Source organism: Numenius arquata, chromosome 4 (genome assembly GCF_964106895.1).
Source record: "Numenius arquata chromosome 4, bNumArq3.hap1.1, whole genome shotgun sequence".
NCBI classification, from domain to species: Eukaryota; Metazoa; Chordata; class Aves; order Charadriiformes; family Scolopacidae; genus Numenius; species Numenius arquata.
In genome coordinates this window covers 27,174,544-27,318,722 of record NC_133579.1, presented here as the reverse complement: position 1 = coordinate 27,318,722, position 144,179 = coordinate 27,174,544, and the positions used below count along the sequence as shown (strand labels likewise).

Sequence of the window (144,179 nt, the reverse complement as noted above, 5' to 3'; positions counted from 1 at the left end):
AAAAAGGAAACACAAGCCTTCTTAGGCGTTGTGGGATTCTGGAGAATGCATATTCCAGGTTATAGTCAGATTGTGAAACCTCTCTATGAAGTGACTCGAAAGAAAAATGAGTTTGTGTGGGGTCCTGAGCAACGACAAGCCTTTGAACAAATTAAACAGGAGATTGTGCGTGCAGTAGCACTTGGACCAGTCCGAAGAGGACAGGACATTAAAAATGTGCTGTATACTGCAGCTGGAGATAATGGCCCTACCTGGAGCCTATGGCAGAAAGGACCAGGGGAAACTCGAGGTCGACCCCTGGGATTTTGGAGTCGAGGCTACAAAGGCTCCGAGGCCAACTATACTCCAACTGAGAAAGAAATCTTGGCAGCGTATGAAGGAGTTAGAGCTGCTTCAGAAGTAATTGGTACTGAAGTACAGCTCCTCCTGGCGCCTCGATTGCCAGTGTTAGGTTGGATGTTCAAAGGTAAAGTTCCTTCTACTCATCATGCCACCGATGCTACCTGGAGTAAGTGGATTGCCTTAATCACACAGCGAGCTCGAATAGGAAATCCAAATCGTCCAGGAATTGTAGAAGTGATCACAAACTGGCCTGAAGGCGGAGATTTCACAATGCCACCAGAGGAGGTGGTAACACGTGCTGAGGAAGCCCCGCCATATAATGAACTCTCAGATAATGAGAAACGGTATGTTTTGTTCACTGATGGATCTTGTCGTATTGTAGGAAAGCATCGAAGATGGAAAGCTGCTGTATGGAGTCCTACACGACGAGTTGCAGAAGCTACTGAAGGAGAAGGTGAATCAAGTCAATTTGCAGAGGTAAAAGCTATCCAGCTGGCCCTAGACATTGCTGAGCGAGAAAAGTGGCCGATACTCTATCTTTATACTGACTCATGGATGGTGGCAAATGCTCTGTGGGGATGGTTAAAACAATGGAAGCAGAGCAACTGGCAGCGCAAGGGTAAACCCGTTTGGGCTGCTGAATTATGGCAAGATATTGCTGACCGGCTAGAGAAACTAGTCGTGAAAGTACGCCATGTAGATGCCCACGTACCTATGAGTCGAGCCACTGAGGAACATCGAAACAATCAGCAAGTGGACCGAGCAGCTAAGATTTTCCAGACAGATTTAGACTGGGAACATAAAGGTGAATTGTTCTTAGCTCGATGGGCCCATGACACTTCAGGTCATCAAGGAAGAGATGCAACGTACAAATGGGCTCGTGACCGAGGGGTGGATTTAACCATGGACGCTATTGCGCAGGTTATCCACGATTGTGAAACATGCGCCGAAATCAAGCAAGCTAAAAGGTTAAAACCTTTGTGGCATGGAGGTCGGTGGTTGAAATACAAGTATGGGGAGGCTTGGCAAATCGACTATATCACACTCCCTCAAACCCGCCAGGGTAAGCGTTACGTGCTTACAATGGTGGAAGGAAGCACCGGATGGTTGGAAACCTATGCTGTGCCCCATGCCACTGCCCGGAATACCATCCTGGGCCTTGAAAAGCAAGTCTTGTGGCGACATGGTACTCCAGAAAGAATTGAGTCTGACAATGGAACTCATTTCAAAAACAATCTTATAAGTAGCTGGGCAAAAGAACATGGTATTGAGTGGATATATCATATTCCCTATCATGCACCAGCTTCTGGAAAAATTGAACGATACAATGGATTGTTAAAAACTACCCTAAAAGCGATGGGTGGTGGATCCTTTAAAAATTGGGACAAGCACTTAGCGCAAGCTACTTGGTTAGTTAATACCAGGGGATCCATCAATCGAGGTGGTCCTGCTCAATCAGACCTTTTACATATTGTAGAAGGGGATAAAGTCCCTGTGGTGCATGAAAGGAATATGCTAGGGAAAACTGTATGGGTTTTTCCTGCCTCGGGCAAAGGCAAACCCATTCGTGGGACTGTTTTTGCTCAAGGACCTGGATGTACTTGGTGGGTGATGCTGAAGAATGGAGAAGTTCAATGTGTACCTCAAGGGAATTTGACCCTGGGTGAGAATACTTAATTCTGAGTATGATGTTAGTTGTTTACAATACTAACAGTGTTCTATAAGTGTTTTTCAGGATGAAACCTAGCCGGATTGATCACGTGGCGTCTAGTAAAACTTCTCCGAGATGGACATGTTACCCATGGGCACGAACCACAATGAATTTCACAGTGTCTTTTCCTACCCTGAGAACCTGATCTATTGTGAAATGGACTTAAGCTTTTGTATATAGAGATAAATTATAACTGAGTGATTTACATATATCTATCTATATATGTATGTATGTATAGATATTATAGATGATAGTAGTTGTAATCTAAGCATGATGCAAATGGTATGGAATAAGGGGTGGAATGTCCCGGTTTGAAGTAAAACCGAACCAATTTTCTGTTCTGTAACTTTACATCCTAGCTAGGCCTCCTCTAACTCTCTGAAATTAACGGCATATTGTGGAGAAAACTGCTCGTTCTCAGAGTGATAAGACCAATGTTTGTGCTCCATGCCAAGGAATGGTATGCAGGGAGGCCCTTGCTTATACTTATTGCTATAACAACCAAGGTCAGCCAATTTCGTTATTTGCCCCCTTAGAGGGTCGGAAACGGAAGAAACGTAGAGGGGTCACATCGGTGGGGAGGAGCGGACAGGACAGGTGACCCAAACCTGACCAACTGGGGTATTCCATCCCATCTGCCCCATGCTCAGTATAAAGGCTGAGGGATCAAAGGGTCAGCCTCTTTCCTGCGATGGCCGACGTCCAGAGAGGACTCTGTCTGTTCATCTGCCTTTGATCCCGATCCGTGTGTTCCTGACTCCAGAGCTGGAATCCAGTTCCCATTCGTCACTGAGTCCAGTCTGGGACTTCCCCAGTGCCTGCCGGTGATGTGACTGTCATCCTGGGAGCTTGATACGGTTTTGTATATATTGTATCTATTTCATTATTTTCTTCTTTATTTTTATTTTAATATTAATTTTTCATTAAAGTAGTTTAGTTCATTCTAAACTTCTGAATCTCCTTATCTCTTTCTCCTCCTCTCTCCTCTTTTAGGGGGGGAAGGGGGGGGGGAAGGGCCATCTGCCGGTCCGGTTTTGGTAAATTCAGCCAAAACCACGACAGATGTGTAACTGGGATTCATTCTAGATATACTTCAACAAAGTATAATAAATTTTACCATTTGTCAGATATAAGTGAGCATATTATAGATACACAGTTCATTTAAATCAGCTGATGAATGATGTGGCTCATTCCCTGGAGCTGTGACATTTTATGCCAGTTAGGTAAAACAATCTAAAAGCAATGAGTCTCTGTAAGCAGCTCTGGCATTTAGCTTACCTGGAATATACGAAGTAAGCAAACAGGAAAACTGAGATTTGGGCCTGACCCTAAAGTTTCTTTAAAAAGTGAAAACATCCCATATTCCACAGAATGAAGAGTAAAAATTAAATCCTTCTTAACCCAGTGAAACCCAGTGAAAATTTCCTTCCTTTTCTTCCTTAGATTTTAATGTTAGAAGCTTTTTCTTCAGGCTTTAGGTCTTGCAAACTAGGAACTAAATACAGAGTTATATTCAGTTCACTTGTAGAATCATAAAATATGTCTTACTTTAGTCTAGTTTTGTTTCATTTCTGTTGACAATACTCAATTTAAAATGTCTAAAGGGAAAAAATACGGAAAATATGAAGAAAAATATTTGCAAAGTATTTGGCCAAAATTACATCAAACAATATCTCTATGTTCCCTTTTAATTGCATGGCAATTCAGGCTTCCAATGTACTTTAGAATGGGCAACTACTTAATTCAAGGCCAATATGAATAATTCTATTTCATGTAATTGATTGAATGTGTCCTAAATTGAGCTTCAAGGTTTCATCTCTCATCAAACTTCCACCCAACATTCTCTAAAAAGGAAGATGAATCTGTTTAGATGTTCTCTGACTTGTTCTCTGATTTTAAGATGCATTTGGAAGCCATGCAGGAGAATTTGGTGCATTGCAAATTCAGAATCATACAGATTCAAACACACTATATTTTATAAAACTTCAGTTGTCTCAGGTAGTTTAGACTAAGATATGGTCTCCAAATAGAGTTTCAAGAAAGTATAGCTTTTTAATGTATGGTGTATAGAAAATTATACAAGGAAATTCTGATGCATGCTGTGTGATTTAACTCAAAGAAGAATATTTAATGCACATTTAGTGATACCTTTTTATCTAGCCCAATCTCAGAAACACTAGAATGCTTAACCATCATATAATTAGTACCCCACAAATAGCCACAGAGAAATTGCTTGGGACCTGAGAGCTGAGTATTCTGGGTTTGGGATGTTCTGTTGTGGGTAGTTGGAATACCTTACTGTCTGGGATTGACAGAGTCTCAGGCCTGTTCCTTATGTTAAGAATTATACATTGTGTATCATTCACAAGATGTACTAGGACATGTTCTTGTAACTGTGCATATTAATGTCCTTTGTGCAGTAATATATATTTTAAACATACTTTAAAGGAACACTGATATTAAAGTACATGCATTATTTGATACCTTTTAAAATGTATTGCTACTACTGTTTTGGTCTCCAGGACTAATTTTCACTACACAGTAGTTCTTCTCCATCAGTAAAAGTGTACCTCCCTTTGCTCGCTATATGCTAGCTCTTATTAGTTGTTATGTCATGCCATCATTTCTTCCTTCTTTAGTTTCCTTTTTTGCCTGCAGCACTGATTTTCCCAGGCATGGTCTCCTAGATTTTCTGGTTTTGTTTGATTTATTCTCACTGATTAATTTCCAGCTATTTCCATATTTCATGTGTCATTGGTATTTTTTTTAGTCTCCTTCAGAGCTTACACTTTTTATTCTTTTTCTTACAGGTTTCTCTCTCCTAGATATTGGTATGCTTTTTTCCCCTCCCTTTTGCAACAGCTTTAGACTATTTAATCGCAGATTTAGAGAACATTAGAAATATGCACATTTTTAAAATTACCCTTAGAACTTAGTTAAAACAGAAAAAGGTGTAAGAATTTTGTTTCCTTTCTTCCAAATCTCAATAATAATTTTACTTTTTTCTGAGAATAGCTAGCTCAGTCTATATGTGATAATTTTTATCTAATAGCTTTTAAATTTCATAAAGAGAGTTTTTCATATAGATTTCATGTAAATTCTATAGTTCTGTTTTAAACTCACTTTCTCTTAAATTCACAACATATCAATGCAGAGAATTGAAATTGATGCTACAGTGAAATGGACTGTGGTGTGTCTTCCTAAGAAAGATAATTTTAAAATTGAATTAATGATTTATACAAGCATCTGACTCTCTGAAAATCAAAATAAAGTCATTGTTATAAAAAAAATTTCCTGGTTTTCTTCAAGAATTTAGCTCTGGATTTGTATCAGTGTTTAGCCCTTATATTCTAAGAACTGGTCTGCAATCTTCGACTATTGTTAAGTCCAAAGCTACTCTATTGCCATAGAAACAAAGCAAAGCAAAACAAAACAAAGCAAAGCAAAACAAAGCAAAACACTACCACCAACACCACCAAAAACTGTTAGTAGTTTTAAAGGATTACTTCTTATGCCTGCTCTGAAACAATCAGATGGCCCAGCGCTTGAAATCCCACTAGCTCCTTGGAGTTACCACATCAGATACATATGTTTCTTTTCCATGTGTTTACCTCTTCCAAGAAGGCTCACTTTTCTTCATCTACCATACATTCTGGGCTACTGATGAACATTTATATGGAGAGAAATAAGACAGAAAGTAAGTGGCCTGAAAATTTGAAGGCAGAGAGAAATTGTCCAGAGAAGTTGTGGGTGCCCCATCCCTGGAAGTGTTCAAGACCAGGCTGGATGGGGCTTTGAGCAACCTGCTCTAGTGGAGGTGTCCCTGCCCATGGCAGGGAGGTTGGAACTCGATGATCTTTAAGATCCCTTCCAACTCTAACCATTCTAACCATTCTATGATTCTAAAAATAAGTTATGAAACTTATGAAAATTAAGAGAGAAAAAAGAGACATAGTAGTAGTTTCATAGTTTGCAAAAACCCAGGCATTAAAAACCCACCTATAATTATATGCATAGACAGGGGAAAAAGAAGACAAAAAACAGGACTGCTGTTAGAAGACCTCTACAAATATGATGGTCCTTCCAATGTCTGAATTCTTCTTCTGCCTTATATTTCACTGCGGAGACACAAACCAGGTTGCAATAGCCTAACAAGACCCCACACCCAAACTGAGCTAAATATTTAGGTTGACTCTTCACAAAATCTGTGAGTTTGGAATGAATACACCTCTGCACAAAATCTGAATGAACAGGACACTCGAGATGCTTGAAATAAGATCAGATGAGTGAAACTTGCCAAACTCTGATTCTATAGGCTTTTCCTCAAGACAGTTCTAGCATAAGCGTTGTTTGTATCAGACTTTCAGTCTCACCTATGTATTGCCTTTGTTTCGGCATTATCATGCCTATTCAAGAAACTGTTCGATAAATACCATCAGAAAATTCATAATACTGAAAAATATCCCTTAATTTCTGCTTTTGCATCACTTTTCAACTAAATCTGATATGCTGGCACAACAAAACGATGTTGTATAATACAGTGAAAAGAACACTGTTTCTAAAATATAATACCATCATCTCACAGAGAAACTTCAAGACCTCACTGGACTGGAATCTTGGTTCGGTTCTTCCAGCATTACCCCAAGTCCTGTCAAATACAACGGTACTAAGAAGTTAATTTCTTCTGTAGAATTCACTTGCATTTATGGAGGTTTTTCTCATCAGTAGTGAAATACTTCATTCATCTTTATCACTCTAAAGATTATATATGTGTGTTCTAATAGGAACAACTCTTCACCTAAAGAAAAAATTATGGTGCTTGTGAAACCTTAATGTCTTTATCTTAAAAGCCTTCCATTCTCAAATATACTAGGTCTTTATTTGCATAACAGTGTTTTATTAATATTTTATTATTTTTCTGTATTTAACTGATATCAGAATTGATGTCACCCAAAAGTAAGTTAATCTCAGGAAGTCATATCTTTGTGTTAAACCATTTGAAGTTCCTAATTCACTGAGATTGTCTTTTGCTAGTTTATGTAACAAAGGGACATTATAGCTAGAAAAGGTTTATTAGATAGAGAACTTATTTCAGTCTTAGAGTAGTCCTTAAGTCTATCCCAACTTTTAATGGATGCAAACAAGATATTTTTTTTTTCTTTTAAATAAGTAAAAGGAGATATTTTGTGGCTTAATATTGATAATACCTTTCACTTTTTGGCCAATTAAAACCTAGTGTCAACATAGCTTTGAGTACCTAAAATTAAAAGCTGACAAGGCTAAAGCACATGAAGTGGAATTCAAGTTACAGGGCCCTCGCCTGACATTTTTAAAATTGATGACTATTGTCACTTTAGGAGCTTTGTTACTATATTCAAAAACTTGTAAGTGAATATCTGCCGAGATAACACCTCATAGACAAAGAAATGCTGATTCAATCCCATATAAATATAGGGAACAAATGACCAGGAAAAAAGCGAGTTGAAAAAGTTTGTGTCAGAAACTTAGAGAGAGGGGATGAGTATAAGTCTGTTCATTCTTACACTTATGCCCTGGACAATGATCTCTTACAATTTTTTTGTCTTTCAATTACATTCAAAGCATAGCTCAGGTCAGAAGGAAGCTCAGGAGGTCTCCAGTCCAACCTCCCGCTCACAGCAGGGCCACTTTTCAGGTCAGACCTTATTTAAATGGTTACTCAGGGCTATGTCCAGCTGGGTCTTCACAACCTTCATGAATGGGGATTGCACAGCATCTTTGGGCAGACTGCCCCACTGCTGGGCTGTTCTCAGGGAGAAAAAGATTTTCCTTATATTCAGCCTGAATATCTCTTTTCTTGATTTATACTCATTGTCTCTCCAGCCTGTCTAGGTCCCTCTGAATAGCAGCACTGTCAATAAGTATATTGACACACACATACACCCCCAGTAATTATCTGTATTACAGGTACATATCGTCCCACTCAGGCTGAAGCTGGATTTGTGTGTCCTGTGTGCATAATTTTCAGATGTTTCATACAATATGCGTAAAGAGCCTCAGAAACTATCAAATCTCTTTCTGCTAGTATCACCACCTCCTTTCTCTTGAATGAGATCTTCCCCCTCAATTGTGTTAGGATTTAATTTATTTTTCTTCATCCTTAGATTGCTTCAGAAGGGTGACTATTTGGAAGTTGGAGAACTTATGCAGAAGCCCAGTATTAAAAGAAGTTTTTGACTTTCGGAAATAATCAGCTTTCTTCCAGCTCTTTTGGGCCAACCTGTAAGGTTTGCAAAGCTCTAATTAGGACATGACTTGAAATTTCACCTCAATTACTGTTTGGCAACGTGTCTTTCTCTCTTGTATATTTACACAAATTATAAAGCCTTAGTTCAACAAAAATCTTTTGTTCACCACCCAGCTAAGGGAGGGTCATGCTTACAATTTTGCCTCCATTCTTTAAACTGAAAGGTTAAAAAATGATGTTTAAATGGTGACAGAGAAGTCTCAATGAAGAAATTGGGGTCTTTGACCTCAATCTCTGTTGCCTGGAGTGGGAGGAGGGGAGAATCATTCTGTGTTTGCTAGCTGAACCACAGTAACCTGCACCTGACAATTTAACCTATTAAGTGTCGAGCATTTTCAGATCAGATCAAAAGCATCAAAGTCTGTGTAAATAACACATTGCAGTAAATTGTCTCTCATTTAAAAATAAAACCAGAAAAAACAACTACTTAATTAGAAAATTAAGTACCTAGACTGTGAGAAATTATATATACTGCATATTTTTAATAATTTAATCTCCCGCCTCCTAGATGAGTTTCACTGTATTTCCATTTTAGGTTTGCTTTTAGCTTGTATGTGGTGATAGGAAATCAGGCAGGGTAGTGATTGATATCAGAGGAGTAGGCAACTTTAGAAGGTGAGAGGACAGTGAAATAAAAGTTAAAATCTTTTACTGGAAAAGCAATTAAAATCCCTTCTAAAGTGTGGAAAGGCTTAGGCTTTTTTAACACTATTGTTCAGCAAAAACTAGTCTTTGTTGTTTCAAGAATAGAGTGTGGAAACACTGAAGTAAATTCATAAACCTAAGACAAGTTGTCTAACCAATATACAAAATTATGTATTTAGAGAAAGAAATTTCCATAATCCATGCCTAATTTTGCAGCCTGACTTGATAAATTATCAATTAGGAAAGGGGAAGGAAGGACAGGCATTTATTAATAGCTAGCTTTGCTTCCAAATACACTGAAATATATTAAAATACATACTGTTTTGTCTGTAGTGGGTTGACCCTGGCTGGATGCCAGGTGCCCATCAAATCTGTTCTATCACTCTTCCTCCTAAACTGGACAGGGGAGAGAAAAGGCTCATGGATTGAGATAAGGACAGGGAGAGATCACTCAGCAATTACTGTCATGAGCAAATCAGACTTGGCTTTGGGGAAAAAAAAATATATATATATATATATAACCAATCAAATCAGAGTAGGATGATGAGAAATGAAACCTAAATCCTAAAACACCTTCCCTCACCCTTCCCTTCTTCCCAGGCTCAATTTCACTCACGATTTCCCTACCTTCTCTCCCCAAGTGGCGCAGGCTGACAGGGAACGTAGGTTGCAGTTAGTTCATCACGTTGCTTCTGCTGCTCCTTTCTCCTCAGGGGGGGAATCTTCACATACTTCCCCTGCTCCAGCATGGGGTTCCTCCCAAAACAGACAGTCATCCATTAACTTTTCCATCATGAGTCCTTTCCACAGGCTACAGTCCTTCAAAAACTGCTCCAGCATGGGTCCCTTCCACAGGGTGTGGTTCTTCAGGAAGAGACTACTCCAGTGTGCGTCCTCCACGGGGTCACAAGTCCTACCAGCAAACCTGCTCCAAAGTGGGCTCCATTCTCCACAGGTCCACAGGTCCTACCAGGAACCTACTCCAGTGTAGGTTTTCCATGTGGTCACAGCTTCCTTTGGGTGCATCTACCTGCTCCGGTGTGGGTTCCTCCAGGGGCTGCAAGTAGATATGTGCTCCACCATTAACCTCTATGGGCTGCAGGGGGACAGCCTGCTTCACCATGGTCTTCACAACAGGCTGCAGGGGAATCTCTGCTCCAGCACCTGGAGCACCTCCTCCCTGTCCTTCTTCACTGACCTTGGTGTCTGCAGAGTTGTTTCTTTCACGTACTCTCACTCCTCTCTCCAGCTGCAATTGTGCAGTTTTCTTTTTCCCCTTCTTAAATATGTTATCACAGCGGCGTTACCACCATTGCTGGTGGGCTCAGCCTTGGCCAGCAGCAGGTCCATCTTGGAGGCAGCTGGCATTGGCTCTATTGGACATTGGGGAAACTTCTAGCAGTTTCTCACAGAAACCATACTTGTAGACCCCGGCTACCAAAACCTTGCCACACAAACCCAATACAAACCCTTTTTTTTTTTTTTTTTTTTCTTTCCAGAAACAGTGTTAATTTAAAGATGATTACTTCAGCAAATAGCTTCAAGGTTTTCTGAATCCTGGGTTTAGATGGATTTCCTTTACAAGCTTCCACGATACTTCAAAAATCAAGTTTGGCTGCTGAATTAAACAAATGGTAACTCCCATAGCAAATAAATTACTTGGAATTCTGCTGTGCCTCAGTAAGAAGTAAAGGCAAATCTGTAAAAACCAATTACATAATTGGTTTTCTGTTTTTGCAACTTCTCTCATTAAGGTCAAAATTAAACACATATTGTGATACAGTAAGAAGACATATTTGATTGCTACTAAATTATGCTTCAAGGCTTTCAGTAGCTCCAGTTGAGAGTTTGTATATATATATGGAAGGATTAGGGTTTTTTTATTCCAGCATCTCTTAAAAGTTGTAGCTGAGGTCTTCTGTGAGAAGTCTCCTTGCAGGGAATCCAAGTTGCTCCCTGTTGGTTTTTTTCAACAGTTCATTCATGCATCCTGCACAGCTCGGAGGTCAAAAAGTGGAGACACAATAGTTTACAAGACAAGAAAGAATAGTTGGAACTTGCTGGAGGAGGGCATCTTAAGAAAGTTCTGTTACGGAAGTAACTGGAAACTCATTCCCACAATCAAGAAGTCAGTTGTTTTTCTGTTTTACGCTTATTGATTGTATAAGACAAGTTAATATTTTTCATTCTGTTTCCAAATTAAAACTTGTTTGATGTATCAATATATTAGGAATCATATTCGTCACTCTTATGCCTTAAAAAATGCTTTCGTTATTCTTCTTGTTCCTTTGCTTATATAAAAGAGGTATTATGCACTTTCAGTGTCTTTATGCTCTCCTGAAAATAGAAATTTTGAATTTGTCTCTTAAAAAAATCTGAAACCAGTGCATGGTAATTTTTTAAATCATTTTCTAGCTTCAAGTATAATTAGCAAGTAATCTGCATGAACACATACTTTGTTTGCTCTGAAATTCATTAATAATGCAGTCACATATTCTGCAAGGTTATACATGGGACTTGCAAAATGTGGTATCATGGGTTTTATTTAACAAATGAAAACAGAGGGGGGGGTCACAGTTCAAATAAAATTAGACAAATACTAATACGATCAGATTTTGTTTCTGCAACATAAAGAACAGAGTTGAAGAAAAAAATAGGCATTTTTTTAAAAAAAATGTACAGGTTTTGAGAGTGAAAGGAAGTGCAGAAAATAAGCTGAAAGAACGTGAAAACAGAATGAAGATTTATGTTACATATGGGAAAAGTATGTGAGAAGGAGGAAAGGAAATGGAAAACAGAAAGAGATGAAAGGGCAAATTGTCTAAAATAAGACTAGAATGATAGAACAGGTGAAGGGAACATTTTTATGTAGAAGGTCTATAAAACTATCAAGAAAAGACATCTTTTACTTCTAGGCTTTACACTATATAAAATCATAACTTTTGTTTTCAGTCAAAATTCCTTATAATTAAAAAAATCCTGCTTTTTTTTTTTTTTTCCAACTGACTTTCCTTCTCTATTTCCCAGGCGTCATTTAAGAGTACTGCCATGGTTCATCTAATTAAACATGTCACTGAGGATAGCAAAAAAGATATAAAAAAATACAAAAGATGGAAACAACATAAAAAAAACTGATTAACAAAGACAACATGTTCAGTCAGAAGACATGTTCCGTCACCAAGAAAAGAATAAATGTAAGACTGAGTGTCAAAGTACCTGTACAGCTATAAAAAGGCCCTGAAGAAAAATAGACTTAGAATTGGAAGGTTTATAGCTAATTGAATATTGAGACTGTGGAAAAAAGTCTTATATTTGCAATAAGGTTGGTAGAACTCTAATATGTAAAGATTAATCTACAACAGCTTATCAAAACAAACATTTATGAGATTTATCTAAAGAAGAAATGGAACTGACAAATCAAAAGGTCCACTCCAGTCCTATGCTCTTATTTTCTCAATGTTTTCATAACAGGCTCTGCTCCCCTTTTTTGTATTACTAAGAAAACTTTTAGTGGTGTTAACTCTGAAACATCACCTTGTTCCTATATTTCTTGAATCTATTTTATAAAAGAAGTTAGTGTGCTATTTAAAAGTATAGCCCTGCACCATAATTCTGTCTGTTTTCCAAGGTATGTTCTCAATTAAAACTCCCTTTCCTTAAACACTGTATCACTGAATCTGAAACTTCTTTATGAATTTCATCTTTCAATTTCTGTTACATGTCATTCTCCTTTTAAAAAGAGGTTCAGCTTCCCAAGAGTATGGTAAATATGAATAATTTTCCATGTTAAAACCGATCAAATTTAAACTAACTGAATTTTCCATCTTCCCTTTCATGATGTATGGAGTATATTTCAAATCTCACTAAGGAAATCAGCATTTGTCTAGTTCATGATATTTTAAAATGATAATTGTTCTTCATGCTAATTCATTTTATGAAAACCTTGCTATGTTTATACACTCTTAAATGTCACGAAAATATTAACATCATAGGCATTTTTATTCATTATTTCATGTAAGCATCCAAGTGGAGATTATTGAATGCATATCCATTTGTGTCTATTCAAAGTGCTAGCAATGTGTCTGAAATGAATTAAAGAACTCCAATATTACAGTCTTAACCTGAGTAGTATTATACTTGGTAGAATTCCAGGCTCACAACCCACAACACTGGTTAAGTTAATGATATTAAAAATATATGAATGCCAAATCAGATGACAAGCAGACAGAAACATTTTCCAGATTTAAGAACAAAAACATGTTAATGAGATTATGATTAATTTGAAGTTCTCATCTACAGGGGTAAAAATCATTTTCTTCAATGTGTTTGACTGTTGATCATACATGAGACAGCTTATGAGGCTTTCCTGCTATTTTTTCCATAGACATGACTGCAATTAGATTTGTGCCAGACAACAGTCTCATAAAAAGCTGTTACACTATCCCAATGGCTATTATTGACTACTAGCTAAAAGGAAAGTTTCAGTGACTTCTCATTAACTACCACTAATTTAATTTTTTTTTTTTAATAAAAATAAAGGCTTATGCCAGCTGCATTATGAAACTAGAAATCTGTTTCTTATGATTTGGGGGGCCTCAAGCTGGAAGCCCTTATATACTCTTGGAGAGGATGAAGAAAACCAGTTGCATTAAGAAAGGAATATTTCTCTTCCTTGTTCAATCAATTTTGTTCAAGCATCAGCAAAAAATAGAATTGTTCATTGTAAAATGAATATTTGATAGGCAGTTCTACTTTTACTGAGCCCTAAGTGGAAATGAACTAGTGAGGAAGAAAATTATCAGATTTTACATATCTAAATTATATCATCAAAGTGCCCCTTTCTGCACAACCCATTTGATTCTAAGTTTGAAAAAAAAAAAAAGTTAATGAGCTTGAGTGCTGCCTGAAACATGAACATTATGGAAAAGTCCTAAGTCTATATCCAGAATTTCACAGTCATTTGCTACTTCCTTTCCAAAACAACTATAACGGCACAAACAACTTTTTTATTTTTAAAGACCAAAAATTATTAATAGTTACTGTGCAGAGGCTGCCGTATTACTACTTAATGCTGTGTTAGGATTTAAGCAAACCAATATACTTCCTACTGCAATAGATGAAGAATAGGAAACTTTTCTCTTGTATATTCAAATGCCTCATTCCTTTCAATACCATAAAATGCTTTATATTTTTTTTTACAGAATTAAAACTCCTGGCTTTCTTAGTTAGCTAGTTTGTTTATTTATTTTTATTAAAATGCCTTTGCAGAATGATAGAAAGATACAGTAAGAATCTTTATATTAACAAACAGGAACAAAACACATGAGAGCATCACATAAAAGCAAGTGAATTATCATTCAGGATACAGAAAATCTGATGTGTTCTTTAATTACAATTAGAGTATTTTTTCCCAATTTCCTTTCACATACACTCAAAATGAATAAATGTTTATGGTGTATATTGTAACCAACTAATATATATATTACGTATAGAATTTTATCAGGCAAAGGATTATCAATACTCCCTTTCCGGTATATAATTTTATTTTAAAAAATCAACTCAAATATTAGTCTTTTTTACCTCGAGTTAAATTGTATTTTCCAGTATACGTGCTTACAGTATGAAAATCACTTCCACTAAGACTCAAAATCGTATAAACTATGTTTCTGCTCTGTTTTGGATGGATGATGGGGTGAAAACTTCAATGAACTCTGAGAAATTAGTTCATTCTTCTTTCAATATGTGTAAGATATTCAGGGAAAAAATTTTATTGTTAACTGGAAACTTGTCTGCGCATACTCAATGTCATGAAGTAAGAATGATTTCCCTGATATAACTAAATAATTCTCAAAATAGATATTTGAATGACTGTGAATCTCTGGATCACGCAAGAGAAGGTAAGAGATCATGAAGAGATCATTGCAACATCAACAGCAGCATGTGGGGACTAACAATGTAATCGAGCTACCACAAATGATGGCTCAAGACAATATTACCTTCTAGATGGAGGTTACCACTGCTCAGCTAAGGTGGGGTAATCAAAAATGTTCCTGTTTATTAATGAATAAGACTTTCTTGACAGTGTTTTCAAACATATTTTGTATATTAAGAGTGTTAACAGAGTGGAAAACTATTTTAGAATTACAATGGGTATTTGTTCTACTGCCAACCATTAATCCAATATTGGGTTCTGTAAAAACATTTTTTTTACACTGCAGTAATGTAGAAATGCATATACTACTAGTAACAGAGTTCAGCATGAAAGTTTAAAATGAAGGAGACAATAGATTCTACCTTAAAAATTCCTTAGGCTTTCCTAATATATTGCCAAAAATACGTTTAATGTTTTGCAGAACCATTTTTCTCAGATTTAAATGACTAGGAAGAATGATAATGGAACTGGTTAAAGCTTTTCAGACTTATTATTTTTCCACTGAAATTAATCATGTTGTTAAACCTATACTTTCCACACAAAGTTTGTTTTAATAATAATATATGGTTACATTTTTAAAATAATATTTAGTTCACAATTTTATTTTTTGTTTCAAACATTCAGTGTGAAGGTTTTTTGTAAAATAAACTACTGCTATTAATCCAAATTAGAACACAATAAAAATATTTTCAACAATATTGAAATCTCTAAGACATTTTAAAATTAGAATTATTGAATTTGAAATTAAAGTATTTGAATTTGAATTATTATTTTGAATTATGGACCCAGACAACAATATAAAATAATCACAGAATCACGGAATCACAGAATTGTTGGAGTTGGAAGGGACCTTCTAGAGATCATCTAGTCCAACTGCCCTGCCAAAGCAGGATTGCCTATAGCACATTACTCAGGATTGCATCCAGGCAGGTCTTGAAAATCTCCAGAGAAGGGGACTCCACAGCCTCCCTGGGCAGCCTGTTCCACTGCTCTGTCACACTCACCGTAAAGAAGTTTTTCGTCACATTTGAATGGAACCTTCTATGTTCCAGCTTATGCCCATTGCCCCTCGTCCTGTCACTGGGAACCACTGAAAAGAGTCCAGCTCCATCCTCCCTCAAACCACTCTTTAGATACTTATAAGCATTAATAAGGTCTCCCTTCAGTCATCAAAACTACAAAAAAATGGGGTAGGATAAAGGACTTTCCAAGAACAATGGTGTGCACTCTGCCAAACTTGCTATGCTATTCAAATTCTTCCTATACTTTCTTTCATAAAACTATAGACACAATTTAGCTTATTTTTGCCCCCTATCAATAGATTTTTTCATTAAACATGTAATCAGAATGTCAGGGTCTCCGTGGCCAAACATAATAATAAACAGCTCTATAGCAGTCATTAATCTACATTGATCTATAAGGAACAGTACAGTCCCTCTCACATCACAAGCCACACATCATTTTCACACCTTGCTAAACACCCAAACACCTTAGCGTAGGAGACAGAATCCACAAAAACACATATCATGCTATAGAAAGAGCAAAATATGTCAGGAATACATTTAAGCCTCTTTTTCTGTTTGTTTGGAAATAGTACTTTAAATTATTTCAAATCTTTTAAGAAGAAATGGATAATATAGATGGAGAAGAATGCTTCCAACAGTATTTATTTATTCCATCTGGGAAAAAATCGTACTGATCCCAAACCAGGTTTTGTTCTGGCTGAGTAAGCAAAATGCAGAAATGAAAGACCCCAAAAGACTTTTAATGTAATGTAACTTGGATCCCTGGTGTCCCACTTTAGGTACGAAGAAGCTATCATGTTTCAGGGTAAATGAAAACAAGAACAAGAAAGAAAGGATAGTTTTGGGAAATTCCTAAATGTTGTCTTAAATGCAAACAGTTGAAGCCCTGAAGCCCTCTAAAGAAATTCTATGCACACAATTTAACTGTTTTCCTGTTCTGTGAGTAAATATAAAGATTTATTCATTTTTAAAATGTGATATTGCAGTTTACAATTTTGCCCCTCAAAGAACAAGTTTAATATTCCTCCTTCATGGTGCTTTAACATTGCTTGAACAGAAAATCACTTGTATAAAATCCATCATTTCTTAGAGGAAAGGAATGTTGGTTGTCTTTTAATACATATCTCAGGTGTTGAAAGCCATGGATGTATGTTTGGCAACATACAGATAACACTCTTAATGTAATTAAATTAAAAAAAAAGAAAAAGTAATGGCTTTATACCGACTAACTTCACGTTTCATGACTGGAAATGGCTTCATTACTTATGAATGCCACGGGCATTAAATATCACTTGGAGACAGAAATTTCTTTAAACATTTTAATACATTTTTGAACACTAAGCATTTTAGTGATACTTTTTTTTTTTTTTTGTAGTGAAACATCAGCATTTAGAAGACATTCAAGTGGTTGGTGTGTCTGGGCAGAATTATTAAATTGGAGTAGAATAGAACAGCCTCAGTGTGATGCAGATTTAGCCTGTCATGGGAAGCAATTTTGCAGCCCCCTCTTCCTTACAGAACTGCAACTCTGTGCGCACATGCCTAAACTATCATACCATTTCATTGGTATCATTCCAATTGTGAAATGCAGTCCTCTGATGCATGGACACCTGTACCAATGTAGGGAAGTGGGACATTAGTGGTTATAGGTTCATAGTAGAATAACCGACCTGAAGATCAGCACCATTAATAAAATTGAGATGTTATTTTGATTTCAAAATGTTTAGTTTAAGTTAGTCTACCTTGACTTTAACGGGTTTAAAAAATTTCACATTCCTCCCCTATTTAATAATGTAACTTATCAAATGTAATTGTTGTTTTGCTTCAACATCCCACTTTAGGAAACTCTTGTAGTAATTAGTAAATTTACATAACAGTAAAACCATTACAGGAAACATTTCTGCTTTATATTCTCTTATCTTTCCCATTTCTTCATCCATAGCACAGTGCCACACTGTGCCTTGAAAGATAATAGGCAAACTATAATTATATTTCAGAATTTAATTTTTAGCTACAAACATTTCTTAGAGCTACATTTTGTCATGCTGTTAAATATATCTGGATAAAATCCCTGGAAAACACTTATGAGCGAAGCTGATTAAGAACTTAATTTTCCAAACATTGGATTTAATAGTAAAAATGATAACTGGTAGATGGTATGTTTCTTTTTATGGCATTCCTAAGTACAAACCCCGCATGTCACATGTAGCTGCTGTCATAATCTTGCCGTATCTCTGAGCAGAATGTATTGTAAACAGCAAACATAACAAGCAGATATTAGAAACAGTATCTGCATTTTATTGAATGATATGAAGACGGTCTGCTGCAGGGCTAGACAACTGGTATTTTTCATGACAATTACATTAAAAATAAAGTCATGTGGTCACTAGAGAAAGTGAGTAGTGTCAGCTACTAAATTTTATCCCATTTATTCAGGCTAGTAATCAATTGCCGTAACTATGATAACTACCTGGCATACGTTAGCAAATGTTGACTTTATTAATAGTAACTATTAAAAGAACCAACCAACCAAAATCCTTATCTTGTACTGTCCTTCACTTTGTGTAATAATGTTATCAGTACAAAGTGAGTATAAAGCAAATGTAAGATGCTACTAAAACAGAAAGTTAGTGGTTTATGTTCACCTTTCAATTATGTGCCAGTGCAACACAAATGTCACAAAATAAAACATAAAGATGAACCAAATAGGTAGATTCTAATTGTCTATAAACTCAATGACGAAACACCCACCACCACCACCCTCCAATCTGTATGAACTGCGTGCTGCAGCCGTCTCTCTATCAAAAGCCATAGTAACTTAAAATAAGGGGATTTTAGAAGTGGCTGGGAAATTATTGAGACCTCTTTCTTTTCTCCTGCAACGCAGAGAAGGAGCCTGGGTTGGGCATACAGCTGGAACCTAAGTTCTGTTACTGATCCCAGTAACATCAGTTTCATCAGTTCTTGCTAGCTGACTTGCTAGCCCATACTGAGAACATGGAATGCCCACCTCACTGCTCTTGATCCAGATATTATTGCAGAAGCACAGGTTGGGGATGTCATTGCTTCCTCATTTTTATCAGTCTTTGCTACCCAGAAAGTGACACAAAGTTACTTTCATCAAGCTGTAGATTTCTTTTTTTTTTTTTTCTCTCTGCGCCACTAATTCAAGTAATTTTTGATGTTGCGCACTACTTACTACACGCACAAAGCCAAATGAAAAAAAATCTTCTGATCTCATACTCTTGTGTACAGTTAGTTGATTTAAACAAGGAGTACAGACAAATAACAAACCCTAGTACAGTATGAAAAATACTATTGTTACAATTATTACAAATCTGAGAATGAGAAATGTATGCAGTAGAATCATAGAGCAATTCAGGTCAGAAGGGAGCTCCAGAAGTCATCTACCCTGATCCTCTGCTTAAAGCAAATCTAATCAAACCAGGTTGCTCAGACTTGTGTCCAGCTAAGTCCTGAACACCACCAAAGTTGGAGACACAAGCTCTCTAAGCCCATGTCCCAATATTTGGCCACGCTCAAGATAAAATAAATGAACAAAAAAAAGGACAAACAAATGAATAAATAATTCCTAATATATAATTAGAATTTCCCATGTTTTAGTTTGTGCCCATTTTGTCCTCTTGTCCTATTGGTTTGCACTGAGAAGATTCTACTCTGACCTGTCTGTGGTCTTCTCCTGGCTGAACAGAACACCTCTCTCGCAGCCTTTGCTTGCATGCCACATTCTCCAGCTCCCTAACCAGCTTGGTGGCCCTCCACTGGGCTCATTCCAGTACATCCGCGTCTTTTTTCTGGTGGGGAGTCCAAAACTGGAGACAGTTCTTCTCCAGATAACATTCCCAAATGAAGCATTATGTGCATTTAATTAGTTTAATAATTTCAATTCATGGAACTAAAAATAATCTTGAAACGCATTCAGTTTGGATTTGAAAAGTGTAATGTTTCCAGCATTGTAGATGTCAAAGCAATTTCACTGGCTGATTCAGCTTCAGTTTTGGCACAATCAGCAGACTGGCATCTTGAGCACTTAGAACTCGACCAGAATATGAAGAAAGAACAGCTTGTTAAGCAAAGAGAATTCAAGGGCAAACAAAGTCTGGTGAGCAAGAAATGTTTTAGAATTGATACTGAACCTGCATGGGTAACAACAGAGTGAGCTGAAAAAGCTAAAAAATGTGCTGAGTCATCTCAATGCTATTATTTAGGTATGTGGAAAATAATTTGTCCTTAATAGCACTAGGTGACCAATAAGAAATTTATAATTAAAGATGGCCCTGATCTAGTAAAATTACGGTTGGTTTAGATACATGAAAAATATATATAGAACTACTTACATGGCTACATGTAAGGGCTATCAAAATGATCAGAGGACTGGAATACCTCTCCTATGAAGAAAGGCTGAGACAGCTGATGTTGTTCAACCTGAAGAGAAGGCTTCAAGGATACACTACTGCAGCCTTTCAATATATAAAAGGGGGGTTATAGGAATCATAGAATTCATAGAATTATCTGGGTTGGAAGGGACCTTTAAGATCATCTAGTCCAACCATCAACCTAACTCTGACAAAAAAACCTAAACATCACTAAACCATATCACTAAGTACTATGTGAACCCGTCTTTTAAATACCCCCAGGGATGGTGCTTCAACCACTTCCCTGGGCAACTCATTCCAATACTTAACAATCCTTTCAGTGTAAAAATTTTTTCTAATATCCAATATGAACTTCCCCTGGCACAACTTGAGGCCATTTCCTCTTGTCCTATTGCCTATGACTCGGAAGACGAGACAAACCCCCGCCTCTCTACAGACTTCTTCCAGGTAGTTGTAGAGAGCGATAAGGTCTTCAACCTCCTTTTCTCTAGGCTGAACAACCCCAGCTCCCTCAGCCTTTCCTCATAAGACTTACTCTCCAGACCCCTCACCAGCTTTGTTGCCCTTCTCTGGACCCGCTCCAGCACCTCAATGTCTTTTTTGTGGTAAGGGGCCCAAAACATAGTACTCAAGGTGGGGCCTCACTAGTGCTGAGTACAGGGGGACGATCACCTCCCAAGACCTACTCACCACACTGTTCCTGATACAGGCCAGGATGCTGTTGGCCTTCTTGGCCACCTGGGCACACTGCTGGCTCGTGTTCAGCTGACAGTGGACCAACACCCCCAGGTCCTTTTCTGCCAGGCAGCTCTCCAGCCACTCTTCCCCAGGCCTGTAGTGCTGCATGGGGTTGTTGTGACCCAAGTGCAGGACCCAGCACTTGGCCTTGTTGAACCTCGGCCCATCAATCCAGCCTGTCCACATCCGTCTGCAAAGCCTTTCTACCTTCTAGCAGACCAACACTCCCATCTAACTTGGTGTCACCTGCAAACTTACTGAGGGTACACTCGATCCCCTCATCCAGATCATTGGTAAAGTTATTAAAGAGAACCGTCCCCAATACCGAGCCCTGGGGGACACCACTCATGACCAGCCACGAACTGGATTTAACTCCATTCACGACCAAGAAAGATGGAGAAAGACTTTTTACCAGTTCCAGCAGTAACATACAAGAGGCAACGGTTTTAAAATAAAAGAGGGTAAATTTAGATTGGACACAAGGAAGAAATTTTTACAATAAGGTTGATGAGTTACTGGAACAGGTTGCCCTGAGAAGTTATGAATGTCCCATAATTGGGAGTGTTCAAGGTCAGCCTGGTCAGGGCCTTGAGAAACCTGATCTAGTTGAAGATGTCCCTACCCATGGCAGTGGGGTTGAACTAGATGATCTTTAAAGGTCCCTTCCAACCCAAACCATTCTGTGATTCTATGAAATGTTAGTATGTCGTTTGATTGCAATCCATCAAAGTAATTTAAGTTACGGCAGATATAGCAGGAAAAACTGGGCAAATATAGCAACTAGTGTTAAAACTTTATTATATATTACTGTTCATTATCATATAAATATCAGGGTTTCTCAGTTCTTTGTCCTTGTCAACAGCAGGTTCTTAATCCTGGATACAGTTAATTCACCATTAATTAAAAACTCTTTGATATAAGTGCCAACATCAGTGGAATTTCATTTCTTTCAGTGTTGTTTTTAATTTAGCTAATCCATCTAGCACTACTGGACATATAAAAGACAGTAGGATGATAATGTTTTTATTATATATTGAAAAAGCCAAGTAAATCAGCATTTTTTTTCTGGACAGCAATGAAAGCCTGGATCACCCAGTCAAACCGGAGAAGCTAAAGACAGCAGACAGATAATAAAGGATAGGAGACTTATAACAGAAACCCTGGGCACCTCAATATATCTTGGACATATCACAGACAGCCAAAAATACAAACTCTCAGTGTAAGCCAAGATCTAAACCAATGCCTGAGAAAAGTCACCACCACTGACAACCTCTAGAACTGGTCCAGGAATCCTGCTGTAGAATAGCTAGAAAAGATGGGACTTGAAAATATGTATTGTTTTACTGGGTTTTGCATTAGGTGATTTCAGTTCTTTCAAATAATTATTTTTTTCAGGAGGATTGCTCAAAAATAAGGTAGTATGTACAAGTTGGAAGATTAAAACATCTGGACAGTCCAAACAAAATCAGGAAAGCAAAATAAAGTGCACTTTCAAAAGTCATAATTAAAAAAATTAACCACATGTTTAAGTTCATTTCATAATATTGTTAGCGTGAAATATCTTAACTAAACACTTTGTTTCCTATCAAATGTGTCAGTGAAATTATATGTTGAAATAGTAATAACATGACGAGGCATTTTTTTTTTATACATAATTTTTCTTTTAAAGTATAAGAAAAGTGACAGTTAAGTTAAATAATCTTGAACTGCAGGAGTAAAGAGAAGAATAAACTGGGGATGCTAAACAAAGGGTAACATGATTTTATAGTCTTTGTAAAGAATAGGTCTGTGGAGATTATGGGAGGTCTTTAACTCTAGATGCCACTGGTTTTGGAATGATATACTAATTGAAATTTCATGTTCAGTAAAAAGAGCTGAATTCAGGACATCAGGTGAAACTGTATGGTTTGTCTCTTTTTGGCCTTAAATTCTAAAGCTAAGATGATGGTTAACATGCAGGTAGCTCCAGATAGTTTTACTTCATTCAGTGATTACAAAATGGTTAAATAAAAAAGGAAAGCTACCCATAAAGGAAGGCTCTGTAGAAAAAAAAGATCTGTGAAAATATAAAAAGGTTCTGCCTGACTCATAAAGGTCATTTAGATTCAAGTGCTTTAAATAAATGGATTAGCATAAATGGATTAGTTAGCCAACTTTTGCACACTACTTTGAAGACATATAGGCATCAAACTTGTTCCTAAATGGCCTGTATAACTCATGCAGAAATTATTTTTCTCTGGGTCAGTTAACTAATGAGATATGATTCCATTCTTGGCTACCAAATAATTTTGACTTAGTTGTTATATGAATTCTGTGTCCATATCTACGTAAGTGCATGCCTGTATGTGATGATTACATAATTATACAAATATTGTGATTAACTCATTCTTAACATCTTTAGTTATTGCTATTTTGGTCTGCTAATGCCTTATAACAGATAACAGTACACAAATATTTAAATTAAGAAGCACATCTTTAGTAATTGTAAGATTCATTTTTATGATGCTTTCAACTACCATGAATCAACTGGTTAGTTGGAAATGTCCGACTCCTTGCACACAGTGGAATCGTTTTATATTAATCAAAGATAATGCAATAATGTAATAAAAAAAGATGAGATGCTTCAACAAAATTATAGATATGCCCAGAGAATTAATTTCTGAGTACCTCAATGTCTTCTGCAGAAAAGGAACAGAGTTCCTCAGTTAGTAAGACTGAGACCAAAGGAAGAGTATTTACTACCTCATGTCTCATGATTTCCATTCAGTAAGGATTCCAAACCTAAATTCAGTTCTTAATTTTCTTAGAAGATGTTCTTAAACTTTTTTCAGCTTATTTGATCCTTCCACGTAGCAAAGCCTTCCAGTAGCAAGAACATATTTAGTAGAGAATCTTTAAGCAATGCATTCTCTGTGTATCCAATTTCCATTTCATGTTTTGTATGCCATTGACTTTGACCTTGTAACTAGTGACAATAAATGCCACAGTCCTCTTTGACTGCATCATATTTCATGATATACTCTTTGAGCGCGTCTCTCATAAGCACATTACCAGTGTGTTATGTGCCATACTCTTATACCTCTATTAGCCATGACGGAGAAGGGAGTGAATTAGACCCTGGAGAGTAGTTAAACCATTGTCTTATGCCAAGACAAGCCAGAGAGATTGTACCAGTGAGCTGACACCTTCCATGTCTGTAGAGCTTCAGGGCTCATGAAGAAGGGACAAGGTATCTAGGAGACAATAATGTGACATTATGCAAGAATGGAAATATTGTTACATCAGTGACAATGGTTTGAAGGTTTACAAGCTACACCTTCCTTCTGGTGCCTGAATTGAATCCACTCCTGCATAATACTTCTGTAGGTTTTTTTTTAATCATATATTATTAGTGTGCCTCATTCTGATGGTGTGTTACAGCAATAAATCATCAGTGCGCTGCTGCTCTGATGAGCTGTTGCTTCAGCATGCCATTGAATCTGTCATGCAAATGATATATTAATAAGGCATTCCAATGGTATGTTCTGCAAAAGATGGCGCTGCCCAGAAAACAAAGGGTTTAGGAATGTATTCAGTATAACTGCAAGATAAAAAGTCAGTCAGCGTACAGCATGCCAGGAGCTGGTTTCCCAGCTACACTATATAATCTTATTCTTCCAAACTATTTCTGGCATTATGCTTTTGCAAGCCTAACTTGCAGGGAAGAGGCAGGGGAAAACACTTTTGAAAAGTACTATTTCAGCTGAGATAAGACAACCACTATAAAAACAGCTGCTTGCTTTTTATCAAGCAAGAGGTTTTAACTTCACTGTACAAAGAATGGGGCAGAAGAGGAAGTACACAAACACATAAATTTAGTTCTATGAGGCAGCTAAATGAAGGAGTAGAAAGCTGCTTTGATAGATATGAATCTTACATACATATTTAACTATGTCCATGAGAAATAATCACAAGATCAAATCTCTTACTGTGACCTTAAAATTATGTCCTTGATATAAGTAATACCATAAGAAATCTTTTAAAAAATGATCACATCTCCACCCCAGTCCTTTATTTTAATCCAGATGGAATAGAAGAAAGCATAGTAACAGTAAAAAAAAATCTGTGATCTTTGTAAACACTTTGCTAAGTATTAAATTATGATGACAGATAGAAGGCCATAGAATCTTCCCATTTTTAACTTCTCATGGTTTCTTACTTGAAAAAGATATATCTTTGAATATCAGATACTCTAAATATTTTGGAATACTTTCCAACAGACCGTACTAGTAGAATCATACCTGTATAGCCATAAACTCTAGTTTAAAGAAATCATAAATATTCTTCCAAAATTCTTGAAACTTAAACTAAATTTTAAGCATTTTTATCTGATTCGGGAAAGAATTAGGGAAATTTTATCTAACCAAAATTTGTGTGAAAGAATATTTCGGTGACCTTTAGATTTTGCAATTCAAAGAATTTTCCAGCAGACAATACCAAAATGTTAACCTTAATTGGACACAAATCTGGTATTTTGTCAAAAAACTATTGACTATTATATAGGCCTATTATATTATGGGCAAGAAGCACCTATTTTGGATTACACATAATACAAGATCTGAAAAATGGTGAGAAGAACTGTTCATAACATAATTATATAGTGGTATACAATGGTGTCAGAATGGTGTTATATTATGTTGTTGTAAATATAATAATATGTTTTCAAACTACCAGCATTTTTAATGCATTTAGTAACACATGTGAAAATAATTTTCAATATTTTCTCAAGTGAGTATTGCCTGTTAGTGATAAATATATGATTTATTCTGGTCCTTAGCTTCCCTCCTTCTTGTATGATTTATTGTGCTTGTTTATTTATTTATTTTTTATGTTTCTGCCAAGTTTGAACATTTATAGAAAAGACAGGAGAATAAAGGTCTAACATTAAAAATCTGTGTCCAGCTGTTTTTATAGCTTCAAATTATATCTTTTCAGTAAAGTATCAGAACTAAATATAGAGAAAATTTGGAAAATAAACAAGTAAAATAAAATATATCCTTGACCCAAACCACAAGTGTTTTAGAGTCATGTTTGCAAAATGTTTTGATTATTGAATTCATTGCTTTCATTTCCAAAAGTTGAAATGTGCTTTCCTATCAACAGTAAACATTCTCTGTCTAATGCGGAACATATTTTTTTGTTGGAAGTATTTTGACCATTTTTAAGTTTTCTGTGAAAGAAATCAATATCAAGTTAGAACAAAGAAGTAAAGCCTGAAGGGAAAATTTGCTCTGCCTGGCCATGGGCTAGACAGATCACTGGTGAAGATTTAAGAAGATGAACTATCTTTGCAATGTATGATCTCCCCAAAAAGCTATCAATTCACCATACTGATTTTCTGAAATCATCCAAATCCTGGCATTTAGAAGAAACAGTGGTTTCTTCTAAAGATCTCTCTACCATTTTACCTTTTTTCCTGTTTTGTAAAAAATTAAAATATTTAGCTGACAGCACAACAACAATACAAAGACAGTAGAATACACAAGACAGTTTCTTTGCAAAGCAAATATTTTCTCTGTCCTTCAAATCCAATACAGTTAACCAAAAGGAATAAGAATTATCAGAGACACCTGAATAGCAGCACTGAGAATAGTTTAAAACTTAAAATATAGAGAATCTGAAACAAGTTTTATAGGGAAATGATCTTTTACAAATTAAAACGTAAATTTTGTACTTAAAGATTATAAAAGTAGAATGCTTTGACAATTTTAAATCTGCTCTCAATTTTTTTACTCAGTTTTTAATAAAGACAATAATTTTTTGGGAATAATTTTGACATTTCATTTACTGTCAGAAACATTTCAGTGAAAATTTTCCAATCAATCATTTCACAAACTCTCTTCTAAATGCTGGCATATAATTTCCACCTGAAATGGTGTCCATCAAAAATGTGTCTGGTTTCTCTCTTTAGCTAAAAAGCAATACTTTTTTTTTGTAATAAAAGTTTCAAGATTAGGTTAAGAATCTCTGAAAGAAGATGATTTGCTCATTGTTCACAGCTTACAGGCTCCACCCAAGATTTGTCTTATTCTTGTTTTTGGAATCCCCATCCATGAAATTTATGGATAAAAAAACCTGCTAACCATGCTATTGCCTCTTTACATCATTCCTGGCTGGGTGCCTGCTTGATCTTTCTACTTTCTAAAGGTTTATGTGGTAGTTCAGACACTTCCAGTATGTAGATAGAATGAAGCATCCCACCCCTTCTCTTACATGGGATGTCTAAATGGCAGGGAGCGGTGAGGACATGTGGCTTCATGAGGGAGGCAAGCTGGCATCCAAGGTGACAGCATGAATGGCAGAGCAAGGACCGCATGGAGGTGGGATACAGTCTCACAACTCCCAAGAAAGATCAGAGCAGGACTGGTGCCAGAAACTAGGGGCAGATGCTGCCCCAGAGTGGCTGGGCAGGCCTGTGGGGACCATAGCAGTGGATCAGGATCCTGGTCAACAAAGGCACCCTTGCCATGCAGTATGGGCAAGGACCAGGGCTGAGGGACTAAACTCCAACACAGTCCCCACTGGAGAAGAGGTCCCACAAAAGTCAATCCCAGACTTTCCTCACTGTAGCCTTGTCCCAGATCACTGCCACACTGCAGCAGAGATAGCCCTCATCTTTTTCATAGACAGGTATTTTTTTATTCACACAGTTCCATGATAATTTTCTGAGTTATTATTTTTTTCCTGAAGTCTATATTTGAAAAACTATTTCTAGAGAAATAGAAGTTTCTCAGAAGGTAATGGTGCCATTTGATAGAAGTTCAAATATGTACAGTAGATGATGTACTTTCACATGCAACAGAACTAGGTGTCCGTATGTGAGGCATAATGCAATTGGCTTACATAAAAGATGCAAACAGTGCAGACACAAGCTGAAAGGTAAGTTAAAAGAAAACCTCTGATTTCCAACAGATGTGTTGAAGGAACCTTTGTGTGCAGATTGGCTAGTCTTTTATATTAGACTCGAGCATCTGCCATACAATAGTCACTCTCAGCAGATATATTAATCAATGACTACATAGGAAACAGATTTTAAAACAGGTATTTCTTTTAGGATAGATGAGAGCAAAACATATCCAATAGGAGAAACATTTCTCCTTTGATGGGGAAACAAACAACCTTTCTCTGCCTGTTATTGTTTTGGTGAAATTTTTTAAACAAAAATTTTCATGAGTTTTGGGGAATGTAATAGTGCCAACACTGAAGAAAGTGCTAAGAATGTTGATTAGACAGAAAAGTCTCCAGAAAACCAATCCTTGGTCCAGTAGACTAAAGCAGGTACTCAGAAAGATTTATTCTTTACCTGAGATTTTCCAAAAGTGGAAAAATTATTTTCTTATATTTATGAAGCTAAGCAATATTATACAAGTATTCACTACTACTATGATACTACTTTCTCAAGAAATACTCTATATTTTTTCATATTCTGCAAACAGCAAAAAAAAAGAAATATACATGGATTAACATTGTTTCTCTGTAATTGACAAACAAGGGTAAAAACAGATATTTCTTAAGAGGTAAATAACTGTTAAAATTATATTTTTGAAGGAAGATACAAATCAGCCTCTAATGAGCAAGATTCATATTTTTTAATAAGAGCTACTTACAGTATTAAATAAAATTAATCCTTTTTACACCTTTAAAGATGTAGTTTATGTATTCATAAGAATATTTTAGATGTTGCTTAAATATAAAGTGGTTTCCATTATGATTGCATAAAGGGAGAGAAAAGGTTGCTAGAGTCTGTTAATTCTACGGCAGCCAATTTGTCTGTTTCTTAAAATGACTTATTCATCTTTCGAAAAACACTTTTCACAGAGAGTCTATGAGAGTCATGGATTTAAACTCTGCATGATGAAATTATAAATATGTTTTATAAATATAAAGGAATAAATAGGAATTTATTATTATGTTATAATCCTCTTTCCTATACAACTGTTCCTTTCCTAACTTGAGATTAACTAATACCAGAATCAGAATATGAAGATTCACACACGGTCTCTCTCTCTCTCTCCCTACTTTGTCTCTCCCCCTCCTACTCCCCACTCTATTTCTCATCATTTGAATGACAATGTTTGGCAAAATAATGCTAACTAGTAGGCAATAGGCCACTATGAGATGTCTCCATGATATGATCTGTTGTTCAGATTTTATAGCTAAACTTCATATGAATATTCCCTGCAGTCCAAATGTATGATTCTATTTAGCATGCAATAAAATACTAATTATTAAAAAAAAAAAAACAAAAACCCAAGTCCTCTTTAGCCTGCTGGTACCCCTCAGTGGAAAATATATTTCCTTTGATTGATCACTACTGCAAGGCTCGGTTTCAGGTTTCATTCTATCTGTCTGTGCTGCTCTCTCTCCTTTTATATTCAGGTGAAGTCAAAATTATTAGCATGACTCTGACAGAGGTGCTGACATGAGGTGTTTGGAACAAAAGTTTTTGAATTGTGAATGAAACTACAAGGACAAAATCAGATAATTCAATGGAAGTTGGGATCTTGAAAAGACCAATAATGGGTACTAAATTTTAATGAAGTTCCAAAGTAACACTGAAATGCACCATTTGCTGTTAACCTTTTTGATATGCTGCTCTTTGGACTTTAACTTCTTTAATAAAGGGTGCCTCTTGATTACAAGAACAGGTGACTGTTCCATTTAAGTGAACATATTTAACTGGAACATGGCAAGGGAGTTAAAATCAACAGGGGTTAAAAATGAAGGGATATAGCAGGTCTAGAGGATACCACCAAAGACAGAAAGGGGAAGGAGGAGCTGTGCAGAAATAGATAACACTGGGTCTTCTGGAAAAAAAAAAAAAAAAAAAAAAGAAAAATCATTCTGAAACAGAACAAATGTAACTTTAGAGACAATAAAAAGGTCTAAATGTCTTCTCTGAAGAGGTGCTGAGAAGACTTTGTTCTTAAAGCTCTTCATGTGCAAATACGCCAAGAACTGATGAGGAAGGGACAACACACTCTAATGTCACTTGGAGGCTTAAGACTGGTCACTAATCTCATGCTGTGTTGCAGGACCTGGGATCTGAATTCAAATTCTTGTTTTGTGTAACTTTAAGCAATCAATAAGAACTACTTGTATGTTTAGAGAGAGACATACACCTAGTAATCAATATAGTTAATAAACTTTTTAAAAAAAAGGGGTGGGGGTAGGAGGTAGGTGGTTATAAAATTGGTGGAATGCTCTTCTACTGAATGAGTCCAACTTGGTTATGTTTTTAAAGCAAAACTGCAGGGATATTTATGAAAGTTTATAAGTGAAATTATAAAGGATATTTCAACAATTGGCATAAAAATTGAGTCTTTACTGCCTGAAGTTTTTCTAAACAAAAAGCATCTAGGGTTTCAACTGCTCCCAAATTGCTCTTTCATAAGCCTCTGATTCCTACCAGGAAGTTTGCTGAGCCTGTGATTTGGGGAACTCTTGGGGATGATACTTTTCGTTATGGAAGAAGCATGAAAAACTGATGACAGACTAGTAAGAAAAGTCTTACCTGAGACTAACCTCTGTCCTTCAAAAATATTCCCCGTACAGGATAGTTACTGCTTTTCCTTCAAGCTACAAACACATATACATAGCTGCAATCAGCAGCCCTAGAGGCAGCTTATTTTTACTTCTTAATCACTGGCTTCAAAAACTACCTTATCATCATGTTGGTTTATCTCCAGTCCTTCAAAGATTAACATTTTGTATTTATTCATTTTATATTTGGGCCACCAGCTCCCAAAACTTTTTATATGGGGTCTTTGGGGAAAACTTCTAATGCTTATACCATTTTTTTAATTCCCTCTAACAATGTTCTGATAAATGTTATCATAATTCCTTCTTTATTCTCTGTTTTTCCTCTTGGTTCTTTTATGTATATCCCTTTTCTTCCCTTTTGTTCACTTTTAAAAAAAAATACTTCAATGATACAGTAGAAAATTATAATGGAAAACTCAATAAAAAGTTAAGGAATTATGTTCAATTTTTATTTTCATTTTATCTATTTCATTCAATAATTCCATTTTTTCTGCCTTTGGAGAATCATAAACTCTTGACCTGTACTGTTTATACACTTCATAGTCTTGCTTATGGTTTTGAAAAAGCTAGTTACTCAAAAGGGACAAATAGAATTAAATTTTCTAGAGCAGATGTGGTTAAGAAGAATCTCATTTTTTACATGGATATAATTTCTTACTCAATATGAATGAGCAGAAATAGGAAAAACTAGGAAGAGAGTCTTTTCTGAAGCTGTATGTGGTGACTGAAAGACAAACGACTACAAGATGCATTTGGAAATAAGAGTGGTCAAAGTGCCTATTTCCTAAAATCTCCTTTCCTCTGTGATTACTTTCTTAATATATCCCATTCTGCATTTGGAGATGAGAAGTTGCCTGTTTTGTATTTGTGCATGTATGGACTAGTTTAAAATGTCCATATAAAGCCAATTAAATCTTTAATAATTAAAGGGGGTTTGAAGTTTTTTGCCATTCTAGGAACACTGGATCAGGGTATTTATGATTTCTGACCAAAAACTAGTGTAAGTGATACCAGGGGAAAAGAGCTAAATGAGGAATGCTAAATGAGGAGAGGTTATAAGTCTAGAGGTCAAATAGAGAAGGGATTCAATCACAAATATGGATTTGTCTTGGCTTATAACTATTACCCGCTCTGTTCAAAATATATCTTGAAAACTATTTTGCAAAAATAATCTGAGTATTTGCTAAGTATGGGAGATTTGATAGAAAATCTGTAAAAATTCTCTGCTCAAAACCTACCACTGTTAATACTTACTGTAGGTGGTTTTAATCAATAGACAGTTACGTAAATATGCCTTGGCAGAATTTACTGCAGCACCTAGACACAGGAAACTTTATTACTGTATTAAAAGCTGATGCTGCCTAATAAGAACATTTATCTACTTCACATCACTTTTACAGGACATCTATATTTAACTGTTTGTATAGTGTTCCTTTTATTGCATAGTCATATGAGCCTCATCCAGGAACCCTCCAATTCTAGTTCAGTGACTGTGACCATGAAAACTGCATATGTAGCATTCACAGATTCTACACATTTGGAAGGGAACTGTTTTGTAAGATTACAAATCTAAGCAAATATAAAACAATCCCCAGTAAAACACGTCTATAGTCAAATATAAGCACTTTTATTTTATAAAAATGTATTTAATACCTTCTAGACATATCAAATGAATAGTGATTTTCTAATGCTGCTAATTAACAGGAGGTCAGAAGTAACAGTAAATAAGGTGGCATTATACCTGTTAAAAAGTCCAAGAGGTGGTACTACTCTCTCTGCTCTTCACATGCACATGCTGCATCTTGCAACTGGGAAATGAAAATTATTTAAAAACATAAGTAATTCAAAATACTTGTTTATTTTTTTCACCTAAAAAGTGTCATTCCCCACAGAAATATTGCATGTGTTCATGTGGGAGGATGGTTACTTGTTAAAAGGATGGGCATCTATAAAACTGATGAAGAAATAAGACAGTGCACAAATAAGTCTTGGGCACTGTATTTATTGTCCCAAACAAGTAGCCTGCCTTCCAAAATCTTTGGAACACAATGGTTTTATTGGGAAGTGCAAGAAACCTAATCATCTTGATATTCACTGAAGATTAACATTCACCCTATACCTTTTACTGAAAACTAGACCTAACACTGATTTCTACTAACTCTATGTTCAGAGGGTTTCTTCATACCAAGACCATCTGTAAGAACCTCTTCAATATTTATCTCTAACAAAGGAAATGTCACTTTTTCTTACATATCTTTACGAGTGCAATGAATCATTTGATAGTTATCTTCTTTGCATGACAGGATATGAAAAGATACAAAAGAAGAAATAAATTAATCAGCTTTCCTAACCTAATTCCACAAAATATTTGCCTCAATTTTCAAAAGGTTTCAAAAGTAACCCTAAACGTGATTTATAGGTGTGTTCCAATAGGAGATGTCAGTAATGTTCTTTCATTATTTCTAGGGCTTTTAAAGGCTTATGCATTCAAGGGATACTTGATTCCTTGGCAAAGACAGTGTTAAAAAGGAGCTGAAAAACTCACAGAAACATGAAAATGAAGTGATGAAAGGGAAAATTTGGTGAAAAAAAAAAAAAAAATCTGCTGCATTGCCTTCCTAGTTACAGTTTCTTCAAAAGTATGAAGCTCCTATGTCTGATGTGGAGAGAAAAGCACAAGAAAATCAATAGCTTGTTAAGAAAATTGTTGGGATGTCAGTTAGTTTCCCAAAGGGTAATTCTTTACAAAAGATTTTGTGAGTGACAGCTGTTCCTGTCACCCATAACTGATGGAATAGAGGTGACTGCTCACAGAACAGCAATGGCAGTACCAGGGTCAATGGAAGAAACATGGCAAAATGATTAAGTAACATAATTATGGGAAATCAGAAAGAGAATAAAGTGGTAAATATACTAATTATTACTGTCTCAACTCTTTCTTTTCTTCAGTTACTTTTTAAGCAAGCAAAAATAATGTATCAGGTGAAACACCAGATGTAAAATGCAGTGGAATTTCAGTGAGTCATTTAAAACTTGAGATAAAGATAAATTAAAAATATCAGTGGTCATGGGGTTTTGAGAATGAACATTAAATTCACTACTGAAGAAAGGCCTGTGCCCATCAAGTTCATTATCATTCACAGAAGCATAGATAAGTATAGGTTCAAAGGAAACTCTGAAGCTCACCTAGCCCAGTCTTCTGCTGAAAACAGGGTTAAATTCAAACTGAGATCAAATTCAGAATCAGAATCAGAATCAGAATCAGAATCAGAATCAGAATCGTAGTGGTTGGAAGGGACCTCAGAGATCATCGAGTCCAACCAACAGTAAAAAAAAAAAAAAAAAAAAAAACACCACAAACAAAACCACCACCCACCACCTGAACACACAACAACAACAACCAAACCAAAAACCATCACCCACCCACACAGCACCCCACCGCAAACCAGTAATCTTGGACACTAGAGCATGCCCTGAAGAACCATGTCTACACGTTTCTTAAATACTTCCAGGGATGGTGACTCCACCACCTCCCTGGGCAGCCCATTCCAATGTCTGATAACCCTTTCAGTAAAGAAATGTTTCCTAATATCCAACCTGAACTTCCCCTGGCGCAACTTGAAGCCATTACCCCTTGTCCTATCATCTGTGACTTGGGAGAAGAGACCGACCCCCGTCTCTCTACAGCCTCCTTTCAGGTACTTGTACAGAACAATAAGGTCTCCCCTCAGTCTCCTCTTCCCCAGACTGAACAACCCCAGCTCCCTCAGCCTCTCCTCGTAAGACTTGTGCTCCAGACCCCTCACCAGCTTCGTTGCCCTTCTCTGGACCCGCTCCAGCACCTCAATGTCCCTCTTGTGGTAGGGGGCCCAAAACTGGACACAGTACTCGAGGTGGGGTCTCACCAGTGCCGAGTACAGGGGGCACCGAGTACACCGGCCACAGTACCGAGTACAATTGCTCAGAATCTTGTCCAGCTGAGTTCTGAAAAGTTGTCAATAGCAATAGCAATAGTGATAGCAGACAGACTGGGAAATTCCAAAACTATAAACATGAATTTCAATAGTTTGACCTAAAAAGTCAATCTTTCAACAACTCTTATGTACTTATATATATACATATTTTTCGTGAATTGAGGAAGGTTGGGTGCTTAGCTCACAGTCACCAGTCTGGTATACTTGTAATTCATCTTTAAAAGGGATTAGGTTAACTCCAGCCTGTACTGTGTAATAAAAATTCTGGTGCTGTACAACTAGGTCTTGTAATGCTGAGCGTTATGCTGACGAAGGCAACTTTAACTGTGTCTGTACCTGACACTGTATACAAAAGAAATAGAAGCCCAGCAGCACAGCAGCTGATTGAAGGAAATGTTCTGATTCAGAACAAAATTTGAGGAATAAATTAGAGGAATCAAAGGATAGGAGAAAGTAGTTTACATTTGAAAAGTGAGGAAGAACTGATGAGACAGCAAATATCCAGTAGAGAAAATTTGTTGTTCAGACATCTCAAAAAGCAAGACGTAGAGGATAAGCTATTGCTAAGGAACACTTCATGTTCTGTTGTCAGCACAAACATAACATTAACAATAGCAGCTGAAGAAAAGATATTGGCTTTACAAGAAAACTGAGAAACCTAAAAAAATAATACTTAATATATTGTAAAGTGCTAATCAAGAGCCAGGTTTAGTAAACATTTTTCACTTATTTTTTACTTTCAGTGAAACTTTTTTCCCTCTCAAATATTTTTTCTCCCATGAAAATTAATATTGCAAATCAAAGGCTCAACAGAGTTATTCTTTTTAGGTTGTATGCATTTTCCCTCATCCTTTCTCCAGTGCAGTTGTTAATGTGTCTCAGGTGATAATTACCATTCCTTGTTCTGCAGTCTAAAACAGCTTTCTTAGTTCTCCCACCTCTAGCATTTTTTTTCTCCTTGACACAAATCAAGTCTGACAGCATATTAAGATCAGTAAACATAAGTAAGTTAAACACAGGGTGTGATCTGACGTAGTACTTTCCACATTTGTTAGTTCCCAAGGCTTGTAATTATTCTGGATCATTTGACTCATCTGGTTTATACTGGTGGCCTACAAGCATTTGCTGTCACAACTGAGGCACCCACAAGTTGTACGAGGGATCCTAGGAAGGAAAAGCCAGGGGCATGAAAAGACAGCGGAAGGTATATGAACCTTAATAGTCACTACCAGCCTGGCTTTCATCTGAGGTTTACTTTTTCTCTTTTAGGTACAAAGAAGAGGTGACAGGTTCAATAGTTTAGTTTTCACAATTGCATTTTTTTCTAATTAAGAATAGTAGTTTACACTGCAGCCTTGTCTCACTTTCTTCCACTAAGTGTTTGTGTTTAGAAAGTGTTATCTTCTCCTCCTCCATTTAAATTTCAGAATAAATATTTTAATTTTCAGTTGCTAAAATCCTAGTTGGAAAACAGAAGAACTGAATGGCATTCAGTTTTTAAAAGGCAAGTTTCTCTTATGGTTTTGACCGTGTCTTGAATTTTCTTGAGTTCCTGTAATTAATAAATAGAAGTATACTTGCTATCAAAACTCCCTGACATAATTTCTCAGAAAGCTTCCATTTTCCAGTATGCAGGTTTTTACAGAGGTGGGGATCCCTTGGTAGAGATGATGACTGCAGACTGCATTGTCCTTGTTCTGCTGTGCTCCCTGAGGCAACCAGGGACCTTCACACAGAGAAGCTACAGCGCACCAGGAGAGACTGGCCTTGGCTTGGGCTCCTCCAAAGGTGGAGGAGAGGAGAGGAAACAGGAAAAGGGGGCCCCACATTACACCTGCCTGAAGCAGGAATGGACGACAGCCTGCCTGACCCATGAGTAAAACACTTCTATACAGATGTACCTCTCCTTGAAATGGTCACAGCAGCACCATTCAGCAGGGCCTGGAGCACGGGTCCCTGACGAGGACTGAGGCCAGTCCAGAGCTGACATGGCTGAGGGGATCCTGTCCCTGTGGAGCCCTGGGGAGAGGCCCTGATGCCCTGTGGGGACACCCTGGAGTAGCCTGAGCTCATCCCTGTCCCTACAGGCCTGCCTTGGGCTCCACCAAACCAGATCCATCTGCGGGCCCGTGTCCCAGCCCAGCCTTAGCCTGTCCCTGTCCCCAGGGAGGTGGCTGCCCCAGTGCCCCCCCAGCTGCCTACTCCTGGCTGGGGTGGTGGGATGGGCCTGGCTTCCAGGCCCAGCCCTGACATGGGCCCCAGTCCCCACTGTACCTTGACACACTCCTGCAAAGAATCAGGAATGAAAATGCAGATAACTTTCAACTTGCTTTCAGCCTGTGCACGACTTACCATAGTAGTAATATCAAAATTAAATAAACACTGGAGAGGAACAAGAAAATGGGAGTTACTTAATTATTTTCAATTAATTTTAATTGCTGACATTTTGAGCAGCAATTTAGTTTCCTGAGCTCTCCTCCTCCCCCACTTTGGATGACATTGGGATTTCTGCCAGTTTTTTATTGCTTTGGGTTCCCTCAGTGCTGTTTCAGAAAGAAGAGCTTTAACAGGTGAAAATTTTAAAATCCATTTTAGTCAAGTGACTACATAGAGGCAGGATAGCATATGAAAGCTTAGCACTTTATTTCAGGGAGGGAAGAGGTAAAAGGAGCCAGCTCATCAGCAGTAGACTGAAATCCACCTTGCCAATTTTGGGTACTGATGTTATATATAGCCACTGCAGCCACATACACATCATGCACTATACAAAAACAGCCTTTGGAACCATTTGGACTAATAAAAAAAACAGAGTTTTGTCTGGCATAAAAAGGGGGTTGGTTGTTTTTCTTCTCTTCGGCTGCTGCTGCTGTTGTTAAAATAGGACAAACATTTTAAGGCAAATCTTATTAGACAAGATGGAAGAAGACCAGCAGCCAGAACTAACAATAACAGGCATGTGCAGTTTTAGATACCATAATCCATTTATAGGTATAGTCATTTTGAGATTAGTATTTCTTAAGAAGCCACTTGCAAACATTTGCAAAGCTCCCTGCAGTTGTCAGCTAGATTGGTCCAAGATACTCTCCTACTCTTCACTATGTAAATGCTGACACCCTCCTTTTTTCTTAAATCCACAAGCCATTAGTTACTGAAAACTTGCCTTCTGCCTCTGAGGTACTTTGGTGACTATAAGATCTATTCCAAGTTTAAAGTTAAGCATCTTATGTTATGTCAGGATTTTGCTGCTGTTGTGTTTGTTTGTGGATAAATAATTGAAATGTTCCACCTATCTCATCTGGATCAATGTCCATGTTTTATTGTACCTGTACAGCTCCACACCACTCATAGATTTCTTGGTGCCAGTGTTTCCAGCATTACAGTCAGTATAGTTGTTGACTATGCACATTAACCATCATGATCGAAAACTTCACTAATCTGCTTGTTTCCTGTCAAGACATACTGCTAAAACAAAACCCTGTATAGCCCTCATGGTCAAAAATTGCTAAATGGTCAGTATTGGGTTCACTGAAAATGGCAATGAGTAATATTGATTTTCCTGAAAGGCAGAATTTTTCTGTATTACAAATAAATAAATAAGTGAACATTCCTATAACTTCATCTTGCATTTTAACAGCTATGGAATGCTTCTACCAAATGTCTGTATTTATAGAAAATGGTCACGTATTGTACTTAGATAAAAGCACAGCTGGATATTTATGAGGCACCAGTTTTCTATAAATATAGAAATTTGGTAATTATCACTGTTGTGCAGTAGTAATAAGCACAGCTGGGGAATGTTACTGCTGTTTTTTCATTGGCTACAAAGCTAAATTTCAGACTTGCAGGTCCTCTCTTGCTCTCATTTGCTTTTTTATTCTACATGGAAAAAAACTAACTTCAGGACATGAGACTTAAATCTGTGCCTGGTCCATACATCTTGTCGTCAATGGCATGTTCCAAGGCAAGCGGAGTCAGTATGACTGCTTCTGTGCCTTTGGATCAAGCCACAGATGTCATTCAGAACTGAATCACTGAAATCCCTAAGCAAAAAGCTGAACTGAAAACAACATTCTCTCTCTGCTCCCCGCCCCCAATATGTAAGTTTTCTACCTGTTATAATGAAAGTCTGGAGTTACCTCATAGCTCTTAAGACTTGCATGCTTGCTTCCTACCTTTCTGTCTCCTTCCTTCTTTCCTTTCCTCATTCCTTCTTTTTTATTAAGCAATCAAATATCAGTGGTGTTGAAACTAATAGCCAGTATAGTATGGAAGAACACCAACTAATAGTGCTCTATTAGTGATAGGCAGCTAACCTGTACTAATATTCAGAACGCCCTAATTATTTTGAAATTATCTGGACATGTAGGCAGCTGGTGGCTAACATTCCAAATTGTCACCCATTAATTAAATGTGAGACATTCATGTACAGACTTCATTTACAGCTTGTAGAGCTTGGAACTACCTGACTTGATAGAAATTTAAGTATAGTTTTGGAGTGGTCTTTTTTGTTTGTTTTTATTTAAAAAAAAACAACCAAACAAAAAAAAAAAACCCAAACATTTAATTGAGGTATTTCTTTTTATTTCCTCTCACTTTGGACTTCCAGAACTAACATGAGGCTAGTGCCTTTTGGAGGGTCAGATGATTCTATTTTGGAGTATATCCTTCATGACCTGATACAATTATCCTTAATATCAGAATTTACTTTATTTATGCACCTCCCTTTAGAAACAAGATGTCACCAAAAGACAATTAGTAGAATGGCCTTTGTTACCCCTTTGCACTGCCCTTCCAAGCTGGCTGGCCATGTAGAGGACAGCTGCACTTCACGCTGTGAAAGCCATTGTGGATGTATTTCACTCCACTTCCTTTTCCTCTTTAATAACCAAGAAATGCGTTTTCCTTTTTAAGTCTCTGCCTTTGATATTTTTTTCAGTTTTCTGCAAATTATGTACATGGATAAGTCATGTAACCTCCAAGTCAGACTAACCACTGAACTTCTACTGTATTCCACCCAATGATTTTCAAGAGGCTCCTATAAGATCTATGACATAGAAAAGCCAGACTGAATTGTATCCTCTTGATGGAAGGCGTCTTGTTTTTTTAATCACTGTTAAGGGAGACATTTTTGGAACTGGCTCATAGTCTAGCTGTACTTCAGTTTTTGTCATTCTTTCTTGTAGACCTCTATGGCTCGAAAGTGCTATCTGTTAAAACAAGCTCTTAGGGACCACATCTTGGAATGTTATTTGGGGTGTTTGGTGGGTTTTTTTCTGTTTGTTTGCTTGCTTTGTTTTGTTTTGTTTTCAGCTTATGCAGAAGGAGGATATATGATAAAATAGAAAATAAGAAGAACAAAGGAGAAATAGAGAAGGTAGGAAGTAGTGTCATAACACAGTAGCAAAAATGTAGGAAAACTCAGTGCAGAGCTTCTGGGAAGAAAAAGTGTTTTTATTAAAAACAAAACCAAACTAAACAAACCCAACTAATTTAATTCATTAACACTCACACTCGTACTCACATACTCACAAGCACAAAGACCTTCATGTCTTAGCAGCCTCTCCAGTATGCAGTGGCCAAGGTGCTTATACAATAGCAGTTGGTCCCAGGTTAATACATATTCCAAGGAACACCAGTTGCTCATCATCTCATCAGATGATTTGTGATTATGTGTTATTTTTGCATGTGTCTGTTCGACTCTTCAGAGATTAATCTCTCCATCCTGTCCAACCTCACTGAGTCCTCAGATTTTACTCAGTTATTTGTCTATTGATAGGCATGTTTTATGAATCAACATGTAGGTGTGTGTGGGTCTTGATGACCACCTGATAGTCTACATGCTACCAGCACATGCTATTCTTATAGGCATCACTTTCTTCTGTTTTTCTTTGCATTGCTTCTATAGCTGAAAAATGCTGTTCATTTTCCATTCACACTGTTCTTAATGATTTTACTGCAGTTCCCTACAAATGGAAGTTGCAGAACTAATTTCCTCTGTTTCTCTTGTGTCAACTAATAGATTAAAGCTATTTCTCAAAATGCAATGGTATGTTTTTTACATAGTTTGTAAGCAAACCACACAAATCAGTAAGCTTTACTGTCTGGTCAGATGTGACAGCTGACAAGTATGAGTGAACTCATAAAAGTCCATGGTTCTCTGACTAGTAAGTTGATCATTACCAAAGAGTGTGAAGTCTCTGAAGTGCAGTATGTTTATACAATGACGGGCAAATTATTTTGAGGACAACAGTCTGACTGTGATAAAAGGCAAGAAGAACACATCTGCCTAGAGATGTGACAGCACTTTCCATTCCGAGCTTTCATCTGGTAGACAAGGACATAAAGCTGCCTTGAGTCCTGGAACTGCAATTCCCATCTCAAGGCTGAGAAAGTCTTTTGAGAACATTTCAGCACATCCTCTCCTTGCTATGTTTCTTCTATATTAACTTTTCACTTTTGATTACAGGACCTTCAGTCTGACCTATGGCCATTCTTATGTTCTTGTTTTTGTGGATATTAATTTCTTAATCTTGTCTGTGTTCTGACATAACTCTCCAAATTTTCAAGGCTTCTTTGAATGATATCATCTTCTTGTTACCTAAAATATTGATGTAATATTAAGAATTATTCACATAAATATATTGTTATTTCGCAAAAATACAGCAGAACATGGCTATTTTATATTCTCTGCACTTTCATCTAGACTACAATTATTGCCACATAAGACCAAGGGTATGTGAGGGGGAGAAAAGAATACGAATGACACATGATTACTTTCCATTGTAGTGCTGAAAGGCAGCCAGCCACGTCTCCTTTGACTGTAGGCCTCTACTTTCAATCTGTGAATGAAAAATGTAAGTATGAATGAGAAACAAATAGTTAATCACATCTCATAAAAGCTTTTGTGGGACCTCATGCAATAGCAAGCCCACAAGAAAAAAGCATTAAAATGGAAAAATCTGCAGTCCTTTGCTGTAAACCCCTCTTAGACTATTTGACAAATTGACTAAGGCACAGCAAGATATACTGATACTATGAAAGATTAACAAGTAGATGTTCCATATTCATTCTGTGCATTGTTAGATATTTTAGTCCACTGGCACTCTGAGTAAAGTACTAATATGTACATTATAGCACTCCAAAGTAATACAGCAGGAATCTAGTTTTCTAAATCTGTGCACAGGTTTTAAATAGATCTTCTGCGGAGATGATTAACTAACAGTTTTTACAGGTATCCTACAAAAATGTAATTTTTAGTGGGTTTTAATGCATTGGTAATCTATTGGAAAATTTTATAAAGTTTGAATATTTTAACATCTGCCTGAATTCATAATTAAAAATTGATTAATGCTATTGCAAACACTGGGAAAGAAGGTGAAAGCTCATGAAAATGCATGTTTGTTATTATTCTGCATTTTCTCACTTAAATATTGATCATAAGGAAATTGTCCTCTTCCCTGTCTTTCTTGGTCTGATTCCACACTGCCTTAGGTAATCACTATCTTGTGTGCAAAGAAGTGTGAGCATGATCAGAATAGTGGTATTTTACATGCACACTGAGAAGCTCTAAGAAACTACACAGGCTTCAGGCAGTAAAGAATTGAATTCCCTGCCAATGGAACATTGTACACTACTGGCTAGTACCCAGTTTTGCAAAGGTAAAAGATGCACAAAAGATTTATAGACAGCTATTCTGTCAGGCAGTGAAGCCTTAATCAAATACTCTTTCTTACTCCTCCTGACTTTCTTATTAATTTATTTTTGTTCTTGTTTTATTGACATACAGAAGAACAGATCACTCTGCAGGAAGAAGAGATAGAGATTGCTGAAAGACTGCGCTTATTTTCCTGGCAAACTTTTGCTAGTGATTATATAAAAGCCTATGACAAGGAAAAATTCACCTAAAATAACCAACTGCTGGTGTTAGAAATGTTATGGGTCTGAATGTCTTTCTGCACTGACTCATCCCTTGAAAGTTACACCTGCTTTTGGGAATTACTGTTGAGAAAGGCACATTGTGTTACCTCGGAAACAGCTGCGACTGCATGTGTATATTTAGATAGGAGGTATTTTAATTCCTTCACATTTCTGTCTGATATGTCATTTACTTTTTATTTAAGCTGTTAACGTATTGAGTCCTTTACTCTCACATCTGCTCTCTTTTACTCTTAAGTCTACCCAATTGCAAAAGATGGTGCTGTAAGGTGACACTGCCACATTTCTGTTATATCCAAAATTTCTACAGATGAAAGAGTAAAAGAATATTATTAACATATTTAGGACCAGAGAGATAAATTCTATGCACCATCTTTAGAGGATTCAATATTTCATCAAGACAGGTCAGCTAATAAAATCACACAAGGTGACTTCATTTCCTTTCATTTCAGTTCACCATAGAGAACAAGAATATTTGTCTATAAGACAGGTGCTTGGCAGGAGTGAGGTCTAGCTAGGAAAAAGGGAGACTTAAATTATGGAATCTTATTTTTGTAACTGGAATTGAATTGTGTGGCCTTAGGTAAGTCACTTAAATAGTCTCTGCCCTGATTCTTAGCTTCTTCTGTGTAAATAGACCTCTAACACTTGGCTAAATGTTATAAAGGTAAAGTTTTATCACTATGATTATTATTCTCTTTCTACACTGACCTTTCCCTAATTAGGGGAAACAATTGCATTAGTGATTTAAAGGTAACATGATTCAGCTGTCAGTGAATCTAATATTATAAGGCATTCTGCTTTCTGTAGATGAATGATATTTATTTCAAAAATATGTACTATGTAAAGTTATTATGTATAAATTACTAAACAGTGCTTTAAAACAGACAACAAAAGAACTGAGAAGATATAACCTTCAATTTCCTACTACTTTCTTGTCATGTTTGAGCAGAAAAAGCAATGGAGAAGACAAAGATTAAGAAACTAAAAAAATATTGTCATACAAACCTGTTTCCACACATCTGTTCGTTTTTTAATATAAAATAAGTAAAACTTCAGACCGAAATTATGAAAATTTTGTTTCCTCCTCAGTATTAAAAAAATGAGTTTACCTTTGCTTAATCTCAATTTATGATTTTTTTTTTTTTTCTAATAAAACCTCTTTACTTTTTCCCCCATTTATCTTCTTGAGCACTATACAGAAAGATACTGCAGATGCCTTCTGAATTTTCTGCTCTTTTCTGTACAATGATATGCGGAGCTGTATTAGTCATGATAACCGAGTGAAAAAGACTCCTCTGTGCAAATATCATGAGGCTAGAGAATGCCAGGGTGAGCTGTCTTTTCCCAATTAAGTACTGGGAAAGTGGTCTTGAGTGACATACGGTAGGGGAATGATAACAGGTAGTTTCAGATATTCATCCAGAAATGACAGAAATTGGGAAAGGCAAGATGAGTATCAGTAAAAGGAAAAAAAAGATAAGTCAACTTTGCTTAACTAAACCCAGTGATTTTGTAGGTATATGCATATGTGTTTAAGAGACTCTTACAGCTAGAATTTTGTTCTTTATAATCTCAATCCTAAATTTTAAAATATTCCATGAATTTCATCTAATCTCAAATCAGATTTATACTCATTCAGTAACACAGACCCAGAATGCTGCTTTAAGGCCCCAAGGAACAAGACTTGTGCTCTAGACCCTTCACCAGCTTCGTTGCTCTTGTCCAAGGTCTTCATTGTTCACAGGCAATGAAGCTGGTGAAGGGTCTAGAGAACAGATCTTATAAGGAGCAGCTGAGGCAACTGGGATTGTTTAGTCTGGAGAAAAGAAGGCTCAGGGGAGACCTTATCACCATCTACAATTACCTGAAAGGAGGTTGTAGCAAGGTGGGGGTTGGTCTCTTTTCCCACATAACAAGTGATAGGATGAGATGAAACAGCCTCAAGTTGCATCAGGGGAGGTTTAGATTGGATATTAGGAAAAATTTCTTCACCGAAAGGATTATCAAACATGCATAACCTTGCCTTATAAAGCAGATCATTCTTGTCATTCTTATATTTGCACACTTACAAAGAATGCAATCTTGTCTCAACGTTTTTATTATCTCTTCTAACATGATTTCTTAGGGATTTTTCCATTCTCGTAGTTATCCTTATAGTCTTTTTCTGCACCTAATTCAGGTTAATTTCATCATTATCAGATGAGTAATACTGTATAGAATATTTTGAGTAAGATCCTGCAAAGATGTTACAAAATGGGAACAGTGTTTTCCTATCTGTACTGAGAATATCTTGCTGGATGTATCCCAGGATATCATTAGCATTTTCAGAACCACATCACATTGCCATCCCATTACTCACCAATGGATTCAGATTTTTCCTTTCCTTTGTTACATACAGTCAATGTAGTTTCCATTTCCATTTCTGTTATAGGCTCAAATTCTCATTAATCCTGAAGTATATATCTTTGCACTTTTTATTTTTGAATTTAATTCAATTTCCATTGCTTTAGTCCACATATTCTTCTGATTCTTCAGTTTATTGGTCTGGTCTTCCAGAGTATGGATAATACTTTACACTTTGTATCACCTGCACATCTCAGAGCACCCATTTACTTCTTGCATGAAGGTCTCTATTGAAAATATTAAACAATTCTACTGCAAGAATAATGTCTAGGAAAATCACTATCTAATCTCTTTCCAGTCTGATTTGTTTGATATAACTTGTGTCATTTTCCTGTTACCTAGCTATTCATAATTTCTGGTTAATATTAGTCCATTTGAAATATTATTTTATATAGAGAGCTGTATGAAGTGCTTTTATAAATCTATATAGATTGGACTGACAACTATAATGATCTAATAGATCACCTGTCAGAAAATATGCATATAAGTGTACTTGCAAATATATATAGAGAGAGTGAATCTTACGTGCTATCTAATGCAATTTTGCGACTTACTCAAGAGCCTGAGGAGTTCCATGGATTTGGTAATTTTTTTCTCCAAAATATGTTCTAAGCCGTTATGCAACACTGAGGCCTATTATCCTCTGCTGTACATACAGTGCTGTATTTCCTGCTCTCCATTCAGAGAGCATTGCCATCATTCATTCCGAGTAATGGACTTTCAATTTCAACTAATGATTCTTTTAAGGAATAGTTTCATCAGGGACAGAGACTAATGGACTATCCTGATTTTGTCAGAATATGCAGCCTAAAGTTTGTTTACATGTCAGATATCCTTATTTCTGTCACATACTTTTTTCTTTTTATGATAGGTTACCATTATTTTTCTGTATAGCAGTCACATTTAAAAAAAAAAATAAAAAACTGAGACAAAAATATTCCTTTGGCAACTGGAATAGATTAACCTTGATATTTATTCCTTTCTGAGCATGTGTTAGTATCCCTTTTCTTCTGTTTCCTGTCACTGCTGACCCTTTTCTATTTTTATCTTTGTCACTGACAGTTGCAATTTTCTTTAAAAAATTCAGCTGAACTATATCTTGACTATTTTCACTTTATTTCTGTACTTCCCTACAATGATGTCATAAGCTTCCTTCTTGCAGATTCTTTTTCTGTACTTTGTTCTTAACTTCTAAACATTATTTTCGATATGTTTGAGATTGTTTCATTATTTTTTTTCGTTCAGTAAATCTTATACTTCTTCCATACCAGTTATTATGCCCTCTTGCTTTGAATAAAAGATCCCGTTCAAATTTACCCTTTCTACAGAAAATAATTCTTTGTCTGTTCCACATACAAATCCTTGTGTTTCTTGTTCAAGCCAATCAATATTGACAGCTAGAAGGAAACTAAAACATCAGAGGATTGCATTTCAACACGTCAGTCACAGATTACTTTCCCTGGCTAATTTTGTTATAAATATACTTTCTGATCGAAAAGAATTTTCATTTCAGTATTTGGTAGAGATATCTGCCAGATCCATGTACAATATCTTTTCCTTAAAATTATTATGATATCTATTTCACATTACATGTCCAGAAAATTGTAGTGTTTCATAACTATGTTACTTATTACTTCCAGAATTTTACTGAGATTATTACATAGTGAACATCTGCAATATCCTATAGGATAAAGGAAAAAAAAAATAAGAAAGAAGACATTGGAACCTTGTCAAAAATTGCATTTAAATTCTATCTACATATATACCTGGTTTAATGATAATTTTTGACCTGATTTGAACATAATCGCTAGAATTTTTGCAAGGTGAACAGAGAAGCTGATTAAATATCAGAAAAGTTTTATGAATGACCTTAGCTTGAATTATTTTTGCTTAGTCAACTATTTTCTTTTGTTTCTAATGCTATTATAAAAATGCTGAATTACCAGTCCATTAACATCTGCAGCTTTCTTGATCTTGTTCTGTGATGGGTAATACAGGTTTCTTCACCAATGTGACTAAAAAAAAATGACCTGAAGGGAACATTTTGAAATCAGATGGAAAGAGAGAGGGCATTTTAGTGTGTATGTTAATTCAGTACTTTTTGTCTTTACTGAGACTGCCGACAAAGGTGCTAAATTAATGGTCAGCAATTATCTGAAGTCTTATTCTCTATGACCTAGTTTCAAAACACAATTCATTTGACACAGGCTTCCTGATAGCCAGCTGAGTGTAATGCAATATCTTTCAAATAATACTGACTAGCATCTCCTTCCCAATCACAACTCAGTTTACACAGGTAGGAGGGTCTTCCTAATTAGAGAGGTGATTCTGCCACTTTACTCTGCTCTGATGAGACCTCACCTGGAGTACTGTGTTCAGGTCCGCAGCCCTCAATATAGAAAGGACATGGACCTCATGGAGCGGGTCCAGAGGAGGGCCACCAAAATGATCAGGGGGCTGGAGCACCTCTCCTATGAGGACAGACTGAGGGAGCTGGGATTGTTCAGCTTGGAGAAAAGGAGGCTCCGGGGAGACCTCATAGTGGCCTTCCAGTACCTGAGGGGGGCCTACAGGAAGGCTGCAGAGGGTCTGTTTACAAAGGCCTGTAGTGACAGGACGAGGGGCAATGGTTTTAAGTTGGAGAAGGGGAGATTTAGATTGGATATTAGGAAAAAGTTCTTTACCATGAGGGTGGTGGAACACTGGAACAGGTTGCCCAGGGAGGTGGTTGAGGCCCCTTCCCTTGAGATATTCAAGGTGAAGCTCGACGAGGCCCTGGGCAACTTGGTCTAGTTGGGGGTGTCCCTGCTGACTGCGGGGAGGTCAGATGACCTTTGGAGGTCCCTTCCAGCCTGGACCAATCTATGAATCTATGAATCTATGAATTATTAACTTCCTGAGACATGAAGTCCCTTTTCTTACTCTGTCCTTTCCTCAGTACTGTCCACAGTACCACAGTTTCTTGAAAAGTCTTTTTCTTTTAGAATTCATAGAATACACAGGTAGGAGGAGAAGACATCAAGCAGTGTATTGGTTTTATATCTTTTGCCTGGCAAAAAAAAGGCAAAATCCTGACCACATGTAAACACTGGTAAAGAACTTTGTTCTAGGTGGATCTAGAAGGCAGCACTACCAGAAGCACAGATAACAAACCCCAATGCTGCAATTTAATTTTGCAACCGAAATAGAGAATACCTGGTACATCTTAACCTTTTAGAGACTGAGAGGTTGTATAATAAAATAGATTTATTAAAGGAGGGAAATAATGAAGGGGAATAAGGAGAGGAAAAAAAACAGAAACATGAAGGAGTATGGGTCTAACAGAAGTCTATAAAATCATTTGACCAGTCACTTATTTTTCAAACTGCCAGTATGGCTAACCTACATAATACTGATGGACTACCTCTGCTTGTTGACCTTTAAATTGTATGCTAATATTATATGTTATATCTATTTTAGAGCTAGGAGAAGGTTAAATTTATTTGCTTGCAAACTATCATTTATATTTCAGTGTCCCATATTCAATTACATTTTCTGAAGTGCACTAAGTTTAATAATTCATACTTAACAGCTCTCTGATGAATACGCTTCATTGTAAACAAGATGTCCTGTTTCTAAGCTGGTTAAAATTGCATCCTTTTAGTCTAACATCATGTCATCTTGCACATACTCACTCTTCTGTCTATTGACTTTAAATAACACGTGTCTATAGCTCCTTGGACAATATGTATTAAAACCATTACGTTTGCTCTTTGTCTTGTAATTTAAAAGTCAGTAGGATCTTATGTATAAATAAAATAATAAAAAATAAAAAAGAATAGGATGTTTCAGGAACTATTATGGTTTTGTCCTAAGCCCAGCTAGTTTGTTAGTCTTCTAAACACAAGATACTCTGATTTTACACTTCAGCTCACATCGAATGTCAAAAGATTACATTCTATTAAAAAAACAAATGCTAAAAAGAAAAGGTTTATTACTGACCTATTGTATGGTTCTTTATGCAGCAGGTGGAGAAAGAAGGCACAGCAACTGAAAAATAATTAGAAATTATAAAAGACCATTGTGAACTACCAAGAAAAAAATCCTAAGAAAAATTAAGGAGGCTTTCTAAAGAATTTAGGTTATGCAGTTTTAATGGGAATTGTGCAGGTAAAGTTTTATGCAATACTTTGGTTATTTGTAGATAAAAGACTGGTATGATCTCTTTCATTATAATAACAAAATATGAAAAGGTGAAAGTTATATATGACCTTTTTTTCTCTTATAAGTAGATTTCCTACTTAGATTTTTCTTACGTCTTCTATTTCCTTGACTTTTTTTCATTTAAACATATTGAAAGCAAACAGTGGAACACATGCTCTGTGAGATCCCATTTACTTCAGAAAATAATTTTAGTATCAGAGCACTGGCATCCTTTCTAATTCACTCAGCAAAAATTTGAGCAGTTGTTGTGGTTTAGGCTGGGCTGGCCACTAAACAAATGACAGATGCTCTGTTTAACCTCTCTCCCTCCCCAAAAAGAGAAGGGAGAGAGTTCTTTTCAGCTTATGGGTTGAAAAGAAAACTAAAACTACTTTAATGTAATATTAATAATAAAAAGAAATAATAATAATATCAATAAGAAAATAATGAAATACATACTAATATATACAAAACTAATATCAAGCTCCCAGGATGATGATCGCACCACTGGCAGGCACTGGGAAAGCCCCAGACTGGACTCAGCGATAGACGGGAGATAGATTCTGGATCTGGATTCAAGAATGCACAATCAGGATCAAAAGCAGAAGAACAGAAAGGGTCTTCCTCAGACACTGGCCATTGAAGAAAGAGACTGAGACTTTTGATCCCTCAGCTTTTATTCTGAGAATGATGCAGATGGGATGGAATATCCTGTTGGTCAGTTTTGGGTGACCTCCTCCCCGCAGGTGCGATCCCTCTGTGCTCTTCCACTTCCAACCCTCCAACTTGGTACATAACAAAGTTAGCTGCCCTTGCTTGTTATACCAATAAGTATAAGCAAGAACCTCTCTGCATTCCATTCCTGGGTATTAACTATAAACATCAGCTTTTAACACTCTGGAAGCAGACACTGTCTGAAAAATATGCCTTTAATTTCAGAAAATTGTTAGAAGAGACTTAACTGAAAAGTGAAATTAGTGAAAAGAAACCTAATTCTGTTCTATCTCAAGCCAGGACAGAATTCCAGCTTTATTGGCCTGAATCTTGATAAATTATTTCGCACAAAATATTTTGGAACAGTATGATCACCTTGGAATCAGAATATCAAGTTATCTGCTCATCTTTGTCACTGATCTTCTCTGTGATATTGGTTGATTCATCTTCTTTGTCATCTGTTGATATAAAGGCCAGAAGAGGAACAGAGGGTTCTCAGTATTTTGGAGAATGAAAATAGTATGGTAACATCTATGTAATAAGTGTTTGTTTGTTTGTTTGTTTTCTCTTTTAAATTGAAAATACAAAGTATAGTAGTGGGTAGAATTCAGTCCTGGCATAAGTCTGGAGTAAACTATTCCTGAGCCAATGTCAGCAACAATGTAAGATAAAATTTTCCTCTAGAAAACACCAACTAGAGAAAGAGCCGAGCAGTGGATGTATACAGGAAAGGATGACAAATGAGACAGCAAGACATTGTCATTCAGCATGGTCTCCATGTAACCTCAGTTTTATGTTGTGGGTGAGAACAGACTGACAGTCAGCCACAGCTTTGGTATGTATTTGCTTTACCTCTTCATGAATGCAAATTCACCAGAAGACAACAGAAATCTTTTCAGTTTCTGAAGTTGTTTGGTTGTGGGTTTTTTTTTTGTAGTACACGAAGGCCAAGCTAAAGACAACTCAATACAGATGACAATAATTGGCTAAAAGAGACTGATTAGAATGCATGCCATTGAAAGATGCCTCCTCTGCTTCTGCCTTGCTTTCAGTTGTAGTCAATTTGATTTACATACACAGTCACCACAGGTGTTAAGTTCTAAAAGCTTCCCTTTCCTGTCTTCTCTGTATATATTTATCTGTTCCCAGAAGGACAAGAAGTCTTGATTGTTTATTAACTCTGTTTATTTCCAAGGAACTGTGGATTTGAATGTTGAAATAACCCCACATTTCACAGTAGTTATTTGAATTAAAATCCCTTCATGAAAGTGCTTTCGGCATGAGCCAAGCTGGTCTACTTTAATCTTTGAGTCACAATAAAGTGTGTTGACCCGTGCTAAGCCACAGAAAAAAAAAAATATCATACATAATATATTAACATATTTCTCATGATCAGCTGCTACTAAGTATCCATTTTTCATATTGCTTTATTTTGTTATCATATAATAATTTACACTGAAAGATAAATCATAGTTTTTCCTCAAAGCCAGTTTGTCAAGGTTGTAAAAGGTATAGGAAACTATTAAATCTTCTTCCTAATTCCCAGGCTTTAACTTTGACACTGGTTTGTTCGCCATTCACCTTCTAAATGTGACTACTAGAAAAGATAATGAATGTGTACCCAAAAGAGCAAAATGATATATTAGCAAAAGCTTTAGTGTCATACATTATCTTTGAGGGTACAGAGGATGGAAGAAGAGAGAAGAAGAGAAAGAGGGAGACAGTGTGTTTATCTTTTCACTAACTTGTTTTAAAGAAATTATTTTTTACACTGCTTGAATCTTCACAGTGTCCTTGGAGGTAAATATACTGTACTTTTTCATTGCTGTAGTTGTTTTCTATATGTCACAGTCAAACTTTACTAAAAGGGAAAACTGAAGGGGAAAAAAACATGAACAAACATCCAGCCAGAAATAGTAACTGCATTAACAGCCTGTATGTGCTGTGAGAGCTTCATTCACGTGTTCATTGCACAATGAACAATGAATAACAAATTTCTTGTTAAGCTTTTCACTTAGATATTTAATCTTTCTCCTCAATAGTTCCTTCTATATATTTGAATAAGAATATGAGACCAGGCCAAGTACTGTAGACTGCTGGAAGATATTGTTCCACAGGATGGAAATATTATTAGCTCAGAGGAAATTGTATTCCAGTAGCATCTGGTAAAATGTTATTTTTCACATCATTAGGTCATGTATGAAGCAATAAAAACACCGGGGAAAACTTGGTACTCTTAATCTCTATGTCATTTTGTTGCTTCAGCCCCTTTCTATGTCCATAAAATCTCAAGCAACAAGGAGATAACAGACTCCAAAACAGGAAGATTATGATCCATTTGGATTGTATCTACTGTCATGGAAGTCAACAAAGCTACAGATGGTCGCACATCTGAGGAAAGGTATAATATTTTTATTTTATAGCTTAGAAATTCTGTATGTTCTTAATTTTAGAGAGAAAGAGATACTTATTTTTATTCCAGTTTGTGTTTCACTATTGGTACTTCATCAGTGTAAACCTTTTGTAACACTGCCTGTATTTAGTATGTGCACAGAAATGGTCTTTGTGAGCCAGGGTATTGTTTGTTACAGCAAGGTTATGTGTACTATGCTGATAGTAAGTAGTTTATGCCATTAAAAACACCCTATTAAGCTACTTGTATTACCATTAAACAACACAGATTGTGGCTTCTAGAAAGCAAAATTCAGTAGAAGAAATTCTGTAAAGAAAGGGTATCCAGCTGAAATTAAAAATATTAATGTTGTAAGCGGTCATTCATCAGTCTTCCCTAACAATGTATAAATCTTGACACCTCTTGAAAACCATAGGGAGATCTGCCAAGTAATTCAGCATGATCAGGATTTCTCCTAGCATTTTTTAGGCGCATCAGTAAATACTTCTTTCTCCATACAGTTTCAACAGCGTGATGATAATAAAGGATGTTTTGATCATTAAGGACATTAAAATTCAGACTGACCATTCTTGTCAGACTTGAATGGTCTAATGTAACTTGAAAATCTGGCTGAATATCACACTTACCCTAATTGATGAGTAGTTAGTCTCAATGAGAGGAAAAGTTATCAATGTATTATGGAGTCCTAAGGTAGAGCAATAAGTAAAACACTGCATTAAAAGTCAGTGCACATAGGGGCATTTTGTACTTGTGCTGCTTTTCCCATTATAAAATTTGGTTTTGCTAAATGTGTAAAAATGTGTTAGTGGCTGAAAATGACAGTATATTTTAAAGTTGTAAGATTAGACCCATGTCATGATTTGAATGGTGTTAATGGCAGTTTAATTATAGTGTTTGTGAGCTCATGTTTAAAGTTACAGATAAGTTTCACTGTAGTCGGTTGATGTTATGTTTAGCTTTTTCTCCATAGCTCCTTGACATCAAAGAGAAGGAACATCTCAGGATTTTCTTTTGTGCTATTAATATGAGAGGAAAAAGATAGGTTTGAAGTCAAAACTGAAGAAAAGTCAGGTTATACCTGGCTGGTATGTTTTTGACCAAAGAAAAATAAAAACAAAAAATCCAATGAAAAAAGTCAACTCATCCAAACATAAGCTTTTCACTAATAATACCAGTTTTAGCAATAACAGAAAAAGGAAAAAAAAAAACAACAAACCAAACCAAAAACAAAACAACAACTTCACAGGTGTCAGTTAGCATGACCTAGGAGTCAAGACATCATCAGACAGGAATAATTGAATAGAATGACCTAGTAAACAGTCTTTTAGTCTTTGTGAGGAGGAGACCAAGATCCAATTCGCTACTGTGTCTAACTTAGACTCAACATGATTTTGCTTTGATGTACAATGAAAAGAAATTCTGGCTTTGGCAGAGATGGTGGGGACTTGAAGGAGAAAATAAATCTGTTACTTTTTTCTAGTCCTTATTCAGCATTCAGCCTGCTGTTATTATGCACCATAGATTTATGAACTTAATTAATCAACCAAAAATTAAACTTTATGCCATTTCTAGGAATAGGAATTTCAATATGATACAATTTTATTATAAAACAACCTATGGATCTAAAACATTGTGGAAATAGCAGTCCTTGCAACACTTCTAACAGCTTCTAAACTCTTGAGTCAAAATATGAAAATAATTTACTTTTATTGGGGGGGCAATCTTAAAAGTTTTGCCAAGTCTAAATCATATTTTTCTACATGATAGACAAAGTTTTTGAGAGTGGGGTTAATTTTTTTGGATACTCTCCGGTCAAATGAAGTATTTTTAAATAAATAGTGTGGGGGTGGAATGTTTAAATATACATATAATTTTATGAAATATACAGTCACATATGAGATAAGAGAAGAAACATGTATATGATACACCACTGTGGCTCCAAATTAGATTTTCTTATGATTTCCAAGAAATTTCTATGCTGTTTTCTGCTTTCATTGTGTTTGATTAAATATATAAAGATTCCATGACAATCTTGTTTCATATAATGCTTAAGTAAATCAACTTTTCCTCAACCAATATATTTCTGTCTACAATTGTATGGTCTAAGTTCTCACAGATTTTATGTACGGCATTGAATTTTTTTTTCTCTTTTGTGAGAAAACTCCTTTCAGTGGTTCCCAGTGACAGGACAAGGGGCAACGGGCACAAGCTGGAACATAGGAGGTTCCACTCGAATATGAGGAAGAATTTCTTCACGGTGAGGGTGACAGAGCCCTGGAACAGGCTGCCCAGGGAGGTTGTGGAGTCCCCTTCTTTGGAGATTTTCAAGACCCGCCTGGATGCAGTCCTGAGTAGCATTCTCTAAGCAATCCTGCTTCGGCAGGGGAGTTGGACTAGATGATCTATATGGTCCCTTCCAACTCTAAAAAAATTCAGTGAAATTCAGTGAAATGATGAGCTATAGTAGCAAAGGAAAGTATATCACTCATATGCGGATTTATTTTTTGTTTTCATTGCTTTCATCTAGGAAACAAATTATTCCTGTTGTGTGCTCTGATTCTCCTAGTTCTAAGAATAAAACTGCTGGTAGTAATCCATAAAAAACTTTTCAGTAAACAAGACAGCACATTTTTAGCTGATATTGAGCAGAGGAAGAATTCTTGGTGTGGAAGAAATGGTGCTGGGGTGTAAATATATCTTAGGATATATCTGGGACACTTACATATCTGAGAACCTTAGTGATGCCACAGTTAAGACTGCAACTTGTAGACCTCTGGTTATCTGGCAGGCTTTTCTGTTTCAGCTAAATAAATAAAATGACATTTCTATCTTTTGCAATTCACTTTTAGAGTCACAGACCAATACAAATATTCTTCACCGCATCTAACTACCACTAATGAGGTGAATACAATGTTGTCTTACACAAGTATTACTCTACATAGATTCTAAAGTAGAGAGAAATTCTACATATGGGAAAATCAAATGAACCACATGACAGGCTACAACCCCTAATTTAACACTACATTTGATATAGGTAACTGTTTTCACCTTTCAGCTATTTAATGATCTTAGAAGTCAATGTAATTGTATGTTTTATAGTATATTTATTTCTTTTTCAGAGTGACAAACTACTACTTTTCTTTATATCATACAAGAGTACTTGCCCATAAAAATAAGATGCTGACATGTTATATTTCATAACAGGTTTCATCCAGAATCTCTAAAAAGAAAAAAAAAAACCAAAAACAAAACCAAGAACCAGGAAATATGAGTGCCAGCACCTGAAGGGTAAATAGGACAAAATTGCTGAGAAAAGATCTTAACTTTAAAGTGAAATTCCTATGAATTCACCCTCTTTTTCAAAACAGTAGAGAAAACAACAAGTAAAAAGGAAACTTTTTTTTTTCCCCTCTTAATTCCTAGGGAGAAGGAGAGGTTTTGGTTGGTATCATCAAATTTCATGAGTCCTGCAGTGATTGTTTTAACCTACTTATCAGAATTAGTAGGCTTAGAAAGGCCTATACTATGTCTTAGTGGGGATACGAGCTAGTAGGGTAAGTACACTCAGTCTATTCTTTTGAATAAAAAATATGAGTCATAATGTCCACTGTTTAACTCTGTTGAATTCAGATTTTTCAATCGTCAAAGAGGAGTAACAAGTCTTACTTTAAATCTTCTTCAAATGGGTTAACTTTACATGGATTTTTTTAGTAACACTCTGAAAAGCACACACTTTTCAAGGCGCTTGGAAATCTCAGTGTTAAATAAGCCTCTTCAGTAGTCATATGGAGGAAGAAAAGAGGTGTTGGAATTTCACTATAAGATGGGAGTGGTTGCAATGTTTGACATACTTTTAAAGAGGACTTGTAGCCTTTAGTTAGGTACTGGAAATCTCCAGACATAAACACATAAAATGGGAAGTCTTTTTAAAAGGCCTTTCTAATTAATTTTCTCAAATAATTTCATAACCTTTTCAGGACAGAGAAAATATTTTATACTATATAGTCAGTAGAATGTACTTTATGGCATTAGGTTATGCAATATAAATAACACTGAAAGAAAGAATTTTAACTAGATTATAAGATGTGAAAACCTATAGTGATGGTAATTTATGGAGGGCATTATATAGTATGTGTATTACGTAGACCCGTAGACCATATGTATATACTTTAGCAACATCTGTCATCAAACATCAGGGCTTTCCACCTTACTTTCTTACTGCAATAATATAATCAACAGGTAAGCATATATGATATAACAACAAATTTACTCTATTATTTTAAACTGTGCAACAGAAAACATACATATGCAAGAGTTTTCATGGCTTTAGATTAAAGCATATTTCTCTCCATAGAAAACATACCAAAAAAACCCAAACCCTAAAATAGTTTCATAACAGAGAGCTTTTTAACTTTTTACAGATATAGAAGGTGGAAAAGCAGGGGAATCGTGATGTTTACTCTGAGCCACATTTAAATCTCCTTTGAGTGTTATGTGCTAAAATCAGCATTTTTGACATCTTAATCCAGATGCATGAATTATCTTTCCACAAACAAGGAGATTAATAAAAAACTGTTCTCTCAGCACCTTGCTGACTTAATACCTGCTAAACTCTTGCAGCATATCTCACTGTCATTAAACTGCATACAAGTGGTTAATTTTGGGGTTTTTTTTATTTTTTTTTTATTGAAAATCTTACATGTATGACTAAAAGTCATGGGTGATATCTTTCAGTTCCATTACAAAATCTGTCTTTCATATATATATATATATATATATATATTTATACCTATATATATATATATTTAATACAACTAGAAGCAAATCTACTGAATTATGAAACGATGATTGTCTACCAAAATGTAACTCAAATTAAATATGTTGCAGATAATTAAAATTATTTTGTTTTCTCTGATGGAGCTGAAGGCCACTTTCACATAGTTAGTTGATAATGCTGGGCTGCAAAAATTACAAAGCCTTAATGATAATGTCTCATCTTCCAGCCTGGTGTCACCCATACATTAGGATTTTAGTACAAGGATCCTTCTTTCAGAAAGAAGTACTTTTAGACTGAGCATCATCTTCTATGGAGTACCTTCTATTCACAAACACAGTCCTGCAAACAATTCTGTATGCCTCTCAGTAATTGCAGGCAAGTCAAGTCATTTCAAGTTAGGTACAAGCAAAAAAGTTTGCAGGAGCATAGTCTAACTTAGGAACTCATCTTCAGATTACCTAAAACAATACAATTTGAAATAATACTTAAAACCACTATTTTACTTGAATATATGCCTTACCATCTAGTAATAGATCATGAAAGATGAAGTATAAATATTGTCAGAATCATAAAAAAGTTGTCTTATTCTAAGAAATCCTACTTCAAAATCATACAATATTTTAACCAATAGCAGTTGTCCTTCTGTTTTGGCACTCTTGAACCAGCGTAGAAATTATGTGTAGTGAGTTAACACCTTTGAGGAAACATACTCATGTGCAGCAGGATCTAAAGATGATTTCTGGAGTTAATAGTATTACATTGCTTAACATAAGAAAAAAATTGAAAAGAGTCTTGTACTGTGATTCATCAGCAGCAAAAGAGAAAGGGATGGAGAAAAGGAAAGTGTTTACAGTCTTTGAAGCATACAGCATATTTAACCTTCAAAATTAAATCTTGCATTAAAGACACTCTGAGCTATCTCTGTAGTCGTCTTTCCAAAAATTCAATGTACAAATATTTTATTTAAATGTCTCAGACTTTGTAATGGCTCAGAAGAACAATTGCATGTCCTTGTAGCTGCTCTCCTTTCTGAGAGATGAATGGCGGGTGAGATTGCTTTACTGTAATTTCTCCATTTCCATGCTTCATTTCCTACATTTATCTGAGACTGGAGAAAAATCAGCATGTTCTGGCAAGTCTAATACCATGAGGCAGTAAAATGGACCTGAATTTAGAGGAGATTGGAGCTCCAAAATAAATATAACACTTTATGACAAATAATAATAAGAAAGGATAAATTCTCCTGTACAAATCAGAAGAGATAATAAAAAACAGCAAATAGATAGCAACATCTTTTCTATACCTACATGGGCATCGCAAAACCTTTCAGCTATAAGAATACCCCTCCATATTTCTCATTTTATGTGGTTTGTAAACTACTTCAGTAAGTTGATGACAAACATTGTGGAATTTCTTTGTACAAACAGTAATTTTTCATAAAACTACCCAGAAAATTACAGAGACTTCTAATTAAATAGCTCTGAGAACAGAAAGAAGCAAAAACAAAAAAAAGATCTGCTGGGCTTTTGTTTGTTTTCATGTCTGTCCTTCTTCTTTTGGCCTAGCAAGCCACATGCAGCACTGTAGAGAAAATTTATTAAAAAACCCTTACATCTGTAAATACTACACATTGTAATGTTGTATTGAACGATATATTGTATTTGTAAATTTTTTTCTTCTGACATTTATCCATACCAGAGACTCTGTGTTCTAGATATAGCAATACTGCAAAGGCATCTACAGAGTATCATTGGCTCATTGAGGTCACAGTGCATAATATACTCTTGAAAGTGAGTTGCCTCTGCAGGTATCTGAGGGTTGCTATCTATTTGAACGCGGCTGAGCATTTCATTTTATCAAAAATGCCACCAAATGCTCATATTCTGTGGGGTCAGTTCAGTCCCTAGGACAAGTCTAATGAAGGTATGTTCCAGCAAGGCAAAAAAACCTAAAAGGTTAAAAATGGAGAAATATTTACAACTTTCTTCAGTCTGTAAGGTTGAGTTTTCTGTTTTAGTATTCTTCAGTGCATTTTCAGATAAAGGTTCCAAGGCTATGAGTATAAGCAGTCTGGTCCAGTTCCATACATATCTGCCAGCCTTTTAAAGCGAGGGCCCCAGTCACTGAGGTAATCGTAGTTCTGGTCAGAGTTTGAGCTGATTGAATCTAAAGAACTGAGTGACTCTGCCACCGAGCCATTTCCCTCAAATGCGTATGTCTGCAAGGAGTCGTAAGGTGGTGCACAGGGGTCCACATCAGCTTCTTTTAGTCTTTCCCAGATAAATTCCCTAAAAATGACATTATCTGGGATGCTTTTAAAAGTTGGTCTGCTCAGGAACTGAATCTCAGGTGTCACATCCCTTCTGGTCTTGGTGTCTCGAATAATATTGAGGTTTCTCAAGGCAGCCATGTCAAAAGCCTCGGTGTCTTCTTCTCCACCACCCTCATCATCATACCTGACAATGTTCTCTCTGATATCTCTCTCTTCATCAAAAATGAGGGGCTCTTTTTTCCGTCGCCTCATGGTGACAATCAGCAAGACAAGAACTGAAACACAGAAAGACTGGAGTTTTAGCAATGCTGAAGTTTCCTCATACTTTTTCTAGTGGTGGAAGTACTCATTAATTTATATGTCAAAGACCCAAGGACATAGCAGGCAATTTATGCAGTTAGATTTGAAACCTAGCAGCTTCTGAAACAGCTTTTAAACCATAAGCTTTTTAGACATTAAAGAATCTATTTCCAAAACTATTCTGGATTAACGTCTTCATCTCTAATTCTCTCTCGTATGCTGTCCACTAAACATAAATTTTAAGGCTGGTTCAGTCTGACTATTACAAACTCACAGCCATGAAATAAAAAGGGACCTTTTCCTGAACTCTTAATTGGCCAAGCGATAAAAGCACACTCATAAAGTCACTGAATAGAATTTAACAACCATGGTTAGGGAAGTGACTGAATTAACGCATATGTCCAAACTCTGCTGAAAAAAAAATATTAAAAAGTCATAGATGGAGAACACTGAATTGTTAAGCAATGTGTAAAATAAGACTTAGTTCATGCATTAAAAATACCTCTATATAAGACCTCACTTTCCTATAAAGTGCAAAGTACTATACTTCAGGTTTATGAATTACATCTAATGTGAACTGCTAGGGCTGGAGTTTATTGGACGAATCAGTGCTAGAAGTGTAATTATTTTTTTAATCAGAATCCTTAAAGTTTCTCTCAGCTTGAAAGGTAATACTAAATTGCAGTGACAGCCAAAAGAACTAGGAGAAATTAACTCAAGTCTCCTCTTGTTCAAATACAGTTTTGGTAGAGAAACATCATTACAGACATACAAAATATGGAACCAGTAATATGAATATTGTACCCATCTGTGGGACATGATGGAGTGTGAATTGTCCTCCCAGAAAAATATTAATACTGTGTTGTAGCATCTGGATAACATTTGCTGAGTTAATGATACTCCTACAAAATAACAGGCATTACGATGACTATAAAAATAACAGTACATGGAAAAGTGTCATTGCACATTCAATTAATCTTTTCTGATTTTATGTTTATTTTTAATCTTAAGAATAAGTGACATGCATTCATATGTCTAATGTTTACAAAGTTTACTTACAGTATTTTGATATGCCAACTAAATGCTGTGTAAACATCTGGAAAAGCAAAAGCTGACACAGATAAAATTAAGCTTAGGCTTCCCTCATTAGTCTCAAAAGTTGCCTCCATAAATTTTGTAAAGTAGGTCTGACATTCTTGAAAGCCCTCCTTTTCATGGAGGAGTTTTCTAAATCAATATCAATCTAGTCATCATGAGGCATGGTTTAATATTGGGATCACGTGGTTAGAATAAACCAGTCATTCAGAGAGTGGACATCTAGAAAACTGTATCACACGTCTACAGATGTTATGGTACTATTTGGAATTGACTAAAGTGTAAGATGACTTTAAAAGTGGACTTTTTGCAGATATTTTTATCCTTCTTTGGAGCCATGTATATCTAAAGTTAAAACTGGAACAAGTTCCATTTTTTCCTGAACTTTTTGACAAACATATTAGGCAATATTTTTCCTCCTTTTTAAAGTTGCTAGGAGGCACACATCTAATGATCCATCTACTAACAGATGCCTTGTGACTCTATATTACTGCAGCATCAGCAGCACGCTTTCACTTTTTTGCTCCTGGCATCTCCCTCATTCATGCTTTAAGTATTGAATTCGGAAGCCACCAGTTTGCGGCATTTTTCTTTGAACAATATTTACATAAGTAGTTTGACAATATAAGATTTTGACCCTTAAAGTGGCTTTTGTGAAATTTCAAAACATTCTGATATTTCTATAAAACAAATTGAGCCGTGAATTCTACAGCAGAGAACATAAAATTGTCATCATAGAGACAACAATTGCACTCCACTCTTAATGCTTTTCCTTATTATAAAAGGTATTTTGAAGGGAAAGAAAAATTAACTTGCTGACAGTAAAAATATACATTTAAGCTGAGATTGCTATTGACATAAATTTTTAATTATTATTTTTATATTTACTGCCACAATTTTTATTGCCACATAAGTAAGCAGCTAATTATTTTCTTTACTCGAGTGTAAATGCATATTCACACCACTGTCCCTCTTAGCATACTTCATTTTGAAAGTTAAACACCTGCTAATAAGTGAAAATTATGAAACTTAGTAGGCAGGTCTGCCTAAAGGTACAATAAAAATCAAGATATAATGAATGTTTTATATAGTATTCCTTTTATATCCCACAATTTCTTGAAGCCAAGAAAAATATGGAATCTTTGTGAAGGTTAAATATTTTAACATTTAGATGGCTTTATGAGATTATTAATTTCTAGGCTTTCCCACAGCTGTGAACAAAGTTTAATCTCTAAAAGAACAAAACTGTAGCTGTATTGCTAGAACTGCAGAGATGAATACAATCCCCAAACAAATTTCACTGATATCTAAATCAAGTAAAAATGGTTTTAAAGCTTATCCATTTCTCATGAAGTCATGGTCGGTTTTTTCTCCAACATGTATCACTAAGTAGAGATTAAGTCAGTAATTAGTGACTGCCTGAACATCTACAAAACCTAATTTTTTGCTTTTTAGAGAAGAAATGATAGAATGGATAAGCTTTAGGGACACACATATTACACATTGAGGCCACTACTTTGGCTCCATACTAGTACACTGAACCCATGCTGCAGAGTTGAAATGTCAATGCTGATTTCATGTGTAATTTAACAAATAAATAAATGAATTTATATTAGAAGTAACTAATCATAAAGACTGAATAATCAGAACTAATAAAGACAAATATAAACTAACCTTTTTGTTCTGATTTACCTAAATTGTTAGAAATGTTGATTTTGTTTAACAGGTACAATAGCCAAAAGAAAATGTCATTTGTGTTTATATTACCTGTGGTAATATGTAGTTTTACCGTTGTGTCAGTATAGATGTAATCAGTAGTTTCAGTACACCTTAATCAGTCTTTAAACAGACACCTCTGAATTGAAAATGGATTTCTGCTTTGCTATTATGAAGTGTGCTTTATGGAATTATTATGAAATTTCACTTTTAGTATGATCTGGTAAAAAGTCAGGCTTAGGTCACCTGAGGATATTTCTCTTAGTATTAATCTTTCCTTTTGTACTTAAGGCAACTGCAACATAATTGGAAGGAAGTCATAAAAGCCCTGAGACAACCTGAGGGAGAAGACTACATGCAGAGCTATACAGTAAGGGACAGAGCTAAATCATAAGCATTATCATGCAGTGTATACGCTATACCCCTAAGCCTGGAATTTACTACAGCAATAAGCCACATCAGCTGCAAGCAAATCTGCACATTGGTTTATGCCTTAGGTGTGTCATGATTCATAACGCTGAAGACTGGAGATACTCAGCCATCTAAGCAGCACGCTAATAACCTATTTAGTTATACCTTGCAGTTGCCAGTACAGTCAGACGAGATTTGGGGATTACTGAGGCCAAGACTCAGGAAACCTGCATTTAATTCCCAGTTAACAAGCTTCATATAGGTGTTGTTTAATCCATTTGGACTGATATTTGCAAGGGACTGTGACCTTTAAATGCTCACACTGAGTGACTCTATAACTTTCAGAAAACAGCTTCTGCATTTTACACTCAACCACATTTTAAATGACCTAACTTGGAAATTAAATCAGTTATAGATTTATCACTTTTAAAAGTGCTAGACCAAAACTCATACTACACATACTACATAGTCACATGCTGTACACATTTTACCTATTTAGAGAATAAGATCCCTATGACTAGGCCTGTTTCTTCTTTAAAAATCACACAATTACGTGCACTGACAATTGGGTTCTTGTATGTATTGTGATAATAATAAAAAATTCCTCATCTTTCAACTGAAAAATAATAATCTAAATCTGTATTTTGAAGTTTAATCAATGTATTATTAACTTGTAAACTCTAGTACCACACTAATAGGAGGCTTTCTTTAGTGCTTCTAAGAAAATAGGTGGTACTAATAGATTATATTCAGAAGTATGGAAGATAAAAATCATGAAAAAGCATTATGTCAATCTAGCTTTCCATTGTTTCAATATAAAGAAAATCTTTAACCTCTCAATATGGTTGGATTATCATTCTTTTTTTGTATGATTTTATGTACACATTTTATGCTAAACACTTGTTACAAAAGCAATAATTGCATCTGGGAGATGCTAACTGAAAAACAAATTACCTTGAATTAAATTACCATATAATTTTCAGAGGAGTTAAAAATTTTCTACTCCTCTGAAAATTATCTACAGTCTAAAATGAATACAAACTAGCTTTTCATGTGCTTTTACAGAATGAATTGCAAGCACTTTTTTTTTTTTTTGTTTTTTCTTCAAAACATAGCCTCACTGCAGAGTGAATAATTACAAAACTGTTTTGAGTAATTAACAAAGTACTGAAACTTTCTTGGGGAATAAAATGTAGAATGTAATCTCCACCAGTCAATATGTGGAAGGAGAAGGGTTTTGGTAAAATGTTTTTAAATTTTAAAGACTCTTTTACTTTGAAAAATTAGTCTACACCTTGTTATATGCTATTATAACGAATTAGAATTATTTAGTAACACTCTTCCTTCTTAGTATCAGTGAGAACATTGAGCTTATCTAAAACTGATTTGTTACTTAAATAAAAGTAGTGAAACTAAGAAATCCCACTGAGACAATCTGGTCCTTGGTCAAAACAAATAGTTATTTATTAGACAAAGGAATGTACGGAGCAAGAACAAATGTCAAAGTACATCATACTAACTTGCAGAAGAGCTTGTTGAGAATTCAAGATATTAGTGTCAGAATGCATGTATCCATGCAAATCTCATGCCTCCTCCACTTTACAACTGGCACTCACATTGAGATTGCATTGATGAATGTAACTGAATTTGCACTGCATGTTAATCTTGGGTCAGAAAATTATTTTGACCTGGTAGCCTGTCTCCTCTTCTCACTGATAAACTCTTACACAAAGAGGTGCCTTGGTCCCAGCCCTGGAATCACTTGCCAACAGCAGAAGCTTACTTTTTAAGCTGTGCTAGTGGATCTTCAGGATTTTTTCTCAGGAATGGATGTGAGAAGAAAAAGGGAAAAAGAGAGAGTAAATTCCTAGCAGTGCTACTATTCAGCTGATTCCAGAACAATGTCTTCTGGGAACAAATGAGAGAAGAAGAAAGGGTCTGAGACCAGACAAGCAACAGCACTTGACTGGGGTTTCGCTGGGCAGCAGTGATGCGTAGGCATCTCTTTGTTGTGAAGACTGGCACCTGGCTGGGAACAAAACAGCAGCAGGATACAGTACCAAAACGCAGGACTCAAAGCCAGGGTTAGCATACAAACGTACCCTAAACTGTGCCTGCAGCTTTGAACTGTACCCAAAAGGAACAGTTTAGATTGGAAGTGATGACAGCACATACAAACGTCTATTTGGATAAACAATGGTGATGAATTCAGACAGCTGATTTTGGAAGTCCAATTCATCAGCAAATTAAATCAACGATAAGGTGGTCATATGCCAGATTCCTCCTCAGTGCACAGAACATTATGCAAACACTATGTTATGTTCAATTCTTTACCAAATGCTTGTTTGACACACTCTAAAAACAACCGGAATGAAAACACAGGTTTCTTGATTTATTGGTTGCATTTGAATCTTGGTGTACTAAGTAGAATAAGCAAGTTTTTGTCTGGTAACATGCTGTGTCTCCACTCAGTGCTCTTGTTTAAGATATATGACACCTATTTAAGAAAAGCTTATTCCCAGGCCAGGCTACAGTAGTTTTTTATGCAACCTTCAGAAACTCCCTTTTTATATATAACAGAAATTGTGACCTTTCAATTTGGGATTAAGTAAATTGCTAATGTTACAGAAATTTTCTTCTTAAGTATATTGGACCAAAGTTTTAAATGGGTGTTTTTCCACTGATGTTAATGCCAGCTGATATAAAAGAATCTTTTGCATATCTTTTTGAACTCTACCATTTAACTTCATGTCCAAATAAAGTTTATTTGGGTGTATATATGGCCTAGAAATGTTACTAGAAAAATGGTATTTAAAAAATGTTCATTAAAGCATTTGGCAATCATTCTTTTCCGTTTCTCCTTAAACCTAGGCCTATGGGTTGAGTGATTTTAAATAATCTTATGTTGTTAGGTTTTTTTGTCACAAAGATGGAAAACTCTGGAAATCCCACCTCCTAGACACAGCTATTGAGTAAATTGGTTGGGTTAATTGCAGAGGTAGTGGTTTTTCTTACTCTGTAACAACAATGCGAGAGAATTTTCTTTTCTGCGTCCTTTAGAAATGTTTGTGGCAGAAGGAACTTTTCCTTCTAATGGTTTACAGTGAGGTGAATCAAAGTCAATAAGAAGAGAAATCTATACATTGTTGAAATACTGCCACGAACAGAAGTGTGGACAAAAGTCTCTTGATTTGACTTATCCAAATTACTCGGATAACAGACAGTGACTGGGATTTTACCAACCTGAGGAGACTATGGTCTTTCCTTTTCCCTTAGACTGATACATACAGCCATGGAATAGACAAATCTCTCCATTGATAACAACACTCAAGAAAATTCTTGTGTGCTGAATCGATACCCTTGTTAACACGTGAACTTTCTGACAAAAAGCAAAGCTGCACTTCTGCTCTCCTGCACCTCCATCTTGCAGGTTGATTCTTCATCTTTACTCCTCAATTTGGGCCTTCACTACTAGCCTGTAATCACTTTATTTAAGGACTAGGCATGAAATGATAAATGCTGACCAAACTAGGATTTTGATACTGTTCTACCGTTTTCCACTGTCTATCTAGTTGTAATTTCACTGCACAACATAAAATCCAACTGTGCTACCAGTTGCAGAAGTAACAAAAGATCAATCTGTAGAAGATATTCAATTAAATATGACATGCATCAATAAATTACATCTGTTGTATTTTCTGGATGTCTTTTGCTCTAAGCAAATCAATAAATGATTAAAAATAGTTACATTTCTGAAAAAGGAACACACACTGATACTGGCTATACGGACAGTAGGCAGAACCAAATGCTACCATAAATTACATTGTCTGTCTCTTAAATATTACATTTGATGCAAGTGATCTTTTTTTCTTCTACTACTATTTCATACATACATCTGGAGGCAGCTTGACATAGAAACAAAGTATATGAACTATATTATCCCAAACTATAGATTTCGTTTGTTTCATGCTACAAAATGCTGTTCTGCCTGAAATATTAGGAGTCCCTGTTTACACACACACATATATATATTTCTTTTGCTACTATACGTTGAATGGAAAATAAGGATAGCAGGAAGAAGACATACCTAACAATGTCAAGACACAAGCCAATATTGCTATCAGGGCTCCAGTGCTAAGTCCCGCAGGCAAGATATATGCTTCTGCATTGCATGTCTGAGCAATACCATCTGCATCACAATCACAGACTCTGATGGTGAGGGTATTGGTGCTACTAAGTGAAGGTGATCCACTGTCCACAATGAATATTGGCAAGTAGAAAACAGACTGCTCCTGTCTTCGGAACCCATTTCTTCTGGTTAATACTGTTGCAGTGTTATCTAGATAAAGGAATAAAAACATAAATATAAAATACATGACCTTTCTAAAACACAAGCCTATAAATAATACAGTCCTTCACTTAAAAGACTTTGTAAACACAGGTATATTATTTATATTATTCCTGGTCGTATATTTTTGAAGCTGCAGAGAGAGGATCAGCTGAGAAATGATAGCGAAGAGGTCTATTTGGTTTTAGTTAAACTCACAGTTCCACACTCTTGATAGACAGTTGAAGATGAAATCATTATAAAAAAGAAAAAAAATTACCCTTCAGTGATCAGATTAAGTATCTGTATATCTGTTTCAGGTCTAATTTCCAAGGATCTGTTTCAGTTATTTACAGATATAGATTTCATATTAATGGAAGAGATGAACATTTTAATAGGAGAATAAGTTCTGAAGACCAGTGAATTATTTTTTGAATGAAAAAAAAAAAATCCATCTATGGTGCACAAATACAGGTATTGCACATGTAACAAAGACATGCACTTGTTTTCAGTCTCATATGACAGTCAAAATGACTAATATAATCAATCTAAAATATGTGGCTCGATGCTGCTCTGAGTTGGGTGATTAAAAAGTCCATGTGTTCCAGAAAACATGTGCAAAACTCACTGTGTTCAATACAGGTTGACAGCTCCTGAGAGGTAGGGAGTTACATCTCCTAGAATGCATAGAAAAGGTCGGTCGGTCGGTCGGTCTATCTATCTATCTACTTATCTATCTATTAATAGACAGATATATCAATAGTCCTGTAAAGTTATCTTATTGTGTCATCTATTATGACCTATCTGGCAAAATATACAAGAACTTCTCTATATAGCATCATATGAGATATGCATAAAATTAACTAACATTAAACAAGACAACTGATGCTGTGTTGATTTTACTGGCATTGGAAGTCTATTATTACTTTTTCCCAATTATAAGTTCTCTGGAAGAGGGCCTGTCTTTTTATTAAATACTTTACAGTACCTGTAACAATGTCAGATTTCTGAACTGAGTCTTATTCTAATGCATTTTTATTATTTTGATTATTATTACTATTACAGTCTTTAGTTTCGAACTGCAAGCTGCTTATATGAAGAAAATAAAGCATGTCAGTAACTACATGCAGGGTAAGGCAATAAATAGCTGCATGAGAGAACTTTATTAGTCACGTTATACTTAGTGAATGTTGTTCAAAGTCTGTCTGTACAAACAGTATCCTTTAGTCCACCATATGGTTGTTTTTCTTGTTTTATTAATAAAGATGACTTTGTAGCTCTGGTTTAGTACTGATCCATAAAAGAGCAATGCAAGAGTAATATAGTGTCTATTTAGTTCTATTTGCTTCAGCTACTATGCAGTGCAACTAATGAGAACGTTAATTGGAAGTATGTTTTAACTAATAGAAACGTGATGTCAGTGGGAGTCTTTGCAAAAGTCTTTAGGGGAATAGTCATAAGAAACCTGTGTAAATATTGTAGGCAGCTTCCATTATCAAAAGCATTCTTCAATAGGTGGTATACTTACTGAAAAGAGGTATTTTTCAAAAAAACCCCACACATCCCCAGAAAAACCAACCAACCAACCAACCAAAAAAAGAACAGCAAAGAAACCCCTCTTGGTTTACCGTTCACTCATTTTTTATGCCCTGTTACATTAATAAAACATGAATTCCTGGACATTTTTCAGTCACTGCCCCAAGGTAAAATCTAATTTAGATAAAACCCTATAAATACAAGGAAAAAATTGTGAGAAGAATGACTGCTGGAAAAAAAAAAAATATTTAAAGCTGCTCTGTTTGGCTGAAGGCTTTAAATGATTCAAACAACAGCTTAATTCCCTTGACAAATAATGTACAGATAAAATTATTTTGCAGTATGATTGTAGTTTAATTTATGTCCTTAACAGAATAAAAGTTTAAGTAGGTCATAATCAGCACGGTATATTCAAAATCAAAGACGTTAGTTGTGACTATTTACCCAAACAAAATGTCCTTACCTTTGTTGTCCTGTAGTGTAAAATTGTGGTTATTTGCTGCCTCTGCTGTTAAACTGAAGTAAAACTGATGGCCATTTGGTGGGTCATCTTTATCAATTGCACTGATTTTCTGGATCACCTGTTTTGAGATACATTGTGGTTTCATTGTTTGGCATGGTAAGAAGCATAAATATATGTACACTGTATAACCCTTCTATTACTTATAAAAGTATCAACCCTCCCTTAAGTCCTGCTCATATTGCATTTTAGTTTTCTAATCTCCTAACCATGTACAGACACTATTAAAACTAAAATGTGACTCAATACTTTATTTTCCATGTAACAACTTTATTGGGCAAAAGCAATGATCTTCAGGGCCTGTGAGAACGTTAGGTCCTGTCATTCACCAGGGCTTGGAGTAAAAACTGCATAGCAGTGGAAGTGTATCTTCCGGATGGCCCTTGTTGTAGTTATCAGTGGTTGCAATCAATGTTATAAACTTTCACAAGGAGATTATGCTTTTAAGCATTTTAATGCATGTACTTTTTAAAAAATATAATTAAAAAAACCCCAAGTCATAAGTATATTAATATTTTCTGAGATTTATTTTTTATCATTATTTTTCAAATTTTATTTCTTAAAATTTTGTCAAAATCTACCTCTAAAAAAAGAAAAGTGTCATCATTGCTTAAAATCCATAAAGAATGAATACTCAGCTAACAGTTCTGATTATATCACACAGAAAACAAACAGGTACTGCAATAAGAACACACATATTCTGTGTTACTCATGAACACAAGTTAATAATCATAGTGTTTTCTGTTAAGTATGTAAATTATGCCATGATTTTGAAATGTGCAATAAACAACATCTGCCACAAGAAGGACAATATTCTGGGAGAAGACACAAAAGTGCAAAGTCTCCCATGGAATATGCAGATTCTGTGCGGGTGAAACATCTACTAGTTTTCTGGGAGAGAGAAGAAAGAAAGAGAAAATATTTATTTTTTTTCTGAGATCTTACAAAGTGGAGAGGTCCAAATATGAGAGACGCCAAGGATAACCAACAGCAGTTACTTTCAGTTGGGTCTAGGACTACTTGGAAGAAATTTGAGGGGTTAAAAACGTTGGGGAATATAGTAGGAATACATTTCCCTTGTGTAATTTTGGCCTTATAACCCATACTTCCTAAGGGAAATAAAAGTGTGTACTCATTTTAGGAATAGTAGGCCTTCAGTCTCCAAATAACCTCTGTGTTCCTAGCAAAATTAGGATGAAGTACATATTCTTAATATTATTCAAAATTAGGTGAGTTTAGCAAAATGTGTCAGTTAGTAAGAAAGCCAGAGATTTTAACAGTACCTTCAACAGGTAATTTTTACCTCTGAGTCTTTCTCTTCAGAGGTATGGTGAAGACGTTAAGGCTTGATTAATATTGGTTTGTGCTGCACATCAAAGCATCATTTTTACTGGCATAAGCTGATTATATTTTATCTTAAAGCTGGCAGACTTTCATAAGGAATAGTGGATAAAAATATCTGATAAAAATAAACACAAAAAACTACCAAGCCATACCTGACCAGGTTGGGCATTTTCACAGACAGTTGTCTCATACTCCATGGCAAACTCAGGAGCATTGTCATTGACGTCAAGGATAGTAATGGCTACATAGCCTCTCCCAATCTGTGCTGGATTCTCTACAGAAAAAGAAGCCAACAAAACAATCAAGGTGAGCTCCATGCAAGTCATTCTTTGGGTCAGTACTTTTTTCCTTTGCATTCTTCTTTTGCTTATACATGTCAAATCAATTACAGTCCCTCCTAGAAAGACAAGGAAACTCTTGGTTTGATCTTCTGGACCTAGTGGAAACAGTGTTCATGTTTTCCAGCAGCTTCAATTAAATTACGATTTTGCTCTCAGGTTAAAACAGAAAATCTACTTCATGAATCACGGCATTGAAACACATCATAAGGAAGGATAAGAGCAAGATGATGTGAAACCATTGCCAAGGGGGTATAGCTAGCCAGAACAGCATTATTCATATCAGGAATAGCATGGTTATCGTGTTAAATAAATTTTTGTTGCAATTCAGATTGATCAGGCTATTAAGAAGTTAAAAACAGAATTCCATCAGCTACGTATAACAGAAAAAAGAGGAAGCTGTATTCCCAAGCAAATCCCAAAGTGTTTAAAGTGCACAAACAACTATTTCAACACTGTCATTAACACGTTGAACATCTTAAATATGAATCACATTCTTAAACTGATGAACATCTCTAACTATAATATGAATGTATTCAGGGTCCAATGTCATCATTTAATCTTAAACAGTAGATATTTTTGGAGTAAGCATAAAGAACATCAGTGTGTGTTATACTTATTTGGCTAGATAACACTTCTGTTTTGGAGCAGGGGAAAGAGAGGTTGCATTACTTTTTTACCAAAAGTGGTGGTAAAATAGTGATGGTTGGACTAGGTGATCTGAAAGGTCCCTTCCAACTTAGGCAATTCTATTAGTGATAGAGCAGGATGGAATGGAAAACTATACAAACCTTCAAATATGTATCTATCTTTTTATAGGGTATTGCAATCACATTTTAGTAAATATTTAGTAAGTATTTTAAGCAATGCATCCAAATGTAGATCACAAAGTGTTGTGTTTCGGATTTTTCTTCCACATGTGAAATACCAGAGGAGGAAACAATTTTGACACCAAATTTCTGACACTTTTTCCTCTGCTGATCTAAGATTATTGAAAACCAGGCAGGCCATGCACATAAATTGAAACATTGGAAGGTATTCCTTGTGCTCCTAGACTCTCACTTGTGTCAGGTATGTTCCTTGGCTACTTCGTCAGTTTTGTTACTATCCAGGAAAATTTTTGGTGTCCATTCTGGCCTCCTAGACCAAAATTTTACACCTGAGAATACAAGATAAATTCATATAGACACTAAACAGGAAATGTTAGCTTTCACCTTAAAGATTAAATTAACCTCACTGAAAGTAATAAGTGAAGATTTTTAAAATAGCAGGCCAGAGAACTGGTAACTCTTTTATTATCAGAGACCAACAGAGTAGTAATAAGGATGAAATTTGAAGAAATAAATTCTTTAAATATAAAGGCAAAAATACATAGTTTTTCACAGAATGTATCCAGAGCTGAGCTAGTTCAGGTTTGAACTTGCATTAACAGAATTCTTATTGTATGCACTTGAAGAGTTCAATTCTTCAACACTTTTCATCTTACACCAGAAAAGATACCAAGTACAAAATATCCTCTACAGTCTTTCCTTAGAGTCAGGAAAGTGAAACCACATAAGCATTCACATTCCCTTTCCTACATACCTTTTAAGAATGCTGTGGTTGACCAACAACAATCAACTCTAAGTGAGCTAACTGCTTTCCTCTATAGTCCATATCACTTTTCCTCTAACGATACTTGGTCCGAGACTGCTCACTTAACATATTTCATCTTTCTTTGTACTTGTTTTTTCAGAATTCAAAAAACTACACAAAGTATGAGGCAAAGGAAAGAGCCAAAATATAATCGGTTGTATTTCTTGACTCTTTTCACACAGGTTTCTTTTACATTGAGTAAGAAGTTATTTTCATCTCCCATGGTTTGAAACTGTCATAATTTCTCTGAATGCAGCTCGTCACAACTGAGCCTGAAGTTTTACACACAAACAGCCAATAACATTTTTAAATTGTTACTTACGGCTCTCCATAGCCAAAACTGTGATATTATGAACAGCATTAGTTTCCCTGTCCAAAGATTTGGCAGTTGTAATCACTCCACTGTTGGCATCAATATTGAAATACCTCTCCAGGTCCGTGTTTCGATCTATTGAGTACCTGGGTGAAGGATGAAAGAAAACTTTTGATTTATGTTCAATTACAACTTGTAAAAATGTTTCATTGATTTCTTATTAGAGAGAAAGAGTTTCCACATTTTCCTCAGTTTGAGCTTTGTTTTGTCCATTTTCTCTGGGGTGTTGAGAGAAGCAAAGCTGTATGCAAAAGCGTTACGCAGCAACCTGTCCTGACAGTGGTGGGCTCCATTCCCACAGTGTCCTCTTAAGTGAGGATATAGGTATTCCCCTCTCTTTTCTTTCTTCCTCTCTGCTGTAAGGCAATCTTTCATTCTGTTATGGAATAACATCCTCCTGAATGCCATCTAAGGAGAAGGCGAGTTGGAAGTTTGCTATGTGGCTGTACCAGCTGGGCGCTGCTCACACTGGGGCTGGCAGTCTGAGCACAGAGCTTTCTACCACCAGCATAAGAGCCCCCGAGTTACCCAGAGTTGGGTTACCCAGGGATAAAAAGGAAATTATACAGATTAGGTCAAGGGACAACATCTCATCACTGTCAGCTCCTGGTGCTTCACTGTCATTAGACAAACACAGGCTCATGCCCTTAACTCTTTGGCTTAATATATCTTTTATCTCCAAATTTGTTTTAGGAAGGGGAAATGAGCTCCTTACCAGACAGAAAATAGAATAAGGGAAAAGGTCAAAATGCCTGTGGGTGTTTTGCTTGTAACCCTTTTGAAAGAAAAGGACAGTTGATTAGGCAGATTTAGAATTACAACTGAAATATTCTTGACATTTGATTTAGTATTGGGTCAGATTCTTGCACTCTCATTTAGATCAAGTATGTACTCCACAGCACTTCCCTACACTCGGAATGAATTAAAATGTCCAAATCAGACCAAGTGTGATCATTACAATTACTGTCATTGACTGGGACCTTACACTGTCACCTTGATGATCTATTAGATTATTGATATAACATTAACTGAATCCTTTGAGCAACTTGGAAGAAAAGAATCTGGGAAGATATAGTTAAAAATGGGACTTCCCAGAGATTATAATCTTTTGATGCTATTTGTTTGTTCTATGTTGTAATATACAAGCTTCTACGTTGTTGTATTACTCCACTTTTATCTATTCCTCTTGGCTGCAAAATCTTAGAGCAGAAACTTGTTACATAACTGGAATTGTTTTACTGCATTATATCACACCGAGAGAGAGAATGGAGTAAAGTGTTGTAAGAACAATAGTAACAGCAGTTTTCATGGATTAAGGTTCTCCCTCTTTCACTTTTTTTTGTTTGGATTTCTTTTTTTCATTTTATGTCAACTGTAGTTCACTAGTTCATTTTTTCATGCCAGCACTGCTGTTTATTTGGTCAGCAATGCTCTTCAGCTGTTTTGTGGCTGGCAAGCTTCCCCATGAGACTATGCTATGTAGTCAGTCTTGGCAGGCCCTGCAGCTGGGATTCAATCTCCTGCCAGCCCTTAGATTTCCCAATTATTAACACTATCACTATGCAATTTGAAGACCCAAAGACCTTTAGTAAGTCTTTGTAAGAAAGTAAGCGAGAGACAAAATAGTAAGAAAGTAAGCGAGAGACAAAATAGTAAGAAAGAAAGAGAGAGAAGGAGAAGGAGAAGGAGAAGGAGAAGGAGAGAGGTGAGAAAGACAGAAAAAGGAAAAGAAAGTAAGAAAGTGACAAAAAGAAAACAATAAGAAGGAAGGGAAGGGAAGGGAAGGGAAGGGAAGGGAAGGGAAGGGAAGGGAAGGGAAGGGAAGGGAAGGGAAGGGAAGGGAAGGGAAGGGAAGGGAAGGGAAGGGAAGGGAAGGGAAGGGAAGGGAAGGGAAGGGAAGGGAAGGGAAGGGAAGGGAAAACAAACAAGTTATATAAATTGGTCAACAAACAAGAAAAAAACATTTTTTATGCATGGGAAGCAAGCAGTTTCCCTTAACTTATTTACAAGCGTTGCATACATATTCAAATTCCAAAAAAAACCTATTTAATATACTTTTAATCCTTTAATTCCTTGCAGCCATTAATACTTGAAAATCTTTGAGCTGCAGGAGTTTTAAATCCTTTATTTAAGCTAGTTCAAACATCAGTAGTTCTTAGGTCCATACAGATAACCTCTTATTTTCAAACTATTTATTGCTTCCCCCACTCAGTGTTGTCACAGTTTTAATTGTGTCTGATCTTGTAATTTCAACATTTCCTGAATTGTAACAAGTTAATTTTAATCAATATCAATACAATCCAATGTTCAGAATTTGGAATACTTATTTATAGATTAATAATTTAAACTTCTTAAATAGATCATGAAAAGTATTACGTGTTAATCCTCCTTAACACATTCCAATTTTAGGTGAATCTGACTCTGATGTACATCATAGCAGATGCAGGACAGCTTTAAATATATGATTTGTCAGTAGCCCCAATGATGTACATTGCAGGTTCACACATATATATATAAACCCTCACCATTTCTCTTTTCCCTCCTTTTCAAATTCTAAACAACTATGAAGCAGAATAAATCTTCAAGATGTTAGTTAAGATGGTGATATACCTTTTTTTTTTTTTTTTAACAGAATTGTAAAAATTAACCAGATCAAGGCCAATAACAGGAGTCAGAAGCATTCTGAGCATGGACTGTATTTATGGAACTGAATTTAATCCTACTCTACGTGATTCGCTAAACAAGATATTATACACCAGATGCTGACATCAGTGCCAGAAAACACTGCCACAGCAAAGAAAGAGCTCAGAAAAGATAAATTTCAAATTTCACAAGCAAATCCCTGCCAACCATCCATCTAGGACTTGTTTATATATGATAGGAATCAGCTATTTTGAATATGTTGCAAATATATAATGAAAGAGAGAGAGAGAGAGCACTTAATGTCACTTCTAGGAGTGAAACACATGATTTATTTTTACAACTTAAGATTGCTGCTTTAGAAATTAAAGACCTACGCTAGATTCCCAAGTTCATCTTCAATACATGAAAGTAAAAAATTTAACATCACCAAAAAAGGTGACATCCAAACGAGTTCTGTACCTGTGAAGTTCTTTTCTATATATGGACTAAATAAACAATAATAATGGAACTTAGTACTAGCTTTTAATTGTTCCTCCTACTGCATATGTTTAAGTTTGCAAAATTCCTGAGTCAGAAGTATTAACCCTCTAGACCTTTTGTATGTTCCTTTGACAAATAGTATTACCACTCTGCATCAGAAAAGTAACAAGTAACTCATTACTGGTTTAACTTAAGTGATGAGTCTTTTCCTTGAGCTTTAACCTTAGATACAGGCAATAAGATGGATACTTTGTGTTTTCTTATGGTTTCTTTATGTTCCTGGACATTAGAATGTGGAAAACTTGCAGGGTCTTCACAGAGTGAGGACAAAGGAAGAGGCCTTTGACTGTTTTAGTGTTCATATCTCTTCTAATTCAGACTAAAGATATTTGGCTGTGGCAGTATTTACAAAAGCCAAAAGACTGTGGCCTTTAACCATCCTGACCAGGACAGGACATGCCTTGTCCTATCCATTTGTCTCACATTAAGAGTTTTTTCTAAGTTTTGGGTTTTGTGTTTTTGTTTTGTTGGGTTTTTTTGTTTGGTTGGTTTTGGTTTTGTTTTGTTTTGTTTTGTGGGTTTGTTTTTGTTTTGTTTTGTTTTTTGGGTGTGCTTTTGTTTTGTTTTGTTTTTCTGTGAAACCTCAGCTGTGGTTTACCATGCAAGAGTCTATGTGCTATTAAGTTCTTGTGCATAGTGCATGCAGAATATGAATCATTATGCACACTGACACACATGCATATATATAATATATATATTTTGGTCCTCGTTCATTTAAGATAACAAAATTTGCTATAGATAATAACAGACTCTTCCTAAACTTAGAAATAAATATGAGTAATATGTTGAGATTTTTTTCTTTGGAATCCTGAAATTATATGTTATCTTCTCTGTTTTACAGATGTTTAAATATATTATTTTTTCAAAGGTTCTGTAGTTCAGGAGCATAAAAGGCAAAATATGCAAGCTCTTAGAACATCTCAATCTCCCTTTACAAGGGGAAAAAACTAATTGCTTTTGGTATAACCAAAGACCCTCCCACAACAAAATGAACAACTGCAATATAAAGGCTAAATAAATAAACAATTAAGACATCTTATAATTACCTGACAGGACTATTTGAGGCATCTGGATCATGAGCTGCTACAGTTCCAATGATAGTGCCAACCTTTGCTGCTTCAGACACCACCATAGAGTACAAACGTGAATTAAACACAGGTGGCTCATCAACATCTTCTACAATTATCTTCACCGTTGTCATGTCACTGAAGGGTCCCAGACTCAGGAAGCGAGGGTCAACATGCATATTGGCTGCCTCTATCCTCAGGGTATAGCTTGTTTTAGCTTCAAAATCCAGCTCCTATATAGGTAAAGTTATTTGGAAATTTTATTATCTAGTGATGATGCTGTAAAACTATTTCACTTACAACTACCAGGAAGTACAAAATGAACTTTGCCATCTATATCCAACCAGCACTTTTGATTGGCAGGGTATGGTTGATGCCTTGTTTTTTAGCTTTCTCAAACACTATTTGCAGTCTCTCACTAGTGAAGGACTTTAATGGCAAAATTTCCTGTGATTTCTGTGAGGATCAAATTCCCTGTACTATTTCATTATTGTGAATGAATACTTATTTTTGTCTTATTCATATTTTATATAAGGTAATGTCAAATACAATATGTCATACTACTCAGGCATTAGAACTCAATATAATATTCACTGGTGAAAAAACTTAATTCAGAAAATTGTAGTGGTTTTTTTTTTGCATAGTATTGGGATTGACTAATCAATTATTACCCCAAGCTCTGTAAAAATTTATGTAGAAAAAGCAGCAATTGGTTAAACTACATTGTTTATATGGCAATATTTTGTACTGGGGTGCAGCCTGGAGATTGTTTTGTTTTGTTTTGCTTAACAAAAAAAAATTACCTTATTTTTTTTCCACCTTCATTCTGCTTTAATTTTCTTTGATGAAAGTATAGTTCCTTTTAGAATAAATGCTGCATTAGAATTAAAAATTACCTGCCACACCTAAAGGGATATCTGTGATGTGGAGGACAGTGTCATAAATAAAGTTATTTTGGAGGCAAAAAATTCATCTTACCTCACAGGCAATTATTGAAAGAAAACATCATGTTGATATTAGCACTGTGTAATATTAGCACCTATATCTAAAGTCTTAGTTTGTGAGCTTTTACCAAATGCCCAGCCAAATGTTTTCAAATTTAATCATTAAGAATAACAGCAAAAGACCCAAGAATTTCTAAAACTGCAATCTGGTTACTCAGATATCTTATCAAACTATAATTTGAAGTGTATAAAATAGATTAAAAAAAGGTTTTCTGCAGTTCTCATTCTAAATATATCATAGGGATCTGACATGTGCTTGGAAAATAATCTGACAGCATCTGCAAAACATTCCTGTACTCACTCAGAGGAGCAGCAGAGGTGAAACACACATCTGTTGACCTACAAATGTAAGGGTCTAAGTTCTCCATTGAGTTACAGTAGGATAAATCCCAAATGAGCATCTTAAAGTCAGCGATTACGCTGATGTTACAGTACAGCTGTAAACAATCTAGATTTAAAAATGAAAAATTAATTTCAACACATAACACTCTGAAAAGCACTGAACATTTATAAACCCTATGTGGCAGCAAAAGGTTTCTCTGAATGGGAATACATGTGATTCTCATGTTATGCAAGCACTTACTTCTCGCAATGAGTAAGAGCCATAGTATCCATAGCTCTCCAAATATAGACATGCCATAAAAGAAAGGTTGTCTGGATACTGGTCACTATACTGAATACAACTGGTCACTATTTATTACTAAAGCATGTTTAATTGTTTTTAATTTTAATTTTGGTTTTACATTTCAAGTACAATATATGTGCTATGAAACAAACTTCACAGACACAATGCAAATCTAATGTCGTGTGTCCTGTTTTGAGCTATGATGAAAAATGTCTCAGAAACTATATTGTATGATGATAATCATTAAGCAACTGATATGACCAGATGAGCAGCAATGTTAAGGAGAAGACAACCACACACACAAATATCTTAAGACTCCTAATTTTCCAGTAAAAGCACCATATTGACTAGAGAAATTATAACTTGAATAATGTGAAAGACAAAAGGATGAGATTTGTTGAACTAAGAAAAAACCAAACAGCAAGCTTTTAGTAAACAGCATATTTTCAGTCAGAATGTACAAAAATATGCAGCAGAGAAGCTAGTTCATTCTCATTAATCGTGATAGATGTAGAAATTGGATGACTGAGATTACAGTGATACTTAATCAAACACATGGAAATATATCATGAGACTGTGGACAAGATTGCTTCCTGTGTTATACTAATGTTAACACCACAATCATCCTAAGAAAAAAAGATTATGAAAATTCTGATTTAACAGAGAAAGTGCATAGACCACAATATATGTAATTGTACAAATTACATAAATTTTAATTTGAATAGACTAAGCACAATAATGAAGAAATATTATTTAAATTATTTTTAAGACATCCACGTTTCTATATTGATTAAAGACTAAATTAGAACTTTAATAACTGAAATAATAAAAAATGTTTTTTCCATGCGAATGTTTATCACAAAGTCTGACCAGCACTTTTAAATTGTATTTCATTCTTTTAATGTAGAAAGAGATCATTCTTTATTTGACTGGATTACAGGAGTGTTAGACTAATAGGGAATACACAAAATCCACTTTCATTAGAAAGGTATTTCCTCACAGAATAGGATGCAAAACTAATGATGGTGTAGATGCACATTCTAAACAGGCTTGCTTACTAAGAGCAGGTTTCACCTTCTCTAACTTAGCCATGTACATCTGAGAAAATCACCATATGGTGCTTATTGCAAGTGTAGCAAAATTTTTATAGAGAAGAAATCAGTCAGTCTGGTTATGAATGCCTGCTTTTCAACAGTCACTTGTAAGGGAGTCTCAGTAGCTGGAAGAAGTAAACATCTGCTTTCAGCAACATGAATCCTGCCCTAGGATTCCCTCAGATATCTTCTGGCCCTCAATGCTGCTGTTAGTTTCCAGAAGCTATAAGGATCCTTGTTAACAAAATATACATATACAGTGGGGAACAACTGTTTTTAGAAGAGGGAAGTATGGATTGGCAAAGGGGTTTTACAACATCAGATGCTATTGCGTTACACAGGGGCAGTAACTTTATTTTAGTTCTTTGTAGTAGAGTCTGTCTCCTGTGGGGTGTGACAATGTCTAGAAAAGCCACAGTCATCCTCAGTCTGTTCCTATAAGATACACATCCTTAGATCCTATGGTGAATACACAGGTATCAAGTTTTGAGGCAAAAAATAAACAAAATCTTTAAGGTCTGATTAGTATGCTGGAGTTCATGACCTGCTGGAAATGTTTCAACAATTTGTAGATAATAAAATGAAGACATTGCATACTACACACACTAATGAAAGACTGAAAATGTGAATTGAAAAGAATTCCTTTTTTTCTTTCTTCTTATCTAATTATCACTGATGTCTGCTATACAGAGAGCATTATTTAACTCGCCTTTGGATCATGCATTCATTATTTCCTGCTATAACAAAAGCACAAGATTCCAATAATGGAATACCAAGTCAACAGACTACAAATCACTACATCGGTGTTGAAGGTTAAACTCACAGCATATACCTCAGTCCTTCAGTACAGTGAATAGAGCTTGACAGCTTCATTAATATCTGTGCATTAGTGTTATCTGATTACATCCTGTGCAGGATCAATTCATCTTTCTCTCCTTTGGGGGTTTGTGGGGTCTTTCTATTTCTTTCTTTTTTTTTTTTTCTTTTAAGGGCTAAAAATTTTATGCTGTCTAGGAAATTACAAAAAAAAGCCATCTATATTACAGAGGATGGATATGAAGTTGTCATTCACAGGAAGTCCATTTTTGTAATGTTCAGTTTTTATTGTATGGTAACTTTGTAATAACGTACTTTTCAGAGGTGAAAATCCCATTTTTAAGCCCAGTTGAGGTCTTATATTGAAAACTGTAATACATCAAACAAATGCACATTATCTCTCAAAGGAACCATGGAAGCCTCAAGTTCTTACATTGTAAACTCTGATATAGAATTGAAAGAAAATTTTCTAGCTGAAAAAAAAGGTGAAATGTTAACAGTAATAGATATGTTTTCACTCCAAAGCTTACAGACAAACACACACACACACCCCATTTTTATAATTGCCAATATTACTCTTAGAATGAACTCAGGTTTTAGAATAATCTCTTAGCAGTCAATTTCAATGAGAAAGTACTTTGCAACAGCATTTTCACATTTTTTGCTCTAACATTCAAATTGGCTGGTGAAATTGGTGTTAGGGCTGTGTACTGGGGGGAGAAATGAAGGCAAAGAGGGCAAGAACTGGGCCATAGGAAATCTTCTTAATGCCTGTCACTTCCTACAGTAAGACATGACAACCCTCTCTCTATAGCATCTTCAGGCTTTTTTTTTTCCACTTAAATCCACTAAAATCTCTCCTTAGACTTCAAAATCGCTGGAATCAGAACTCATAACCTTCCAAAAAGTCACATATGATATATATAATAAAAATATACCTTGCAGCCTTTTTTTTATTTCTCTTCAGTTCTAAGGTTGCTTCTGCAGAGACAAATCCAAAGCATTTTTAAAACTCTAGTATATTCAGAAAAATTACACTTTCCTTCCAAACACCCTCACCACTGTGAAATGTAGCTATGCAAATGATCTGAGCCCTTACTAACAGAGCATTGATAGAAGAATGTAAATTATAAATGAAACCACAGGAAGGAATTGATCCTTCTCTACAGATGGAGAACTGAGTCACAGTGTGAGCCAGGATAAAATTTTCAAACACTTCTAAGAAATATAAATGCCTAATTATTTTTTCAAAAACTATACAAGTCATTTTTTATTTCTGAAAAGATCACATAAGATGGATGTTTTCCTAAATCCTGCTTAAAAGTAATTTAGACATCTAATTGAGCTCTACTTAGGAATTCACTACAGAGAGTGTGCCTACAGGGTGGAGAATAGCCAAACTCTCCTACTATTTGAAACATCAGAAATGTAGCATGAAGTTTGAGTAGGTGGTATCTTTAGACTGCTCTGTACAGCATAAAAATAAAGAAAGAGCTTTATTCTGTTTTATTTGACGAGTGAAAAATTTGTATTTCTTTATTATTATTATTATTATTTAATAAAAGAGAAAGTGAGAAAAGAAAAAAATAGGGAGATTTCCACAGTGACTTGAAACTACTAGGCAACAAATTGTATGAACATAGTGGGTTACAAGAAAATACCCCACTATTTTTCCCACCACTTTTCTACCCTTCCTGTAAGCTGAGAATACCACTCTGAACTGTGCTTATGGGTCCCATTCACTTCTTGTTTATACCAGCTTCTGGAAAATAAATTTTGTCTTCTAGCATTTTTCATACCCTATTAAAGGTTAGAAAGAGAGAATCCTAAAAAGAACTTACACCCTAGATACATGCTGGCTAAGTGTTTTGCATATGAATTCAGTCAATGAATTCAGTTAATGTATTGCAGAAGAAGGTAGACTTTATTTTTTAGTGCCAATAACCAAGTAAATTGTTCAACACTGTCTTTACTAGTTCGTCATAAGATGAAATTCCAGCTTCACTGATCTCACAAAAGTCAATTTTACCCAGACTTAACCTCTTGTTATTATTTAAGCCATAAATTCATGAACAAAAGTTAGTCCTTGTCCCAAATAATATTTTGAAAAATTCTTTTTTTTTTCTGGGCCTAGAATGACTTTAAGCAACTTGCTGGAATACATGAACTTCACATCTCATTCATTTAATTCTGATTCAAACATCCTATGCAGGACAAAAGCAAAAAGGTGTCCCCAGGATGTGAAAAGCCACGTAGCAGCAAATACTCGACAGTGGAACAGCATGCATGCTCCTTAGTTGTGCTGTATAAGGTAGTACAATCCTACTCTTTACTCTTTGGAGGGGTAAAGACCAAATGGTTGAAAACACAGAGAAAGTATTCCTCCCTTGCCTGATTCCATATGGTCAAGGGAGTTAAAATAAGAGTACCATTTTCAAAAATTTCAACTATTGTCAAAATGTTACCTAGAACTGAGATTTAGTCAAGTAGCTAGTATATACTGACATTAGGCACTAGGTAGCAACAGTGCTAGCATGTTCAGCAGCATGTAATCCCCAGTCCTGCCACAGCTATAAAAACTATGAGCAGAACTACTACTACTATTTGAAAAATAGCACTGTTTTCAAACTGTTCAGAGAAAAATCCATCCTGAATAAACTGTGCAAACCAAAGAGATATCTGGATTTAGCAATGCAGAAGAGATACAAATGAAGAAAGAATACATTCCATATTTTGAAGAATATCACTATTAGAGTAAAACCATGATTTTTTTTTTTGCTGATGATGTTTTGAAGTCTCTGTGTCATAGGATGCAGAGAAGAAATGTGTATGGAAAAAAATCAAACCAAACCAAAATCTCATTCACCAATTTGTTCAGCTATCAAGTCAATATATGTATTAGTCAAGTCCATTAGACACAAATAATCTTGGGAAATACGTAGCCATGTAATATTTTTCTTTTTGTAATCTCATGATTCTTGGTATATCTGCTTCAAAAAAGTTCATTTTCCTGAATTTATATAAATAAATATATTTTTTTTGCATTTTTTTGCTGATCCTTGGGCATTTTCTTTCATATTCCGTCCACTTGGAGGATACCAAAATCCTGCTTTGCTCACTAAATTCTTAAATCTCACTTCTCTTTTTTTTTTTTTTACATTTTTTTTTCCTTGATGCTTCTTATGTGTTAAAAAAAAAAATCTTAGTTTTTAGTGAGGAAGTCAACTTTTCAAATCGTCTCAAAATGGTTATCCTCCTAAAAACAGAATGTAAAATCCTCAGTTTGTGTGTGGAACTCCAATAACCAGGTGCCAAACTTTGTTCACAGCACCCAGCAAAAAAATGGAGCTGTGCCTTCAGCTGCTCAGAGATAGTGGCGGTGATTTTCATGCCTGACCTGCTGATTCATATGTATGATTGCAGCAAAAGTATGCAAAACTAAAGCATGCATTTGCATTTAGAACCAAAGCATGCCTTTTCAGAAGTCTTTGTCTTGGCATTTCACTGCTTGTTATGTACACAGGCATGTCATCTGAGCATAGAAAAACACACAAGTTCCAAGTGATGGGCATGTGTTTTGAGGCTGAGCTGTTTCTCAGTGTCTCAGCTGATTTCAGGGGCATGAAAAGGAGAACTGCACTCAGAGGTGTACAGAGTGTCATGTGCCCGATCATAAAATGTTTAGGCAGATTCTAGGTTTCAGATTTAATTTCTTCACCAATTCTTTACAAACAATCACACATTATCATGCAAATATAACCTCTGCCCAACTCTATAATGACCTGGCAGGTAAGGCTTGGTGGCTGAAGCCCATTTAACCTGCGTACACTGTCATTAATGGTCTTCAATGCATGTGTCCTCCAGAGAAGAACAAATTGCAGTTGCCTGTTAGCCACTGTGCTTGAGCTCTTCATTTACTTTTTTCCCTCCTAACCAACGTTCTCTGGAAGGTTGGCAGGGAGGATCTTTCGGCCTTGGGCAAGGCAACAAGTTCCCTGGAGTCCAAATGAAGAGCTAAGGGCATCCAGAGGTTTGGGAGGTGCCCCTCAGCATGGGGACTCACCTTTGGGCATGGCAGAGGAAAGTAAGTAGATAACAGTAGGAAAACGAGAGAAAAGTTGTAACACTGCAGAGAAAAAAAAGTCTGATTTCTTGTGTCAAAGTATAGCAGCATCTAGCTTTAAAAATTATTAGCAAATTGGAGCATTTTATCAGGTCAAAATTTTGTGACCTTCTTAATGTAGTCCAATAGCTATTTCACTTCTCAGGATAAAAGTTCAGTACTGAAAAGTCCAATTCAGCTTCCTAGATAAAGTGATTATAGAAATAATAAATGACAATTACTTGATCTACTGTACAACACTGGAATCAGGATATTCCAGGAACAAACATGATGACTACAAGAGCATACTAAAAATTAAAATGAACTCATCAATTCTCAAATTAGATTGCTGAAGCCCCCAACTGATTTAGTGTTGTTCACTGTGGCACTGATAAATGCTCTCCCTCTAGCACAGGCATATTTCTTCCAGATCTTTGCTTAAAAACCTTAAACAAGCAAACTGAAGGAGCCACATTGAATTTGGCTGTTGAACAAAGAGACAACTAACTTTTCATCACTTGTATTTCAAATGTGCTAAGCAGAAATTAGCACAGTTTGCAAGAAGCCTGAGACGGATGTTTTTGCCTTGACAAAAAATGATTCACATTACACGTATTAGAGCCCGATCTTTCAAGGGTCCTGAACATCCTCCATTTGCTGTGACATCTATGGATGCTTACCAGCTCTCAGTAGGTGTTCAGGTCATCAGAGAATTAGCATATTGCTTTGCAACACCATACAGTATTAACTTTTTTCAAAGGAGAAATGTTACTGAAGTTTTATATTGTTTTAGAAAGGAATTGGTGTTCTGAAGGTAGGAAAAAAACCAAAAAGCCCCACAACTGTTAGGTGAGATTTACAGAGTTTATATAGGGAAGAAAAATCTGCTATGGAATCATATTAACTACAAACATAGATCCTTCTTCAGGAAATTACTTCCACATATTCTAAAACGTCAGGTCAGTCCCACATTTTATGGGGTATTAAAGTGCTTAGCAGTGTTAGGTCCACAGATTCAGTATTGTCATCGTGAACCACTCACATACTAAGAGTGTGAAATTATATGAGAAATGATTATTCTGTCTAAGGTGTTGGGATTTTTTCATGCTCTCCTCAAAATTAAATTTTCTTGCAAAATATTTCAGCACACTGTTATTTTGCAAAAGTATACACTTTAAAATGTGTTGCAGTAGGGTAAGAATGCTGAGCTTTAATATTTTATATAAACAAGATTTTTCAATTTTAAAATATTATCTTTCTAACTGTACATATAGAAAGCTAAGAAGATAAAATAACTCTTTAAATATCTCAATTTTTTAAATAATTTTTATTATATATTATCTTGTAGAACAACTATTACTGATACATAATTTTAACATTAGTAATGTGTGTCTTCTGATTAAAACAACATCAGAGAAAGACAATTAGATTTTTGGATTTTTTATAGTTATGTTTGAGATCCATTTTGTATTTGGAGTGTGCATTTTTACTGTAAGATATACTTTCACATTTTCTGTTTAACACAAAGACAAACAAAACTAAAGATTAGATTCTCATACAGACTTGTAAGTGCAGGAGCTTTAAAAAAAAAAACTCATCAAAACAATGCAGCTACTGCCAAAAAAACCCACATGAATTTTCAGTGTAAGTCATTAAAAAAGCTCAAAATCACACACACACATGCACATATTGAAGTCAAGATGAAACATGGCAGTGGACACTTTTATAGCAGTTAAGGCTCTTAGGAAACAGAAGCTTATACTCTCATTACTTGCCCTCATCTTGCACAGAACCAAACAGAATCATTGAGAAAAATCAGACTTACTTTCTGAATTGTTATGATTCCCTCCTGGGTGTCTTTGTCGACAGAAATTTTGAATACTCCCAGACCATCACCATCCACAATCTTATATTCCATTTCTGCATTAGGTCCCACATCTGCATCTGCAGCTTTTATTCTTGCCACCACAGAAGACACTGGCAAAGACTCTGGAACATTATACTGATATGATCCTGTGAAATTTAAAAATCTAATTAATTTAAAATCGTCTGCGACTGTAGGCTAAAAAAAATCTAGCTTTCTTAAAATCTACCTCCCTTCAAATCATACACTCGAATATTTACTTAGACTACAAGAATATGTTTCGTTAAACAATAGAATTACCCCCTTTTTGCAAGGTTTTCCTTATGATGGACTCTAGTTGAAGTACTATGGACATAATTTCTTCCTACAATGAGAGAAGTGTAAGGCAGAGATACAAAACATAATTAAAAATTTAAGTGCAAATCATGAGGTGAATTCCTGCTACAGAGTTCCAATGCAGAAAATATTTTACTTTGTTTTCCACAAAAGAAGAAAAACAGCAAGTCAAATAATATCAATATAAACTCTTATTCTTTTATAGCTGTATATCTTGATTAGTCAGTTTGCAATTTGAATATGACTAGATACTGATATATATTCATTTTTTTTAACAGTAAGTGCACCACCTGCATTCTTGAAAGTTCCAGGTTTTTCATTCAAGTAGAAAATGATATATGTGCTGTTAAAAGGGTATCTGAGTGCAGTGTGTAACCAATAACACCCTCACCTTCAAAAATAACTTTACTTATTCTATTATTATTTCAAGTGGTTGGTGGCTTGAAATAACAGGAAATCTATTATGTACAGATATATTTTTTTATATTATTGGACATGAGGCTGTAGTGGATGTGAATATATTCTTAATGTCATTTTAATTCTACTTAGCAAGGACTTTTTTTTTTTTTTTTTAAAGATAAAAACACCCCAGGCAGAGTGCTATTAATAAACTGAGCTCTTCAGATTTGAGTGTACAACAGTGTACTCCTTGCTTTCGTTAGGAAGAGAGCCACCTTAGTCAAAGAAAGTAAATGGAAGGAAGACGACTTTCCAGCTTTTCTGTGATTAACTCCTTAGGAAACACTGTATGCACAAGAGAAATTTTGCTAAAATGCCAAAGGAATATGAAGGATTAAGAGCCAAATTAAAGAACTATTCATCCTCAATCAACTGGCACAAGCTAAATATCTGTTAAGGTGTATCTTTTTTGTCTTTTTATTCATAGAGAGGAAGTAAAGGACATTAATAAATGTACCTGCTGTACATAATTTCTCATCTGAAATATATTAGGTAAAGAAAAAATATACTTACAATGTAATAATAATAATTAAATAATAACAATAATAATAATAATCAGCAGCAGCACCCTTGATTCTCAAAGTGTACATGGAAGCTGAGCACTTTTAATCTTTGTTTAAAACTAGCATGTATAAGGAAAATAACAATGTTTAGAAATAATATCACAAGTCATATTTTTACAAAGTAACTTACGTCGTGGAAAGCGGGGTGGGTTGTCATTAACATCAGTCAGGGTGACAGTTACAGATGTAGTCCCTGATAATCCACCATTCTGCCCAACCATGTCCTTTGCTTGAATAACTAGTAGGTATTGGTCCTTGGCTTCTCTATCCATATTTGGAAGGGCAGTCTTGATAACACCTGCAGTAAGACAAGATATGTCAATGGGCACACAAGCAAATACGTTACCATGAAAGCTGAGTTTGCCTTTAAAAGGTAGTAGATCAATGATTACCATGAGTGAGGAAAGAATTCATTTCAACACTGATATCGGTTTTTGACTAGGAGTTGATCTGACATAGTACAACCTTATTTTAAGAAGTCACCAAAACCCACCAATTTTTATTTAGTATTATATTCTTTGGGTAATGCCACCCACAACTGTTTTCTCCAAATATCTTCTCCCTGAAATGTAGACTTCATAATGTCTTGGGTAACACTCCCTTCCCTGGAAGATATCATCCTCTTTGATTGATTTCCCACTCTTTTAGAGCTAGGAAGAACAGAATATTCCACATTCATTTTTAAGATTCCAAGGTCAAGATTAATTTCACAGTGTCTTGAATAGTCATTCACATAATCAACTCTTACTAATACTGATATCATTCCACACGCCATGTATATATGAAATTATCTTATTTTACCATGTATTTGCTTTAACAGTACCCACTTCTATAGCATTAGTGTAATTAAAAGATTTTTTATTTACTAATGGAAATAGTGTAATATCTGAAGTATTTTTGTTATATCCACTTGATGATCTGCATACAATTTGTAATTGATTGATTTGAAATGAAAACCAGAAGAAAGCTCCAAGTCTTGTCCTTTCAGTTCTGTTGATACAGATCAGAAAATAAATATGCCTTCTTAAAACATGATGACTTTATGAATATTTCATGCTCAGTACACAGTACAGCAGCTAACTCTGATTTCCAGAGACACAGCCGTTTACTCCACCAGCACTTAGTGTCAGCAGCAAAGGAAACATAAACAAACTAAATAAAGGAGAGGCACATTGGGACACATATCTCTTCGTCTGATATTTGTTGAATGTTTAGTTAGAGTTTTATTTCTTTCTTCCCTTATGAATGCAGGACCTGTCATTAATCATCTCTCGGTTGAAACATTTATTTCACAAACAGACTGTCTGGCACTATTTCACTCGTTTTACAAGACATACTAAAATAAAATTAACATACAATTTCATAATGTTATTGTTTTTACATTGTTTTTTCTGGCCTGTTTGTTTTTCTATCGTAGCTAAATTGCCAGGCAATGTTAACCAATCATTTGGAAGCTAATTGTCATGCACACAAGAAATTTGAGTATCACATCAAAGTGAAAATGTATGCAAACATTTTAGTCTGGATCTTCAAAGATTTTTATTTAGCAGAAACTACTACGTTATTGTTCAAGGGCTGTCTGCAGTCATTATTACAATATACGTTGTACATGAAGAGAGAAAGAAAAAAAAAAAACCCAACTACTATAAATCATACTCATTGTGGGGAAAAAGAACGTGCTGTATATCCCTGCTGAGGCTGGACCTGTTGCAATATGAAGGTAATTATAGTGCTTATTTCCACAAATTTAAGTGTGACCTTTTGGTCATAGCACTGGGATTCAGATCTGATTCACATCGCTGATTGTTTACTATAAATGGGGTAAATAGTTGTTTCTCTTTTGTCTCAACTTGTCTGTCTCTGAAATGAAGATTTTAACTCTTCTCCATGTTGGAGTGAGTGAAAGCTCAGACATCAAACTGAACTGAGCCGAGCGAGAACTTATTTTCCTGCTCTATGAAATGATACAGTAGAATGGGTAATGTTTATTAAACTGACAGAGTATTATAGGTTGTATCTTGTTGTGGTTTAAAATATTCACAAAATGTCATGAAATTATTAAAAAAATGTTCTACCAGTAATTTGTTTTGAAAGTGGCAGCAAAATGTTATATCAGATAGGGATAGGAAGCACAGTGCTTTCTTCTTCAAACTAATGAAGAAAAGATATATTTCCCACAAAAAAACCCTTCAGTTTAAAAAGTAGAATGGAGAAGTGATCATGCTGTAAACCTATAGCTAAGGAAATCTGGCCATGTGACATCTAGATATTTCTAAAACAAACATCTGCAAAAAACTTGTTCACAACATCTTGAAATTTTCATTGATCAGAAAGATAACACCAGGCAGCAGACCAGAGGGCTGTCAGATTGGCAAGATAAAAATTCCCATTCCAGCAATGTCTTCTTATCACATAGCTCAGGTGTGTGGTTTTCATAATCTATTCTGAAGAATAAGAGATTAAAAGATGAAGAAAATCCGAATGTATTCAATTAACCAAGAGACCACATTAATAAGCTTCTAGCAAGTTTTAATGCACATTTTCTTTTTTCTCAGCATTACTGCAGAGAGTTTATGGAAAGTTACCTGTTTTTGGCTCCACAGAAAAGTAAGGTTGCCCTTGCAATATGCTGTAAACCACTCGAGCACTGTTGCCGTAAGTAGGATCATCTGCATCAGTGGCTGTCACTTGAACCACAGAGGTACCTGCAAAATGTTTAATGGACTATTATACATAAAAGATCCAAAAATCTGGACTACATATATTCAACATGCTGTGCCAATATGTATCTGTAACAGTGTGAGGTGGCTTTTTCACAACTGTTTACCACTTCCATGCTGATTCAGCTTCGAGTAGAAGGTCCCCTTTGTAAACCAGTAATATCAGCTATTACAGAGTTCCGTCTTCCCAAATAGTCTCAGCCTCACAGCAATAAAAAACATCTCACTCAGTAGCTCGCCATCTCTCTCTCTGCCTTTGGTTCATGGAGGGTATGTGAACAATATTTCTTAAATGATGGTGATGCCTAAAGTATGCTTAAGTAAGAAATACAGTAATAGCTTCCCTTTGAAGTCTGCATGCTAAAATTGTAACGAGTAATTGGAGATTCAAATATACATGCTTATAGAAGCACTATATATTTTGAAAATTGTATACATATATATATAAAATTACTTTTAGCCTATAAAATTATTTACCCTGTTGTAAAGAGATGGCTGAACAGTTTCTGTTTCAGCTCAGAAAAAAAAAAAAAAAAAAACAAACACCTGGTGAGAGCTGTCTCTAAATTCCTTTAAAAAGTATTCATTTCTTTCAATAATCTGCAATATTTTAGTATCAGTTGTGGTAATAATCTGCTGCATAAACATTTCTTAAGCAAGAAATGTCTCTGTGTTGACAGGAATAAGAAAGCAAAATGTCTAACTTGCTAGAAAGAGAGATATGTTTTGTGAGGATATCATGCTGCATCCAGCTCCTATTCATTATGTTCTCTATGTCAATTCCCATTTGTTTTGTTCCGTACGACAGCTTCCATAATGTAGGCTGAGAGCAGGATGAAACAATACTTGGGAGCCAGGGTCTTGGCCATGGTCACCACCCTTTGATAGCCAGAAAGGATTTTTTTTTCTCATTGGCAGATTGTCTGGAACATTGAGACCTTCCATTCAACAGCCCAGGGAATCATTTAGAGGTTAGGTTGAAAATTAATATTATAGCAATTTGGCAGACGCCCAGTGAAGTTCTTCAAGAGAGGATCAGATTCCTTCATAAACTGTATTTAGACACAAGATTAGAGAAAAGCATTTGTTAAAGAGACCTGCGAAAATGAGAGCAGCAAGTCTAGAAAAAAGCTGCAATAGCAAATGTCCAGGGTGAACTTAACATAAATTGTATTCTGGTCAGTTTTATTTGGATTTTTTCATGAAGTGGGTGGGAGAAAGTTCTGAAATTCTCTATGTCTGATGTAGTATGTCCCCTACCCACTTTCCTCAGCTTTTTAATTCTGTTAAGCAGAGGATCATGAACAGGTCCTGGGACCAGACTGAAGGTTTGGAGAGTCAGAGGATTAAGTGCAACCCCCAAAAAATAGTACAGATTACAACAGATGGGACCTGCTTGAATGAATTCTGACCTGAAATGATTATTCATAACATAACTTTATTCACTGAAGTTATGGCCTAACTAACCTATATTCCTGATGTCTCTTCCTGAAGTATCCATGACAAAGTATTATTATTGCAATTCTATTTTAAATGCAATTTTTCTCTCTTGGGAACTATCTAACATTTTTGGACAGGGAAAAGGTTATTCTCAACCTGAAATTTCACATGCAACTATTAAGTAGATGGAAATTTTAAAAAGAAAATTGGTAGTTAATCCATCAAGTCATTTATCAGTTATGGGACTTAAAATACATCAATTTTCTGTTCACCAGTAACTAAGAGCTTTGATTCAGTATGTCAAACTGATTTTATAGATTACTCTATAATCTAATTTCATACAGGGACCTATTTTAAACTTGCCAGAGTACCTCCAGCTTTTGAGTACAAGGGTATCATAATGACTATTTGACATCCTGTGTTCTTTGTGAAAGCCGGGCTTACCACATTTACAAAGTCCCTAAGCCCTGCCGATGAAGCTTACAATGTCTGCAAATATTGGCAAAAGTGCTTATAAACCTCACACACAGTTACATCTCTGCTCCTTGCTCTTGTTGCTTTCAAGGACTCCAGACCAATACAAGATCAAAGAAATCACAGGCTCTGCAACCTCAACATAGACATTTTGGAAATCCTGCAAGCTAGAAGTGCTTGTTCGCTGTAAAAATCTATTGATGTAGCAAACAAACCCTCCACATTCCGTGAGATGAATAAAGTCATTATCTGAATCTAATTGGCTCTCTCCTAAAACACATAAGTCCTTTAGAAAAAGAATTATTTCAGGTAGAAACTCTAATACCAAATCTTTATGCACTCATCCCACTGGAGTGTAACCAGCAACTAAAAAACAATGATGCTTTTCTAGTCCCTTTGTGCTAATCAACTTCTCTCAAACCTCATGGCAGAAAGTTCTTTAAAAACAACTGCTATTGTTGTTATGTCTTTACCAGTTGCACACAAAAGCTTTGAGCTTCCAGAAGTTCCATGCCGAGAGGGAGATTTCAGCACAATATATTTTTTAAAAAGAATATGCAAGCTAACATAAGGTATGCTAACTATGTGAAAAGCCCTACATGTAGAAAATCAGTTCCAAGGAAATATAATCCATGGAAAGATTAGTATGTGAAGATTTCCAGAGATTTTTCCAGAGAAAGCTGATTTCTCTTGAAGAATAGGAATTCCTTCAGAGGACAATCACTGCAACACAGAGCTGTCGTAATTTTTCTTGCAATAGATCGATGTCAAATTCATATGCTTATTTTCCTTAAAAAAAAACAAAAACAAACCAATAAAGCTCTATGGATTCTTATGGATAGTAAATAAACGTATAGGTTGAGGAAAAATGGGTAGTTGCATCATAATTTCAACTACATCATCTTACAAAAGGAGAGTTTGTTTTCCTCCACTGAAATTAAGTCTTCCTTTTATTTGTGAACACTTTGCCCTACGTCATAACACAGGCAGTGAGCTGCCATACCTGAGTCCAAGATTAGGATTTATAGGTAACATGGGACTTTCAACAAACGGCACCACATCTTCATCCAACAAAATGAGTGTCCCAGTAAATCTTATTTATTGCAGCATTATTCAGAGCACTAGGCTGCAGGTGTAAACAGGACACTAACTCTGCTTCAAACTTTCATTACTGTCTTGTTATAAACCGTAGCTTCACAACTACAACTTTAAACATTTCTTACAGTTTGTGTATCTGCTATCAGTTGAAAAAAAAATAAAATAGGGGTTATTTACTGAAAAAGTGTCTTTCACTCTCAGAAAGTGAATATGAAATCCATGAAATATGGATTCCTCTACAAATATTTCTCTCTATAATTATGTCTTTATAACAAAGTTTCAGTATCTGTTCATTAAAAAGAATTCTACCTGTAGCAACTTCATAAACTTCCTCTGCAATTGCAGCAAATACTGAGGGGAAAATCTGTGCTGTTAATCAAAGGGTGTTTCAAATATTTCTTTATTGATATTAACTAATATCACACTAAATTTTGTGTGGCTGGCACAGATTTCTGCTTTTTTCCAGAGTGTTTAAGCTATGATTTTTAACCTACCCTTTAACAGTAATTTGAGAACTTGACCTATTTGAATTCTGATATTAGGGCAAAAGAAAGGGAGGGGTTTTTGCAGAGAGGACCTTAAATTTGGGATGTTTCTTGTGCTTTAATTTACCTAAGTCAAGACTCAGCAATGTTTCCAACGTCGCAGAGATCAACATTTTTGTGACAGGGTCAGATAAAGGTAAACTGGTTGCTGAAGTTTATTTTGAGTTGGAGATCCTTCAAAGGGATCCTTTTTAAATCTCTGAGTTTATTGCTTTAGAAAACTCTGTACAGAGAAAATGTTGTTATGAGAAATAATAATATGGCACAAATGTGGTTATCCTTGTGCTGGGTAACAAGCAAAGCTGGTGGTATGTCTGGAGAGTAGAGAAGATTAAACAAAACCAAAACTATGTTGGGTACTGGAATTTTTATCCCCAGTTCCCTTAGCTATAGGCCAAACAGATCCGTATCTCACATCAGCTATTTTTTTTGTCAATATTACAGGAACACTCTTTTAATAGTTCTTCAACTACAATTTGCAACCTTTTTGTTTGAAATATAAGACTGCTAGATTTTTTAAGAGACATACTTAAAAAAAAAGCTCTATGATTTTCAGATAAGCTGTATCTTTGAGGGTTTTGCTATGAATAGATTTAAAAGCCATCAAGATATTTGCCCTATTCAGGATAATCAATATAATTGGACCTGACCCAAATATAAATTGAACCTGACCCAAAGTTATTTCAAATAACAGAAAAGATTTACTTCAATTAGCCTTAGATAATCTCCTAAAATATTTGTCAAAGAAAATACAGAATCATTATACTTGCATAGCTACCGTTTAGGGTAAAGGTTATAGTTCTACTGGCTTTATAGTTGATTTGGGTTTATAATCCTGTGATCTCTTTCATTTTGTGTAATATACAATTAAAAATCCTTTTCATGGATATAATTTTAAACAAAATAGGATAGAGATACTGTGTTTCTTCTTAATATTTTATCAATGCTCTGGGTGATTAATTAAAAATTATGTTATATGAATTAACTATGAATCAATGTGACTATGTAGGACAAGTGCCACACAGGCATTTTATGGTAATCCTTAATTCAGTAACAATGCAGTATTCAGTAGTTCTGTGATATAAGCCATGAAGATATGTAAAATGTACAGTTTCAGGAAGTTCGTGAAGATGAAACCGACCTTAGTCAACACCTATCCCAGAGAGTGCAAAAGTCTCAGTTAATGATTTTTCACAATATTCCACCTAAGTTAAATATGTATTTGGTGTTGCAATCCAAATGGGAGAGAATTTCTTTCAGTCGTTTATGTGGTAAAGATTCAACCAAATATGCAAAAGCAGCTCATTTTTAAAGATAGTCCTTATGTTCTCCACTGCACACTGTGCAGTCCCCACAGATTGATTCCCAGTATATTATTGGAAGAAATGGAGCATGGATGAGGAGTAGAGGCATGGATTTGTGTGTGTAGGTAAACCTCATATATCTGTAGTAGCTGTCTATATGTTAATATGCCAGCACAGGACAAGACAGAGGTAACTCATGGAAAAGGTAAATGTGGAGATATTGCTCTTCAGGACACAAGACAAAGGTGCAAAAAACTAATCATTGCTGCATGCTGCAGCTCACTTAAATAATGTAATTCTAAAATAAAACACCAATTTTAAAAAAAAAAATATATATTTTTTACAGAACATATATTTGGAGTGCTGAGTATTTAGGTTTATGGTCTTAGATTATCTCTGTTTTTCCAAAGTGCAGCAGTAAAAAGTTCTTAGCAGTGTATCTCGACTCATGTCCTCCCTGATGCTCCTCAAATGCTGTGGTGTCCATCTTTCTTTCCAGGGCTACTATTGCCTCTTCAGCCATCCACATAGCGTTTGAGTGACAACAAAAAAATGCCAAGTATCAAATGAGAAAGAGTGTCTATGCTCACTGCTTAGTAAGATAAATAAATAGAAAACTCATCAGCAATGTTTTACTTATCTCTTATTGGCTCCTGAGCTGAGTTTCAAGTATAAAAGCAACGTTGACTAATGATTGCTGCAGGGCACTTAGGCAGAAAAGATTCTTTTTCTCTCTTCAGCTCTAATTTAGTGGCATTGTTTGATGCCAAAAACCACAGGAGATGGTATTGAGGAAACTATAGCAAATTCTATATGGGCAGTCTTACTGTAAGAGTATCAAATTTTTATATGATTCAAAATCAGTCAAGCAAAGAAAATCCTAACTTCAATCACCATATAACTCTTATAACTCTCTTAACCTGAATTGAAACTTCCTATACACATATTTCCCCTGAAGTAGATTAAGTTCTGCTGTTGTTTTTTTCTTTTTTTTTTTTTTTTTAGCTTTATGTTTACATTTATCATTTCAGGTTCATTTACTGAAATGTCTCTGGGCCAAACTCCCATCCGGTCTATATCAGTAAGCTTTCAATGGAACACTGACACCTGACAACAGATGAGCATTTGGTCTTTTTAAAATGAAGAGATAGTGGATTTGCTGTTGAAATTCTTCCCTAATTCAAACTCAGGGAAAATTAGCATTTCTTCTTTTCCAACAGAGGATCTGAAGCCTCTAAAAGACATTCTTCTCAGATTCCACTGGAATTTTGAAACTATCTCAAATTATACTGCAGTCCATGCTGCTTGCATATATTTCCCAGAGAGCTGGATTTTTGGTACTAGAAAAGGCATACAGTAAACTGTTACTTATATATGCAACACAACAACAACAAAAAAAAATATGCTATGCACCAACAGAAATTTGAAAAGTTTTTTAAGAACTGACTTTATCTGAACAAATTGGTATATTATCACCCCTGAGTACAACAGCATAGGTGTGAAATTTATTATTGTTAATGAGAATTACAAAACAAAGCCTCTGGGCACTGGAATGAGAAATACACCATAAAAGGCTCTGAATCCCTACATACCTATTTGAGTTTTACAACATTTTTGAAAGGGTAAATACTTAATCTAGCATGTTATTTCCAGTTAAGTCTTGAAATATCTAACTGTTGCAGGTGCCTCATAGATAATTAAGCAGTTAGTTTGATACAGAAAAAAAAAAAAAGAAATTCTGTAAAAGGCAATAGGAACAGATTTCCCACAACACCAACAGTGTATTTTGCACTTACCCACAGGAGACATCTCAGGAACTCCAGCAGTGTAAGGACCATCCAGAAATTTTGGCTCATTGTCATTGATGTCCTGAATCTTAATGACGAACTCAGATTCTGGTTCCACGGGTTTATTAGTCAGCCTATCTAGTGCTTGTGCTCGGAGTGTGTAGTAGGCCTGCTCTTCTCGGTCCAGCCTCTTTGTAGCATGAATATCCCCCGTGTTCTCATCAATAATGAAAATGGAACTTGCCCCTTCGCCTGACAAGATGTATTTGATGGAACCATCTCCTTTATCAACATCAGAGTGAAGCTGGTGAAAAATTGATGAGAGATGAGATTAACTTACAAGAGAGTCAGTGGCATGGAGATATGTAAAAATAATTCTTATGTCGAGCAGTAGTACATGAAATTTTATTGTTCTTGGAAAGATAAGCTGAATGTTTATCGTGCACAGCATGTGAATGACAATTAGAATCTGACAGCTTGCTCTTTTGAGCAAGATAATTTCATTCTTTCCTGCAAACAATCTCATTTTCAAATGCATTTGATATTGTCTTATGGTCTTCTCATACCAGAGTTTTACATAGCCACACATCCACACATGCGCACATATGATTATAACCATGACTTTATTTCTACCTGGATTTAACTACATTGTTGGTTTCAGCTTATTATCCTACCGAAGGGTGAGACTTCAAACAAATATCACTATAAACTTAATGTCAGTATGTGTTTATTCCTGTGCATGTATGGGAAACAACATACTGATTTTGTGCTTTTTACAGTGCATAGCAGTAAAACATATCAAATGAATTAAAATGGACTGGTTGATAGATTTCTCACTACTATCTGATGGGCCGGTAACTTCACTTCCATATCTTGTTTTCCATGATTTAACTTCAGAAAAATGCAGAGCCTGAGAAAGACCAAGAAGTGTCCCGGCACTGCCTGAACTACACAGTATTGAAAGTCAGGTGCAGTTTCCTTGTAGCAGCACAGAACAAACGTACTCCGATAGGTCCAAATGTATCTTCCATTCAAATTGGAAGACAGACTTACAGAAAGAAACTTCCTTCTTCATCATGCAAGTTATTTTAAGTTACAGAGCAAGATTCCACAGGTTTTTGTAGCTCTTTTATGTCTTCTGAGTCTCACCTTCTTGTTGCAGAACACAGATTCAAACAATTCTCATATACTTTTCAAACGTACCAGAAATGTAATTGATCTGGACATCTATTAATGTCAATTAAAGTAGCACACACACTTGATATATTTAATATGGTGCAACTGAAAAGAGCATCAGTAAAATTCAAAGTCCTTGCTTGTTTGTTAAAAAGTAGATTATAAATAGCCGAGGACAATGTTAAAGATGTTCCAATTCTTTATGTCTCTTATCTACTTTGTACTTCTTAACTCCATGTCATGTTGAGTTTGTAGGTAACTCAACTGACATCATCATCATAATTTCCTTCACTAACCTTTTTTTTTTTTTCTCTCAGCTGGGAATATCACTGAGATAGTAATCATTTCCAGAATACATGCAGAAAATTGCTATCTCAGGCATAACTTAGCACAGCTGCAAAACCTTTTCCTATTTCAGCAGGGAAGTATTCGTGATTAGTTTTGAATTTTTCAGCTGGATAAAAAGCTGCCTATTTCTTACACATTATTTCACTTACGCTGTCTGGATATCTTACGCTTATGCAATTACAGTGCACTCCCTCTCTCTTTTAAGACAGAAATGGAGTCTGAGCTTTGGACTGGATCAAAAAACAAAACCAGGATGTCTAAATCAGATTAGCCATGTTATTTCAAAATATGGCTTATCCTCATCCTGCTGCTGCCTAACTCCTGAGACACCTAACAAGCCTGAAATGTCTTTGGTAGAGTTCTCTGAGCATTTAAAGTCCTACTTCTCAGAACACTCAGGAATAGTTAATGCTGACACTGTGAGCAGATCAAGGTAAAATGTATCTCCCATCCAGGCTCTTTCAAGATCCACAGAACTGCATATTCCTCAGCCCTGATGGCTGGGGGTTTATTCAATAAACCATACCTCTGTTCATCTCATAAATCTGGCAGATGGTACTCTTGCTGCTTTTCCAAACTTGACTGGAGGAGTACCCATCTTCCCTACAAATAAGCAGTGGGACTGTGCAAGTAAGAATATGTCTTCAATTTGTGTTCAATTTATTTTTACCTTTTTTTTCCTTCTCTTCTTTTTCTAAGTTCTAATTCAGGGTGCATAAGTCTCCTATGTGCTATAGAGGCATTGTGTGAGTTCCCCTACACAGTCAGAACCTACAGTCTAGACTAAAATGCCGAACATCACATTACCCAAGAACTGAAGTTATGAGGTATAAAGAGTCAATGTCTTTGTCTTCTTGAAGTGATTCAGTTTTCTCCTTATTCCACATTCTATCAGAGAACTGGTCTTTCTGTGGTGGCTGGGACTCTCCCATTCTCCCTGTAAAAGTTATTCCACCTTTTGTGGCACACTTAAGGATGTGCTGGATGAGAGAAAAGCAGGTGACACCAACATACCCAGCAGTTTATCAGGTAGAGCAATTTTCTGAAAGTTAAAGATGTGCAAGTAGATCTCTTCAGGCAGAGAAGGGAAGGGATTCCATGTCTCAACTTGCTGAGAGCAACATAGCGCTCTCTCATGGGAGAGAAGCCAAGCCCATCAGCACACCAGAGTGTAGCACTCACGCCTGGGTCTCATGCTGCAGGGCTGCACAGCCTCGCTTTCACCTTGTATTTAGATCCAACCCTATCTTGATTAACTTTCTAGCAGTTTTTTGAAAGAAAAGAGACCTTCAGGGGAGAGGCTAGAAGTGTAAATCCTCAAAGATGCACTGAGTAAGGCTTTCACATCCGAGAGAAAGAAGAAATTCTGTAACTTCAGCATTTCCCTTTTGCTCGCTCAGTGGCTCACTGATTAACACATTGCTTTTTAAGGAGGCCCACTCTGAGGTCCATAAATTTCCTCATGGATTACACTACAGTGGCTGGTGCCCTGGAGTGAAATGCTGAACAGAAGCCACTTTTTGGAAAGGTGCCTTGGTAGACAACTGCTACTGCATGGATTAGTAAAGTGATTAGCAATGACCTTTGTTACTCCAAGGCTGAAGCTCTGGGAGAGCAAACTTTTTTGTGTCTTTTATTGAAACTTTGTTCTACTAAGCCTTTAAAAAGTAATGCTGGTCCAAGCATTGGACTAACATAAGCATTACTAACTCAAGTAGAGCACCATCCTCTACCTACTTAACCCCAGGAAGGTAATATAGCGCAAGATTTAGCTTATCTTTGGCACGATAGTACAATAAATTCTATGTAAACCCCCTAAAGAATTTTTTTCAACATTTTTATGTGTATTTTAGTGTCAATCTGAGATAATTTAAAAGTACAATACAAGAGAACAATGCAAAAATAAACTAGGCTGACAGAATAAAGATGTTTGGTGCAGTTTTCTGATCACCTTTATTCCCATTCTACCCAATATAATCCTTCCAATAGTGATCTTCAAAGTCATTAATGTAGAGGCATCAGTGATTCACAATTAACGATAAAATTTTTAATACAGCAGTCCTGTACCATATTTATAGCTCTGATACTACCAAATGTGATTTCAAACTGCTTATATTTCCAGCTATTTAGCTTACCATCCTAGTTAGTGAGAAGTAATATTTTCCTTATAATGTTGGCTTTAGAAATCAATGCATGTTCTTTTTGGTGGTGGTGGTGGTGGTTTTTTGGGGTTTTGTTTTTGGTTTTTTTTGGTTTTTTTGTTTGGTCTTTCCCCCCTTTTTTAGAGAAGCAGCACATTTAAGAATGAGACTTGGGATTTTTATTAGTTCTTGTGATTAATTTGGCAACAATTATGTAGAATGATATTAGTCCTCAGGACAATTGTACTTTTCAGGAAGGCTCCAGAAGGCAACTACGGCTATGCCATCTACTAACTTATCACTCCTCCCACTTTCTACAGAGACATTCATGTAGGAGATAGAACTGCAGCTGAGCCTGTGGCTGCACATGGGAAATATGACTTTAGAAGCAGAGAGGATCAGGACAAAGGCAGTTTCAAATCCTTGTTTCAAGAGACATGGAGGGTTCAAGGACTCAGTGAGTAAATCTCATCTGATTCCATTCTGCAACATCCCAGACAAATTTTCTTTCAGAACTACTTTGCAATAAATATTGTCAATAAAATTCCTCCTTTATGTTCTGAAAGAGGAATGCTTTAGATATAGATACAGATAAAAATAAAGACGGGTGCATATTTCCAATTCATTTCATCCATAGCCTCCTCCATGCAATATCCATGATGGTTACTCTACAGTTTGCCTTGGCTTTCAAGTAACTCTATTTCCAATACAAGATTCATGGTCCAATTATGATATGATGATCCTATTGCTTCTTTGTTACATTTCACATACATTTAACCTGAAGATTTTACGAGTTTTGTTGTTGGGTGTTCCCTGCATCATATCATGTGCAAGAAAGAGTACATGAGAACAAAACAGGCTTCTGCAGAGAGACGACACATTTTTAACAGGAGAATAACTTTTGATGTTCTAGGAAAGTTAGCAGAGAGCAAATAAATCTAATAAGAAAAGTCACACAAGCTTTGTGGAAGCAGAGCAGACCAGTGTGTATAAGAACTACAATTATCATTTTTTTTTAGAAGATAATTTACTGAGTGCCCTCTACCATCTCTGAACTCAACCTAAAAAGAGGACACTCATATCTTATCAGGTCCAACTCCTAAAACTCCTCTCATTTTTAGAAAATGCTTGTTTGGATATGTGTGAGAGAAGGAAGCAGTCAGATTCACTCAGTATCAAAGGCAACGTTACCCTAACTCCTTAATGAAAGCAATTTTGTCCTCACATTTTTTTTGCCCTGCAGCAATATAGCTTAGTATAAGGTCTCACCTAATGCAGTTATGTTTATGTGGACCCTTAGGTTGATGATTATTGTAGGAAAACCTAAATAATACATTTCCTTCCCTAATACTCAATATTTTCTTGATTTTGCCTATTTGTAGCTACAGATCTGTACAACCAAAGATGAGGTCATTTTGCACCACTTGCCATTAAAGTATACGAATGCAGTGTTTTCAATAGAGAAGGAAATTTATTTTTATCAGTAAGCAGAGATATTGCACTGCATTAACAGCAGTTTATCTGGCCATGACTGATCTGTTTGAGGTCTGAATGAGAGGTTTGCCATTTCTCTGATTTTCAGTTCAGGCTCCCTTAAAGCAGGTGCAATGTTCACATGCCTCTCTCCTCCATTTTTTCTTCCCCTGAGATCTATCTTTGCATTTGTTCTTCCCTGTGGCAGCATGGCTAATGTTTCATTGCATTGCAGAGTTTACAGATTCTGGGTGAATAAGAAAAGCACATGGAGAACATGGGGAGCTGCCAGGTTTTCAGCACAAGTAGTATCACAGAGGTGTGGTAGAAAAGAGACAGAAAGAGCAAACACAAGATGCTTCAGTACAACCTAGCTCCATAGCTCCCTGAAACCATAAGAAATACGCACTCATTTGCAAAATCACTGAAAAGTTTTCTAAAGGAGCCTGCACCCTTTCCTTTCTCATTATGAAAGTAACTAGAAAGGGAGGAGAGAAATGAAGACTGCCTCTTCATGACTAGGCAGGCATGGTGATATGGTCATATTTGTGATACGGAGCTGATACAATTACAGCTTTATTCCTATCTTCTCACTAAAAGCGAGGAGGGACTAGGAGGCAAAAAAAGGACAAAAGGAAGAAAGAACACAGAGCCAGGACCAATCTTGTTGTCCATTCTATAACCACAACTTATTATCACAAAGCAACTGAGAATTGATTGTAGGAGGAAGACGCTCATTTCTTCATATGCAACATGCTCCCCCTCGGCTTTCTCAGAGGACTTAAAAATGGAACTTCTCAGTTCTGTACAGGTTAAATATGTAACTGACAGCAGATGAAAGCAAGCAGGTGATTTGAAACAGAGACTTAATGTGGCTATTTCTATTAAATCTTACTCATCACAACAGCCAGGTTCTTAAAATTTCTGTTCTTGGATCCAGTATTTACTCTAGTTACACGTAGAAGGTTTTGAAATTCCTTTTCCCCTCAGATTATCACTGCTAGTAAGTGTTTTGAATTGTGATGACTCATGAAGTACTAGATTATTTTTTCTTCTTTTTAAAATATAACTATATTTGTTAGCTATCTGGATAACTAAGGGTTCAATTTTGCTGATTTGGAACAATTTCAATGCAAATAATAACTAAAATTTAAAATTCAACATAGACAATGGAGTTAACATTTAAGTTAAAAACGATGTGTACACATAAGACATTTCTGCATTGTTTAAGGGCCTTACAAACACATTAATTACTAATAATTTGTTATTCTCAGAGGGAGCTATGAAACTCTCACCCTTGTAAAGTATAACCATATTTCAAAATCAACAGCTTAAGACATCTTTTTTAATTTCCATTTCAGTCGCATTACAGAAGTCATGTGGGACAGAAACAGATTCCTCAACATTTTATTGATGTCAGCAAAGGCTTGTGATTCATATAATTGACTTCATACCCAGGCACTAGTGAAAGTATTATTCAGCAGGTAATGATTTTCTTATAAAAGTCTTTTTCCCAAGAAACATTGAGAAAGTGATAAAGGAGTTCCTGGAGGGCTTTTGTTTGCTTTTGGTTTTATTAATTTATGTAAAACTATAGTACAAGCCTGAGGTCAGAAAAAAATATGCTGGCCTATGTTCTGTGCTTTCAGCATAAAAGATAACACTGAGGACAAGAGATCAAGTCAATATAAATGGCTATGCCCAAAACCCTAACATTTTTAATTAGAGTTTGAAAATAAGAAATACGCTTGTAATGCTGCCAGAGTTTCCTTGTCTCAGCAATGTTGTCAGTATAGTAGGGAACCAGAATAGACAACTGTGCCACAGTGGCACAATTTGCCACTTCGACATACTAGCAATTTCATGCACTGTTTTGTTGCCTCCAGACTTTCTCCTTGTCAGGCAAGCACACTGATAGTCATGCGGGAATACAAAAAGGTCCCATGCTGTAGACCACAGTATAACCACACTATATTTATCTAACACAAGCAGCTGGTGACAGGCTTGCTCAAAACTCAGTCAGCCTAGACAAGACTTCTGTTCTGCGTTGATCTAAAACCCCCCAAATTGTGTCTACAGTGCTCAGAGTTGACCAAAGACCTAAGAGCTACTGAAACAACCAAGGTCCAAGACATTCCTGAGATCTCTTCACATCTAGCACTGTCCTTATAGGCTGTCTGAAGTCAGACTGTCTCCAAATTCTCTTTTGTCTTGCTACAGGTAATATTAGAGTCCTATGAATGACTACAAGCCTATATATCTCCCCAGGATCACCAGAAAGGCAATGAGATAATGAGAAGTTACCTGTCACTTAAGTACATTTCACATTCAAGGTAATCAGCTGTGTCGTCCCACAGCTTGTCCTTAATAGACCTCCTGCAGTCAAATTGTATGTCATTTGGTGTATTTTGACCTCCAAGATCTTCATAGTCAACAGTGTATATGAAGCCAGAGAGAACAAAGCTCCATCTACACTCAAGGTATTCATGCAGGTGCATGAAAGCATAGGATAGGAGAGAAAATAAATAAGAAGGATAAAGAGGGAAGAGAAGAAACTGAGTTAAAAACAAACAAACAAATAAACAAACAAACAAAAAACCATAAAAAAATCTACAAACCAAAAAAACAAACTGGATGAGAATGTGGACAGGTCTGAAGGACCAGGAGAGAACTGGAATGGGAAACAGACTGTTGAAAGACCTCAAATGAATGTGATGAGGCAGAGGAGATGGGGAAGAAGAAGACAAAGGATGACAGGCAAAAGGAAGAATGACAAGTTGAAATGGGAGGAAAAAGAAAGGAAAAATAAAAAAGTACAAATGAAAAAATGCTGAAGTAGTAAATGAAGCTCACCTTGAGTGACTGATTAGAGTCAGACAAGAACAGTATTTGAGGGTAAAGCTGTATAACTTTACCAGCATCTTCTTTTCATGCTCTGTTTAATGCAACCGGAATTAAAAAAGCTGATAACCTGAATCTGGTCATGTGTCATTTTACTGAGGGTGTGTATTACTACTACTCTAAGTTCACAAATAAAAAAAAAGGCCTACTCTGGAGGGGAAAAAAAAAAAAAAAGTGTGCAATTCAAATTATTATTAATTTTAAAGTGCTAGAACCAGAGGAGCAAACATAAGAAACATGACTGATAGGCAGGGAGAGTAGCATAAGTGTCAGCTTGTTCTGAATTAATTGGGCATCGCTATTTAAAAAAAAAAAAAATCCTTATTTCCACCACTAATGTAGTTTCTAAACTTTTTTTGCTGCTACAGAATATATGTTTCTGTGCCTAAGAAATTAAAATATTAAGAATTTTTATTAATTTGCTCAGGCTTATTCTGTCCTATCATCAAACTTGGAATAAGCAGTTAGGCTTGACTATTGCCTCCTTCCCTTGTGTTGTTTCCCCATTAACAGGTTCAAAAATGTTAGTGGAAGAGTTTAGTAAAAAATACATAGCCCTAATACTCTTAAGTGACTGATCAGTGCTCTAGGAGGATAATAACCTTATCACCTCAGCCACATGAAGTGAAGTGAATATTTAATTTTGACAACCTTTTGAAAAAGAAGGGTGAAACAGGAAAGAGAACACTGGAACTTCTTTAGTTCCTTGATGGTTATTGTTCAAACAAAATTCAAAATAGAAGTACCAAAATTCTAAAACTTACACTTCATAACATGCCAGTTAGTATCTAAGTAAGCCCTCAAGGCTTCTAAGTGGAAGGCAAAGTTCAGATGAAAGTTTCCTCTAGGAATAAGAGATACTGTCATCTAAAGGCTAGTGAGTTGAATAATTAATAGGAAATACTGAAAACTGGATGTGATAAGAGCAACCATGTCACATTTTTATGACATTTTTTCTCTTAATAACAGTCAACTGTGTCTATAGTATTCTATCTCTCTCTCTGTATACTTATGTAATTTAGCTTTTCACATACACAGTGATATAGTGATTGTATATATATACACAATGTATGTGTACATTTAAGTGCATGTATGTATACATACATATGCATATGCATACACACACACACACATTTCCTTATTCTGTCCTCTTCTTTTCCAGTCCCTGCAGATGCTGTACTCACAAATCTGTGCCTTCTCCCCCCAGTTTTAATAAGAACACAAAATGCCCTGTGGCGACAGGGAATTGTGCAGCCAGCCCATTAAGATTAGTGCAACTACAGGAGGAACTCAGAAGCAGCTGCTGCTGTAGATGGAGCTGAGTGGGCATATGTAGCCGACTGAGTATTCTTGAGGAGTTTTAATGGGCCATCATCATGACATGTCACTCTCCAAAATGACTATTTGTCATTCATGCTCTTAAAAAGACAGTTTGGCAGCTTTGGGAGGTAAAAGCCATCTGTATACTGTGCATCATCACGTACTAATTGCATAATATTTATTGGGGGGTGGAGAGAGAGCAATACTGTATTGTAGCACCACCAAGAGCCTACAGGCAACATAACACATTCAGAATAGGAATGGAAAAAAAGACTTGCTTTCTCCTCACTCTTCAAGATTTTCAAAAATTATTTTACTACAATTTAGAATGGGGAAACAGACCACAGTGTTTATAAACAACATGCACATTGGAGTCCTTATAGACCTGTTCAACAATCAGCTTTGTTTTGGTTTGTTTTTTTCCCAAACCACTCTCAGTCCATCAATATTTATTCCTTGGAGTACTCATTCTGAGTATTGCAGTAACAAAACTGCATCACTGACAAACCAAACCATAGAGTAGTGGATTTGCTATCTGACTTCCCATATAAAAACTGCTTCTGTTTTCAGCCAAATAGATTTAATTTTTGATTAAAGAAACCAATGACTCAAACCTCATTTACACAAGTGCCTAAAACAATTAAATCATGTGAAAATACTACTGAAGTGAAATTCTGTTTAAAAATTCGTGAATGTTTATTCTTACCAGCTGTATTTCGTTCTCTGCCTTTATTTATTCACCAGGAAAGGGACTAAGTTCTTTTCCATACATACCAATAGTATTTTCACATGATCCATATCTATTCATAATGCACCATATTACTTGCTGTTATATACTAAACTACCGTATTTACTGGTCCAGTGATTTGATTTATTTTGTTGCCAAGAATCACTGAAGCTGTAAGACAAAATTCTCTTAAAGTCACTACTCTCTGCTTCAGCAGTGTAATAAAATTGTGTGAGGATGCTCTCTCCCTGCATTCCCCATGTATAGCTTCTATGAAAGTGATCAAGCTTAAAAAATGTAGCATGGCAAACAAATACCAAAGACCCTAGTATAGTTCATAGAAGAATATCTCTGGGCTAGCAGGTGTCCGTGGGCTTGAAAAGTTTATGCATGTGTATCAGCTAACAGAAACAGAACCTTCAAGAAACTTCACTCGTTCCTCTTAAATTACTTCCCCACTACACTTGAAACACAATTTGCTTGCATAATATCAATATACACAAAGAACTGTTTCTTGAGCATACGCTTTTCTTGAACGAAATACATACATGTATATGTGCATGAATACATACATTTTTACAGTGATATGAACATTTTATGTTCTTATACCACTGTACATTGTAAAAATGTTAATCCTTTTATTAAATATTTATGATTTTTAAGCCTCTTTTTAACAAAAAAAAAGACTAGAGAATGCATGAATGCAGTTTGCCTTGTGGCACAGGAAAGATGGAAAGAGGGACAATGAAACAAGAAAGACAATAGCAGAATTTATATATTTACAATAATGCAAAATGAATGCTTTTACTTTGTCCCCGTTCTTGAAAATAGAAATAAGAAAAACCAATACAAATATGCTGATTGGAAAGTTGTTTCTCTCATATTTCTTTTTCTACTTAGCAGTGATAATTCAGGCCTAGGATTTCAACTACAGAAATGAGAGCATATTAGAGGATCTATTTTTTCATACCTAACTCTGTAATCTAAAGAATTATCTGTAATAGCACTGAGTGGGAAAAATAATCATATACGCTTCTTGTTTGACTACCATATCAATAATACAGATTTTACAAACAAAAATTCATTTGATATTAAAGTCTTTTCTGAGACAAGATATGTACTTATACTGTATGGGGTTTTTTTAGAGCGGAAATTTTACCTCCCATATTATCTCTTCTTTGTCAAACTACCATTCTATAGTTTAGACTGATTATCCTGTTTCTGCTTCAACTATCCAAAACAGCTTGCAGTGTTGCTTGGTTGGTAATGATTTTTCTCATAGGAACCTGCTTCCAAAGAACATTAGTGCTAAGGAATATATACCCAGAGGGTGTAGAGCTTTTTTCTGTTGTTTTTAGTTTGGTTTTATGTTGTATCAATTCCTCAAATTTAATTTGCTCTTGAAAGTTTAATGCTACTAAAAATCCACTTGTAATCTTAACTTGCAGGTTAGTGGGAAGTGCTGAAACTCTGACAGACTAGAAGACAATGGTGAAATATGTAACCATAGAAAAGTTGAAGTAATTACTATGACTAATTGTGTCTGCAGAAGCTTATAAAGTACTGGACTACAGAAGACAGCACAGTCTGATCATTTTAATGATGAAAGATTTACAATACAAAAAAAATGTAATTAACTGGGTCCACAGCCACACTAACCTATAATTCCCTGAAAACAGTTAAGGATTTGTCAAATAAAATTTATGAAACTGATAAAAAAAGTAGAATTAACATGTTGGTCTATGTCTCAATTTTTAACATGCATAAACGATAATATACATGTCAAGGCATCAGTGTTTGTTGTTGTGGTTTGCTTCTTAAAACTTAAATTCTTATTGTCTTTCTTTATAAAGTTTTATATGTTTGGATAAATGCAATATCTAGTGATGACTTTCCTGAAAGATTTATAGTCAACACACAGATATTTGTCAAAGCATTTCCACAAATCTAATCCCATAAATATTTCCACTAAGATCAGTAGGACTACTCCTAGATTTAAAGTGCAAAATTTAGAATTTGACACAATGCTTATATCACACATAATTAGTCCTTGGGAAGGTATGTTGGGAGCCACAACTGCTCAGAGCTGAGAGTGGGTCAAGGAAATAAAGCAAGAACAAAGAATTTTGAATGTAAAATTTTACTATAAGATTTTAATATGAGTAAATTTTTTCACATGAAAATGGCAGCAATGAAAATCTACAGCAAAGCATTACAATTTCATTGCCAGTATGACACAATATAACAAGAAAAAGCAATGCATGACCAAATAAAGTGTAATATTAGATGTCTTCCTGTAGAAACTTGTCTTGTATCTTAAAATGAGTTCACTTAAAAAGAGAAGAAGAATCCCTTGGTTAACTCATTATCTTAAAACACAAGTTACTGTTGTCAGTGCGTTTACATTTCATTTAGAATCTCTTTTTCAGTGTGGCTTGATTAAACACCCTAACATTTCTGTAGTGCTTTCTATTAACTACTATGACCAATTACTAACACTGTAGTTCAGTAAAGGTAAAACACTGAATGACGAATAAGTGGTTTTTTTCAGTAGGCTATCAGACAATATTTTTTTTTGCTTTTTTTCCCCTGCTCTTACATATTTCACTGAAGATGGTATATCACATTGATTTTTATCCAAAAGCATTTCTAAAATAGATATCCACCCATCCATCCATATATACTAGCTAGTTAATTAACAGTCCATTGTTCAAAATTTACTCCAAAGAGTAGGGAAATGTAACCCTGTGCTAAGTCAAATTAAATCTCTGCTTTAGAATTCTTTAAGTTAGAAAATCATCCTTATCCATTTACAGCATGGCAGGACTTGCTTAACACTCATGAAAGTTCATACTAAGCATATGCCTAAGCGCCTTTCCGAAATAGAACTTTAATCCCTGTGCAAAAGAAGGGTGCTTTAATGAACAGCAGTGTGCATCACATAGACTAATTGTAAGAAGCAGAATTGAAAGCTTAAGTGATTCCATTACATAAATTCACACTGTAGCTGATCAGTATTCAGAACAAGCTGAAGTAGGGTATGCACAGTAAATACGGACATTTGAAAGTCTACCTTAAACTGTTCAGATCATTTAAAGTGATCCTTTGCAATTAAATACTTTAATAGGTTTGATTTCTTCTTAACTTTTTTTTTTAACCATTCAAATTTACAGATCTGTCAGGGCTTTCAGTTATAACCAGACTGATCTCAAGATAGTAATTCATATTTTGATAGGCATTTTTACTCCATAGGATTAAAGGCTAGAAAAGAAATGTTTTTAATGCCCGTGTTTTGTGCTGCTTTTCAGAAAACATTTGAGGGGGAGGATAATGCATTAGTATTTCAAAACCATAACAAACTGCCTTAACATGAACAATACTAGGTTAATTGTAAAGCCTTCCAGCTTAGAAGGATTATAACAGCTGTATGTTTAGGGCAGTGCTTTCCTGGTGCCTTTTTCTATTTCGGTGAGTATGATGAGTGTTTAATAAGGACAATCTAATCAAATTCCTATGCAGCCATTGTACCTTGTTTCCTTAAATCGTATTTTGACATTTCAAATGTAAGGGGAGTACTTATGGATTAAAACTGAAATTCACTCATTGTTTCTCAAAAAAACCCCATAGATATTTGCCATGTATAATGCTGATGCCAACCCAGGATTTTTTCATCTGTTCTTCGTGTTTTCACCAGAACACATCCTTGCTGTTTTTCTTACTCACTGCCATTAAATGCTGGCAATACAATCAATTTATGTACCATTGATAAACAAATGATGAGAAAATACTGAAATGGCAGGTGTTATTTTGCGTTGGTCATGTATACTGAATCTACATTAAAATTCAAATTGTGCAGACCTGTTTCTAATTCTGAAAGCCATCTGGATTCTATTGAAAATGTTCAAAGTCTTCTTTCAGAAACTCATTTCTGAAGGTTCCAGCACTTCACATATATTGAGAACTTTTGATTTACATGAAGATCCCTCCAATTATCTGAAACAACATGCCCTTTTGCTACTATAAAACACATTGCATCGGGTACATAATTCAAATTTCTAGACGGTCCATGATGAAATTAGAGCAGTCTTATCTAAATGCTATTTTCACGTTGTTTGAGTGAGCTCTGGTTCAATAAAAATAGAGTACACAATGAGTTCCTTATGAGAACACTCCCTGCTTCTGAAGCATTGTGGTCAACATGAAGGCATAGGAGTTATTAGTATTGTGTATTCCATTAATTACAAGCAAGTGTCAAATCACAGAATCAAAGAATCACAGAATCTTAGTGGTTGGAAGGGACCTTTGAGATCATCGAGTCCAACCACATTAAAAAAAAAAAAAAAAACACAACACACAAAAACAAACAAACAAGCAAACAAAAAAAAACCAAACAAAAGAACAAACAAACAAACAAACAAACAAAAAAAAGCATCCACCAACTAAACCCCACACCCACAACCTCACACACAACACTCCACCACAAACCAACAATCGCGGGCACTAGAGCATGCCCTGAAGAGCCATATCTACACGTTTCTTAAATACCTCCAGGGATGGTGACTCCACCACCTCCCTGGGCAGGCTGTTCCAGTGCTTGACCACTCTTTCAGTAAAGTAATTCTTCCTAATATCTAATCTAAACCTCCCTTGCCGCAGCTTCATACCATTTCCTCTGGTCCTGTCGTTATTCCCTTGGGAGAAGAGGCCAACCCCCGCCTCTCTACAGTTTCCTTTCAGGTAGTTGTAGAGGGCAATGAGATCTCCCCTCAGCCTCCTCTTCTCCAAACTAAACATGCCCAGTTCCCTCAGCCTCTCCTCATAGGACTTGTTCTCCAGACCCCTCACCAGCTTGGTGGCTCTCCTCTGGACACGCTCCAGCACTTCAATGTCTTTCCTGTAGTGAGGGGCCCAAAACTGAACACAGTATTCGAGGTGAGGCCTCACCAGTGCCGAGTACAGAGGCATGATGACTTCCCTGCTCCTGCTGGCCACGCTATTCCTGATACAAGCCAGGATGCTATTGGCCTTCTTGGCCACATGGGCACACTGCTGGCTCATGTTAAGCCGGCTGTCCACTAACACTCCCAGGTCCTTTTCTGTTGGGCAGCTTTCCAGCCACTCAGCCCCAAGCCTGTAGCGTTGCTTGGGGTTGTTGTGACCAAAATGCAGGACCCAGCACTTGGCCTTATTAAACCTCATCCCATTGGCCTTGGCCCATTGATCCAACCTGTCCAGATCCCTCTGTAAAGCCTTCCAACCCTCAAGCAGATCAACACTCCCACCTAGCTTGGTGTCATCTGCAAACTTACTGAGGGTTTGTTTCAACTCAAATGACTGTTACTAAACTGTCTGTCATACTTCTTGTGTATACTATCAAACACTTCCTAAAGGGCTCTTTTGTTATAGTATCTGATTGTTTTATTATAGTATCTGATCAGTTTTATAACCGAATCTGAAAACAATGAATTACTGGTGGAGATTAGAGTTTAAATCACTTTAATACTTGCCCCCAGCATTCAAGACTGATCTTTGTTAAGTTTCACTTGACACAGCATGTAAACTTCTCTACCAGATTGTCTGAGCACTCTCAAAGCTTAATTGATCCAATTTGCATGTCTCATCCTGGCAGAACTGTGCATCATTTCTATCCTTTTGGACTAAGTGATCGCAATCTAATCACTTTGTATACAAAGCAGATGGAAAGTTTCCAGCTCCTTTCCTATCCCCTTGTATGCATCTGTATTAAAGCAATTCTAACTCAACAAGCAATCTGATCTTTCTGTATTTTTATAGGATTACTGTCTCATTGATTGGCCTTCTGTCACCAATTGTAATGTTCAGAACTTTATACTCGAGGCATTTTCATTTTTGTCTCACACCTTCTGTGTGGTCCATTAGAACAATCACTTAATTTAACAAACTGTGCTAAATATCCCTTAGGGAAGTTCTATATGGCTTGGTGTAAATCAGTACAGTTCTGTTCACTGGAAAGAGAGAGCAATTTCCATTAATTGAGGATCTCCTCCTATATTTTTAAGGGAAAACAAATAATTATAATCCCATTCATAAAGTCCTGAGCCTTATACATTAATTAGATACCGTCAAAAATTGTATATTTGTTAAAAGGAAAATATTATTTTAAATTCAGTAAATATTTTCCAACTAACAATTGTTTCTGTACATGAAGCAGAACTCTTTTTTTATGTTATTTTTCTGTACTTTTTACCCTTCAAAAATGTGTATTTAAATGACAATTTGCAATGAAAGTTTTGTAAAAAGTTATATTATTTGTGAATAGATGAAATCTAGCTTGTGAAAATTATACAGATAAATAAAAGCTTCTACAGAGAAAAGTTGTAAGTCAAATTAATGAGGTTCAAGGATGTATAAATTCAAAATATCATTAAAATCAAACTTTCTGAAGTGAACAGATAATTCTACTTAATAATCTCACTTGTAGTTCACAACTGGAATTTATATTCCCCACCTGTCTCTAGTTTATATACATCTTCAAAGGTCATTGTTCTTCTTCAACCGTACTCTATTCCTCTTATTCCTATCTTGTGAATGCTTTGTCTTTCTAATGTCTGCAGATCCTCTGCTTTTCTGGGAATTTTTGGTTGGCTAGTATGGGCTTACTTTTGCCTACATACATCCTTTTTATTGCTTCTTCCTCTTTTGCTTTCTCCATTAATCTCTATTCGTATCTGCTCAATAAAGTTTATGAGATGGCAAAAACATTGTTTAGGGCCTTTTTAATTTGTTTTCAGTGAAGAATACATGAGAAACTAAAGCATGTTGTTCTCAGAAGTGATCAAACACTGGTGGTCAGTGCTCATGACAACACAAGATAAGGAATACCCTTCAGTCTGCTCTGCAGCTACTTTTAAAAGAGGTGGAAGACTGAAAGGCAAAACCAGTGACTATAAAAGATAATAAATGAACCAGAATGCACTGTTAAATTCTCCAATTTTTATCAAAGGGAAAGCACACCAATTCAGTAATAGAGCCATATTGTTGTGTCCATATATACACAAAAGTAGCTGTACAAGTGGAAAGATAGTAGTTGTTCAATAGCAAATCTAGTGAATTCAATGTTAACTGGCAAAAAGCAAACGGAATTAACCAAGTAAACCAACTGAATCATAAAAAAAGGGATTGAGATAGTAAACAGTCTTTCTATTAGTGTGCTTCATGCTGAAGAGTGGTAGTATAAAATCAGCAATGCCTCTCTGTGACTCGCATTTTAAACAGACTCAGTGGACAAGTCATATTTAAGCTGTTCGTATTGTAACCTTGCCTGAGTCTTGTAAAGACAAGCTCTCTCTTTCCAGGAGATGAATTATGCCTCCAGTTACATAAGTAAGTAAAACTCCTGCTATCTTCAGATTCTGCTCTCATCGTAAAAATGTATGGCCCCATAGGTTGCAACTGGGCTGTGCAGGTGTAAGTCAGTGGAACATAACAAACACGTCTGTGGATGACACTCAAGAAATAATAGAATGCAGTTTGCTGTCTCTCAGCTGTGTTAGCTCAGCAGGACTAATAGCAATAATAAGTAGGAAAAAAATTATCACCAAAACAGGCAGGTGTGACTCACGCATAGAATTCATCTACTGAGTAACGAAGTATAATTTTATACAGTCACTTTTAAAAGCAAATTTTCTCCTAGTCTGCAGTCAGACGCATATTAGATGATCATATGTATTAAGTGAAGACACTCAGGGTTTCTAAGCCAATGTGAAGAATCATAGCTCTGATCTGACTCTTCCGTGTAGCAACCTGCTGCTTCTTCTGACAGTACCACACTCCACCTGAAGGCATTAAAATCTTCAGTTGAGCAAAAAAAATTAGCAGTATTGAATGTTTCCCTTGACCCAATTTTACAGCAAATCATCAGGGAAGGTCTATTGATTAATGAGACTCAACTTCAAGAGTATGAAGAACTCCTACTTTGCCTTCCAAAACTTCATTCATAATGTTATCCTCTGCCAAACATTATTAAATAATATCTTAATGTTCTAGAGTTTAAGAAAATCTCTTATTTTATTGTATTACTTCTGTTGCCACAAACAAAACAAAAAACATTCTTTGGTTTTGAGAATAGATTAGGAAAGCATTGAATGTAATGTTCATCATCAGTTGTATTTATATTTCCAACAGATCCAACTAATTTAGGGAAATATCTGGTTTCATCTCATTACTTTCTACAATGGCATTCATACCAGTTTTGTCAGAGTTCTGTTATCAGTAAATATTATTTACAGGTGTAAGAGTGTTTTACTCCAGGAAAACTCGCAATATTGCTGATCAGTTTGTTCACTGTCATAAACTTAAATCTTCTAACCTTGATGGTTAAGCTGCAGCATTTTTCCCCTGTATCTTGCTAATTACCTTACAGAGTAATTTTCTGGAGAATTGAAACTGATCCACAACCCGTTAGATCACCCTGCTACAGTCTTTGCAGTCTAAGGGCAGTACAAAGCAAGTATTAAATGCTCAGAACTGGAAGCTGGGCCACTGTATCTAATACACAGAAGATAAAATTATTTCAGAAGCTAAGGTAAATATCTGGTATTTTTAGTGTAGACTGCCGATACAGATCGTTGTATCTCTAAAGGTGTCAGAAGGATCTGTCATCGAGGTAGACATCTTAATCTTTCTGCCTTCCTCGTAGCCTCATTGCCTGCTTGGTGGACATTTTGGAAGCAAGACATAACACCCAGGCCCTCAGTCTTCATCATTCCATGTGAAAAAGCAGTCATTGATTTCGTTTTGTACTTCTAGAAGTAAAATTGGGAAAAAAACCCAAACATTCTGGAAAGATGATTTTGCTATCAGACTAGCAGAATGGACCATAATCTTCTACCCAGCTCTACGTACTAAAATAATAGATGAAGGGAAATTTTTGAATGTGATACTGTGGCTTACACAGTATGGAACAAAATCTAATCTTGACAGGACATTGAAATTAATCTGCAGGAAAAAAGTTCTCTTGTAGCCTGCAAATAGATTGAAGAAAACACAAACACATGAAACGATGAATGTCAAAATACCAGTCCAGAAGGAAAGATGTCTACTGAGTTTCTGAAAGACCTTGAAAACCCACAAGTGTCATTGTTTCATCCCCTTAATTCCAAACACAAATTTACTTCATAAGACTTGGGCTGATTTCCTTAGTGGTAGACGAGAGCATTAATCCTGTTGATATTCAGCTCTTATTTTGGAAACAGTCTGGACATGGCCCAGCTGATGCCCTGATAGCTGCATATATTTGCATCCTTCTGACCATCTGCTGAGAGCTCAAACTTGCCTGGACTTCTCCACATTTGCATGTTGGTTTTTTTGTTTATCCATACTCTAGCTTGACTCAGTAGTTCTTGGAATCTCGATGGATGGAAGGCTTTTCTTTCTTGTCCTATGTTGTTTGGCATCATGTTGCTCACATTTCAGGCTTTTTTGAGTCAAATTCTGAATTCTCTAGCCCTCTCCAGGAGTGTTTTATAAGAAATATTTACATCTTTCTTTTTCTATTCTTTGTGTCCCTGTTCCCAGAAAATAAACATAAAATCACTTTTCTACTAGTTTTTGTCTTGATGATATTTGGTTTTGCTGCTATCTTGTATCACAGGTTACCTTGTTGTACATGGCATCCTCCTCTATCGATTACAGATGAGCTTTACTTACCTTTTTGCCTCTTTCAAGTCTATCTGCACATTTCTCAGACCTGAGAGTTACTGGATCTCTGACTAACATAACTAAGTCAGCTAACATTGGTACTTACAAGGCCTTCTTTCTAGAACCCGTGTGGTGGATTAATGTGACTTAAACCAAAGTATGACCCATATACCTGCACATAGCATCCTTAGCAAAGAGCAAAGCAAATCAAGACATACACATATTATTCTTAAACCTTAATTTAAACTAATCTTTTCATTCATTGCTTTGGTATGTACTTTTCAGCTTTACATCAGGCTCTGAAGTGAGAAAAACACAACATATTGCTTCATCATAGGCCTTGCTTTCTCACGCTCTCTGGTATGCTTTTTCTTCTCTTAAACTTTTTCATTCTCTTTTTTTCCTGTACTAAAATTGTTAAGACTAGAATATTTACATTTTCTTTCAATCTTAAAATAAAACTGAATTGAATAAATGTGTCAGTACAAGTGAGAATTATTCTTAAATGTAAAATACGTCCATTATTTCCTGTACATATATGCATACATTCCATCACTGCTATCACTCCAATTCCTGACGGTGTCCTCCATAAAATGTCCTTTGACATGGCTTCATTCAGTTTATCAGTGAAATCAAATAAATTGAAATAACTTTTTAAACAACTGTTATTTCCTTTGCTCTCCAAATTTTTCAAGAGGGATTGATATACACCTAGGAGTATACTTGATTCAGCAGAAAGAATAAAACAGAAAAGCAATAAAGCTTTAAGATCCTCAGAGTAGTAGTAGATGAGCTTGCAAAGAAAGAAAAAAACATGAATTGCGCAATTTGAATCTTACAATGAGACAGGAAATAACAGTTTCACTTGGCTTATTTCCTGTTTAGCAGAAGGTATAATAGAGTGTTTTTGTTCACAGCTGTTTATTGTCAGGTAGATATTGAAAAAATAGAGGGAATGAATAAAAAGCAATAAAAATGAAGACAGGACTGTAGTGCTGACCAATGAGGAAAAAACTTTTAAAAAGTGTGAAATATGTATTGCTTGGCTAAGCAACAGTTAATTGGTAAAGGGTAAAAGATGGGTGAGGACAGTCTACATATGCATGGAGATTATGAATATCCAGGAGCAAGAGGAATTATTTAACAGTTTTTAATATAAACACTATGTAGCACTGTAGCCCTGCAAGTTAAAAAATAAACATAAAAATATGCCAAGTACTTTCCCAAATGCCAAATCTGCATATATAATGTGTATAAATTGTATAAGAAAGACAAGTTAAGTATTTTGCTAATTTATGGCATTGCATTTATACCATGATTATGGAAACTTAAGAAATGACCATCTGCTTTTCCCAAGTGTGTCTGAAAACTTTTCATTGTTACAGAATAACAAGCTAAACTTTGCCTAGTACTGCACCTGCCTACCTCGTAAGGAAAATGAATTGCTTGATTGCCTAGTCAGCAGGGTTACAATTTGGTACCTCAGTACGAAATGTTTAAGCAGCTTATCTTCCTTACGCATGTATCCAAGTAGCAGATTTCCCATATTTTGGAAGCATTTCAAATGGAAAATAACTTTGTGGGCTCAATTCTTCTCACATGCACGTCACAGCAACAAAATTGCATATAGTCCTCAAGGTAATTTCTCATGATTTACAGAAACAAGAAAACTAAATGGGACAGTATGTCTATGGTAACATTTTGTGGAATTCATGAAGCAAAATCTCCTTATATCACGTAGAAAATGACATTACATTTATTTTTTTCTACTCAGAGATGGCCAAAGAATCTCCTGTGCTATAGGCAGAACATTATGTCAGACTGCCCTTAGCCATTCTCAACATAGACCCTATTCACCCATATGAATCCCCATAAAGCAGGCCTTCAGTGCTCCAAGAGTGCTATATGACTATATGAAAGGAAGGCACTATTTTTTAACTGTCCAAATGTGGAATATGTTGCTTTCGGTTGTCAATCAGTCCTCAGTTCTCTTCTTTTACTAACCTACAGAATAAAATATCAGTTAAAAATTAAATTTTAAAATGGCCAAATGGTTGTATTCTGATATTAATATTCTCAAATCATCTACTAGAATTGATAAAACATATCACAAGATTCTGGATTAAATCTTAAATTACTCTGCAAACAGCATAACATAATAAACAACACATATTAAGAAAATTTTGCCGCGTTCTCGAATGTTTAGAACTACCTTCTCCCTGGGGAACATTCTGAAAAAGAGAGCCTAAGACTGAGTCGGTAAGGCATATTTTGCATTTTCTGGTACATGAATACTTTTGCATGAACTACTATATGCAAAAGACCTATATTTGTCTTGGTATTCCTATTTATCTGAAAGATAAAATAATGTTTATTATTCGTTATATTGTTTATGGTTTATACAGTACTACCAATGTACTACATGTTTTGTGCCCACATAAATAATAATATTCCTTTTGCAATAGCACGGGGCTGTAGCACTAGCAAATACTTGAATATGGAAGGAGATGTTAATGGTGGCAGTTTTTTAGCTAAGTCAAAAACGTATGCAAGAATTCATCCTAAATATATTGTACAATTTTTTAAGCATATTTATTGATTGTGGCGATTAGCACCTTTTCATGATGCATCCTTCTGTTGTCAATAGAGCTTCTTCATTGGCTAAGTTTACACTTAGCCTGGGAAGGTTGAGGTAGATCACTTGACCCCAATGTATAAATTGGAACTATATTTAGGTGTTGACAACATATTTTTAATACCATGTAAACAAAAGAACCTCTATTTTTAACTGAATGGTCCTCTTCCTTACAGCCTTGGAGCTATGAGAGATTAAGCGTTATGACCTTCTCAAACTTATGTTCACAGTGTAGGCTTGTATTCATACCATGACCAAGGTCTGGACAGTTAGAACAGAATTAGGGTTCTCCTAAGTTCCACTACTTTTTCTAAGAGCTACTTGTCTCTAATTTACGTGACAGTAAACGTCTCTTCCAGTGCAAAAGAGACAGAGAAGATGCTGGTAGCATAAGTACCTAATAGTTATTCTGAAGGAAGTGAGCAACCTAGTGTTCTCTCAGCGCTTCCATCATCAGCACTTCACTCAGCCACTTCTTCCAAGGAAATGCATGACACTAAGAGAAAAAAAAATTATACTGCAGAGATTTTTCCATCACTTATCACCAGTATATTTATGTAAAAGCCAATTTATTGGACATAAAGGAACTATTCTTTGATTTTTTCAGGATCTCTTAGTATGTTGTCATAGGTACTCCCCTTAACTGGGCAAGCACCAAAAAAGTGACCTGTGTACACGGATACTTTTTTATCAAGTGATTATTCAAAACAAAATAAATAAAGAAAAAAGCTGCAAAGAACTTGAGAAATACAGTGTAATACTAAAAAAAAACAAACCACACAACAAAAAACAACAAACCACCACCAAAAAAACCCAGCACAACAACAGCATACAGCAAAGAAGAAATTCAGCAGAAGAATGTGACAAGGCAGCAATAGTCCTAGTAGCACTTTTAGACTGTGACACAGGGAAAATACTAAATACATGGAATGAATGCCCAATGGGTCTCTAGACACTTATGTCTAACAGCACAGGTATAAGAAAAAAGACAACCTGGAAAAGGTAGTGTGATAGCAAGCTACAAGATGTAAAACTTTAAAGCATATGCAGTTTGATCTTTTGAAATTTTGGAAAAACATCCTTTATCTAGTCTGAAAGGAGAAGTAACCTTATACTAACACAGATATCAAATAGACTATACCTATGAATTTCAACTAACTTGTCGTCCATAAAGGATGGAAAATAAAGGCAGGAAAGAATTCCCTGTTATCTGTTCACAGTGTTTTAATATGTTGCATGATTCTCATCTTTAGAACAAATAATATTATATCTTCATAGCAAAGAACATTGGTGAGCTATTGTTCTGAAGCTTTTTTGGGGATGTTGACTAATGTTTCCATATTTCTCTGCTTTCTGTTGTTTCTTCTTAATCCACTATTGCCTCTTGTCTTGCAAGACCACTGCCTCAGGGCAGGGGTTCTGTTAGCTTGCACTGTGCCTAGCACGGTGGGAATTTGGTTCATGACTGGACTTCCTTAGCACTACAATAATGCAAATGCTGTTCTTGGTAGCCCTAGTTTTATAGTGCTGGATTTCCAACATCATTAATACGCAACTGTGAGACTAGAGAATGGAGGTAAAACTGGATATTGTGCGACAGACAATAACATGAACTAGAGGACTAACAACAAGCTCAGCAGATAAAAAGGAGAAGAAATGTCATAATATGGCTAGAAAGAGTCAGCTGAAGCAGCATGAAGAAGTTGACTGACATCAAAACTGTAAATTTCATGTTCTTGTGAAAAGAAGGCATTTTCTGATAACCAGCCAAGCATACAAGGGACTTGCATCTACATATCATTGCAAAATTAGCTTTTACTCTTGCTTTTCTATTTTGCTAGAGACCCATAAAATATAGTTTTAAATATTGCCCGAAAGAAATTCAGAGCAGAGCACTGCAGGTAGACCCTATTAGTCTACTGAAATACAGAACTGATATTACAGGATTACATAAATAGCATAGCTGTGCTATTGAGTAAAAAGCTGCGATGAGGGCTACTTAATTTATGGATGTTGTCATCACCTTCACTAACCTTCTTCTTCTGCAATGCCACATGTTAAGGATCAATGTTCTATATTATACTAAAAGATCAAAAAGCTGCATGTTCTGGTTCAGTATCCAACCATAAGTCTCTCAACTCCATTATCACTTCTAATAATGAAATTACATACAAATTGTCTTTTAGTGCTTGAGCATGTGAAATTGTCATCATTTTAAATCCTCAGCATAAAACTCATTTCTGTATCCATTCAGCTATGTGAGAAGACGACTTCCTATAAAGAGGGAAAGAGGAAATTACACTATAGCTGTGCAGGCTAATGAAATCAAACAGGAAAAAGCAGTAGATTCTAGGTTATCCTTTTGGATAATTCTTCCTGTGTGCCTTAATCTCACCATTCTCCCCAGAGACACTATAGCCCTGCATACTAAGTAGGAAACATTCAGATTGTCAGTCAGCTCTCAATTATTTGGGGTAATCCAAATAAAATAAAGCATGGAATAACGCAAAGCCCACAGTGACTATCCAGTACAGAAAAGCGTGTGCTACTAGTGACTGCATAGCATCTGACTACAAGCTCAGATGGTAAATTCATACCACTACTCTACAGTCGAAACATACCTTCACCAACACCTATCCAATCCACAAAGCAGGTAAGCAGGAATTGACTATTTTGTCTGTTCATTTGTTTCATTTGCAGCACTTGTGGTAGAAAAACATTGACAGGAATGACATGTCCCATTCTATTTAAAAGGTCAACTGTTATCAATTTTCAAAGCACAGAACAACAGAGAGTTCCTCAGATGGATAAATTACAGAAATATAGCAATTTGCTTTTTCACTTTCATAAATGGCTTTTGGGAGTATATAAAACAAGAGTGCTTCAAAGATTGTACTAAAAGTAAAGATAACAAACAGAAAAGGAGTAAAAAATATAACAAAAGGGAAGCTTCTCTCTGAGTTATTACCCCATTTTGGTTTTCCACAGTGTCCACAAAGACAGATGAAGAACAGTTGGGTTGGGTTGGATTTGATTTTGGTTGGTTTTTTTCCCCAAAAGTACTTGGGGCTGGGGGGGGAGGGAGAAAATGAAAAAAAACTGTGTAGAGCTGTTAACTACTCTCAGCCAGGAGCTTACTTGCAGAGCAGACATGAACATTTATCTTGTGCAGGATGCCTGGAGGGGCAAGGCTCCAAGTTAAGACTGGGCAGAGAGCAGCCCCGTGGGTTGCCCCCACAGACAGAGGGAGGAACAGAACCCTCCAGTGAATCACTCCCAACCCACTTTCTGCTCAGTTATCTGCAAATGAGGCAGCCTAGTCCCTATTACCTACATTTAGGCTTCGTAATTTCTCATTCTCGTAATTTCTCTTCGTAATTTCCCATGCCCTCTCCATTTCTCAAAATATCAGTAAAACTGCTGTAGTGTAGTTTCCAGAGAGATGAAAATTCTCAACTTTTTCGCCGCAGACGAAGTTCCCTCAGTTTCTCAGCAGCTGATATTCCAACAAATCAGTCTGAGTTTGACTGACTGGCTAGCGCTTCCACAGTACTCACCACCTTAAAATATTTTAGCAAAGACACTTATCTTCCAAGTCAGCCAAAAAGTCATCAGCCACATCTGGAAGTGTGAGACTATGATCTAGAAAAAGAGCCCTATTTCTGACTGCATCTGTATGGCTTGGTATAAGGTCACACCACAGATAAGTATCATATGTGATTAATTCTGTCACACTATTGACACGTTCACCAATACCTTTGAAAAAGAAAAAACAAACACAAAAAAACAATATCCTTCCCTGTCTGGCCTGCTTTCCTCCGAAATGGTGAGTCTGGAAAAAATAATCCACTCTCTATGCCAACAATAACTCACACTTCTTGTTATTTTGCTGCTTGGAAAACCCTTTCCCCACCATAACTTGGAACAAACCTGTAAATTCCCTTAAATGCACCAATTGTCTAGAAAATATTTAAGTTCACTGCATTTTTTTAATGCTTCACTCATTCTGTACTACTCTAGAAAATAAGGCAAATATTAGCTTTTATGCACTTTTGTCCATGTTTAAAAATTGAATCCAACAAACCTTTTTATCTTAAAATAGCCAGAAGAAAAACAAAGAGGCAGGTAAAATGGAACTGGACGGCAATGACTGTGAGCTCTAACAAACTACATGCTCTTAGTCCACTAATTTAATCTTTTTTTCTTTATTTTACCATCTAGAATATGCAGGTTAGATTTATGCTTTTCTTTCCCCTACATTATAAATAACAAGTACACACAAGGCACCTTACAAGTTCCAAGTGTTCTTTTTCAGAAGTACCAGTGAGCCTCTCAAAGTCAAATATCAACTTCTGGGGTTTGTGCTCAATCAATTCTATGTCTTTTTCTCTTTTATTTTCAGTCCTTCATATCTTAATAAGGTTTCAGGGGGGAAAAAAAAAAAAAAAGAATTGAACTCAGCAAAGAGCTTGAAACTGTCCCTGTCTTCAACTGTACACAAATTTACAGACATTGGAAAATAAACTTTGGTTTAGAACACAGCCTTGTTTCACTTCTTCAGGTTCACTTATGGCTTATTTTGATACTTCTTTTTTTTTAATAAGAAAAATTAGAGGATTACTGGCTGAGACTTTGTGTCGTTATAATGCTTTTGAGGACACTGTAGCAGAACACATAACATGAAATTAAAAACAAAAAAATACTAACAGCAATCAAAAAAAACCAACAAACCACCATAACCAAAACCAAACCCTGGATGTCTGATAATTATGTAACAAAACCAAAAAAGATATCAACACAATTTTAAAGTTCTACTTTAACTGAACTCCTTTTTGCCAATGTGTAGACTTTAATTGCAAGACTGTATACTGCTTTTCAAATATTCAATATAATAGCACACACTTTTTCCTAATTTTAGGTGTTTATGCATTGAATCATTTAAAACTGCTCTGTACTATTATTTTTATGCCCAAATAGATTCCATTAAAGTAATTTATATGGAAAATACAGAATAAGGCATTTTACAAAACATATTACGAAGCAATAGTAAACTTTTTCTGGAAAACAAAAGCCACCTATGCTTCTAGCTAAATTAGCATCATAGTTAACTGCCTCATCTACTACATGGCACGTCTGGAAGATAAAAGTACCTATCAGAACAGGTAAAAGGGCTAAATAGTAAAATGCTTCAGCCCTTTAAGCGAACATAACATATGCTGTGCTGACAGACAGAAAGAAATTGTGTATGGTTCAGTCCACAGTCTGATTACATGTTAAGCACCTCCCAAGAGACACTCAGAATTACTCAGGATTGAATTCCAGATGATTAAAATTCATACTACAGAGAGGAAAGACCTACATTAAAAAAAAAAAAAAAAAGCAAAAAACCTCAGTCACCTCTGACTTCTATTAGTGTAAAATTAATGGAACTCCTCCAGAGGTTTCTCCAGAGTGATACGAGAAACAGACCCCTGCTGCCATGAAAAAATAAATATATTTTTTTAAAAAGCAAACAAAAAACATTCTGCCAATAATTAGATGTCAAGGATGCAAGAAGGAAGGCTGCAATATACCTCAGATATGGATCTGAAGTCTTCTTAAACAAACATGAAAACACTGAAAAATTACTTTAAGTGAAAGACTCATCTTACTGATGTGAATAGGAATCCCATTGCACTATGTAAAAGGAATAGAATTTTACCATGCACAATCATATAATTAAGGTATCAGAATGCATACACCCAAGAGGACAAATTTAATGCTGAACATGGAACTAACATTGGTATTTCATGACTCTTGAATGATTAGTGGTGTAACCCTAACATTCTCTGAATGCTGCCTTCCAAATAGAATTGCCTAGAGCTTTGTAAAACTGAATAGTGGTGGGGAAAAAATATTCCCTATTGCATCTTCATTTGCCTGCGTGTTTCTGAAGCATTTTCAGCTCACAGCCCTTAAAATCTGGAGGAAGGCTCCTCATTCCTGGATGTTCAGTTAGATTGGCACCCTGCAAAGCATCCTGAATGTAAGGCAGTGCAGGACTGACCTCCCCAGGAGCAGAGCACTCTGCAGAACATGAGGCAGAGTCTGGTTGCTGCTTCCACTTCACTTGATGAGGGAAGTGAGTTATGCCAGCTCTTTTCTTGCTGTAGCTTCCTCACCAAAGAGAAAGAAAAAAGAAAAAAAAAAAAAAAAGAGGAGGCAAGTGAAAAAAAAAAAACCAACTTTCCTATCCAAATCTCGGTCTTCTCACTCCATATCTACCTGCAAAGGATTTGAAAAAAGAGCAGCAATATTTTTAACAGAAGAGGGGGAGGAAGATGACTGCTGCTCACTTCAGAGTGGTGCTACACATAATATGTTAACATACAGAAAGAAAATCACTTCTTCACCTCTTTGCACCCCTGCGTGGGAATGCAGCTCTGGTCATGATTGCACCTCAGCAACTACGCAGTAAAAAACCTCTCCAGTGAGAAGGTTAGGAACCGGCCACGTCTTATCTTAAAAGATGTTCAGCAAGGATTCTGTTTCCAGGAAGACAGGCTTCCTTTTGCAAGTGCAAATTTTTATCTGCTTTTCCTACAAAATGAATTGCTGGTACAAATGTGAGTTCTCGAGCCAACAATTCATACTGTTGCTGATGCAAAAGCAGGCTGGGCACAGACTGTTTCAGGAAAAAATGGTTTGCTTTTCAGAAGATATCTGCTTATGAATGCTAGGACTCTTGTAAAGGACAGGAAAGAGCAGACTGTGAAGCTAAAAATAACCACATACATGCAAATATCCTGTACTTTAGCGCTACCACAGCATCTTTGGCCATAGTATAGCAATTGAATGAATATGAGAATCACTACAGATCAAAAGCAGTCTTCAGTCAAGTATTTAAAGACACTTTTTTTCCAGGAGAGAAATTCTGATTTGTAAACCACACTTCCCTTTTTATCACCAGCCAAGAATGCCAAATATGCCATTTTCCAGAGGCACAAGAGAAACTCCAACCTGAGAACAAATTTGGCTAAAAGATAAAACTTACAAAGCCAAACAACAGCTGCATGGCATCAGAAAAGAAACTGCTACATAACCTAAAACTTAACAAAAACCTTCAGGACCACTGCAATAAAAGACAATATTTCTGATTCTAGCACATCTTTCCTAAGGGCTCAATTGTGCAAAGTACCAGCCCCAGTTCAGAAAAGTACCTAAACACAACCACAGCTGTAAACATGAGATCAGTTCCCTATTTAACGTGATTATTGAGTTGGCATGATTAAATTCTAAGTGCTTAACTGTGTTAACACAAACATCAAGGTTTTTGTCTCAGTAGGAAGAATTAAATAAACTGAAATTCATTGCACTCATATATTGAAGCAGTGGATTTCAGATTACTTCATCTCCTTTTCTGTAAGCATGTCATTTTGCTAAAAGCTGTCACTCCCTTGTTTTCTACACATTTACTATATTTTAATGAGAAACACTATTTTTTGATTCTGATATTACATAGAAAAATAGGTTTTTCTTTCAATAAGATGATTACACATAAATGTTACATAGAAACACAAGAGGGATTTTTGTTTGGGGTTTGTTTTTTTCCTTCATAATTGCTGAAGGAAGCGCATTACCCACCAGCACAAGGCAGTGAATGAGCTAAGGCCCGGATTCACAGCTGTGCTCAGTGTGGTCCACGTGCAGCGACAGTCTCGCAAAACGAGCCATTTGGGATGCCCTGATGTAAAGGCTTGCTCTGCTCTGGCCTGGTGCCCATCAGAGGGAAGGTAAAGCCACAGAGCCATGCTATGCACAGAGGGCTGCAAGGCCCCCAAGGTGCCAATCTGCCAGCCAGGCAATGTCTAAACAAAGCAGTAATGCAAACGTGCCCTCCTTTTTACTTGTCACACCCCCAGATGCCTGATTCTTTCTCTCTTGCCTTCAGTAGTGTTGATCTTTAGGGAGCAAAGAACAAGCACAGAACTTGTATGTTCTAGGACTAGCCGTTAGCTCTTATAAAAGAATATTCATCATTATGTTTCTCAATTCCTATGAACAAAAATACATCTAGTATTAGTAAAAAAATATTTTCTTTGTATGAATGGCAGTAAAAAACTTTAATTATTGTACTTCTTTATAGAAGCATAGCTAATATGTAGAGGTCCTAATAAAAATTACAAGAGGAATCAGGAAAGTAACGTGTTGCCATTTTGAAGTGTTAAACTTTCTTCTTTTTCAAACTACAAAATTTTGTCCCATCCTGGTTTAAGTCAACTGTGTTGACTGAATTACCATTTTCGACTTGCATGATATAAACACGTGAAAAACCAAGCATCCGCACCCTCCAAAGTTTGTTTAAATTCCCTACCTTTCCTACATAGAGTGGGTCTGTACCCATGTATTCTTCCAGCACAAAGAACTGATTCCACACCCAGCTGCGTTTGGTTCTCGTCCTCCCTGATTGAAAGTAGGGCTTTGACCTGGACCTTGAGAGCTCTGCTTGATTCATCCCAGAAAGACACAAGAAAAGAGCTAGTATCTGCAGAAAATGGCAGAACTCCACTTTGCCCAACTTCATCTTTTTTCTTTTTCTTTTTTTTTTTTTCCGTGAAAGAAAAAACCTTGATGAGAGCAGGCACAATTCCAGTTGTCTCTGTAGCTCTAGCCTCCAGCAGGGTGTCAGCTGGGAGTCCAGAGATGATAATTTGTGGAGTGGTCGATTGGAAGAAGTCACCAGTGTTGAATAGCCTTCACCAAAGAAATGTTGTAATAGGTACCTATCCAGGAAAAAGAAAAGAACTGTTGTCAGAACTTTTTTTTTTTTTAAAGAATGCAAATTATTTGCAGCTTTCACGTAATGCATAAAAATGTTTATTCATGGTTTTCTCATCATCAACACAGTTGAGTTTACATAATAAGTATCTGAGAGTTTAGAGCACATTCCTTGGATGGCACTATTATTGCCGGTACGTCTGTATTTATAGCTATAATTTTTTCTCGTGACTGTTCTCTTAATGTACCAGTTTCCCCAGCACAATTTTTCTCTTTAAAATAATCAAAGCAAGTGTAGTTATTTACAGTTATTTGGCTTGATTTCTCCTTCTCTGTCTGCTACAGTCTGCTTTACCTGCTACTACTGTGATATAATTACAAACCAGCTACAGGCAGGAAATGATATTAATGGCAAGGACATATGTTAGCTTAACTCTCTTCCATATAACTGAAAAGTAAAACAAAAGAGTATAAGATGAATTGGAACAATTTGATTGATCCTTAGTCACAGTATACCAGATGTTATGATTTGTTCTGATCTGAATCTGACCTGCTAAAAAGCCTTCAGAGTCACCCCATTCATTTTTGTTACATTCCCAAAGCAAATGTCAGGCACAGTACGAAGCACGTTAGGCTAGTTTATATACTTATACACAAATATGTTCCTAAAGATCAGAGGATAATGTGATTTTGTGTTTTCAATGAAACCTTGCTTTAATGACAAATGATTTTTCAACATGAACACATACAATTTTCATCTTTTTGTACATCTTATCCATTTTTATTTCAAAATCTCGATCATTCAATAACTGGTTGAGGTCACTAAAAAAATATTTATTTACAAAAAAACCCAACTAACTTTCAATACTTAAACCAGTCTTTTTTTCTGCCTTTTACAATTGTGAGCCTTTTCTGGCCAAGTAAAAATGTACATTTTGTATAATGTTTTTAAAAGTGTAAATTCTGTCAGTCAGAACCAAACTAGCCTTGCCTTTCAGGGGAATCACCTGCATTAACCCCAGCTGAGCAATGCTCTTTCTGAAATAAGCATCCTCCTTGTCTGATTGAGCAACGAGGCAGACAAGAAGTACTTAAGAAGTGCCAAACACAAGGTGAAAATGAGGATGAAGCCACTGCTACTTAGGAAGGCATGGAAGAAAGAAGATTTCATCCTTTCTACATTAATTAAATCTTAAAAGGCTAAACATTAAATTGCATACACATTAAATGCTCTAGATAGATTATCATTGTATCCCTACCTACTACTATTAAAACCGAGTGAAATGTGATCTCTGATATCTGTTTTCAGTATGTCAGGCTCTTTTAGCTGAAGAACGCCTATGCATCGTGCTGCCAAAGGTACCTAGAGGGCAGGAACATGAAACAAATAAAAAGCTCTTCTGATTACAGACTGTATTTAAAGCCTTTTTATAGTAATCCCTTCTGTGGTACTGCCCTGCACCAGAAAGGCTTTGCTTAGAGACTGGTGGGATAAACCACAAACCCACTGAGCATGTTTGCTAAGCAGCAGCAATTTGAAAGCTTCCATATGTGAAAGTCCAGTGTCTCCCTACAGGCAAAATAAAGAGAATAGGCAATGTCTTACCTAAAGACCCTAATTTCCAAAATGTGATGCTACAGCTATAAAAGATGTCTCTCCAACATGGACCAAGATTCTTTTTGTGGCCGGATTAACACACAGGTGTCATTCTCTCTAGCAGAGCATAGTTTAAAATGATTAATCCCAACTAGCCATAACTCAGTTTTGATCCGGCCTTTTGGGTAAATCATGACCATATGACATAGTAATTACTGAGAGGGCTGCCATGAGTGTTAGAGAGAGTAGCTGTGCTTCCTTGGTGACATGTTCACTTCCTACCGCTCAGTTCAAATAAGATAAAAGTTGTTTGTAGTAGAAGCTGTTTATGCACCCTTAACTTTCCCTCTCTGTGTCTAAATTGCGTCAGGTTAAAGACATCTGATATTGATAAACTGTCAGTTTATTTCAAAGAGGCAGCAGATTGTTATTTAACAGAGATAAAAATATGAAATGGATTTTGTTAAGAAATGTCAGTAAAACATTTACAATATGTTAGAGTCTTTCTACTAAGCAGTTTGAAATGTCTTGTTCTTGCTCTGAATAGACCTTTCAAACCTAGAATTGCTCTAACCTTTGTCTTGAGCAGTGTTCTCTTATATCCTTTCTTTTACACCTGCAGGAAAAGTATGAAAGCCACCATATGGAGTGCCATGGTCCTCAGCCACACACCACAGCACAGAATTGAAAAACACACCCAAAATACCAACTGAAAAACAGCCCATATGCTAGACAGCACAATCTGATGAAAAGCAGAATACTCACACCTCCTGGAAAAAAAATTGTTGTCATTTACTTATTCTCAAATACTTTCACCGCAGTCTACAGAATTCCAATTATTTTTATTCAGCTGTGCGGCAGCACTTTCTGCTCTGAAATACTCTTCCCTCCCTTCCTCCCCTTCTTCAGGATGAGTCTTCCTATTCCTCTTAGAGCCCCTTTTTTTAGGTTTTTATTTATAGTTCTTTCAGCACATTGCCTTTTGATTGTGATACTTCCCAAAGCAAAGTGAAAGTGTTTGATATTTAAAAATGTTTTCTGTTTTAGGAAAAATTATTTATTAAATTGCATCTCACTACCTTTCTCACTGATATAAATACACATATTTCTGTCCAAGCACAACTAGCGCTTTAACATCACCTGTTCTGTGAAGTCCAGAATTATGAAGACCACAAGTCCACATAAGCAACATCATAGCACTCATAAAACTGAAAACTAAAAGGTGTTGTTGGGGTTTTTTTTCCTCATCAAGGCATAACTTCAGTGTTCAGGGTTGCAGTGGATATGACTAACACAGACAGCAATAGAGGGAAGACAGCAATAGAGGGAATGCAGTGCTCTGATTCCAGTGTCTTCTCTGTCATCTGCATTTAAAAGCGTGAGTGTGAAGTGAAGGCAAATCTGAGCTGCAAACGTTTTGTATTTTGTGTTTAAAAATGCTCTTCTATAAAATAGAATCACTTTCTGCAGAAAAAGGACTTGCAATACACAAAACTGAGAAATATTTGCACTTGTAATTGATGTCATTAATTACCTTAGGACATAAGTGCACCTTCACATCTTGTTTCTGGATCCCTAAAATACTACTCTTCTCCCCGAATAGGGGCAAATGCAATCTTGTCTCCTCACTCATGCATTGCCTACATAAAAACTAATTTAGGCTTTAAAAATAAAATTAATTTGTCTGCTGGTATATTTAAAACACTAGGCTCCACCTTTCACAGCTAAGCTTGTATTCCCTATTGACTTTGCATATAACCCTGACAATCACAAATATGAAAAAAATAAAGTATAGCAACCTCTGTGCAATTCCAAAAGCATGTTATGTGATCTGGACTGTGCATGTAGTATGTCTTGCCAGAGCAGTAACATGCTGTCTGTGTAAAAAGCTGTAAGAATCAACCGCCATCCCCAAAAAAGAAAAAAAATACACACCACAAAACCAACATAAAAATATCCACTAAATATCTACTCTCTCCTGTTTGTGTTCTTAAATAGTTGGTTGATATATAAAACACCAGACTGAAGTATATACGCCTGAAAAAATAATAACCTCCTTATTCAATATATACCATAAAACTTACATTTTCTCCCATCTGCTGTATAGAAATTAAACTATATTTAAGCCACAGTTGAGTAGCAGAAGAGTTCTGGTGAACACTGCTAATCTGAAAAATGTTACTACTCTACTTTGCCAAAACAATCTGCTAGTGTCAAAAAGACACTATTATGCACTGTCTCCGAGGGGCAATCTTGATTTGTCGAAAACATTCAGATCATGAATAAGATCCTCAGCTTTAAGGAATAGCTCCCTTCACTGCAAGTAATTAAGGGTAATTTACACCCACTGAAAATCTCTCTGAATATTTTGCTTCACTCCATAATTTCTAAAACAACTCATCAAGACTAGTCCTTGCTGTTTGTGTGTAGCAGCGAGCACCAGTAGGTATGGACAGAGTATTTCTTCAGTCTCCTAGATATCCTCATGGAAGCTGTCTTTCCCTACCCTTGAGATTTCCCTAGCCTTGTAGGGCCATTCACTGAAGGCCCTTGAGATTGTCTTCGTACCACCTACCCTTTGCAGCCAAAGTGCAAATTCCTACAGACTTCCACTCACACATTGCTACAGGTGTCACAGTGCCAGCCTAATGTATGAACCACATCATTCCAAATCAACCTTTTCAACCTAAGAGGGAATTTTGTCCTTCACTGTATATTGTCGTAAAGTCTTTCCAATGCACAAAATTCTTCAGAAAGAAGTGGAAATCCAAAACCTTTTCCATTACTAAACTCCACCAGCCTGGATTACATTCCTCAATTTTCAAATCTCACTGTCAGCTTCAATTTTTGACACCATTGCAAAATTTACTGCATAAAACCTGGACCTTGCTGTCTCAGAAAGTGCAGCCCAGACAACACTTTGCTTTAGCATGGTCAATAGTTCACAGTTATCCCATGTGTTTGGGTTGTGGTTTTTCTTTCTACTTTATCCATTCAATAAAATAACACCCTGTGTATTGAGACAATTCTGCGGGTGACTGTTGCCACTGGATTTTGAACCATGATCCCTGAAACATGGTGGAATCAGCAGGTGAGCCCCCTGACAGCTGAAGTACCCCCACTGAAATATTTATGTTTTGACATTCAATTTTACAATGCCCCTTGAAAAGGGTGTCACTTTCCATGGCAGAGAAAATTGTTATAAGCCTGCAGCTTCTCAATGTCACACATCCTAAATATCGCAGGAAACTCTTTCAGGCACAGGCACTCTGTGATCCTTGAGACAAAGGCTTTAGAGAAGATAACATGTCTAATTATGTTGTAGATTGCAAAGTCTGGTTATCAATTTTTTCAGGGAAAGAAAAAAAAAAAAGAAACAAAGAAGGAGCGTGCCTTGGAGCAAGTGAGGTGGGGACCCATCCATGAAAAGAAGCTCTACCAGTCAAGGCAACACGATGAAACCTATTAAATCCCTGAGCCAGATGACATTACAACTACAGACCACAACCTCCTGCCGCTAACTGGCCTAAATATTCACATGGGAGATCTGTAAATGTAGTGCACATCCTGCAGTCTGCATCTGGTTATCAAGGAAGAAACTATCACTGTTCCAAACATATGGCAGTGTTACACTAAACTGGCTCAAATGCCCTCTGACTCAGGTGAAAGGACCTGATGAGACAACAGAAAAACACTAGGCACACTTCAATAAATGATATGGTTTCAGAAAATGCATAAAGAAAACCGGGGAACAGCTTTTGGTCTTTCACACTGCTCTGTAGTCGATCATAAGATTGTATGTGGCTAGGGTGCTAAGTCATTTGTGCTGTTGGTAGGTTTCTTCCCACCCCCACCCCCCCCAAGAAAATTTAACAAACAAAAGATTGTATTATTTTAATATTATTTCCTCCACTTCGAAGTGTTTTGTTGGTTTTTCACCTTGCCATGGTACATTTTATAGATCTAAGCTGCTGGAAAGGCTTATGCTAATTTGATCAGTTATTGAAAAGAAACGCCAGCAGTATTTGTGTATCTGTGACCAATCAAGTCAAATATTAGAATTTCCACAAGTTCAATTTCTGCAGCCTCATTTAAGCTGAGGAACTTCACATAATACCAAGGTATAACTTTCTTGCAGAACCGCTAAATCCCCAGAGGAGGCACTCCTGCATTACTGCTTAGAGTTAAGCCTGGTTTGACAAGAAGAACTGAAGGAACCATCATCTATTTTACGCACCCTCCCTCAGCTAGAAATTATTGATTTTTACTGCCATGAGGAAACAATACCCAGTAGTAGCAGAAAGCATATATGGGGAAAAAAAACAAAGCCAACTGTGCACGATAAACTAAAGGAAACTGGATGGCTCAGGAAAGGCCTTCACAGAAGAGCTGCTGAGCAGATCAGATCTTGAAACCAGTAGCCAAAATCGTACACAGAAACTTACTAGCTGACTTGTCACTAAAACTGACTCCCAAGTAGTATATTCATCTGCAAACCATTTGAATTTGAAAATATTTTCTATTTTCATTGGACATTGGATTCAATTTGTGAGCTGAATACCTTTGAGAAAAGGCTTAGTCAGGTTTATAGCAAAGTAGGACTTTGAGTAGAACAACCTAAGGTTTTGCATTAATAATTGTTTTGTTCAGTCAAGCCTCTGACTGCTAAAGAAACATAGAAAAATATGAACACAACATGCATATACACACAGTTATAAATGAAAACGATAGGCAAAAATCTACATGGATGCTATACTCATTCTGCTCATCAGATAATTCATGGATAATCCACAGTTACACAAATGCGTTACAATTACCCTTGTATTTGGAAAGATAAGAACTCTTTGCTATTAAATCAATAGCAAATAATCAAGAGTGCTTTGCTATTAAATCAGTAAAAGTAGACTTAAGAGAGTTGTGAGGCTGTCATCTGACTCTTAACACAATTCTAATGACCTACATCACCCTTTAATTACACTAAAGTCTCCCATTACAAGGGTGAAAGGCCCTCTGATTAAAACTGCAATCTTTAATGGCTTTTTGCAAGAAAATAGTCTACATTACCGATGTTTGGGTTTTTAGTTACATTAACTGACGGACACCTCTAACATGCAGTGGTAGCTCAGATTATTACCTTTGTTATTTCCCAAATATTCCAGGTAGCTTTTAATCTCAAGTACTCAAACCCAAGATATTTCCCATACTTAACATTAAAAGTTGTCAGAGTCAGCTTTTAGCTCCTTTGCTCTTCTCCCCTTGCTGTGGATATTATTGCAATTGGTTTTTAAATCTTACTTAGCCTTTCTTCATGACCCTAAAAAAGAAGTGTGTCTAGATTAGTTCCCCTGGTAGTTGCAGGCTGGAGAGCTAGAAAAGTGTGTACAAGGACTTTAAACAGGATGTCACATTTAGTCCCTAGATAGTTCTTTTGGATTTGTTTAGTGGGGTTTTTGTTCTTTTTTTTTTCCCCAAAGATAACAACACACCCGTTGCACTGAACTAGCTCTAATGAGGCACAGTCATATTATTTCTAAACATCCTCACTTCACTTTTGCATCTTTAAAATTGTTATGATATTGCTAAGTGCAAAGCAGCATCATTTCCCAGCTGATCTTTATCTGTTGACCTGTTGTACCTTCAGAAGCTATATTCTAAGCAAACAATTTACTTACGTAACTTTCATGCTAGTAATCCAACTTTCCTATCAGAATAGCTCTTAACCTGAAATTATGTAGACCTATCTTTTTCAGAAACAGAAAAAGTATCTAGCTTTCAACAGTAACAATTCCCTGCAAACTTCAAATAATGTAACAGAGGAACAATTAGTAAACATAATAAGGGTAGAAAAGTAAAGTCACACGTCACTGCCAAGGAGATACTGTTTCAGAAACCACCATGCTTAAGAGTTTGGCTCCTTCATTTATTTACTTATTTGTCCTGAAAAAGCAATTTGTTTTCTGCAAAGCTGTACAATCACCTATGTTTTAGCTGAAAAATGGCAAGGCAGTATGTCTTGTTAGAGAGACTATAAAGTATATGCTGCCCTTTCAAGTCTCTACTTTGACTTGAGAAGTTATCTATCAGAACACAAGATTTTATCCTGTCAATGGGAAAAGATTAAAGTATCAACATTTCAGTTCCCTGAATCAGAGTGCCTCACTAGTCTGTGTCTCCCATCCTTCCCTAAATCCTTCGATTTGCCAGGGAAGAGATCGTTTGCGGAATCCTGGCTCACCTGAACTACCTCACCTTTTGAAAACATGAATATAAAGGCCAAATCTTATCTCAAAAGGGGATATCTTTTCCTCCATGTTGCAACTAGAAGTCTGAGGATTCAGACCACAAACCACTCACTAACGGTGCAGACAAGCTATTATAGGAAAGCAGGACATGCCTGTATGTGGATAAGTGGATAGATGGGGGGACGGGGAGGAGGGGGAAGGGTCAGTATCAAACAACTAAACACTGCAGAGCCAGTCTTACCGTCTGAATACTAATCAAAGAAATAAGCTCCCATCATTTCAACATTTGCAAACTCTAGAACATCCTTGGCATAAAAAGGGGAAGGCTCTGGGAAATAACTCCGGAAATTTCCTGGCCTCAGTAATCTTCTGCTCTGTAACGTCAGTGTCAGACTGAGATCAAACAAGACAGCCGCGTTGGTTTGGCAGAAAGGACCGAGATGGTCAGGACTTAGTGCTGCCTATATTTTGCAGAAGTCTGTGGTCCCTCCCTTCCCCCACCCCAGCTCCCCGCTTGTCTGTGAGACTTCTCCAAAGAGTCAGAGAGATGTTATTGTTCTCTTATTTTACAGAAGGTGCACACACGCGTATAGCGTCAGTGCCTTTACCTCCCACGGTTTCCCTGCCACACCTGGTGCCGGTGTCCCCGCGGCCGTTCCCAGCCGCGCCACCCGGGCCGCCCCGACGGCCCCTTCCCCACCACCCCGAGCACGGGGAAAACGAAACTTACCGCGCCGCCCTGCTGGCTCCGCAGAGCCGCAGCCCCGCTGCCGAGCAGGAGCGGTTTCGGGGCAAGAATAAGCACGCACAGCCCTTTCCCGCAACTACTCCGGTCTCTCTACACGGGAGGGGAAGAGGGAGAGGAAAGCAAAGGAAGACTCAGGTGCAACCGGCACTTACCTGCTCCCCCTCTCCCTCGGCTGCCCAGCGCAGCGAGTATTTTAATCCCAAGGGCCGACGCTGCTTCCGCGACGAAGTGCTGGCGGGATGCTCCCAGGCGGGGGCCGGGCTGCGGGGCGCCCGCTTGGCATGGGGGCTGCGCGCACGCCCGCGCACTCGCCCGCACCCGCGGAGCTAGGAGCGCCGCCGCGCTGCTCCGCTCCTCCTCCTTCTCCACGGCGCGGCACAGCACGGCCAGCCGCTGGGCACACGGCAGGAGAAGTGGGTGCCGGTGCCAAGCCCAGCTCCGACTGGGTGCGGATCGTGGCTGCGGGAGGAGGAGGAAGAAGAGGAGGGAGGGAATGAGGGAGGGAAGAAGGCAGAGGAGGTGGGGATGCTGCTCTGGGAAAGGGATATCACCGCTCGGCGGCCGGAGCCGGCTGCCAGCTCCGTCCGAGGGCGCGCGAAGGAGGCACCGGGACTCTTTGTACCTTCCGAAGACCCAGCGGTGGCTATTGAAAAGGGATCCAGGGAGCAAGCAGCCTGCCCGGCCCCATTCCGCCCCCCCTCCCCCGCCTCTCCTCCTCCTTGACAGGATATACAGATGGAGTCCTTTGGATAAAAATCAGGAGCCGGGCTAGGGGGTGGGGCGGGAGCCAATCTATCTCCCGATTTGCATTTGAAACGTGGAGCTGAAGGAGAGAGTTTAAGAATTATTTTTTTATGCCTCCCCCCCACTCCACTGCCCGGCTTGTCCTAGAAGCCGCGATCAATTGAGCTCCCGAGGCGCGAAGGCAAAGTCGCAAAACTAATCTGAACTTGCGGGGTCCCTGCTTTACAGTTTGCCCTTTCAGTCTCCCCAGCTTGCCCTGCTTCCACTTGCAAAATCCACACCTCCTCCCCCTGCCCGTTGGTCTGGCCGGCGGCGGGGAAGCTGGGGGCTGTGGGGCAGCGACCGGGTGGGCCGGGGTCCCCTTCTCCTGGTCCCGGGGCGGCGGGGCGCGGGGAGGTTCTCCCGGGGCAAGGCATGGACCTGCCACCGACCCGCTCAAGGGACCTAAAACCCCGCACCCCTGCTGCCTTCCGCCTCCCCTGTGCCGCTATCCCTCCTACCCGGCTCCTGTTTAAACTGGGGGGGGCTGGGGCTTCAGGAGAGGATAAGAAAAAAATTACATGGAATAAATAAACCAGGTGCTTTCAACAGCGGAGAGAGGCGACTGTGCCCGCGCTGGAGCTCTGCGCAGCGGTAGGAGGAGAAGGCGCAGTGTCACGCTGGGGCTGGTGCCTGGCAGCATCCAGGCACAGGCTCGCAAGCCCAGAGCTGCCGGGGGAAGCCGCTCTGGGAAATGAATACCTGCTTTATTTGGACTTGGTCCGGCTGGGAAAGCGGCAGCGCAAACTTTTTGCCTCACTTCAGCACAGCTGAAGCCTTTTTAGGTCTGCAGAATGAAACAGGTCTACAACTGAAACGTGATCACCTAGGAGTCAGGACGCCTCCTGCATAAAAACAGGCAGAGGTTCCAAATGTTGACGGAGCTGATGAACTGACATTTTCTGCGGACAAAAATATTTTTAACACCTACTGTTTTTAGAACAATGGATTGTACCAAGGGCAGTTGTAAGAAATGAGCCTTGGCCAATGTCTTTTGAGTAATAGCTTTACACAAAAGCATTCTCAACATACTATGAAAAAAACTAATAATGTGCATTTATAATTAATTTTCATTCCTATTATACTATGAAGTGTGTTGTCAACAATAGTAAAGTAATGAAAGGATTAAGTCACCTCTTAAAAAAAAAAAAAAACACCAAAATAATTGGTTTAGATCACAAAGGATTTTTTTTTTTTTAAATAATTTTGATTTCCAGCTACTTGTTTGTAGCCTTTGGATACACAAGTGCAAACATGCATGAGTGTCTTAATAAATGCAACTGCTATGTGTTCCTTGTCTTTTAGCTTTATTTTCAGACGTGATTTCCAATGTCACCCTTTTAATCAGAGAGAAGCAATTCAGCATTATGGCATTTGTGAACTGCAGAAGTGGTTTAAAGAGGGCAACTGGAAGCAATCTTCAATCTCCAAGTTATGGAGCGTCTGAGTGCATGGTTACAATGTAATAAGATGTATTCAGGCAAGAAAATCCTGAAACGTGATTGCATAGAGTTGCTTACGATTGTAATTAAGGATTCTTCCTTTCTTTGTCTTCCCTCAATCCCTAATTCATCTTTCACAAATTAATCAAAATAAGACTCTTTGCACTGATCCTTAGAGGACAAGGTTCAAGGACAGATTATCTTTTTTCATCACTAAATATCACAAACACCTCTGCTTTATCTTCTTTCAAGTTCATTCTGAGATGTAACCAGTACTTGGAAACCTTATCTTTTCTTACTTAATTCAGTACCTATGACTTCAGTGGTGAAAATAGAACAGTTTAAAAAGGGAAAAGAAAAAAAAAAAAAAATCATTATTTGGGAATGGGATGTTACAAAAAAAAGAATCTACACGGGGTCACAAGTTTTATAAACTTTACCTAACATCTTGAAACCCAGTCTTTGCTCTTCAGGTTCAAAATAAGGACTAAATAGTTTTAAATATTAAAATATCTATAAAGGAAGAATTCTCTCATTAATTTTGATTCTGATCCAGATATTACTAATGGAGAATTAGAATAGCCAATTATCACCCGATTAAAAAGCTTTCATGCATAGACCTTCACAGAATATTTCATGATGTTCTTGCTAACTTAACAGATCTCTCTCAAGGATGTGCTTTATGTTCCAAAAATCTATACTCTCTCAAGCAAAACCTTTCATTAAACTGCATGTCTGTGAAAATATTTGAACTTATTTTTACTGTGTTGAAAATAGGATAGATATTTTTGTCTGATTATTTTTCTAAATGCTTACGCTGTCATATCAAAATAAAATGTATTAAACCCTTTGACTTTCATGGGAGAAAAACAGCCCAGTGACTCCAAGCAAAAAGTGTGACTAAGCAGACCAATTTAATTTCATTGCCCAGGCAGAATAACATATAAAGAAGTAATTATTCTTAGTCACTTTTGGCAATCTACCATTTTTAGTAACATAAGCAAATGTATATTTTTTTAATACAATTTGTTCTTGACTATCTTGGTGGTGCATTTTTGCCAATGAGTCAGTCCATTCCAGTACACTGACTGGATCATTTTGGCTGTAATCCATACTTACAGTGCCGCTGTATTTCCTTCTAATATGTTTTGTAGTGCATTTAGTCATCTTGAGATCTTTGGGTGTACTGTTTCCAGAGAAAAGTCTACGGTTTGTAAAAACAAACATTGGACCATGCTAGACTGTCTCATAGGTAGGCCCCTATAAAGACTGACTGCAGGCATCAAAGGGTGCATTGGTACTGGCGCCTTTCCCATCTTTTGGCTTCTGAAACTGTCTAGGATGCCTCTTCACAGTACGAGTCGTGATGCTATTCTGTACAGCGGATCCATAGGCAGATTTAGGACGACAAAATCTGCTCTGAAACATGCTCTCAAATGCTTCTAAGACAATGAGAGCTTTGGTGGCTACTGCTTAGGGAGGATTTTGACCTGAGGCAGAAAATGGGAAAGTTGATGTCCTCAATTCTCTGAGCCAATCTCAGTCTCTCAACATTAACATTTCTACCTGTACGCTCAAAGCATACATCCTGAAAAAAGCAATGTCTCATAACTGCTACCTGGATGCTGGTAACTCATTGACTGTGTGGGCAGAAATAACTTCCATTATGCACTCAGCAATAGCTTGCAGTGTTCCTTCATATGAGAATGTATTACGCTCAGAGGCAAAATGCTAACTTTTCCTTACTTTCCCTGAAAATTTATATAGATATTAGGCTTTCATGAGGCAAGTAGAGCTTTTTTTTAAAGGAAAACACTTCTTACCACCATGAGCACATTCTTGCCCTGTAAAAGTACAAATGTCTCTATAAATGACACTTAGGTAGGGACTTCTGCTGTACAGAGATATTATTTACAGGTCCTATAATTCTGATGCGCATTTCTCACCTTCTGTATCACACGGTAAGTCACTGCCCATTGCTGCAGTTGAACTAACTCTGATTCAAGTCTAGAACTGAACACTTCTTGTCTCCAGTCTTCTTTTGTTCGCATTTCTACCAATAGTAGAAGGAAAAACAAAAGGCCTATTGAAATTTAAGACACTCACTGCCTTAAACACAATAGTCAACACAGGAATGTCTCTGCCTTTCTGTGTCCTCCCAGGTATGGTTTAATTCACCACTTAAACTGATTTTTGGGGACAATTCCATTGTTGTCTATATTCCAGGAGTTTTTCCCACACCCTGTGGAACCACAGTAATTACGGGGACCTACCTAATAACCATCAACCTGTTCTTTAGAAGATATTTTGCAAAATATCCTCTAAAGATTTGGCATCACAAAAGACTCAATAATATGAAATAAATTGTAGAAAATAATAATAATGGTGATTCAACTGATGAATTTATGAGGTCTTTATATGTATCCACAACCACCCATTCCACTTAGGAAGTGTTACCTTATCTATTCAACATTACCATCATGGCTCCACCTGTTACTCTCTGGTTCCTCTGTATCATCTCTTGAGTTTCCACAGTCTTTTGATTACATATTTGGCCCACATATACTGGCAAATCTGGTAACTGATATATTTTTGCAAGAACAGTATTCTTCTTCAGAAGTAAGTCTAGTTAGCCATCTAAGGCAATTTAACTGTAAAAGTAATATGAAGTCACTGTTGCTTAAGGTAATAAATGTGAATGCAAATAAAAATGGAGTTCGTGTTGTCGGGAAGAACAGAGAAAAGCAACAGAGGGAATGGTAGGAAAGGAACCTCTGAGGTTAAGAAACTGTAGATAAGGAAACAGGTTCATTTAATCATAAGGAGGCTGCAAAATTAAAAGAAAAAGTTTCTGCCATTGAAGGTAATTTATTAGTCGCAGAGCAGTAAGAACAGCACAAGGAGAAATCAATTGAAAAACAACTGCATGGAAAGAATTTTTAAAATCTCACATGAAGATGGTGGAAAATGTAAGACTGAAATGAGAAATGGAGAATTTCATTACGGCCACACAGGAATGGGTTATTTGTACAAGAAGGATAGATGGCTTAAAAAAGCCCTAAGACCAGAACATAGGCTCTGTGGCCAGGCTCCAGATGCTATTCATCATATTATAAGTGGATGTACCAAGCTTGCCAGCACTGAGGTAGAATACGGCAGGACAAAGCTGGCAGTGTTGTGCACTGAGCACTCTGCAAGAAGTATGGATTACCAATAGGATGAGAGGGACAGAAAAAAAAAAAAAAAAAATCAGCAGCAGCCAAAGAAAAGTGCTGAAAATAAAAGCATTACAATTATTTTAAAAACATTAGAATTAAAATAAAATAAAAAAGAAAAAGCTAGGAATTAAAGCTAGGAAATGAGATATTATAAGACAATTAAACAAGAAAGAATACTTTTTAAAGGTTGGGTTTTGTGTGTGTGTGTGTGTTTTTGGGTTTGTTTGGGTTTTTTTGTTTTTGTTTTTTTTTTTTCCTGTTTAATTCAAACAATGATGCTAGGAAAGGCACAGGCAGGGGCAGAAGAAAATCCGGTTTCTGAGAAGTGCAAAGTGCCAACTGCTTGTGTATCCCTGGACCTGCACTAACATTGCAGTGGTACTGTGTTAAACAGTAACTCTGTAACAGACTTCACATAGCTACATTTAAGAGCATCTCTTGATGAACACCATAGTTCAAACAGCAAATAAACCAACCCACAAACACTTGGGTCTTGGATTAATGCTTCATGCCAGCAAGGCCCTACTGGTGGAGAAGACGCATCACCATTTTTATAATCAACCCTCTTCTCTTTTCTGATACATGCAGAAAAATATTATGTTAGATAAGTTTCTGCTGGATATTATGCTCAATTCTGCAGGGCATTCACACTGTGGCACAACTAAGGTCATTTTTTCAGAGGAATTGCAATCTAGACTGAAAACATTTGTCTGATCCTATGAAAAGTTATGCATAGGAAGTCCAATTGACTTCAGGGAGTTTTGCATGCTTCAGGGGGTTGCTACTGTGTAGCAATCATCTGAAAATCTGCAGCTAAGTTGCTTGTGAAAAATGCCAGTATGTACATAAATAAACCAGTAACTGCCCATACACAGCAGGATATATTACTTCAGGTCAGAGCCTATACTCTGCACCAACTATATAAAATTAAGGTGAATAACTCCTCCACTGATCTCTAAACCTAAACCAGATTTCAGTGTTCCAGTGTAATTTATCAATACAAGCTTGAATACTTGCATGAACCAAATCAGAGAATACAGCTGATATTTTAAAACACTTTTCTGAATAATTGGCCCAAATTATGTATACTCCTGCATCATGACTGGTATTCAAGATGCTCATAACCTTTCCTTTGTGACCACGTTAGCTAATTAAGCAAGTATTATTTATTTGTATGTTTTTCCCCTGACCACAGAGATATTGGACAAGCTTGCTCTTTCAAGAAAAAACAAAAAACAATACCAAACAAACAAAAAAACAAGCCAAAAAGAAAAATAAAAAAGACAAAACAAAACCAAAGACGAAAACAAGTCACCTATCGTCCCCCCCAAAAGGAACCCCAAAACACCATATATTTACAAAATGTACAGTCTGAGTGTTATAAGCACAAAAAAACACTACAAACAGGGAGCTTTCTGTTTCACCTTCAGGCTATCAAGCTTTTCATGTCTGAATGTTAACCTAAATGCTAAACTCCTGTACCTGAATATTTATGGAGAAAGAATTCTAAAATGGCATGTAACCAGTTGCATAGGAAGCAGGTGAAAATATCTTCTAAGTGAGCTAGAGAAAAAAATGTGACTATC

The 144,179-nt window shown here is 36.3% G+C and overlaps 1 protein-coding gene across 2 annotated transcripts; it reads right to left on the bottom strand.

The window, feature by feature from the left end:
- Nucleotides 1-59,112: 59,112 nt before the first annotated feature.
- Nucleotides 59,113-128,369, bottom strand: LOC141463914 (cadherin-7). 2 transcript variants are annotated; one of them, XM_074146599.1, is made up of 11 exons: nt 128,160-128,369; nt 97,417-97,711; nt 90,625-90,744; nt 88,170-88,337; nt 86,643-86,830; nt 77,156-77,409; nt 72,876-73,012; nt 70,733-70,854; nt 69,180-69,297; nt 66,941-67,192; nt 59,113-59,606 (listed from the first exon to the last, which is right to left on the bottom strand). In XM_074146599.1, the coding sequence occupies exons 1-11, from the start codon at nt 128,367-128,369 to the stop codon at nt 59,113-59,115; spliced, it is 2,358 nt and encodes a 785-aa protein (XP_074002700.1). The 2 variants fall into 2 exon arrangements, with proteins under 2 accessions (XP_074002700.1, XP_074002701.1); XM_074146600.1 differs by lacking the exons at nt 59,113-59,606; nt 66,941-67,192 and adding an exon at nt 67,814-67,857.
- Nucleotides 128,370-144,179: the final 15,810 nt, after the last annotated feature.

Coding starts and splice junctions, on each gene's coding strand:
- LOC141463914 (XM_074146599.1), bottom strand. CDS start 128,369: ATGAAGTTGGGCAAAGTGGAGTTCTGCCATTTTCTGCAGATACTAGCT. Junction 70,855..72,875: donor AGTTTTGGCTATGGAGAGCC/GTAAGTAACAAT, acceptor CTTTTTCTGTAG/AGAATCCAGCACAGATTGGG. Junction 59,607..66,940: donor TTGTGTCTTGACATTGTTAG/GTATGTCTTCTT, acceptor TCTGTGTTTCAG/TTCTTGTCTTGCTGATTGTC.